The sequence below is a fragment of the Chelonia mydas genome, chromosome 2 (genome assembly GCF_015237465.2).
Source record: "Chelonia mydas isolate rCheMyd1 chromosome 2, rCheMyd1.pri.v2, whole genome shotgun sequence".
Classification (NCBI taxonomy): domain Eukaryota; kingdom Metazoa; phylum Chordata; order Testudines; family Cheloniidae; genus Chelonia; species Chelonia mydas.
In genome coordinates, this window is record NC_057850.1 from 113061576 (window position 1) to 113205754 (window position 144179).

At 40.8% G+C, this 144179-nt stretch overlaps 1 protein-coding gene and 1 long non-coding RNA gene across 8 annotated transcripts; one reads left to right on the top strand and one right to left on the bottom strand.

The window, feature by feature from the left end:
• Positions 1-3244: 3244 nt before the first annotated feature.
• On the bottom strand, positions 3245-45768 carry LOC122464549. Its single transcript, XR_006288697.1, has 3 exons — positions 45630-45768; positions 37575-37732; positions 3245-3292 (listed from the first exon to the last, which is right to left on the bottom strand). It is a non-coding gene; the product is annotated as an uncharacterized LOC122464549 (long non-coding RNA).
• A 2382-nt stretch (positions 45769-48150) lies between these two features.
• SLC35B3 (solute carrier family 35 member B3) lies at positions 48151-83657 on the top strand. 7 transcript variants are annotated; one of them, XR_006288698.1, is made up of 12 exons: positions 48273-48396; positions 51325-51329; positions 59643-59924; positions 61906-62027; positions 64418-64572; positions 66386-66493; positions 72186-72283; positions 76725-76817; positions 77224-77335; positions 77494-77649; positions 82220-82289; positions 83018-83083. XR_006288698.1 is itself a non-coding variant. In XM_037893179.2 (11 exons), exons 3-11 carry the CDS (start codon positions 59724-59726, stop codon positions 83166-83168), a joined length of 1110 nt encoding a protein of 369 aa, XP_037749107.1. In that variant the 5' UTR covers positions 48206-48305; positions 55358-57704; positions 59643-59723; the 3' UTR covers positions 83169-83657. The 7 variants fall into 7 exon arrangements, 6 of the variants coding, with proteins under 6 accessions (XP_037749112.1, XP_037749110.1, XP_037749107.1 ...); XM_037893179.2 differs by lacking the exons at positions 51325-51329; positions 77494-77649 and adding an exon at positions 55358-57704 and having other exon boundaries at positions 48206-48305; positions 83018-83657; XM_043540138.1 differs by lacking the exon at positions 77494-77649 and having other exon boundaries at positions 48279-48396; positions 83018-83657.
• Positions 83658-144179: the final 60522 nt, after the last annotated feature.

The following is a 144179-nucleotide window of genomic DNA, read 5'->3' on the forward strand; positions in this document are numbered from 1 at the left end:
GGGTGGCTGTTCAGTATATCTGGAAATTGTGTCACTTTTCTTGAAAAATGTTTGAAAATTTTGGCCAAGGTAAATAAAATCAGAGCTGTAATTACAATATGTCTAATGGATAGTTATTTGTGGTAAGGTCAAACTTTTAGTTGCTTCTATATGGGAGCAATGGGAGGATTTCGCTAGCTGAGTTTCTCCTCCATGAGATTTTGATTCAGGTCCAAACCTATAAAGTAGGTCAGTTGAGTAGTGCACTGCATGGTTGGTCACCTGTTGTCGTCTCATCACAGGTAGTTGAAAATTTAGCTGAGATGAACTAGTAAACAGAAGCCTGAAAACAAAATGAAAAACAAAACAAAAGAAACCTTGACATAATACACTAATGCATTCCAGAGTCGTCAGAAATGTAAGGCCATGCTGTCCTGAGGGCAAGATGAATGAGTGCTCCAGCTACTCATCACAGCCCCAGAATGGCAGCCTGACAAGTGGATAATCTCGGGCACACAATGAAGCTCAGCAAGAAAAGACCAGTTCAAAGCCAACTTTTACGAAAGTTACCTTGGTATTTAGACACAAGCATTACTTAAGCCATGGATTAGAGTTTGAAGGTTTGTGAAAAAAAACATTACAACGACATGTTTCACTTCCCCTGTTCCAGAATTGCTTTGTTTAGAATCCTGGTGTATATAAGAAAAATATGCAGGGGGTGATTTAGGAGGGGAGGGGAAGGGAAGTAATGTGTCTATCTACCTAGAGGCCACATTGTCCCCAACATAGGAAAAACCTACATAGGAGCAGGAAACTCAGGGAGCCTTCTCTCCCCTCGCCTGCTTCCACAGAAGGAACTCATGAGGTTCTCAGGAGATCTGTAGAGGCCAGAGACATCTGCATCAGGGCCTTCTGCCTCCTAGTCTCAATAACAACTACTACGCAACATCTGCAGCAAGAAGAGAGGGACTCACTGTGCAGAAGCCCACACACTACATAAGAGAAACTGGAACAGCATTCTCTCTATTAATATTGCCCATGGAGTTTAGATGGGAGGATATCACCTTTCTCCCTTTCCAATCAGTGGAACCCTATATCTGCAGAGCACCTCTGAGGGCATTTCTGTCAAGTGGCGGGGGGGGGGAGGGAGGGAGGATTTATTATTATTTGTTTATGGCAAGTGTTATCCAAACAGCAAGATCCCTGCACTAAAGAGCTCATAATCGGTGGAGCATGCTCCGATCCCATCCATTCCATTCCCTGGCTCAAATACACTGGGACCTTCTGGAATACAGGATGAAGTAGTGTAGCATAAAGACTGCATAGCATGAATTTGGGATGTCTGATTGCTTATGAGCACGTGTGTGTACAACCTGATTCTGCATTCTTTGTGCATCCTGTTCTCCCACTGGAGTCAATGGGATTTTGGGGGTGCACAAGGAACGCGGGAGTAAACCTACAATGTACAAATATATCAATTTAGCCAGCCAACATTTGGCTATGTGCAGATAAAAAAACCCAAAGTAATGAATGCAGTACAAGAGAAAGCAAACATTTGTTATGTGCAAGGTGTTAATGAACCCTCAGGTAAATAATTATATTAATGATCCTGAAAAGGCTTGGTGAGGCAAATTCCAGAAATGGTTGTGTACTTTTAGGTAAGGGGTTTGCAATGCAGGAAGAAGTAAAGAAAGCAAAAAGTTGTGAAGGTACAAGTCACCAAAGGTGCTGATGCAGTGAGATGGTTCCCTCTTCTGGCCAAAGCTGGAGGAGACTGAGCTTTGACTTTATTGTTGAATGAAAATGGGATAATCAGGAAGAAAAAAAAATATTTAAGTTTAGACATTATCACCTATGCATTTTTTCAGACAGAACTGAAATACTGATTAAAGATAGGGAAAATAACATATCTTGTAAATTGTTTAGCATAAAGGTGATGAATCATAGTTTTCAGCAAAGTCTGAAAGGGAAGCAATGTATTTGGTCTCTGAAATGCTTCATGTTTAGTGCACCCTGTTACTGATATGCAAACATTATAATTCTCAAAGAATATGTATTGGAATCACTGACTATTGTTTTTTTAAATTTGATTCTTCAAGGAAGGGATGAAAAACTGCTCAAGTTTATCCCACAGAGTTTAATGACAGATTCCAAAATGAAACACTATCTCTTCTCAGGTTTCAGAGTAACAGCCGTGTTAGTCTGTATTCGTAAAAAGAGAAGGAGTACTTGTGGCACCTTAGAGACTAACCAGTTTATTTGAGCATGAGCTTTCGTGAGCTACAGCTCACTTCATCGGAAGTGAGCTGTAGCTCACGAAAGCTCATGCTCAAATAAACTGGTTAGTCTCTAAGGTGCCACAAGTACTCCTTTTCTTTTTATCTCTTCTCAGTACACTGCCTAATATTGTAACTTCATCAAGGGTCTGATCCAGAGCCCTAGAAAAGTCAAAGGAAAGACCCACATTGACTTCAGTGAGTTTGGAATCAGGATCCAAGCAAACATAGAAAACAATGCACCATGCTATGTATTCATTTTTTAAACTGAGCCCCCACCACCCTAAAACCACTTATTTCATTAATGGGACGTTCTGCTTTAAAATCTCTGACATTATATGATTAAATATTAACAAATTCAAATAAATTCCCCAAACTAATGCTTCTTCTTCCTGTGTATTCAATATCAGAATCTAGCTACTCCGCTAACAGTGCCAGAGTCCATTCAGTAGTATATATTATATTTTTACAATGAGGCAAATAAAAATAATTTAACATATGAATTTGTACTGAGAAGTCAGGAAATACCAAGTGAAACTGAAAGCGAGATTCCATGGGCAACTAGCAAAAAAAATTTAAGTGAATTATATAACTGTAAAGTTGAATACACCATTGTCTGGTTTTACATGGTCAGAAGCTAATTTGAACCTCATCCCAGGAAATAAGGTAAGTACAATAAATACTGTTGAAATTAGGGAGGATTGAAGAGCAACAGATACCTATCATTTGCTCTGAAATATTGATGAAGGGAAATCACTAGAAAAATCAAACAGTAGTTTGGGAGATTATATAAACTGCCTGAAAAGATTCAGAACACTGCTAGGATACCAGTCAATATTTCTATCATCTGTTGGGGAAGGATGGCAATATTAAAGCAAGAGTTGGAAAACTGCAAGTAAAATATATCCCAGTTAATTCTAACAAATGGAAAGGACAAAAGAGAAGGGTGCACTTACACAGGGTCTGTTGTTTACTATGGTTCTGCAGCCTTGATAAATACTGAAGAATTCAGGGTTGGTCACAGCAATCGGATCTAGCTGTGCAAATGTATTCAAAATTAGTGATGGGTGGGCATCAAATATTTTCAGAGCTTCATTTTAGTTCAGATAAGCATAGAAAATCTGGCCGTCTGCCCAAAGCTCCAGTTTGAACACCCTCCAATAGGCTCCGGGCACCCACAAGTCTCCATCTCTCCCAGCAGCATCCCGGACTGTTAACCCCTTGAGCGTTTCCCTGCAACCCTCTTTCCTGCAGTTCCCAACGATCTGTAACAGGTTCCTGACAAAAGCCACCAACAGGTTTCCCACAGCCAGCAACGCTCCCAGTTCCCCATGTCTATGATTTCCCCTTCTTCCAACCCATCCTCTGATAAATTTCTGGCACCCTCCATTCCCTGAAAAAGACATTCAGCTCCTTGCAACCTACCCTCCCACTACATCCTACCAACCATTGGTACAATATAAAAATGGATGGAGACAACAGGGAAATTGCACAGTGGGAGAACAGGACCCACGCAAAATAATTATTTGGTTAATGATGGCAAGTTGGGGAAAGAAGTGATGAAGCATTTAATCCTGATATTCTTCTACATTCTGACATGTAATCTTGCTATATACTATAGAATCCAAGTACTTTATAAGAGGACTAACAAAAATTTAATTGTTGCAGGCAAGTCATTTGGAATTTATTTAGTGCACTTCCTCTCCCTTTGGCTTGCCTTACTTCATTCCTGGGACATCATTATTCAGGAACTCAGGTTTCAGAGTAACAGCCGTGTTAGTCTGTATTCGTAAAAAGAAAAGGAGTACTTGTGGCACCTTAGAGACTAACCAGTTTATTTGAGCATGAGCTTTCGTGAGCTACAGCTCACTTCATCGGATGCATAGCATATCGTGGAAACTGCAGAAGACATTATATACACACAGAGACCATGAAACAAAACTTCCTCCCACCTCACTCCCCCGCTGGCAACAGCTTATCTAAAGTGATCCTCAAGTAGAGCCATTTCCAGCACAAATCCAGGTTTTCTCACCCTTTCCCCCCCCCCCCCCACACACATACAAATTCACTCTCCTGCTGGCAACAGCCCATCCCCCTTTGAAACCCCTCTTTATAATGCGCATGGTAATCAAGGTGGGTCACCTCCAGCACTAATTTGCAAATTGGATACTATTAATTTGGGCTTGAATAGAGACTGGGAGTGGCTAAGTCATTATGCAAGGTAGCCTGTCTCCCCTTGTTTTTTTTCCTGCAAACCCCCCCCCCCAAGACGCTCTGGTTAAACTTGGATTATTGCTGTGCACATTGTAAGATGAGCTGTTGCCAGCAGGAGAATGAGTTTGTGTGTGTGGTTTTTGAAAAAAAAAAAAAAAAAAGGGGGGGGGGGGGGGTGAGAAAACCTGGATTAGTGCTGGAGGTGACCCACCTTGATTACCATGCGCATTATAAAGAGGGGTTTCAAAGGGGGATGGGCTGTTGCCAGCAGGAGAGTGAATTTGCATGTGGGGGGGGGGGGGGAAGGGTGAGAAAACCTGGATTTGTGCTGGAAATGGCTCTACTTGAGGATCACTTTAGATAAGCTGTTGCCAGCGGGGGAGTGAGGTGGGAGGAAGTTTTGTTTCATGGTCTCTGTGTGTATATAATGTCTTCTGCAGTTTCCACGATATGCTATGCATCCGATGAAGTGAGCTGTAGCTCACGAAAGCTCATGCTCAAATAAACTGGTTAGTCTCTAAGGTGCCACAAGTACTCCTTTTCTTTTTATTCAGGAACTGTTATCTCTGTGCCAAATCCTGATTTTCTTGCTCAGTCAAAACACTCAGTAAGTCAATGAATGTTTTGCTTGAGGAAGACCTACTTAAAAACAAAAAGCTACGTTGTGCCATTTTGGCACTGTAGCAATCGGCATGGAACCTGAGGATTATGGGTTGCTGAATGGAAGAGTTTTGAGAAGGACCAAGAAGTCAGTCTGTGCATAGATCACTAGGAATGTTAACCTGCAGTTGGAATAGCTCTGTAAACTGTTGCTTTACTAAAGAGCCACCTCTAGCTTAGTATGAACGGAGTCTTCTCATTCATACATTCCAAGGCCAGAAGAGACCATTGTGATCATCAAGGCTGACCTCCTGTATAACCTAGGCCATAGGACTACTTCAAAATAGCTAATGTTATTTCCCAGCATACGGTACAGGAAACAGGAACAGCCTTGTTTTGTAAAAGGGTGGGGGCATTGTGGAGCTGTACTAACCTGGAGGGAGCATCCAGAGGCATTCTGCTTCAAGAAGTCAAAATACCTCCCCCTGTAGCTCCTTGCTGTGCACCTTGCCCTGTATACAGAGTGCTACTGTTGAAGGGATGCACCACACTCCCCCTTGTTCAACTAGCCAGTTCTGCTAATTGACACAAAGTTATGAATCTCTCCTTGACCTTTCTAAAGTGCAGAGGACCCTCCAGGGAGCACAGTTAGCAAGAACTTAAGACCATAACAAACAAAATAATAGTCTAAAGCCTGAAGTTCCTATGAGGAACATAGGACTAGGAATTGGAAGATCTGTGACTTTGGGGCATGAATTTCCTGGTATATAATCTCTCTAGGTCTCAGGATTTGCTACCTGTAAAATGTGGATCTGAATATTCAGCTGGGAAGAGTACAGAGATTCTGTTTCATGAAGGATTTTGAGAAATTTTGTTTTCATTCTGATTTGGAACAAAACATAAACATTTTGAAATTCTGTGCAAAAGAACATTTTAAAAAATTGTTTTGGGTCAATCAAAATGTTTCAATTTTGACTTTTATTTTTAATACAGAATATAATGCAATAATTAAAAAACTGAAACACGTTATTGCAAACAGAAAGACTGAAAAGTTTTGTTCCAAAAATATCAAAATGGGACATTTTGACATAGTCAGTGTTGGTTTTTCCCCTTTTTTCCCCTCTGAAACAAAATTTTCCATTAATCAACGTAATTTTGTACAGAACTTAGACTAGACTTTGATGGAACTGGATTTTCTGACAAAACTGTTCTGTTGAAGCTTTTTCTAACCATTTCTGTCATAATACCTATTCTCAAAGAAGTGCTCTGAAGATTAATTCTGTACCTTGCAAGTATTTAAGACAGTGGTTCTTAACCTGAGGTGCACACACCCCTGGGGGTGCGAGATGCCCTTTCTGGGGGTGCGAGACATGCCAGATTTTTTGAGAAGGTAAATCATCGAAAACACAAATTAAGCACAGACACGTAAGTACAACTACTTTGTTTCATCAAACCTACATATTTATTAACATTATACATTTAACAACGATTACTGTAATATACAAACAAAAAATATATCTAGGTTTAAAGAACTGACCTACTTCAATAATTTTTATAAGGGGTGGGAGAACATATTGTGATTTTTGATAAAGGGTGAGAGAACATATTTTGAGAACCAAAGGGGTGCAGGCTGCTAAAGGTTAAGAACCACTGATTTAAAAGATCCTCAACTAGAATTTGCTATAAAAATTCAAAGCTTAATTGCTATTGTTATGAAACAGTGCTCTACATGTCATAATATATTTTTTCTAGTACTGAGGAAAATTAGACAGACTCAAATGACCACATTCTGCCTCCCACAAGTGATTTTACCCTGAAAGTTCAGAGCAAGACCATATTTTGATAAAAATATAATCCAATAAAGAATATCATAGAGTATCAGGGTTGGAAGGGACCTCAGGAGGTCATCTAGTCCAACCCCCTGCTCAAAAGCAGGACCAATCCCCAATTTTTGCCCCAGATCCCTAAATGGCCCTCTCCAGGATTGAACTCACAACCCTGGGTTTAGCAGGCCAATGCTCAAACCACTGAGCTATCCCTATCACAATGTTTTGTCATTAAAAAATTACAAAATATACAAAAAATGTTATTAGAAAAAATATGTTAAATACATTTTGGTTGAAATCCACCTCAAGATAGGGCTTAAGTGGGGCTTTAGTCAGGCAAAGGCCTTGTGTGAACACTGCACTAGTGACTTTCCATCTATATGATTCTTCTGATCGGTCATTAAAAGGCTTCTCCTCAGATACATGGTACAAATATCAACACACATTATATCAATAATATCAGTAATATCAAAGCTTTTCATGCATGCTCTTTTAAGAAATCCATATACAACTTGCTACTCCATGAAACTTTATTTTATGATTTAAATACCATTCTGTTCCAGAAATCTATGTACCTTGCATTCCTTTTTTTTTTTTTTTTTTTAATTTTTTTTGGGAGGTGGGGAGAGGGCCCCGGGGAAGAGAAGAGAGAGGGATGTGGGTTGTCTAGTGGTTTAAGCAAAGGACATAGAATCAGAAAGTCCTGAATTCTAATACCAACTCTGACATTGTCTCTTGTCCCAGGTGATTCACTTAATTTCTTGGCCTCAGCTTCCCCATCTACAAAATAAGGATAATACCTATTTACTTCTAAGGAATCTTGTTAAGACTTATTAGGTAATTCAGAGTCTTTACTCATGCAAGGAGTTGCACTGAACTAAGTAGAAATAATTAGCAGACCAATTCTGTTACTTTACTCATGATGAGTAGTATGCCAAGTAAAGTATTCAACAAGAGTGAAGAATCACATCTAATGTGAGTAAAACTTTCAGGACTGAGCCCCAAAATTTGTAAACCAATTTGAACATGAGAAGTATTATACAAATACTATAAAATCCTTTACACCTTTTTCCACCATGTTTTGTACATTTCACCTGCTGCTGAAAAAATTTCTCAAAATTTATCTGTTTTCACCAGAATATATGAATTTGGTTGAAGGCATAATATTGCCATTTCCACAAGCAAATATATGATCACCATCACCAAAACAATGGTCACAAACTATGTTTACTTTTTCACATCTGAAAACCACGTTTTATGGAAAACATGAAAAAAAGTTGAAGGAAAGTGTCAAATGCTCTGATATTCACAAAAAAAGTGAGACTTCTTCTCTCTGGTGCTGTTTATGTTTTCCACATATTTCTAATCAGAGAGGTGCCAAAATTGGCATCTTGAATATGAGCCCCTGCAAATTTCAGAGGTGGGAGGGTGGTTCTTAACCCCAGATCTGTACCCATCTCTACTGTTTGGGTTGAATTGAAGTGGCCTATTTTATAGTTTCAGATGAGACTTGTCCGAAGTGTTATGAGAACAGATAGCAAGGTTTTGGTGCTGTTTGACTATGAACTCAAACCCTAGCCCTCAAATGCCCTCAGACCAGAACTTTAAACCATAGTATAAACCTAATCCAGATTTTAATTCCAGATCCTATTATCAATGGGCCATATCATACTTACAAACTCCTTACTAACAAGAGGCTAGATCATCCCATCAGTATTTACTCAGAACTAAATGACTTCAGTGGAAGTTCTGATTAAACATCCATGGCACTATTTGGCCTAAGGATATTATTTTTCATATCTCAATTGCTCATAATTCAAGTGAGAACACTCTTTAAATAACCTCTTTGGTGAAATCCTGGCCCTATTGAAAACAATGGGAGTTCTGCCATCCACTTCAGTGGGACCAGGATTTCCCCCTCTCATTCTTAAGTTACGCAGCAGGCCAAAATTCAGGAAAGCATATAAAAAGAGTATAATTTGGTGCATTTTACACTTTCTTCTGGCCACCAACTTAAATTCCAGTTAGATTCTCTTAAATTAATTTACTAAGACTCACATGCACATAGCATATAATTTATACTCCCCACTTTACACATCCCCTCTGAATTTTACCCTCTGAGCCTAATTGAATGAATGGAAGTCTATATTATGAGCAACACTGGCAGCAACAGAGCAAGAAACGCAACTAATAGGAGTGGGTAGGACAATCCCAGCAGGCCTCATTAGAGTCAAGGGCAATCTGACCCTTAGTGATGTATCTTAAGCCTGAAAACCACTTTGAGTGAACAACAAACAAAAATTTGCTCACACAAATGTCTGCAAAAACAATAAATAAAAAGGGATGCAAACAGTGGAAGTGAAATTCTATTTAGAAATTGCCTAAAGATTCACAAATAATTTCTCACAATTTCCTAGTTCTAAATCTATGCAAGTGGCTAGTGGCATAATGAAAGCAGATAGCTAATGCCAGACCCAGGTTGGGTGTTTGGGTTGGTTTTTTTGGTTGATTGACAGCCATGCCATATGCACCATTACATGGAAGCAACGTGTAACATTTAAGATACGAAAATGTTACCTGGTGTTCCCTCACATATGGTACTGAACAATGATTGACATACCGATTTCCTCAAATGGCTCCTCAGCAAGGTCTGCATTATCAAGGGATGATGCCAAGAATTTTTCTTTGTATTTCGGAGTGTTTTTATGCTGAGAGGTGCCTCTTGACATTTTGGCATACTGATGTGAAAAGCATGGATACAATTTCCTGGGGTTTTGCATAAAACATACAGGAGTCAGACTGTACCTGTCACAAGTTGCCAACCATAATATGTGGCTTGTAAGAAAACATAACCTCTGGGGAATATCCAAATGATATTAATGTAGTATGGCTACACAGACAGAGGCCAGACTCACCCTGGCATAAAAAGGCACAGCTCCCATTGACTTCAGAAAGAGTGACACTTGCTTATGCCAAGGCTGTATTTGTAAATGTCCATCTATCTCCTTACATACTTCACTTCTGAGGTAGCTGTTGTATACTAGTTAATCTACCTCAATTGTGTAATTTTTTTTTTTTAAAGCCTAACATAACCTTCGTTTCAGTCAGGGTTAGGATGGTAGGATTTTGAACACAATGAAGCAAAATGACACTTTTGGGTCAAAAAAAAAAAGAACCTTTCTTCTCCCCCCCTCCCGCTCCCCCCATAGATACTCTTGACTCAACACAAACATGCTCAGCTGGTGCCTATTGGGGGCAGGCAAGCATCCACAGAAGGGCTATTTCCACACTAAAAGAAGGCTACAATATCATTACTGCTGTAGATCTAACAGGAAGATTTTGCCTTAAAAACAAATCCGCCGAGGTCTTAGCTAGAGGGGTGCATGAATCAGCCTGGATAAAAATTCCTGTGCAGGAGATGGCTTGTATCCTCAAAACTAAGAAATTGCCCAGTGATTGCATAGATCTTTGAGGGATTACAGTGGGTTGAGGTTATGATGATTGATATTTTAATTTAGGTTATGGAGCTTAAACAACACAATGAAAGACTGACATTTTTGCAGAGAACTTGAGAAAGATACCCTGCAATGAACTTATTAAATTAAAAACTGGTCTCACGGAAGCTAGTTATACAATGCTTAATTTGAGGAAAGATGGTTTGCTGATTCTGTAAAAATAAACACAATAGTTGAAATGCCTAATCCATAACATAAAGCAGATCTACAAAGATTTAATTTGGCAAAATTAATTCCAAATCTATCTATGGTCATGGGAAGACAAATATAAACAGGCATTCGAGCAGTTTTAAAATATGAGGGCCTGGTTCACTGCTGAGTTACTCTAGCTTTGTGCCAGTGTAACTCTGTTTAAATCAGTGGAGATCTTTGAAGGTGGAGAGATGTAAAAATGTATATGTTGAGTGCTGAGGACTGGGGAAACTGGGATCCTAGGGAATTTCCTGAAAGACAAAAGATCAGGCCAGACACATTGGAAAATTTCTATACATCATTTGGTCAGATTTTTTGTTGTTGTTTTGAGATTTTTTGTGGGGGGGGGCAAGTGCAGGGGGTCTTAACACTGTATTTATTTCCACTACTGTTACTATAAAACATCAAAATATTCATCAGTAGCTGTTAGCATTGTGCCACAAATTCCTAGCTATCCTTGCGTTGCTGATCAACTCATGAGTGTTTTGTGAAATACAATGTAATCCAACCAAATGGCTACATTGACATAGTCTGTATCAGGAATGTGGCATGAGTATACATTTTGTACAGTCTATGATGATGCTTACTCAAAGTAACATTTCTGGTCCATGGAGTAATGTACCTGGAACGTCTCGCTTTTGTTGGGACATCCTGTTTTTCAGCCATTCTAATGGCTGTGACTCACTGACCCACCATCATATCCAGCATGTACAGATAGGACAACTGCTTCCACATTAAAAGCCTCCAAAACCAACATCCCTACCAGCTGCCAAAATTCTCCCTTACACACCCCAACCACAGTTGCTCCCACTCCTCTTATCTAATCAAACCTTCCTACATCTCCAGTGATAACTGCCCAACCTGACTATGCCTCCAAGTAGCCAAGACCTTCCTATCACTTGCCTCTATAAAGCTTTACATCCTTATGGTTATTTATCACTTACAATTTGTATTGAGATAGCAATCAAGATCAGGGCCCCATTGTGCTAGATGCTGTACACACTCATCATAAGACAAGATTGCTGCTCTGAAAAGCTTACAATCTACAATCTCATGATCTTCAACATTATTATAAATCAGTCATTGAATCAATAGCAAAATTCCCATTACCCTAAAATAGGAGAAAGATCATACCATTCAGTCCCTGTACCGCTCAAAGTTAATCATTTCTAATCTCTATAGTACTTCAGTAATACAACTTAACTTCTGATTTATGGTGCATACTTATTGTGTAACATGTATCTTGTGACGTTGTATTTGTGATCACTTGGCATTAACTTGTATAGTCTTTTGGAACACTAGTACCTAAAGAAACACAACTGAGGACTTAATATACATGATGATAGCTTCCACTGGAAACTCTTGACCATTTTTATCATCACTGTAATCATTCTGCTATGGAGCCTCTATTCCTGATTGTTAGCAATCAAGTCCAAAAATAAATGCCTTCCATCCATAAGATGGCACATCTGTAGGTTAATAGTCAGGTCACCCTGCAAAGCTGCTTAATTCTGTGATCTTTTGACAGTGGTTGATTTAAGAGGATGTCTCATAGGGCCATGATGTAAAAGAAACATCATGTGAAGTGGTTTATATAGTAATTAGCATAAAATACTGTGCAAGAAAAATGATTCAGTTTTGAAATCCAAAGTGTTTGCCTTTCCCAAGGTTCATAAGATTTCTGATTGTGAACTGGATGGTATAGCATAAGGTATAGAAGACACACACACCCCTTATAAAAATGCATAGCAAATGGGTGAATGATGATCCATTACAGAAAAAAAAATACAAACCAACAGGTTTAGCCTTCCATGGAATTCCGTGCTATATAAAGAAATGGGGAAAGGGGTGGGGGTTATTTTTTTCAATTTCTGGCTCAGGAAAACAAACTAAAAAACCATCCTCTCCTTCTCCTCTACTGTCACTTTTGTGATGATCTATTGTATTGCCTAGATGATTATACTTCACCATCTGGTTAACCTTATCAGCAAGGCACTAGAAAACAAATCCTGTGCAGTACAATTTTATCTATACCTCAGTTATCCTGATCACAGGCAGTTACCCAAAACTATGACAAATTGTTATGGAGACTTGAAATGTGCTGTATAAACCACTTGTGACTGAATTCAACTAAGGGTTGCTGCACTTTGCAACAAACCACATTGTGTGATGCTGTTGGTGATGGTAAAGAGACAGCATGATCTAGTGGACTGAACATATAGTTGGCATGATGGTTTTACAGGATCTCTCAGAGGGTCTGCAGGCAAGGGTAAAGTTTTCATACACAAAGAGCAAAACATACATTCAAGCTGGTTGACTTTGATTTGCGATTAAACAACAAGAAAAAAAGAGCAAATATAAATCTCCATGAGAGAGCACACAGTATGTTACTTACTCTATAGCAGTCATCTTGGAATGACTCACAGCAATGCCCACACAAAAAGAGAGTCTCCTTACATGTTAAGGGACAGCATAAGGAAAACAGAACAACATATCCATATGATATCCACCACAGAAGCATGGTAACCGTAAGTGACTTGTCAGGAAGAGATGTAGTACATATCGGAGGAATATATTTCTCTGAGTCGGGAAGTACATTCTGTGAAAACAGAGTCTCCTCAGCAATTGAGCAATTAGAACTGACTCTTCACAGTAGGGCTACCAAAGTACTAGCACAAACTCATATGATGCCAGCAGGTGAATGTCAACTGTCAACATGAACTGATTAGTTCTTCTAATTCCTTAGGAAATGGAACTTCTCTTGCTAGAATAGTGATTTCATTTTTTGCAGGCTCCTCTAGAAAGCACCGTAATCTTTATTAATTGCTCTGAGAGCTAGAAAATCATGAGGCCTAATTTCTGTTCTGCTATCTGGAAAAACACAGGTCTTTGCAAATGTAAAGCACTGCGTTAATTTTAAAGTAGTATTTGTAGCTAAACGCTTCTAAAAAACTGATTTAGAAATCTTGCTCAGCCAGGTCATAAGATTTTCAGGGCTTCCTGCTTCTATGCTGGCAGAAATATCGCAGGCCTTGCTGATTTTATATTTATAGATCTTCTGGTCCCACCAGCATAAAAGTATGCAAAAATTAGAAGAAAAGAGAGGGAGTGTATTAAGTAAACTTTCTCAAACCTTAAAAGAAGGTTTGCTTTTGTATTCAAAAGGTGATTGTTCTAAGGAGTGACAAAGGTTTGGGCTGGTTGAAACAATAGTTTGAAAAAAATAATTTGTATCTTTGATTTATTGCCACATTATAATATACACCGCACAAGGCTATAAACAGCAATGGGACTTAGCCATGTAAACTAATATACAGGGCTTCTCCCTCCGGAGGGCACTCCTATAAGAACTAAGGAGTGGACTCTGGCTTCTGTCCTGGCTCCTACCCACAAGTGGTGAATCGGGCCCATAGATGAGTCACAAGGAGCCAGGGGAGAATTCCTCAGTGTGAGCAGTGTAGGGCCAACATAAGCAGCTCTGTATTGCCTCTTAACCAAGCCTTAGCATAGGAGGTATGCCATGGGTAGGATAGGTCAGGAGGGTAGCCTTAAAGCTCAGTACTATGGAGATTATGAGCTACACTGCATATCATAGAAACCCTAGAAAAGGCTGCTATAAATTAGATCAGTCCCCACAGCTGCTGTAACTTATGCTGGGGGCTGTTTTGGACCAAGCCCAGAGACTCCAGGCAGAACAAAGCTGTGTGGCATAAAGCTACTTTTGCTCCCCCACCCACCCCAGACTCTGCTTTCTGTGCTGCTTCTCTCAGGACAGCCACATCACAAAATCTGACCCCATGCGCTGTGTATGTTATAGAGAAGTGTATCTTATAAGGTAGGCAATTAATGTAGCAGGCAGCCTAATAGTCATAGAGCTCTCTCCTTTCTAGAACTAATTAAGCAAATACTTTTTTTGATAAGCACTTGGCACAAGAAGAGTTGAAAGGATCGTTTTATATACAGAGACACAGTCATATGCCCTTGGGTTTGCTAGTATTCAAATTCTTGGTCAATCATGCAGTATAACTTTACTGTTAATATATTGCTTTTAGAGAAGGAGAATTGTACCCCATTACAGTTTATACCTCACCAGAGCTCAAGAGCTACCTTAAAGGATCTCTGCACATAATAGCATTAAATTTGGTGTACTGAAGTAATGCCATCATAACTAGCCAGTGTTACAGCCTCTCCCTCCCATACCCACAGGATGCCAAGAGCTTTCAAAATGCATTACCATGCAAATATCTTGGGTGCCTTTACTACACATTTATATTGCAGGATAATCAATAAATTATTATTTCAATATTTATTGGAATCTCAGAATAAGAAAGAAGACAGATTACACAAATCCATCTTAGTTGATTAATGGGTACTCCAGCAAAAGCCATACACTGATAGAGTGGGTCAGTATGCAGACTATATTACTGAATATTTCAGCTAGGTTGTAAATATAGTATCTGTTTCTCTTAGGGACTGTCACACTGAGTGCAGTATAAAAGGCAATAAATTTCAACAGATTAATTAACTCTTTGGTTACTGGGGCTGTGTGTCACCTATCCTGGCACCTAATAAAAAATCCTTTAATGCCAAGACATAAAGAAGGGCCTCTTTGGAAATGAGTTATTAACAGCATTTTGTGAATAGATGGAGAAATTGTAGCCCAGCCATTTAAGTGTCATAAAGTGCAGCAAAGTCGGCTGGAGGCCTCTGAGGGACGCCAGGCAATACCATAACAATCAAATCTGAGATGGAAGAGGGATTGAGCTGTCCACTCAGAATTTTTATATTGTCAAAGAGCAGCGAGGAAATAATGTGATCAAGAAGTGAATTAACCTTGTGTGTGAAAGGAAGGGGATGATCTGATGGAAAAGGCAGTAAAGTAAAAATCACTCCATAATGCCTACATTGCAGGCAGTCATGAGGGGCTCCTAATGTCTGCAGGCTGTCAGAGAACAGATCCAACCCTCTAAGTACCATAAACCCATTACCTGCATTAGTCTGTAATTGGAATATATTTAGTCATGCTTTCTAAGTTCTTAGGGGTCCTGGTGTTGTAAGTCCATAGAGCATCAATTTCTATAAATGCTCTATCTTTCCATACTCTTGAAAAGAACATAGACATTCTTCTGGGGCAATTAATACTCAATAAGGGATGAAAGACTTATGTGCAGTACAAAATTTGTATATATTTCTGTATCATACCATAGCACGTAATCTAGTTTCATGAGTGTCAACTCTCTAAAACCTCTCCTGGCATTTCTAGTAAATACTAAGCTGCAGAAACTCTCACTATTAGAAATGGAATAGATGCAACCCCATGTGACCACTGTATCAAGGCATACTAAGCCTAACAAAGTTGATTTGACCTAAATGTCTTTACTAGGCACAAGCACAAGGCAGTGAAAATCATATATCTGTGTCATGTATTTGTATATCAATTATTTATTACACAAAAAAAGACAGTATCCCTCCAACATAGCTTATTGCTTATGGAAGTGATGTGTATAGAAAGAGTAGACTACATATAATGAGCATGAGTCTCCTCTCACATACACTGGTGTAAATCAGAAGTAACACCACTGAAACCCAGTGTAAATGAGAAAACAATCAGGCTTAATGAAGCTAGATCTACTTAGAACAGCCCGTAAAAGAACTGACGGATTATGTATATGGTATATCCACCTCTGACACTTTGTGTGAATAGAAGCTTTTCCCCCTTCACTCCACTTCCTCTTGAATGATATCTTCAGTAACTCCACAAAATCAGTGCTTGTAACATCACAATGAACTACCAACAAACATCTACACAGTTGGTTGTGGCATCACTGAATCAGGCAGAAGCAAAACATACATTAAAAAAGGCCTCTCTTTACACATCACTTTCTCAATAATCAGAAATAACTTGAATTCAGAAAATTATAGACAAGCTTAATGGAGACTTAGCAAAGTAGAATAGGCTATTGTCCTGATGTGTTTGCACTAGTAGAGAAGAATTCAGCGTCTCTTCCACTCCAGCACACTCAGACACCTGGCAACCAAAAATCAGAACAGCTGAGCACAAGAGGGTTCTCACTATTCCTAGTAGCAGAATTTACTGCCCTAAAAGGACATGTCAGCTGGACCAATGTCCCACCCTCTGCACACTAGCAGTGCCTCCACTGAGAGAAAGCACACGATATCTAATGTAATAATTGCTGCTGGTAACCACGTTCCCCCAGCACCCAGTAGGCTCCCGGCCTAAAAAAGCCACCCCTTGGATGTATCACCACCACTTCTTATCCTATGATCCATGGTCCTTCTGACTCTTAGAACTTTAATAGAGCCTTTTATAATTTTTAAACCAGTGGGGCTCTTTAAGGATAACTATTATATCTAGCTTTTGGAGGATCGACAATATGCGCTATATCGGTCTTCACCGTACATCTCTTTGCTTCTGTCAGTTTTAATCTTAATGTCAGTTTGTAACTTAGGCCTTGTCTACACTGGCAAGTTTCTGTGCAGTAAAACAGCTTTCTGCGGTGTAACTCCTGAGGTGTACATACCGCCAAGCCACAGGGCTGGGACAAGCTCATCCCACAGTCCCATGAATATGGTTTTCCTCATCCAAAAGTTCTGCAGCCACTGCTCTTCATCCCAGATGTGCATGATGATGTGATCCCACAACTCAGTATTGTTTCCCGAGCCCAAAAGCAGCGTTCCACCGTGGGCAGCACCTCCATGAATGTCACAAGCGTTCTCGTGTTGTAGCTACTACGCATGGCAAGATCAATGTCAAACTCCTCTTGCCTTTGTAATTTAAGGAATAATTCCACTGCCACTCATGACGTGTTAGCGAGACCGAGCAGCATATTGGTCAACAGTGCGGGATTCGTTCTTTCAGAACGAAGAGGCAAAGCGCACAGTACACAAACCATTGAAAGATGGCGCCAAATGCAGACGGAAGCACAGGGATTAATGGGATGTGAAGCAATGCATCACGGGTCATTGGGACACGACCCAGGATGCCCCACGACCCCCTCCGCCTTCCCACAACTCTTAGCGGCAGAAGAGGAAGAGATGCTCTGAGGAATAGCTGCCCCGAGTGCACCGCTCCGAATACCAATGCAAGTGCCGCAAGTGTGAACACACTATTGCGCAGGCAGCTGACAGTGTGAACACACAACAGCAGTTTCCCTTCAGCGCTCTCTGAGTGGCGCTGTAACTGCCGGCGATGTAACTCTGCCAGTGTAGACATACCCTTAGTGTTACTGAAGTATTGCTTTTTGGATGGGAATTGGTAGCATATTTGTGGAATTCTTTATTCATATTAATGTAGAGGATTGTGCTGAAAGGAGACACATAAAATTAAACAATTTATTTCATGGAGAATGTTACAACAATACTTGCTGGTCAGAGCAAACTTAGTCTCGCTCTCAATATCTGTTCAATATGTCCACTAAATCTAAATGAAATGAAACACATTCGGCAGGAAGTCTACCTGTCTTTTAGAAGGGGTTTTTAGTAGTGAATGAAAATTGATGAGGTAGTAGTTATATTTTAGTTTAAAATTCTTGTGCTGTTTTGAATGTCAGTGGCAAGTTCAGGAAGAAACAAACTTGTTCAAATATAATGTAGTATACCTGTATCACTCATTAGTGTATTCATTTTTGCTTACTCAAGGAAATACCTCAAAAATGCCCCCAGCATGGCCTACTGCCTCTGGGGAGAAAAATGCTACACCTCATATTTGATAGGCACAGATTGAATTGCCTCTGTGCTCAACTATTCAGACAAATATGGAAAACACCCAAAATAAGCTAAGGATCCCAGATCAGGCAACACTGAGTAACATGTTCAAAACTGAAAATGTCTACCATCTATAGGCTTTTGGGGAGGAAAAAAAAGGAGAGAAGAGCTCAGATCTATCACGTAAAAAGTTATTTGGAAGCAAACTGTGTAATGATACAATGTAGAAAGTGCCATCACATTAGAAAAATTATTTGTAATGGAATAGATCCATGGCAAAATCCTTCCCCAGGTCTGTAGAGCTACAAGGATTGTCCAGCAAATGTCAGACACAGCACACTGTAGTGAGCAGTGCCCCCAGTCAGCGTGTGCAGCAATGAAAATTCCATGCTGTAACATGTGCAAAACATTCGCTCTCCTCCCAGGGTTCCAATTCAGTGACAGATGAAACTCACTGCTGTGGCCATTGTTAGACATACAGTGTTTATAATCCAGTTGATTGGCTGGTGAAATTATTTGTCAGACCAACGTTAGTTTCAAAGACAAACCGTATGGGGTGATGAAATCTGAATACAAGTTCACAGTGCACACACCTGTGTGGGCAACACCCATACTGCAATTTTCAGACTCTTGTGTCAATGATTGACATGACTGATTCTTTACATTGCAGAATCTGACATCTAAGCTCAAAGTTCTGATTCAGTAAAATGATTAACTCAGTGGTCTCCCATTAGCATCATTCTGATTCAACCCCGCACCTTCATCTATTGTTTATGAGACAGGTTTAAGTTTAACCTTAGTCCACTAACTGTTATATGAGCAGAAAGTACTCTAATTAGTACTACCATCCTTCCCCATCCAACTTCAGTCATGGCAGCACAGCTTTTGTAACTCTGATTAAGTCTTGAAGTTAGACTGACTAAAAATGACACTCCCAAATATTATTCCTTATGTCTCCCACAATTATCCTTACATTCCTAAACATTTCTTCCAACAAGGTGACAATCACATAGGGAAAAATTCTGACAACAGTGATGCAACTCTATTATCTTCAGCTGAGTGAAGAAATTAGGTCACCTTTTGTATTACCAAACCACTCCCGCCCCCCACCGGTCAAACTCCCTCTGATGTCGAAGTGGTCTGACAGAATAAATACAATTGATGGCCCAGGTCACTGAGCATCACTGTTCAATGTGCTCATCACCACCATGTACATGCCTAACATATCCCTTGTGGTATTAGATTCCTATTCGGTCATGTTTTGTAGTCATGGAATTTAGACCCTCTTTCAGCTCATTCATTGGCTCCAACACATAAAAACGTTGAGCATCTATAGGTTGAAGAATCCTAGATAAGATGACACGGAGGAAATATTTTTCAGACTAAAAATGTCTAAAATATCTATTAGCTTTGAAAGACTGATGGAAATATGCCCAGATATTTCAGCCAACAGCAATGATGCTGGTTAATGAGCTCTGGGACAATTATATTGGTTAATGAGCTATCATCCAAAGAATTCCTAATGGAGAAGTTCAGCGTGTGCACAACTCTAGATACCCAGTGTCTTCCCATCAATAATGGCCTTTAAGGTATTTGAAGCATTATCTCCTCCAGAGAAGAGACCATGAACTGAGCACATTCATAGAAGCAGGTGCTCCTCATAGTGCTTTGCACTATAGAATATTGTCAGAAGAATGGATTGTGATTAATACTTAAGCAACTAACGGAATGATACCCCACTGTGCTCACCAATCACTCAGCTATTCCCACTGCCACAACCCTGGTCTGAGCTGCTGGTGTTTCTTTCAATGAATCTGCAAAACACACCTTTTTCTCTTTATTTTTTCTTACACTATAATATATATATGAAAAATAGAACAACATGGAGGTTTAGCTATTCTTCATGATTAAATGCAATAGGTACACAGGGCCTAAATGTTACATTAACTTTTCTAGAAACATATTGCTCCATGCTGTCTTAATCCTCACTAGCGAATCCTGCTGGTTCCTGCTTTGGGAAGGCATTTCTGTAACCAACTTTTGTGCCCCAAGTAATTTTTATTTTTCTCACATACCACTAATATTTCTCCTGCTCCAGGTACCACTAAATACTATAATTTATAGAGCCCAACTGTAGTGGTTCTGGCAAACTGTAACTTAACCATATTGTTGCAATGGGATTTGGGTCTATAAAGAACCTGCTGAAGGTCTTAGTAGAATGGGCCAAATTGCTCAAAATAATAATGCTGTAGATTTAGAACCAAATCTGACAACAGTAAAACCAAGCCATTGGGGGGAAAAAACTGTAGTAAACTTAGAGTAATGATCATGATGTAATTTTACATAACTTGTTTGTGAATATTGATTTATACTGCTTAGCAGAGAAAAAAGATGAATGGAAAAAAGGTGGACCATGGGAAAAAAAGACTACAGATCATTGGCCTAAATTCAACAGCAGAGTTAGCAATTTCTGGACTTGATTATACCTTCAACAATAAGCCACTAACTATTGCAGTAAAAAGACACTACATTTTATCATATGGGGTAATATTCGTTGGCTACCAAAGTCATACTAAACATGCTTCAAAGAAGAAACAGTACACATTAAAATAGCTGGGTAACAAAGTCCCTTTTTCAAAAAGGCATTTTTGTCTACATGATATCTTTAGCAGATTTTAGGCTGTTTCATTAAACAAATGCATGTGCCATTATTTTCAAAAGCTCTTGCCTATGTAATAAGAGGAGGACTGTGGAACTGCATATCAAGTTGAGAAATATATAGTACTATCTTACCTGGATACATGTTGGCCTGTACATATAAATTTGACATAGGGAAAATGAAGCCTTTTGCCCCACATATATAAATGATGCTCACTTATTCATAGTCAAAATATAGTTGCTTGTTTATTCAGTAAAGCGGAAGTAACTACTTTACAGTGACATTGGAACAAAATTTATAGTAGGGGTACTGAAAGCCATTGAACAAAATTGTAAACCCTGTATATGATAGAAACCACTTCAAGCCAGTGGGTGCTACTGAACCGCCAGCACACCTGCTTCTTTATACTTTATTCCCACAGCAGGAAAAATCCTGAGGTTGCAGTATACATGAAAAGATAGGTGCTGTTTTACTACAACTAGTGGAAAATTAAGGGATTAAAATTGTGGGGATTTTTTTTTTTTTTAAGAGAAAGTTGCAAGAAACTGTAATATATTTTACAGCATGCTGAGATGGGCACTCACCTGCTGTGGAATTAACAATTTCATGCAAAATCACGACCCCCTTTTTCCCCCCCTCACTTAGTGTATGAGTTGTTAATAAAAATGAAATAAAAAATAAAGCACCTCTGATAACTCAAACACTTAAAGGAATGCAATGTTTTTCACATTAGTTCATGCCCAAAGTAGTAACTCAATTGCTATAATGATGCAAATGAAACTGTAAAATAGGAATTTTAGAAGTCAATATAAATAACATCTAACTCCTCTTAGAGTTCTTCTCTAATATTAAAGTCCTTGCTAGGTTTCAGCATCTAAAGCAACTTTGTATTGTACTCTCCTGTTGTCTTTCAACAAATATGAATACATGTGATGTGAACCATGCCCACTAGGGATAAGGTTACTGACCTTCTTCGTAAAGCACTTTGAGATCTGCTGATGAAAAGCGCTATGTGAGAGCTAGGTATTGTTATTATCTTCTGTCTTGTCTCCAGAATGCTCACTCCATCTACCCAGGTGAGCCCTCACCAGTGCCAAGCACTGTGGGACAATTACCTCCTACATCTTGTATATAGCACCCATGTTAATACACCCCAGAATGATAGTAGCCTTTTTCAGAGCTGCATCACATTGTTGACGCATATTCTATTTGTGATACACTATAACTCCCAGATCCTTTTCAGCGGTACTACTGCCTAGCCAGATATTCCCCATTTTTCGCTTATGCATTTGATTTTTCCTCTCTCTAAGTGAAGTACTTTGCACTTGTCTTTATTAAATTTCATCTGTTGATTTCACACCACTTGTCAAGGTCACTTTGAATTCTAATCCTGCATTTCAGAGTGCTTTCAACCCCGCCCAGTTTGATATCATCTGCAAATTTTATAAGCATACTCTCCACTCCATTATCCAAGTCATTGATGAAAATATTGACTAGTTCCAGACCCAGGACAGATCCCTGTGGGACCCCACTAAATACACCCTCCCAGTTTGACAGAAAACTATTGATAACTATTCTTTGAGTACTGACTTTCAACCAACTGTGCACCCATCCTATACTAATTTCATCTAAACCACATCTCCCTAGTTTGCTTATGAGAATGTCATGTGGGAGTGTGTCAACAGCCTTATTTAAATCAAGATATATCATGTTAACTGTTTCCACCCTATCCAATTGGCCAGTAACCCTGTCAAAAGAAGGAAATTAGGTTGATTTGGTATGATTTGTTCTTGACAAATTCATGCTGGCTATTCCTTATAACCCTATCATCCTCTCTGTGCTTACAAATTGATTGTTTAATAATTAGTTCCAATATCTATCCACATATCGAAGTTAGACTGACTGATCTATAGTTTCCTGGGTCCTCTTTGTTTCCCTTTTTAAAGATGATATATTTGCCCTTCTCCAGTCTTCTAAGACCTCACCCATTCTCCCGGAGATCTCAAAGATAGTTGCGAACAGTTATGGGATTGCTTCGCCTATTTCCTTAAGTACCCTATGATGAATTTCATCAGGCCCTGCCAACTTGAATATACATATACCTATAACTTACCAAACTATTCTTTAAACTGTTCTGTCTCTACTCTTGCTTGTGTTCCTTCCCCCTTGTTGTTAATATTCATTGTGTTAAGTATCTGGTCACCATTAACCTTTTTAGTGAAGTCTGAAGCAAAATAGGAATTAAACACCTCATGGGTTTCATGGGGATAATAATAATTCTTCCCTGACTCACAGGAGTGTTATAAGGATTAATTCATTCATATTTGAGAGGCATTCAGAAACCACTGTGAAGATACCATAAAAATACCCATGAATTTAAAACAAATTATATGAGTGTTCATTTCCAACACTGCCCAGGTGTAACATGTCTATTTCCTTAAATTACATTATGTTGCTGGGTCTTTAGCAATTGTTATATGCCTTCAAAAAAAAATCAGAATGCATATTGCACCAAGTCTTTACTTTGTTTATTTAGTAATAAATACAGTATATTGGGTTTTAATTGCAATTGTGACTAATCTAATTCCCAGCTATTTGTACTTTTTCCCATCATATCAGCACAGTGATTAACTAATTCAGCAGCAGAAACCACTGAAATGTAAAAGTGACATCAATACAGTTTTAAGCCAAATGAAAACATAGTGATGGATAAGCTACGGAAACTTTGGAAGCTGATTTCAAATTAACTTGTTCAAATGAACAAATCTGAATACACATAACACACAGTAATTGGATGCTTACCTGAAAATATAACTAAATAAAAATGGAGGGTTCTTCCCTCCAGACCTACATGAACCTCCCCTTTTTCCCCCCTAAAACTACAAACCAGCAGCCCAAACAGGCTTTCCCTCCCCTTTCGCAGCCAGATCTGTACTGTATCTTCTCTTCCAAGCCCCCTTGACACCAACACACCAATCTTATCACCTTTCTCTTTCAGGAACAGTGTATCACCTTCCTAGAGCTGGCTGAAACTCAGGGGTTTCAGGTTGTCTGGAGTTTCAGTATTTTCTAATTTGCTTTCCATTCTCAGTGAGATGGTAATCCCTGAAAATTTTGTTTCAGAAACACTGAAATAAGGTTATCCTAAAAAAAGGTGAAATTTGACATTCATTGAACAGGAGCCCTGAAACAGAGAATGTCAGTTTCACTTAGCTGTTCCCAGCCCTCAGGCTGCTAGGTTCCCTGCTTCAGCCAGGGCTCCAGGGGCTGGCAAGAGCCCTGCTGTGAAGCAGGGAGTCTACCAGGCTCTAGAGATCTGGCTCCAGCCATTGCTCTTCCTGTGGAGCAGAGCCCTGCTGTGACATTGTGGTCAGGACACTCAAAATTGTGAGCCACTTGTGTTACCACTCTTTGCCTCAGCAACTGAGTTTTGCTGTTGCTAAGCTGCGTTTCAGCTCCCTGACTCACCAGCCTATCTGCCTTGCCAGCAAACTCTTCTGAACTCTGCCACTCTAAAGCATGCTTTACAGATTGTCACGCTGAGCCCTGGTCTACACTGTGGGGCTAGGTCGAATTTAGCTGCATTAAGTTGATTTTAAAATAAATGCATCTACACAACCAACCCCGTTCCGTTGACCTAAAGGGCTCTTAAAATTGACTTCTGTACTCCTCCCTGGTGAGGGGAGTAGTGCTAAAATCGACCTTGCGGGGTGGAATTTGGGGTAGTATGGACGCAAATTGATGTTATTGGCCTGTGGGAGCTATCCCAGCCCTGGTCTACACTAGGACTTTAGGTCGAATTTAGCAGCGTTAAAATCGATGTAAACCTGCACCCGTCAATACGATGAAGCCCTTTTTTTCGACTTAAAGGGCTCTTAAAATCGATTTCCTTACTCCACCCCTGACAAGTGGATTAGCGCTTAAATCGGCCTTGCCGGGTTGAATTTGGGGTACTGTGGACACAATTCAACGGTATTGGCCTCCGGGAGCTATCCCAGAGTGCTCCATTGTGACAGCTCTGGACAGCACCCTCAACTCAGATGCACTGGCAAGGTAGACAGGAAAAGAACCGCAAACTTTTGAATCTCATTTCCTGTTTGGCCAGCGTGGCAAGCTGCAGGTGACCATGCAGAGCTCCTCAGCAGAGGTGACCATGCAGAGCTCATCAGCAGAGGTGACCATGATGGAGTCCCAGAATCACAAAAGAGCTCCAGCATGGACTGAACAGGAGGTATGGGATCTGATCGCTGTATGGGGAGAGGAATCCGTGATATCAGAACTCCATTCCAGTTTTCGAAATGCCAAAACCTTTGTCAAAATCTCCCAGGGCATGAAGGATAGAGGCCATAACAGGGACCCGAAGCAGTGCCGCGTGAAACTTAAGGAGCTGAGGCAAGCCTACCAGAAAACCAGAGTGGTGAAGGCCGCTCCGGGTCAGAGCCCCAAACATGCCGCTTCTATGATGAGCTGCATGCCATTTTAGGGGGTTCAACCACCACTACCCCAGCCGTGTTGTTTGACTCCTTCAATGGAGATGGAGGCAACACGGAAGCAGGTTTTGGGGACGAAGAAGATGATGATGATGATGAGGTTGTAGATAGCTCACAGCAAGCAAGCGGAGAAACCGGTTTTCCCGACAGCCAGGAACTGTTTCTCACCCTGGACCTGGAGCCAGTAACCCCCAAACCCACCCAAGGCTGCCTCCTGGACCCGGCAGGCGGAGAAGGGACCTCTGGTGAGTGTACCTTTTAAAATACTATACATGGTTTAAAAGCAAGCATGTGAAAGGATTAATTTGCCCTGGCATTCGCGGCTCTCCTGGATGTACTCCCAAAGCCTTTGCAAAAGGTTTCTGGGGAGGGCAGCCTTATTGCGTCCTCCATGGTAGGACACTTTACCACTCCAGCCAGTAGCACGTACTAGGGAATCATTGTAGAACAAAGCATTGCAGTGTATGTTTGCTGGCGTTCAAACAACATCCGTTCTTTATCTCTCTGTGTTATCCTCAGGAGAGTGATATAATTCATGGTCACCTGGTTGAAATAGGGTGCTTTTCTTAAGGGGACATTCAGAGGTGCCCATTCCTGCTGGGCTGTTTGCCTGTGGCTGAACAGAAATGTTCCCCGCTGGTAGCCACGGGGAGCGGGGAGGGTTGAGGGGGTAGCCACGCGGTGGGGGGAGGCAAAATGTAACGAAAGCACATGTGCTATGTATGTAATGTTAACAGCAAGGTTTACCCTGAAAGACTGTAGCCACTGTTTTATAAAATGTGTCTTTTTAAATACCGCTGTCCCTTTTTTTTTCTCCACCAGCTGCATGTGTTTCAATGATCACAGGATCTTCTCCTTCCCAGAGGCTAGTGAAGATTAGAAAGAAAAAAAAAAAAACACACTCGCAATGAAATGTTCTCTGAGCTCATGCTGTCCTCCCACGCTGACAGAGCACAGGCGAATGCGTGGAGGCAAATAATGTCAGAGTGCAAGAAAGCACAAAATGACCGGGAGGAGAGGTGGTGGGCTGAAGAGAGTAAGTGGCCGGCTGAAGAGACGGCTGAAGCTCAAATGTGGCGGCAGTGTGATGAGAGGAGGCAGGATTCAATGCTGAGGCTGCTGGAGGACCAAACCAGTATGCTCCAGTGTATGGTTGAGCTGCAGCAAAGGGCAGCTGGAGCACAGACTGCCACTACAGCCCCTGTGTAACCAACCGCCCTCCTCCCCAAGTTCCATAGCCTCCACACCCAGACGCCCAAGAACGCGGTGGGGGGGCCTCCGGCCAACCAGCCACTCCACCACAGAGGATTGCCCAAAAAACAGAAGGCTGGCATTCAATACATTTTAAAGTTGTAAACTTTTAAAGCGCTGTGTGGCATTTTCCTTCCCTCCTCCACCACCCCTCCTGGGCTACCTTGGTAGTCATCCCCCTATTTGTGTGACGAATAAAGAATGCATGAATGTGAAGCAACAATGACTTTATTGCCTCTGCAAGCGGTGATCGAAGGGAGGAGGGGAGGGTGGTTAGCTTACAGGAACTAGAGTGAACCAAGGGGTGGGGGGTTTCATCAAGGAGAAACAAACAGAACTTTCACACCGTAGCCTGGCCAGTCATGAAACTGGTTTTCAAAGCTTCTCTGATGCATACCGCACCCTCCTGTGCTCTTCTAACCACCCTGGTGTCTGGCTGCGCGTAACCAGCAGCCAGGCGATTTGCCTCAACCTCCCATCCCGCCATAAATGTCTCCCCCTTACTCTCACAGATATTGTGGAGTACACAGCAAGCAGTAACAACAGTGGGAATATTGGTTTCGCTGAGGTCTAAGCGAGTCAGTAAACTGCGTCAGTGTGCCTTTAAATGTCCAAATGCACATTCTACTACCATTCTGCACTTGCTCAGCCTGTAGCTGAACAGCTCCTGACTACTGTCCAGGCTGCCTGTGTACGGCTTCATGAGCCATGGCATTAAGGAGTAGGCTGGGTCCCCAAGGATAACTATAGGCATTTCAACATCCCCAACAGTTATTTTCTGGTCTGGAAATAAAGTCCCTTCCTGCAGCTTTTGAAACAGACCAGAGTTCCTGAAGATGTGAGCGTCATGTACCTTTCCCAGCCATCCCACGTTGATGTTGGTGAAACGTCCCTTGTGATCCACCAGAGCTTGCAGCACTATTGAAAAGTACCCCTTGCGGTTTATGTACTCGCCGTCTTGGTGCTCCGGTGCCAAGATAGGGATATGGGTTCCGTCTATGGCCCCACCACAGTTAGAGAATCCCATTGCAGCAAAGCCATCCACTATGACCTGCACATTTCCCAGGGTCACTACCCTTGATATCAGCAGATCTTTGGTTGCGTGGGCTACTTGCATCACAGCAGCCCCCACAGTAGATTTGCCCACTCCAAATTGATTCCCAACTGACCGGTAGCTGTCTGGCATTGCAAGCTTCCACAGGGCTATCGCCACTCGCTTTTCAACTGTGAGGGCTGCTCTCATCTTCAGGGCAGGGGAAAGCAAGTCAGAAAGTTCCATGAAAGTGCCCTTACGCATGCGAAAGTTTCGCAGCCACTGGGAATCGTCCCAGACCTGCAACACTATGCGGTCCCATCAGTCTGTGCTTGTTTCCCGAGCCCAGAATCGGCGTTCCACAGCACGAACCTGCCCCATTAGCACCATGATGCATGCATTGGCAGGGCCCATGCTTTCAGAGAAATCTGTGTCCATGTCCTGATCACTCACGTGACCGCGCTGACGTCGCCTCCTCGCCCGGTATCGCTCTGCCAGGTTCTGGTGCTGCATATACTGCTGGATAATGCGTGTGGTGTTTAATGTGCTCCTAATTGCCAAAGTGAGCTGAGCGGCCTCCATGCTTGCCTTGGTATGGCGTCCGCACAGAAAAAAGGCGTGGAACGATTGTCTGCCGTTGCTCTGACGGAGGGAGGGGCGACTGACGACATGGCTTACAGGGTTGGCTTACAGGGAATTAAAATCAACAAAGGGGGTGGCTTTACATCAATGAGTATTTCAGGCAGGACTTCACGGAGAGTTCCAATAAGAAATGGTGCACCTAAGTAATTGTTCTTATTGGAACAAGCAGGTTGGTCTGGCCTCTGATTGATACATGGCTAGATTTACCTTGCTGCACCTTCTCTGTGAGTGACTGCAGTGTGACCTAGAGGAATGAGTCCCCTAGACGGGGGATGGGGGGAAGCAAATGAGTACAAACCAAATCTGGTCTATTTCTTGTTTTGATCCACTCCATCTATCTTTTACATCTTTGGCTGGCAGCAGACGGTGCAGAAGGACTGCAAGACATCCATATCTCTTGCCTGCCTGGCAGAAGATGGTACAGTAGGACTGCTAGCAATCCGTATCGCCTGCCTGCTCACCACAAGATGGTTCAATAGGACTGACTGCAGGACTAAAGAGAATGACCTGGTCAAGTCACTCCAAATTTAGTCCCCGCGCCCATGTCTGCCCAGGCGCTCCTGATCGACCTCACAGAGGCGACCAGGAGCACGTCGGACATGACGATGACGGCTACCAGTCCTACTGTACCGTCTGCTGCCACAAGGCAATGGGTTGATGCTGCTGTGTAGCAATGCAGTACCACGTCTGCCAGCACCCAGGAGACATACGGTGACGGTTACCTGAGCGGGCTCCATGCTTGCCGTGGTATGGCGTCTGCACAGGTAACTCAAGAAAAAAGGCGCAAAATGATTGTCTGCTGCTGCTTTCACGGAGGGAGGGAGGGAACGGGGGCCTGACGATATGTACCCAGAACCACCCACGACAATGTTTTAGCCCCATCAGGCATTGGGATCTCAACCCAGAATTCCAATGGGCAGCGGAGACTGCGGGAACTGTGGGATAGCTACCCACAGTGCAACACTCCGGAAGTCGACACTTGCCTCGGTACTGTGGAAGCACTCCGCCGAGTTGATGCACTTAATGCACTTAGAGCATTTTCTGTGGGGACACACACACTCGAATATATAAAAACGATTTCTAAAAAACCGACTTCTATAAATTTGACCTAATTTCATATTGTAGACATACCCCCAGAGTGCTCCAATGTGACCACTCTGGACGGCACTTTCAACTCCGATGCACTAGCCAGGTATACAGGAAAAGCCCTGGGAAATTTTGAATTTCATTTCCTGTTTGATCAGCATGGCGACCTCAGCAGCACAGGTGACCATGCAGTCCCCCCAGGATCGCAAATGAGCTCCAGCATGGAGGAAAGGAAGACACTTGATCTGATTGCTGTATGGGGAGAAGAATCTGTGCAGGCCAAACTCCGATTAAAAAGAAGAAATGCTAATATATATATGCCAAAATCACACAGGACATGATGGACAGAGGCTACAACAGGGACACACAGCAGTGCCATATGAAAATTAAGGAACTCAGGCAAGCCTACCAAAAGACAAAGGAGGCAAACGGTTGCTCCAGGTCAGAGCCCCATACATGCTGCTTCTATGATCAGCTGCATGGCATTCTGGGAGGGGGGGACCCTACCACTACCCCACCACTGTCTGTGGACATCTGCAAGGGAGGAGTCTCACACAACAGGGAAGAGGATTTTGTGGAGGAGGAAGTGGAGGAGTAGGAGGAGGAGAATGCGCAGCAGGCAAGCAGTGAATCAGTCCTCCCCGGCAGCCAGGACCCTTTCATCACCCTGGAGCCAATAACCTCCCAAGGCGGGATACCCGACCCTGAAGCCGGAGAAGGCACCTTTGTAACTACAGTACAGGGTTTAAAAGCAATAGTGTTTAATGTTAGATTTTCCCTGAAGAATTGGGATGCATTCATGGCCAGTACAGCTACTGGAAAAAAGTCTGTTAAAGTGTCTGGGGATGGAGCGGGAATCCTCCAGGGACATCTCCATGAAGCTCTTCTGTAGGTACTCTGAAAGCCTTTGTAGAAGGTTTCTGAGGAGGGCTGCTTTATTTCGTCCTCCACGGTAGGACACTTTACCATGCCAAGCCAGTAGCAAGTAGTCTGGAACCGTTGCAGCACAAAGCATGACAGCGAATGGTCCTGAGTTTTGGTCGCATTCAAGCAACATTCGGTCTATATCTTTCTGTGTTAGCCTCAGTAGAGTGATATGATTCATGGTCACCTGGTTGAAATAGGGGAATTTTTGCAAGGGAACAGTAAAAGAACCCCATTCATGCTGGGTTGTTTGCGCTTGGCTAAAAGGGATTATCCCGGAGAATAGGCACGCGGCAGGGGGAGGGGTGAAGGGATCATGCCAGAGAATAGCCACGCGGTGGGGTGTGGGGAGGTGTGTGCTGCATATCCACCTGAAAACCGCAGCCCCTCCTTTTAAATGTGAAACCCAACCAGCATTGCTTGCTATGGGTTACAAACTGCAGCGCCATTCTTTTCCATTCCCACATGTTATGAACACGTAAGAAGCCAACTCCGCGTACCAAAAGGCTTACCATGGATGCCTGGAAACCAAATTCTTTTGCCCAGACATTTGTGATGTGTCACCATATTGGCAGGCACTCAATATAAAAGGCAAAATGCAACCTTGTACCTAAAGCATATGTGCTGTCTGCTGTGAATTGCTTGATTCACTGTGAAAGAGTCTCCCTTTTGTTCTCAAAAATGTATCATCTTAAATTTTACTCTCCCTTTTTATCTCCCCCCAGGTGCAAATGTTTCTATGCTCCCCCTATCATCTCCATCCTTGAGGTTACCACAGATTAGAAGGTGAAAAAAAAAAAAGGCACTCGCGATGACAGTATTTTCCGAGCTCATGCAGTCCTCCCGCACTGATAGGGCACAGCTTAATGCATGGAGGCATTTAATGGCAGAGTCCAGGAAAGCATTAAGTGAGCGTGAAGAGCAGAGGCAGGAGGCGATGCTGAGGCTAACGGGGGAGCAAACGGACATGATGAAGCATCTGTTGGAGCTGCAGAAAAGCCAACAGGAGCGCAGACCCCCCGCTGCATCCATTGTATAACCGCCTGCCCTCCTCCCCAAGTTCCATATCCCCCTCACCCAGATGCCCAAGAATGCAGGGGGCGGGATGGGGGCCGGGGGGAGGCTCCGGGCACCCAGCCACTCCACTCCAGAGGATGACCCAAGCAAGAGAAGGCTGTCATTCAAAAAACAGTTTTGATTTGTAGTGTGGCTACAATAAGCAATGTGGCCTTGTCCTTCCCTCCTCCCCAAATCCACCCCACCCCGGCTATCTTGGCAGTTATCTCACTTTTTGAAAGAAAGAAAGAAAGAAAGAAAGAAAGAAAGAAAGAAAGAAAATATGGTTTCAAAACAATAGTTACTTGATTTCCTTTGCCAGCTGTGATCGAAGTGGGGAGGGTGGTTGGCTTACAGGGAATTAAAGATCAACAAAGGGGGCGGGTTTGCAGCAAGGAGAAACACACACAACTGTCACACCATAGTCTGGCCAGTCATGAAACTGGTTTTCAAAGCCTCTTTGATGCACAGCACGCCCAGCTGTGCTCTTCTAATCGCCCTGGTGTCTGGCTGCACGTAATCGGCCACCAGGCAATTTGCTTCAACCTGCCACCCCACCATAAACGTCTCCCCCTTACTCTCACAGATATTATGGAGCACACAGCAAGCAGCAATAACAGTGGGAATGTTGGTTGCGCTGAGGTCTAACCTAGGCAGCAGACAGCACCAAAGCACTTTTAAACATCCAAAGGCACATTCTACCACCATTCTGCACTTGCTCAGCCTATAGTTGAACTGCTCCTTACTACTGTCCAGGCTGCCTGTGTACGGCTTCATGAGCCATGGGAGCAAGAGGTAGGCTGGGTCCCCAAGGATAACTATGGGCATTTCAACATCCCCAACAGTAATTTTCTGGTCTGGGAAGTAAGTCCCTTCTTGCAACTGCTTGAACAGCCTGGAGTTCCTAAAGATGCGAGCGTCATGCACCTTTCCCGGCCATCCCACGTTGATGTCGGTGAAATGTTCCTTGTGATCCACCAATGCTTGCAGCACCATTGAGAAGTACCCCTTTCGGTTTACGTACTGGTTGGCAAGGTGGTCCGGTGCCAAGATAGGGATATGCGTTCCGTCTATCGCCCCACCAGTTAGGGAACCCCATTGCAGCAAAGCCATCCAGTATGACCTGCACATTTCCCAGAGTCACTACCCTTGCTAACAGAACATCAGTGATTGCATTGGCTACTTGGATCACAGCAGTCCCCACGGTAGACTTGCCCACTCCAAAATTGATTCCCGACTGACCGGTAGCAGTCAGACGTTGCAAGCTTCCTCAGAGCTATCGTCACTTGTTTCTCAACTGTCAGGGCAGCTCTCATCTTGTTATTCCTGTGCTTCAGGGCGAGGAAAAGCAACTCACAAAGTTCAAGGAAAGTGGCCTTATGCATGCGAAAGTTTCGCAGCCATTGTGAATGATCCCATACCTGCAACACTATGCAGTCCCATCAGTTTGTGCTTGTTTGCTGGGCCCAGAATTGGTGTTCCACTGTATCAACCAGCCCCACTGCCACCATGATGTCCCAATTGCCACAGCCATGTCCTCATCACAATTGTCCTCGTGCTGGCGTCTTAGCCCGGTTCTGCACATACTCCAGGATAATGCGCAAGGTGTTTACAATGCTCACAACAGCAGTGGTTGAGTGGGTGAGCTGAGCAGGCTCCATGCCTGCCATGGTATGGCGTCTGCACGGGTAACCCAGGAAAAAAGGTGTGAAACGATTGTCTGCCGTTGCTTTCATGGAGGGAGGGGCGACTGACGACATATACGCAAACGACCCATGACAATGTTTTTGCCCCATCAGGCATTGGGAGCTTAACCCAGAATTCCAATGGGCAACCGAGACTGCGTGAACTGTGGGATAGCTACCCACAGTGCACTGCTCCATTGGTTGATGCTAGCCACCGTATTGAGGATGCACTCCGCTGACTTAATGCGCTTAGTGGGGACATGATTTTGTACAGTCGATTGTGTGATTTCTAAAAATTGACTTCTATAAAATCGATCTAATTTTGTAGTGTAGCCATACCCTGAGTGAACCAATTTCAAGTCAGACTGACAAAAACTGGGCATACACTCCCACACTAGTGGGTTGTTCTATAATCAGATTTAACCAAACCAGCCACAAATGTGTGCTCCTGGATCATTATACTAGCTTAACATGGAGCCACGGGCAGTCTCTTTAGACCCTTCAGCCCATATTACCACCCAGACTAACTGGACTTTATGATGAAAGGTTACTAAAACCAAAATTCACCACACATTAGGTTCTTCCAGTCCCAAAAGACCAGTCACTTATCCCAGGTCAAAATATGCTTCAGATCTCACCAAAGACAACGCTGTAGTCAATCCTTTAGACACTAACTAAAGGTTTATTAACTAAGAGAAAGAAATTAGTGTTATTAAATGGTTAAAGCAGATAAAATACATTACAGTTGGATCACAGCATATAGTCCAAAATAATAACAGGGATGTTAAATCTGCTAGTTTTCTATGAGTCTCTCTGGGTTGCTCAAATAGTTTGGGGATCTCAGTCATTTTGTTCATAATCTCCCCTTGTTAGAATTCACCAATCAAGAGATGCGGTAGGAAAGAGGTGGCCAGGAGCCTTTGCTCTATCTTGACTCTTTTGCTGGAAAAATACTGGCTGTCTCATGGGGTAAGCATCTCCATGGCCTACACACTTCTCCATGAGGCAATTTGTGGGAGGGAGACAAAGGGGACACCAGGTAAAGGAGGGGGGCACCTGACCCCCCCACACGAGTCCTCCCCACCTGCCCCCAGCCCAAGGCCCCCACCCTCTCCCTGTCCCCTCCCCATCCCACGTTACCCGGGTGGGGGCTTTGTCCTCCCGCTGTGCCGACTCCCCCTGGCATGTTCGGCTGCTCTTCCTGGCAGCCAGGTCCCAGATCCACTCCTGGATGCTGCCCGGTGCAGCACAGCAGCTGCCTGAGAGAGCACCTGGCTACGGCAGCAGTGGGCTGCCTCCCACCTGGGCTTGGCTTCCGGGACAGTGGCTGAGCAAGTTGGTGCCCCCTCACCCTTCCCGGCATGCTCAGAGTTGGTTCCTGTCCCCAGAAGGTGAGCCTGGACAGGGAACAGTGGCAGCCCGCTCCCTGCCCAGGGTCAGCTTCTGGGAGCCGACTCTGAGCTGGAGAGGAGGGGGGCTCTGGCTCACTCGGCCACTGTCCCCAGAAGCTGAGCCTGGGCGGAGGACAGCCTGCTGCTGCCACAGCCAGGCGCTCTCTCAGTCAGCCACCGTGCTCACCGGGAAGCATCCCAGGCAGCGTGGCTGGAAGAGGAGAGGCTCTGGCCCCGCCTCTTCCCTTCCGGCTCTGGACCCACCCCTTCCTCTCCCTCCTCGGGCCAGCTGCTGGAGGCACTTGACCCTGCTGGAGGTGTACTTGGCCCTTCATGCAGCTCCCATGAGTTGTCCCTTGTAAATCGTTGCTTGCACCCATCTGCAACTTGCCACCTGAGGTGTCTTCACTCTTGTTTACGGTTTGTTAGCTCTGAAGAGTTAACCTGTGGGCGTTCCTCAACCCCACAACATTTTTGAGATACCAAACACATAGCAAAGTTTCATAACTTCATGTAAAACAATGATCCACACATTCAAACAGGATGCTACTACTTAGCAGATTACAACCTTTCCAGTGATACTTCACAAGGTATACTTTGTACAAGATTTCACAATTTTGTAACAATGGTGACCATATTAGTGAAGACAGCCACCTTCCCCTTTAGTCTGCATCACATAGGTAAAAACTAGTGAACACCAGTTCCCCAGAGATGTCTCTCTGCAGTGTCCAGTCTCTCTCACTGACGCACAGAAACGATCAAATTCGGTGCCTCCAAAGAGACAGAACACACACAAGCCTGTTGGCTTAGCTGAGGACTCTCACTCCATTTAAATACATAGCACCAAGATGGTTTGTAAATAAAACCAGAATAAGTTTACTAACAAAGAATAGAGATTTGAGTGATACTTAGCAAGAATAAGAATGACAGATAAGCTTACAAACAAAAAAACAAAACAAAACATGCTTTCACCTGACTAAAACTTAATTTTTAGCTAGTTACAATCTTTATTTAAGCAGGTTTCTCACTTCCATCAAGTACCTGACAGCTCTTGCCTTTCTGGCCAATAAACTCTAGCTTTCATAGGTTCAAAGGATGCTGTACTCTCTTGTGACCATAGTAATGGATAACCACAAAGTCTTTTTGCTCCCCCTTTTATCACTCAAAGTTCATTGTCTCTGCTTCAAGAGCCAGGAAGGCTTCTTGGGGTGCAGATTCTGTTCTCTGGGGTGATTGTTAAGCAGTCATCTCCACCGCTCGTTTAGCTTGGTGGCTTAGTTTACCTTATATGTAAGGATACAATTTAGTTGCAGAGGTCACTGATTCCGTAACTTTAACAAACCTCTGTGACTTCTTCAACTTCAGCCCCCACCGCAGCAGCGGAGTCAGGGGCTGGAGACGGAGCTGTCAGCCCCCATGGTGGCAGGGTCTAGAGCCCTCCCACCACAGTGCTCAGGCTTCAGTTTCCCCTTCCCCAGCAATCAGCAGCCCCCACCCCATTATTTTCAGTAGAAGTCAGGGACAGGTCATGGGCTTCTGTGAATTTTTGTTTATTGCCCGCAACCTGTCCGTGACTTTTACTAAAAATAACCATGACAAAATCTTAACCTCACTTATACGTAAATGTACTTTCATTGTGTTCTGCCAGTGACCAAGGTGCTCAAACAGGTAAATGGACATTCCTTTGTCTTGGACAAACTGGGTTTTATGCTCTGCCTTCCAAACGCATTTTAAGAACATATTTCCTTCACACATCTGTATCTCTCTGTACCCAACTCGTACATACATCATGCAATGATTTTTGGTACCAGCGTGTCACCAGTTTACATATGATACTTTACATGATATCTTTGAGATATATATTATAACAACAGTGCATTGGGGCAATGAGTGTGTCAGGCCTGATATGAGTTACAGTACAGGGACCCCTCTGCCAGTTGGCCTGAAGAGGCTTTTGGGATGACAACTGCCTGCTCCACCCAGGGATTCAGGAGCTGGCAGGCTGCCACGGAGGCTAGCAGCCCCTATAGTTCCAGCTCCAACCAGGGATCCTAGTGCTGGTGTCAAAGAATGGGGAGTCTGCCAGCCATCAGTCCTGGCTTAGCTGTGGGTCCGGAGGCTGGTAAGCTTCCTGCCTCAGCCATGGACCATAGAACACCTTGTGTTTTAGGGAAAGTTTTGTTAAATCTACAATAGTTCAGGTGGATGAAGTAATATCTTTTATTGGACCAACTACTTTGAGAGAGACAAGCTTTCGAACTTATACAGAACTCTTCTGAGAAACATACTCAGAAGGTATGTCTACACTTGAATAAAAGACTCGCAACACAGCCGGTGTTCGGGTTCTGTGATTGCCCCCCTCACATGGTCCCAGAACTCAGGCTTCAGCTCCAGCCCAAATGACTACACTGCAATTAAACAGCCCCGTAGCCTGAGCCTTGCAAGCCCGAGTCCGCTAACATAGGCCAGCCAAAAGTGTTTAATTGCAGTGTAGACATACCCAGAGAGTCACAGCTAAATAAAAGTGGAACAGGTTGTTTAGCATAAGTAGTTAACACATATTTCAAGGGACCATTCAAGGTGAAATGGACCTTTTACACTTCTCCAATCCTAGGGGAGAAAGGAAAGTAGGGAGGGAAAGGCAGCTGGGAGATGGGGTTGTCAGTTGGTTATAGATGGTTGGAATAAGCTATAAATCTCTATTCAGTCCATGATTTTTGATGTCTAGCAAAGTTGGTCCAATAAAAGATATTACCTCACCCCCTTTTCTCTCTTGTACCCTGGGAACCAACAAGGCTACAACAACAACACTGCATACATAGATTCAAGTAAACATTTCAGTCCAGTCATGAACATTTTCAACCAGCTCTAGACCTGCCAACACTTTTCTGTCAGGCTCCCTCACCCAGTTCTACTTTGCTTCTCCTTTCCAGTTCTGCAACCCCAACTATGCACCTACACTTATCCTTTCTGTTCTAGGTCTATGATATACACCATTCCCATTCATTTGGCCTGCCCAAATCTTCCTACCTGTCAGGAAAGGATGAAGAGGTCCATCAGATCTTTAGCTCTTATGAGCTAGGCTGGAGTTCAGATTTCACTCAGATACGGAGTAGAGCTGAGTGAATAAGTGATTTTTTTCAGTTTGTTGGCAATTTCAAGAAGTCCCCAAAAACATTCAGGTCAGACTGAAAAAACAAAAATAATTTAAAAATTTTCAGTAAAATCAAAAATAAAATCATTTCAGGTCAAATGAAATGTTCAGCCAAAACTGAACATTTCATTTTGATTTCAAGCTTTTTTTCTTTCCCTTTAATTAAAAAATGTAAGGAAGTTTCAAATGAAAAAACATTTTGAAATGAAAAAACAAAATGTTTCATTCTGAAAATGTTGAAACAAAATATTTTTATTTTTTCAGATTTTTTTTGTTTGTTCCAAATGAACAATTTGACAAAACAGACACAAATGTGTGAAATTTTTTGGTGTTGCCAAATCTTCATTTTTCAACAAAAAAATATTTCAGTCAAAAAATGTTGTCTAGATGTACTATAGAACTTCCTGTTGTTTACAACCTGGAGGGCACCACACCATTGCAAACGGTATAACTATAGCCATGTGAGATTTTTTTTTTTAAGGAGAAACCAGTCTACCTAACTATCGGCTTTTATACTGCTCTCGTCCCCAAGGCATCAGAGTACCTCAAGGTCCATGCTAAACAACCAGTTTCCATTAGTTACTCTGGATTTTCACTGGGGTAACAGAGGCAAATCTAGGCCACAGTCCCTGCCCAGAAGAGCTTACAAATAAACACAGCTGATTTAAAGAAAGGTCAAATTTGGAAATGAAACTGATCGATAATGTCTCTTTACACACTAGGCCATATTTTCAAAGTGATCTCAATTTGGCCTCTCTTTATACAAAGCAATTTTACTTATGCAAATCATTGTGAGTTCAAATTTTCCCACATAGTTATTGCACACAAATGACAAAATGTGCATGTGTAATCCCAATCTGTGAAAAAACTATGCTGTTTGTGCACAAAGATAGGTCTTTATATTTGTATGGCCTATTATTTGTGTGCACAAGTGACAGTATACAGACAATGCAGGTGTCATTTTGGAGATTCATCAAAATTTACTAACTTATCCGGCTAGGTGCTTCTCTGCATGTTTATAAATCAGTTTAAAATCAGTGTTACTGTACTTTGTAAAGTCCGAGTGCCAGAACTTTAATTTAACTTTACAGTTCTAAATGTATTAGCCTTTCCTTGAATTCAAAATGCTTTAGGATACATTTTAACCAAGATACTACATAGTCATGTAACTACTTGTACTATTGAAACTGTAATTTAGTTTCTAATACAGCCAAAGTCAGTATTATAAGGAACATATTTAAAATGTTAAAAAATAGGCTGAGAAAAATGGTTCAAGGACAGAGTAAAAAACTGTTAGAAACAGAGTAAGCATATATTATACACCACAGAAGCCTAAGAAATAGGGGGTTTGCAGCCTATTTTTATTTGAATACTACTGTGATATCTCATTAGCATGAGTTCCTAATTTAACAGACATTACTAGCAAAAATTCAGTCACCAAACATGTTTTTATATGTGCTTTACCTATTTTGTTTTCAGTTCTGCAGTACCCACTTCTAATGCGAACATTAGTGAATATAAATTTGTAGGAAAAACAGAGTGTGAATGGTACTGCATTAAACAATCTTCTATAACATCATGATCTTATTTCATAGATATTAAAAGTCGGTCCTGTGTTCCCCTGCTATGTTTTGTGGCAAACTTCTTTCTTGTGCTGTCTAACCAGTTTCTGGGCTCAATCCATCTGACACCGAATCCAACAGAAGCTGGATCAAACCAAAATTAGCATTTTTATCAACCTATATATTAACAATTGCATAAAAGCCAGCCTATTTGCATTCAATCTAAAACTACAGTACAAATGATAAAAAGATTGCACACTTAGTATGTTGTATCCCATAAATTTCTTCTAGAGAGAACAATGTGGTAAATTAAATTGTGTTTACACTTATTAAGCCTCCCAGTCTACGTCCTTATTTATGCACATCAATTCTTAACCAACACTGTAGATTTTGAAATAACAAATATTAAGAGTTAACAAACACAATATTGAGTTTAAGGATCAGCCTAATTAGAGTGATGTTACTTTGTGCTTTATACTGAAAGACAAGAAAAAATAACAAATATTTTTCCCCAATTGGCATTACAGATATTATTGATGAACCAGCTGGAAAACTTTGTTGCTACTTTTAGCAGACCCACTTTTTTATTAGACAAGAAAAAAACCTGTATTAAATGGATAACTTTTGCAGCCACAGAGTAGATATTTATCTCCTTTAATGTTTAACAGAGACATTATTCTGTATTCTGAGCATGTCATGTTACTTATAGTCTACCAAACAATGGTATTCATTTGCCCTTTTTGAATATTTCAGATATGCCTATGGTTGACAAAACCAACAAACTAGGGCTGTCGATTAATCACAGTTTTAATTGCACTGTTAAACAATAGAATACCAATTGAAATGTACTAAATATTTTGGATGTTTTTCTACATTTTTATATATATTCTGTGTTGTAACTGAAATCAAAGTGTATATTATTTTTATTACAAACATTTGCACTGTAAAAATGGTAAACAAAAGAAATAGTGAGGAGTCCAGTGGCACCTTAAAGACTAACAGATTTATTTGGGCATAAGCTTTTGTGGGTAAAAAACCCACTTCTTCAGATGCATGGAGTGCCAGATATGCTAAACATTTGTAAACCCCATCATGCTTCAGTCACCATGCCAGAGGCCATGCTTCCATGCTGATGTCACTTGTTTAAAAAAATGTGTTAATTAAATTTGTGACTGAACTCCTGGGTGGGAGGGAATTGCATATCCCCTGGTCTGTTTTACCCACACTCTGCCATATATTTCATGTTATAGCAGTCTCAGCACATGTTGTTCATTTTAAGAACATTTTCACTGCAGATTTCACAAAATGCAAAGAAGGTACCAAGTGAGATTTCTAAATATAGCTACAGCACTCGGCCCAAGGTTTAAGAATCTGAAAGTGCCTTCCAAAAATCTGAGGGATGAGGTGTGGAGCATGCTTTCAGAAGTCTTAAAAGAGCAACGCTCCGATGTAGAAACTACAGAACCTGAACCACCAAAAAAGAAAATCAACCTTCTGCTGGTGGCACCTGACTGAGATAATGAAAATGAACATGTGTTGGTCCACACTGCTTCAGATTGTTATCGAGCAGAACCCGTCATCAGCATGGACACATGTCCCCTGGAATGTTGGTTGAAGCATGAAGGGACATACGAATCTTTAGCGCATCTGGCAGGTAAATATCTTGCAATGCTGGCTACAACAGTGCCATGAGAATGCCTGTTCTCACTTTCAGGTGACATTGTAAACAAGAAATGGGCAGCATTATCTCCTGCAAAGGTAAACAAACTTGTTTGTCTGAGCAATTGTCTTAACAAGAAGTAGGACTGAGTGGACTGTTTTATTTTTGAATGCAGTTCTTTTTAACATAATTGTACATTTGTAAATTCAACTTTCATGATAAAGACATTGCACTACAGTACTTGTATTAGGTGAATTGAAAAATACTAATTTTTTTTTAAAACAGTGCATATGTAACGCTGACAGACCCCAGTTGTCCACAGGCAGGATCGAACCGGGGACCTCTAGAGCTTAGTGCATGAGCCTCTACCACATAAACTAAAAGACAACTCCCTGTTAGTTAAGGCTGTAGAGCAGACTCATTTTATTTCTCTCTCTCAGTGGTCTCAATACCGCTAGATGGGATAGAACACCACACCCAGGTGGTGTGTGGGTTACACACACACACACTTGTAATCAAAAATAAATATAAAGTGAGCACTGTACACTTTGTATTCTGTGTTGTAATTGAACTCAATATATTTGAAAATGTAGAAAACATCCAAAAATATGTAAATAAATTGTATTCTATTATTTTTTTAACAGTGCAACTAATCGCATTTAATTTTTTTAATCACTTGACAGCCCTACAACAAACCAATAATACCTTTGCTTTGCCTTATTTGCTACCTGTTGAATAGGGTGTGTGCAGTTGATGAGTTTATACCGTTTTATAACCGAGGAATTAGAAACACACAAGCAATGAGAAATATGAGTGAATGGTTTTGAATCTCAGTACTCTGTCATTTAATCCCTTGTAAATTACATTTTAGGTATCAATTTCTCTCCTTAAATGCAAGTAATTTAGAAACATATTTCATTCAGAAACATTCACTCACACTTTTCATTGCTTGTCTGTTTCTAATCCCTCAGTTATAACATGGTATGAACCCATCAACTGCATACACCGTATTCAATGGGTAGCAAACTAACTAAAGCAAAGCAATTATTGGTTTTCTCAACCATAGGCATATACGGAATGTTCATATCAAGCCAATGATATGCACAAGTTAAGACCTGGCCCAGGCCATGTGAATTTGGCATTCTCTATCCTAACCTAATGGACAAAAATTCATATCACTAATGCCACCTTCTCCGTTGGCACCCCTGCTAGCAATTTCAGCAGGGAGACCAAGAAATGAACGTGCACAGAGACTGAGCTAACCACTTATCTCTTGAGTTGGCATTTCCAAGCCAAGAATGAGGCACACTGGTTGACAGTGTGGGAACTTGCAGAGCTTTAATACTTCCACTGCCGTTGCTGGTGCTGTACAATATCCATTTTACAGATAAAAAGAGAACTTTGCTCTCCAGAGGTGTGAATACAGTGACTTTCATAAACCCTAACTTCGTTTTAAAAAACTATAAGAGAAAATGTAATTTGCTTTCTGGCTTTATCAGTACTCTATATCTGTGTTCATATTGCAGACAGCAAAAGCATCTGTGAGATCAATAACAAACATCCTACTTGTGGTTCACACTTGGACTCCATTTAAAGAAAACATCCTCCAGCATATGCCTATTTTACCTTACAATTTCCAGTTTGGGTGAAACGTTCAGAGTAAAAAACAGCATGTTCCTAAAAGACAGACAGGGCACCAAAGGTTTGTTCTTATATGACAATGAACAATCAGCCTAATTTGTACATTTTGTCTGAAGTCTACGTTAAAAGAATATTAAGATGGCAAAGTCAAACACTCAAAAGTGAGGAAATACCAGAATTTAGCTTGCCTGTGCATCCCTCCTCATCCCAGTCTCCCTCTTCTGCACCAGGCTCCTAGTTCCAATCCGAGCCTCCTGGCCTAGCCAGTCCCAGTCTCTAGCCCCCTCAAGGCTTCTCATCCCAGTCCAGCCACTCCCAGTTTTCCCCCACAACCTGCTCTACCAGCTCCCAGTCTGCCCCCACAGGTTTCTTCTCCCAATCTGTCACCCATCCTAGGTCTGGCTCTTGTCCCCTCTCCAATTGAGTGAGAGTTTCCTCTCCCTTGCTGCATGAGTGGCAAAAGCGGGAGAATTGAGAGCATAGGCTAGTCTCCCTGCTCAGCACCTGCACCTGCACACTCTGGATAAAGCATGATCAATAAAGATTAAATCTTTGGAGTCATAGTACTAAGTGTCAGACAACCTTAACTATAGGGGTCGGGAGGAGTCACTACCAGTTCCACATAAAATACACATTGATTTATTAGACTTGTTTGATTCAAAGAAAAAGCGCCTTTAAAACAACATTTTAAATATAAAAAATTAGAAAAATATTTTCCAAGCAGTACAGCAGCTAGCTACATAATTTCTAAAAACAAATTAATTTCACACATTTGAAAATGTACACCTAATCTCTTTCTCAAATCAGTTTGCTATTGTAGATTGACAGCTCAGAGACATATTCTATGCAACACTGCAGCAACTACTAAACTAGCAAACAAAAGCCTCTATACTACTATTATAGTACTTTAATAACAGTTTAGGTTGAGTCCAGGCACACAACATCCACCCAATATCTGAAAAGCATAGAAGTAAGTAAAGGGGAAAGACATGTGCGCTCTCTTCTACTTTCATAACACCTACAATGCTTTTAATAATGTACTTCAACCCTCCATAAGGCTTTTGCTTCCATCTCCAGCAGTATATACCCCAATTTCATCAATCTTGCACTTTGGTGCAAATCCTTAACAGTTCTCATGTGCTTAAATTAATTATATCAGATCAGCACATCTGTTAGACATTCCATGCATTTGGAAAGTTCTTCTGTTTTCACACTGCTGAAGTCACTAAACCTTCCCCTAGGCCAGTGCTTTTCAAGCTATCTGATGTGCGGGACCAGCAATTTTTTTTCCCCAATGTGCGCGCAGACCGGCACACGATGGCTCGCGGACCAGTACCAGTCCACAGATCACCACTTTGAGTAGCACTGCCCTAGGCTACAAGGGTATTTGGCCAGACTCCACCTCTCTCTCTTACTGAGAGTCCATCTTGGTGCCCAACCTTACAATTATGGCTAAAAGGTCATAAAATACTCTGTAGACAAAGAATACCTACATATAACTGATAGAGCAATCAGCACACAAGAAGTAACAATGTGGACAAAGCACAGATCCAAGAGTGTTTCAGGTTTCTTCCAAAGGGGTTATAAAAAAAAAAGATAGAGAGAAAGAGACAATCCCATAAAAAAATTGCCAAATGCAGGGATTTTTCTAACTCTTATTAGTCTCTCTGCATCTTTTCATTTTTCATTAAATTGGTTTTCAAAAAACTGATTATTCTAGTTGTATTAAGGCTAGCCAGCAAGGGTTTGTGCAGCTTTGAATCCCAAAGCAGAAAAACAACTAAGATGAAAGAGAAATGAAGATGTTTCTTCACCTGAATGTTGCATAGCTTTCTATGGCAAAGGAGAAGACTATGTGATCCTCTGTAAAACAATTACTAATAAACACTGTTTAAACACAAATTCAGTAATAACTTTATATGGATATTTCCTATTCATGTATTTTGTAATTCCTTGCTCTCTACCATGTTACCAGCTCTCTTAAGGTTATCACAAGTCTTGTGATTTTGGGAGTTTGCTGGAATTAGCTTAACTGGGAAGCTCACCTTTCATTAAAATAAATAAATCCTCGTGCTTGCAGAGAAAAGCTTGAAAAAGTAAACCCTAAATGCTCCAACACAAGCAAACAAATAAAAAAATCCAGAATTTATTATTTTTAAATCTCATGATTTTTCAAGTCAATTTTAGTATGTTTTTTTAATGCTTAGGGTTACCAATACTGTCTTCACGAAACTTTTAGGACTCCCTCCTGTGGAGCATTAATAACCTTGGGGACAGCATTAATTAAAATGTATTTAACATGAGCAACACCCAAACTACCTTGTATTCTCCTTAACTCCCTGGTTCCTATTAATCTATGCCCAAAACAGGCTTGCTTGATGATAAGAACATTTCCCCCCCTGCATGCATCTGGAGCTAATCCTTTAAATTTGGCATAGCTCAACAACTTCAGCCTAAACTAGCTCTTGTGTAACTAGTAACATCTTTCTTTCAGCCAGTAAAAACCAAACTTGTTTGTTTTTAAGATAAAATAGCACATTGTCACAGACCTCCTGCAGAATCCCATCTTGATATGGATTATTAATATTTACTTTGTGTATTAATTTTAAAGTAATTCTATCTAATCCATATTTCCCCATGACAGTGTTTCTAGATATCGTTTTGCTTTTTTGTGACTAAGGTAATTCTTCTAAGCAGGTATTTATCAGTTGGTTTTTTTTGTTTTTGTATCCTCAAATGTATGTGCTCATTTGTTTGCCTTTTGGTACCTTCGTTAAACTGCTTTTCAAAGTTTGTGCTGCTTTACTGTTTTTTGTTTCATGTAATAGCAGAAAAGTCTGATGTTCTCTGAACAGCTAATTACATCCTGTGACTTTTGTAAAAACAACCTCATGTTGGTGATCTATTATCTGTAATAGAATCCTCTGCCCCTCTTCAATGTATTCAAATCTCAAGGGGGAAAAAAAAATCTAGTTAATCATAACAAAAGACTGCTTTAACTTTACTGAAAAGCACCTGAGCCTGTGGCAGATAGGTCATAAGTAACTTAACATTTTCCCTCATCCTACCTTCAAAGCTCTGTAGGAGTCTCAGAGCTATTATTTATTTCTGGTGGCATCCACAGCATATTTACACACAGTAAGGGAAGACCCATTCTCACCATCAGGAGCTCACAGTTTAAAGCCAGACAAATAGAGGAAAAGTGGCACAAGATGAATTCACTATGTTGACTAGCTGTTTTAGTGATACGTTATGTTAATGTAACATTTCAATCAGGAGATATAATCTATTCCCCATTAGCTTTAAAAAGTCACATCTGAGGCTTCTTTCCTCCTCCAGCAACACCTCTCAACTAATGAGCGTGGCTCTCTTGACTTTTTTTGCAGTGTTGTAGCCATGTTGGTCTCAGGATATGAGAGAGAGAAGGTGGATGAGGTAATATCTTTTATTGAATTAACTTCTGTTGGTGACCTGAAGAGTTCTAGGGAGCTTGAAAGCTTGTCTTTGACCAGCAGAAGATGGTCCAATAAAAGAAATTACACCTCACCCACCTTTTCTTTCTAGGAAAAGTAGCTAAAATTAGGCAGGTTTTAGCTAAAGTGCTAGCAAAATCTGAGCTTAAACTAGACCTTTTTTCTACCATAAGTGCAGGGTTAACAGCTGCTTATCTTGTATGCTAGAATTGAGCTGAAGATGTTACTCTGCACCTATGCTAGGGGTATATCTTTGCCAGAAAAGGGAGGTTTTACAATAGCTATAGTAAAATCCTAGTCTAGAGAAGGAAACATGGATGTAATGGTAGTTTTACAGCAGACCCTCTATTTCAGGGGTTTTCAAACTGGGAGTCTGGACCACCCGGGGGTCACGAGGTTATTGCATGAGGGTTCGCAAGCTATCAGTCTCCACCCCAAACCCCACTTTGCCTCCAGCGTTTATAATGGTGTTAAATATATAAACAAGTGTTTTTAATTTATAAGGGGGGGTCACACTCAGAGGTTTGCTATGTGAAAGGGGTCACCAATACAAAACTTTGAGAATGACTACTTTATTTTATGAACTAATTGGGGATCACAAAATTCATAAAATGAAAATTACAGTAGGTACAGTGCAGAACTTGCAGTATAGTACCCAGCATTGCAAAATTCTCATCCTGCACAACACTGAGAAGCAATTTCTGATGCACTGAAGGAATCAGGAGGTAAAGGGCTGTCAACATGTTCCTCATCAACATCACTTTTGTTATGGGCATAGGCTTGACCCCGCCCCATCTTGCCCTGCCCTGCCCCCATTCCAACCCCTTCCCCAAAGTCTCCACCCCAACTCCGCCCCCTCCCTGCCCCTATTCGACTCCTTCCCCAAATCCCTGCCCCGGGCCTGCCTCTTCCCCATCTCCTCCCGAGTGCGCCACGTTCCTGCTCCTCCTCCCTCCCTCACGGAGCTTGTTATGCCGCAAGACAGCTGTTTTGCAGCAGCAAGAGCTGGGAGGTAGGCGGAGGAGCATGGACCTGGCACGCTCAGGGGAGGAGGCGGAGGTGAGGTGGGGCGGGGCGAGGAGGGGAGCTTGGCTGTTGGTGCGTGAAGAGTACCCACTAATTTTTCCCCATGGGTGCTCCAGCCTCAGAGCACCCATGGAGTCGGCGCCTATGGTTATGGGATATTCCCCCTCCTCTCCTGCAGTTTGGAAGAATGGTTCATATAGTTAGTGGTTTGCAAGACTGGTGTTTTTAAACTCAATACCTAACTGGGTGCGGTAAACCCTAGACCTCCCCACCATATATATTCACCTCGACTCGCTACACTAAACTGAACCTACGGGATTATACAAGGAGGTGGATCTCAGTTGAAAAACAAAACAAGTAAACCACCCCTTGCCTCCCTAGTCCAGACAAAGGGGGGGGGGCCTTGCCTGCGTGTGGAGGCACAGGCAGAGCAAAGGTCTGAGGGTCCTGCACAGGTAGGGTGACCAGATGTCCCAATTTTATAGGGACAGTCCCAATATTTGGGACTTTATCTTATATAGGTGCCTATTACCCCCCACCCTTTGTCCCGATTTTTCACACTTGCTGTCTGGTCACTGTGCGGAGCAGCCAGACACGAGGCTGTGTGTCCAGGTACAGTGCTAGGGCACTCCCCCGCCATATGTGTGTGTGTGTGTGTGTGGGAGGGGGTCTCCTTACCTGGTGGGTGTTCCTAAATGGGGTTCCCCCATTTGAGGTCACCTCTCTTGAGGGTTCCTATCTGGGGTTCCCCCCAGGTGTAAGGGTCTACTCTTCTAGGGGGTGTTCCCATAGAGGTCCTCTGTCTTGGATGGGGTGTCCCTAGATGGGGTGAGGGGTCTCCTGTTCTGGAGGGGTTCCTATATGGGGCCCCCCGTATGTGTGCGGTGGTCTCCTGTCCTGGGGGGTTTCCTGCACGGGGATCTCCTCTCCCGGAAGGGGGTTTCCTCTATGGGGGCTCCCCTGTGCGCGGGGCTCCTCTGCGGGAGGGTTTCCCGTAAGGGGAGAGTCCCCCTGTGTGCGGGGGAGGGGGCTCTTCCCTGCGCCGGCCGGGGCGGGGACAATGACACGGGGCCCAGTCCCGGCAGGAGAGCGCCGAGCAGACGGATCTCCTTGGCTCGATGCGCTCGGCGCGCGCACACACACCCCATCCCCCGCCATTTTCGGCGCCGAGGGGAGAGCGGCGGCAGGCGGAGGAAGACGAGAGCAGCCGCCGCCGCCGCGCCCCCTCCCCCGGGGTGCGAGCAGGTACTGCCCCCCTCCACCGGGGCGTGGGCGGGGCCAGGCTGCTTCCCGGGAGGTGGCGTAGGCCGGAGCCGCTCGCTGGGGGCCATGAGCGGTGAGACGCGGCTGGGGAAGGGGCGCGGCCCCGCCTGGGGTGGGGGGGTCCGCTGGGCAGTTGCCCCCCCGCCCCCTCGGAGCGCCGGGCGGGACGAGCCCGTGCGCAATGAGACGCGGCCGGCTCCGGGGCCCCAACGGGACGGGCGCGTCTCCCTGGGCGGGGCCCTTGGGCCTCCCCGCGTCGGGTCCCCGCAGCAGCAGCAGCGTCCCCAGGTGACACCTCCCACCAAATTACTGAGCTTACTGCCGGGGGGGCTGGGCTGGGCTGGCCTGGGGGGGTCTCTCGGTCCAGGCGTTGCACCGCCTCTGTAAAGGCTTCATCTACTCGTGTGCCACAAGTACCGCCCCCCCCGTCCGAGAACTAAAAGAAATTGGAGGCAATAAGTGTTTTTGGTTTCCTCGGGTCCTTTCTGGATTTGACTCCACTTTGCATATGAGTTTCAGTATTTCCCCTGTAAAGTCGGGCCGTTTCTTCTGCGCTGTGACCATCTTTCACATAGCAGCCAGGGAGGGAAAAAACACTTTGAAGAATGAGGAACCTGTGACTTAAAACATACACAGACAGGAGGGGAGTGAGGGGCAGGTATATTACTTGAAACTGCTTTTGAGGTTTCTTTCTATATTGGACTACAGCTATGTCTACACTAGAGACCTTACAGCTGTACCTATGCAGCTTGAGCACTGTGAGATCTCTCCTGTGTAGCTACTCTATGCCAATGGGGGAAAGAGAGCTCCCCCCTTGACATACTTAATCCGCCCCCCAGCAAGCAGCAGTAGCTATGTCCGTGGGGGTGGCTCACCTGCTGACAAAGCGCTGTGCACACTAGCATTTATGCTCGTGTAATTTATGTTGCTTAAGGGGGTGATATATTCGCACACCTGAGCGTCGTAAGTGGTAGTGTAGACATAGCCTAAGTATCAAGTTGACAGTGTCCTTTTAATGAGGTGGTGTTGTAGTCATGTTGGTCCCAGGATCTTTGAAAGACAAGGTGGGTGAGGTATGTCTTGTGTTGGACAAAATTCTGTTGGTGAGAAAGAGAAGCTTTTGAGCCACACGGAGCTCTTCTTCAACCTGGACGTGAAGAAGAGCTCTGAGTGGCTTAAAAGCTTTTCTTTCTCACCAACAGAATCATAAGGTCAGAAGGGACCAAAAGAGTAAACAGAAGATGGTCCAATAAGAGAGATTACTTCACCCACCTTGTGTCTCTGCTGTCTCTCTAAGGCAGACACTTTCAAAAATGGTATGCTGCCCCTCCCTCTGATCCACCAAGACACAGAGAAGATGATAAATGTCTTCTGGCCCCCCTGCCTGCATAGATATAGGAAAAGAAACATCATTTCTATATTGATTTTTATTTTCAATAGGTGCTCCAGACATGTGGTTCTCTCTAACTACAGTTGCTAATGTTAATTATGCGCTGGAGCTTAGTTTAAGGTCTCTTATTTTTAGAAGGTTTAGCTCAGCTTTGCTTCTGGCAAAAACTTTCCTGAGGATATTTTATTTTAGCAAACCATTTGTGCAAGAGGAAGCATTTCAGTCATTTTAAATAAAATTAATTTATTTGAGCATAAGCTTTTGTGAGCTACTGCTCACTTCATCGGATGCATAGTGTGGAAAATACAGAAGATGTTTTTGTACACACAAACCATGAAAAAATGGGTGTTTATCACTACAAAAGGTTTTCTCTCCCCTCACCCCACTCTCCTGCTGGTAATAGCTTATCTAAAGTGATCACTCTCCTTACAATGTGTATGATAATCAAGGTGAGCTGTAGCTCATGAAAGCTTATGCTCAGATAAATTGGTTAGTCTCTAAAGTGCCACAAGTACTCCTTTTCTTTTTGCGAATACAGACTAACACGGCTGTTACTCTGAAACCTGTTAAATAAAATTGAGTCAAAAAATGAAATGTTAAACATGTAGTTTGGGAAAGCTTTTACTCTGGAGAGAATTCTGTGCCAAAAAAATAAAAATTCTGCTGACAGTATTTTAAAATTCTGCGTATTTTATTTTACAATAAATGTGGAGGCTCCAGCATGGCAATAGGGAACACAGGCCTCCACAGAGGTAGGAGACCACCCTCCACTCCCAGGACACGGACTTAATGGTGAGGCTGCACCAGACCCTGACACAGCCCAAGGGTTGGTCCTGCCCCTCTGTGCCGGGTGCACCAAGATAGTGAAAGAGAGGGACACAGTCTCGCATGCGTGTCTAGCCCTGATCCAGGTGTGGGGCAAGCAGGCTCAGCCTGGCAGGATCTAAGTGTGGAGGGGATGGGGGAAAATACAGGTGTGGGATGGGAGGATTCTGTGTGGGACAATCTGGGTGTGAGGGGTGGGGGTAGATCTATTGGGGGGGATCTGGATGCTCAGGGGCTTGTTGCGGGTTCCAGGTGCAGCAGGAATGGGACTCTGTGAGGGGGTCCAGGTGAAGGTGGTTTGGGCTCAGTAAGGAGGGTCTGGGTGCAGCTGGTTGAGGCTCAGTGGGGTGGGGGTATCTGGGTGCAGGAGGCTTAGTGGTCTGGGTGCTGGCATGGGGGTCAGGATGCAGGGGGAGGGGCTTGGCAGGGGGTGAGACTTGATGGGGTGGGAGTCCGGATGCACAGGGAGTGGGCAGGGGGAGCAGCTCCCTGTACAGTGACCCTTCCCTCCGCAGCTGAGGAGCAAGGGGGGCAGAAAGTAGGGGTGGGGAACAGAGCTTTCTTCAGCAGGGAGAGGTTTCTCCTGGCCCCGACCAATCCTTGCAGGGGAAGAGGAAGTCCCGTCCTTCCCAGCGCAGTTGGGACTAGCAGCTGAGCCTAGCACAGGGTAAAAGCCAGCAGCCATGACATCCCCATCTGGGGGCCTCCCCTCGCCCTCCCCCTGCAGTGATTTACTTCTCCATCACCTGTGCTAGGCGTCCAAAACAACACGCCTGTGCTGCTGAGGAGGGGTGCATGATCGTTCTTGGGGCTTTCCTTTGCTTCCCTGTCAGAAGTCATTTTTCTGTAGAGAAGCAAAGAATTCTGCTGGGGACATGAATTCTGCATGCACGCAGTGATGCAGATTTCCCCCAGAAGTAAGCACCTCTTAAGCTTGTAAGTGGCATTTGTAAAATTGCAGTTCTGTTGCTCATTAGTACATAAGGTGGATCAGTTACTTTGAGTATTTTGAAAAAAGAAAAGGAGTACTTGTGGCACCTTAGAGACTAACCAATTTATTTGAGCATAAGCTTTCGTGAGCTACAGCTCACTTCATCAGATGCATACTGTGGAAAGTTTAGAAGATCTTATTATATACACACAAAGCATGAAAAAAATACCTCCTCCCACCCCACTCTCCTGCTGGTAATAGCTTATCTAAAGTGATCACTCTCCTTACAATGTGTATGATAATCAAGGTGGGCCATTTCCAGCACAAATCCAGGGTTTAACAAGAACGTCGGGGGGTTGGAAAAAACAAGGGGAAATAGGCTACCTTGCATAATGACTAAGCCACTCCCAGTCTCTATTCAAGCCTAGGTTAATTGTATCCAATTTGCAAATGAATTCCAATTCAGCAGTTTCTCGCTGGAGTCTGGATTTGAAGTTTTTTTGTTGTAAAATAGCGACTTTCATGTCTGTAATGTCTGATAATGTCATGGCTAACCTGGTGGCTGAACTTTGTGACTTTGTCCTTACCCATAACTATTTTACATTTGGGGACAATGTATACCTTCAGATCAGCGGCACTGCTATGGGTACCCGCATGGCCCCACAGTATGCCAACATTTTTATGGCTGATTTAGAACAACGCTTCCTCAGCTCTCGTCCCCTAACGCCTCTACTCTACTTGCGCTATATTGATGACATCTTCATCATCTGGACCCATGGAAAAGAAGCCCTTGAGGAATTCCACCATGATTTCAACAATTTCCATCCCACCATCAACCTCAGCCTGTTCCAGTCCACGCAAGAGATCCACTTCCTGGACACTACAGTGCTAATAAACGATGGTCACATAAACACCACCCTATACCGGAAGCCTACTGACCGCTATTCCTACCTACATACCTCCAGCTTTCACCCTGACCACACCACACGATCCATCGTCTACAGCCAAGCTCTGCGATACAACCGCATTTGCTCCAACCCCTCAGACAGAGACAGACACCTACAAGATCTCTATCAAGCATTCTTACAACTACAATATCCAACTGTGGAAGTGAAGAAACAGATTGATAGAGCCAGAAGAGTTCCCAGAAGTCACCTACTACAGGACAGGCCTAACAAAGAAAATAACAGAACGCCACTAGCCGTCACCTTCAGCCCCCAACTAAAACCCCTCCAACGCATTATTAAGGATCTACAACCTATCCTGAAGGATGACCCAACAGTCTCACAAATCTTGGGAGACAGGCCAGTCCTTGCCTACAGACAGCCCCCCAACCTGAAGCAAATACTCACCAGCAACACATACCACACAACAGAACCACTAACCCAGGAACCTATCCTTGCAACAAAGCCCGTTGCCAACTGTGCCCACATATCTATTCAGGGGACACCATCACAGGGCCTAATACCATCAGCCACACTATCAGAGGCTCGTTCACCTGCACATCCACCAATGTGATATATGCCATCATGTGCCAGCAATGCCCCTCCGCCATGTACATTGGTCAAACTGGACAGTCTCTGCGTAAAAGAGTAAATGGACACAAATCAGATGTCAAGAATTATAACATTCATAAACCAGTCGGAGAACGCTTCAATCTCTCTGATCACGCGATTACAGACATGAAAGTCGCTATTTTACAACAAAAAAACTTCAAATCCAGACTCCAGCGAGAAACTGCTGAATTGGAATTCATTTGCAAATTGGATACAATTGACTTAGGCTTGAATAGAGACTGGGGTGGCTTAGTCATTACACAAGGTAGCCTATTTCCCCTTGTTTTTTCCTACCCCCCGCCCCCCCCGACGTTCTTGTTAAACCCTGGATTTGTGCTGGAAATGGCCCGCCTTGATTATCATACACAATGTAAGGAGAGTGATCACTTTAGATAAGTTATTACCAGCAGGAGAGTGGGATGGGAGGAGGTATTTTTTTCATGCTTTGTGTGTATATAATAAGATCTTCTAAACTTTCCACAGTATGCATCTGATGAAGTGAGCTGTAGCTCACGAAAGCTTATGCTCAAATAAATTGGTTAGTCTCTAAGGTGCCACAAGTACTCCTTTTCTTTTTGTGAATACAGACTAACACAGCTGTTACTCTGAAACCTTTGAGTATTTTGAGTAGATGATGAAGAATGACACCTCTGATATTTTGCTTAGAAAAACAGTTGCTGTGCATGTTTTTAGAGAAATATATTTCAGAAGAGTCCTGTTGTCTATAATAATAGTATTTGGTGGAGAATTTGTTTCAAATATTTACTGCATTTACTGTTTCTCATCTTAGTGTTAGGCACTGTAGAATATTCCTTTATGATAACATGTTCTCAAGCAAATAATTTAACACAGGAAAGGGAATTTTACACAATCTTCTTTTAAATACTGTATGTGAGTGGAACAAACGCTTTTTCACTGTAACTCTGGTATCCTTCATGAAAGTTTGTTCTTTTAAAGTAGTATTTAATCTTTAAATCCAAAACTCAGTAACAGAATACATATTGCCTTAAATTATTAGAAAATAAAATATTTTAAAAACAGCTCCTCTTCTATTTCCTTTTTGTGACCTAATTTCAGGGTTCTGTTTCTCTGCTAGTGCAATTGCTGTTAATATCTAAAGCAGTTGTAAGGGATGTAGTTTCTGTATTGTTAGAAACATCATAGCTAGCATGAGATTTGCAGAAAGTGGTCTTTCTTATGGTCCCCTGCACCTCTGAAATTCTTCTAAGGCAAAATCATGCTTGTTCTGGTACTCTTTAACATCATGCAGCACATGCCTGAATAGCAGCAGTAAGTGTGATTAGTCATAACTCTGTTTGGATTGGGCCAGACAGGAAGCTTTCTGTACAAAAGTAGACATTTATGCAGTCCACTACTGTTTGCTGAGAGACTTAAGGAAAAGAGACAAATTGAAAATTGGACTTCTTGAACTAGTCTAGTATCCTGGCTCTGTCTGGACATATCACATCCTCTGTGGTCCAGTTTGGGCAGGGAAATGAAACTAGGTGGGATTAGTTTGGCAGCTGCTGATCTTGCTGGGAAAGAACAATGTACACGTATGGAATCTATAGAAATGTAGGACTGGAAGAGATCTCAATAGGTCATCTAGTCCAGTTCATACACTGAGGTAGGACTAATTATTATCTAAACCATCCCTAACAGGTGTTTGTCTAACCTGTTCGTAAAGACCTCAAGTGACAGAGGTTCCACAACCTCTAGGTCAGCAGTTGTCAAACATCATTGCACTGCGACTCCCTTCTGACAACAAAAATTACTATACAACCCCAGGAGGCGAGACCGATGCCTCAGCCCGCCTGAGCACTGCCACCCTGGGTGGAGGGGGCTAAAGCTCAAGCCTCACCACCCTATGCAGGGGCTGGGGGGATAAAGCCGAAGCTCAGGTCTTCAGCCCAAGCAGGGGGCCTGTAACCTGAGCCCCACTGCCCAAGGCTGAAGCCCTTGGCTTGGCTTCAGGTGGTAGGGCTCGGGCTTTGGCCCCGGGCCCCAGCAAGTCTAACGCCAGCCCTGGTGACCCCATTAAAACAGGGTCGTGACCCGCTTTGGGGTCCCAACCCACAGTTTGAGAACCCTGCTCTATGTAATTTGTTCCAATGCTTAACTACCCTTACAGTTAAGAAGTTTTTCCTAATGTCTAACCTAAATCTCCCTTTTTTCAATTTAAGCCCATTACTTCTTTTCATGTCCTCCATGGATAAGAATAATTGTTACCCTCCTGTTTATAATAACCTTGTACATACTTGAAGACTGTTACCTCCCACCTCAGTATTCTTGTTCCCAGACTAAAACCCAATTTTTCAATATTTTCTTGTAGGTCACGTTTTCTTGACTTTGAATCATTCTTATTGCTCCCCTCTGGACTTCCTCCAATTCATCCACATCTTTCCTGAAGAGTGGTGCCCAGAACTGGACCCAATACTCCAGTTGAGGCCTTATCAATGCTGAGTAGAGTGGAAGAATTACTGCTTATGTCTTCCTTACAGAATTCCTGCTAATGCGTCCCAGAATGTTGTTTACTTTTTTTTTTTTTTTTAGCGCAATGGTATTACATTGGTGACTCATTCAGTTTGTGATCCACTTTAATCCCCAAGATCCTCTTCTGCAGTGCTCCTTCCTAGGCAATCATTTCCCATTTTGTAAATGAGTATTCCTTCTTAAGTGTAGTATTTTGCATTTGTCCTTATTGAATTTCATCCTATATATTTCGGACCATTTCTCCAGTTTGTCAAGATCATTTTGAATTCTAATCCTGTCCTCTGAAGTGCTTGCATCCCCTCCCCACTTGATATCATCTGCAGATTTTATACATGTACTCTCTGCCATAATCCAAATCATTTGTGAAGATATTGCATAGAACCAGACAGAGGACTGATCCCTGCAGGACCCCACTCAATATGCCCTTCCAGCTTGACTGAACCATTAATAACTACTCTGAATAGTTTTCCAAGCATTTGTGTACCCACCTGATAGTAGATTCATCTAGGCTATATTTCCCTAGTTTGTTTATAAGGTCATATGAGACAGTATCATAAGCCATACTAAAGTTGAGATATCTCACATTGTTACCCGCACAATCTAGGGCACCCACTCCTACCCTTCCGTGGGCTCAGGGCATAACCCTCTTCAGGTTGGCCGGACCTTTTCCCAGCTTAAAGAGCCTTTACACAGTAAATCCTTAACTTGAATTTATTAGCAGTTGATCAACAGAACACACACACCAAGCATACAATGGTCACCACTCCTGATAAAGCAGGCGATCTCTTCTGCTGGTCAGTCGGAATCGGATAGTCTGTGGCTCCAACTTTTGCACAGAATGGTTGTGCAGGGTATTGAGTTTTGGCAGCTTTGATCTTGGGCTGTGTCCTGGAATTAGGTTCCAAAGAATTTCTTCTTGGAGCCCAGTTTTATAGTCAAACTTAGGTCCTGTTTACCTATACCTTAACCAATCATTTAAACTAAAATATTACGAAATAATGTTCTTCGCTAGTCTTAATACACTACCTTTTACATACTAGAGTCAATTTAAATTTTGCTAAATCAGTTATGCAACAAACAAAGGACAGAAACAATTAAAGGTCAAACAAAAGGGAAGTATAGATTTCCTAACTGAAACTGCTGATAAGAGGTTCTGCCAGACAGTGTTATCTTGCAAAGTTTTCCTTTAAACATCGTAATGTCTTTCTGTTTATCTGGTCACTGTTTCTGCTATACTTCCCTAGGGCTAGAAATCTTTCTTAACAACCTGATATTACATTGTTTTGGTGTCATTTAGAGGGAACATGACTCCTTACTTTTAGCTAATGGCCGCTGCTCCTTACTGCAGAAATGCCTTAGACTACAACATCTACCACTTCCCCCTTATCCACAAGGCTTGTTATACTGTACTGGTGTCATGGGGGAGGGAGTGGGAAGCAAGAGAGATTGACAAAAAGAGGCCAACAAAGACAGTGGCAGTGAATATTAGTTTATAAATGCCTTCACACTAAATTGCTGTCTGGACATGAAGTTTAGACTGAGTACTACTATATAGCACACCATTCCTCTTCTGGTGAAGGTAGTACCTCTCATAACTCTTTAATTATTGGTCTGTGGAGTTAAATGAGCAGCACTGACTGACTCCTGGAGGGAGTCTCATTCAGTTTCCTTTAGCAGGATAAATGATTGCCATAAAGGACCACTGGGAAGATGGGTTTTGGTAGATACTCTGGTGAGAAAAAATACCGTTGGGCTGGAATAACCAAAACACCAGTCTAGATCAATAAAAATTTAATTACTGACCCTGGGCTGAACTAGCTGTTGACCTGCACTTAAAAAGTGCAGCAATTGACTAGGAGCAGCAATTGACCAGTGGAGTTAGCTTGAGACTGAAAAATGCAAAATTAGCCTCAAACATCAGTTATCACATACTTCACTGAAGTGAAGAAATGGATGATTTGCCTGCCCACTCCCGTATTCTGCTAAATTCCTTCTCTTTGGCTGTACTCATCCAGTTATGCCTCATCCTACAATTGGAGATGAATGCACGTGACTGATAGTGGTTATAAAACTTTGGGACCACCATATTCTTGTCATGTGACCATATTTGAGACCTTGGTTGTTCATGGACAGTCACTAAGGTTTTTTTTCCTAGTCTGCACACCCTTTTTCCTGAACATTAACAGGTAATCTCAAGCAAAAGTGAGAGTTGGAAGCAAAGGGTAGAGGGGAAGATTCTTTCAAGTTTTACAGTTAGGCTCTGCATATAGAAATGGATGTATTGAGTGTGGTGCACCTTGCCATGCAAATAAAGTAGACCGGCCATAATCATAGTACCTCTGCACCAGTACTTCCAGTGTGATCGCAGTAATGGGATCATCCCATGACAACATATTCTGTTTTCATGCCTGTGAACATTGGTATAAGAGGGCTGGGTTTGGCCCTGTGCTGACTGCTTAACCATAGCACTGTGTCACTGATGTGGCAGATTTGTGCAGCATTGCTTTCTGTAGGCAGTAGAACAGGGGTGGGCAAACTACAGCCCATGGGCCGGATGCGGCCTGTCAGGGCTTTGGATCCGGCCCACGGGGATTGCCACCCCTGGAGTCGCAGGCCCCGCGCCGCTGCTAGAAGCGGCTGGCACCACGTCCCTGCAGCCCCTGGGGGATGCGGGGGCAGAGGGCTCCACGTGCTGCACTTGCCTGCAGGCACCACCCCCCGCAGCTCCCATTGGCTGGGAACAGGGAACTGCGGCCAATGGGAGCTTCAGGGGAGGAACCCGCAAGCGAGGGCAGCACAGGGAACCCTCTGCCCTGTCCTCCCCCGGCGCTGCAGGGCCGCTTCCGGGAGCAGCGGAGCGCAGGGTCAGGGCAGGCGGAGAGCCTGTCTTAGCCCCGCTGCATGCCGCTGCCACCCCGGAGCCACTCCAGGTAAGCGGCGCCAGGCTGGAGCCCACACCCCGAACCCCTCCTGCACCGAACCCCCTGCGCTGAGCCCCCTGCCACACCCCACATCCTCCCACACCCGAATCCCCTGCCCTGAGACCCCTGGTACACCCTGAACCCCAACCCCTTGCCCTGAGCCCCTTCCTGCACACTGCACCCCCCTCCCACACCCCGCCTCCTGTCCCAGCCCTACATTCATGGCCCTGCATGCAATTTCCCCACCCACATGCGGCCCTTGGGCTGAAAAGTTTGTCCACCCCTGCAGTAGAAGGATTGATCCCCACTTTAAGCAAACTATTTTTGAAGGATTTTAAAGGGTATTTAACTTTTTATATGTTTCAGAAAAGTAAAATATACTAATAAAAAGTCAGGCTTAATATTTGTTCAGATCAGATTTTCCATCTCTGTGTATGTCTGAACTATGGAGGCTATACTAACATAGCCCCATAGTGGAGACACAACCTACAGTGACAAAAGGGGTTTTTTGTCAGTGCTGAAACACCACCTCCCCAAACGACAGTAGCTAGGTCAAGGGAAGCATTCTTCCGTCAACATAGTCCCCAGTGTAGGCACAGCTGTGTCAGCATAGCTACATTGGTCAGGGGTGTGCCAACAGCATTTGTAAGTGTAGACCAAGCCTCTGTATAAAGTACTCATGCACTAATTCTTAGCACTAGCGCCATAATGTTATCATTGATTCTACCTCTTGCATTAGATCTGTTATGCAGGCAGTAGTATCATAGGGGGGACACATGTACTGCACTATTGTGATTTTTAGGAATTCCCATTAAGTTTTGAAATTGAGTTGTAAAATGTTTCCATGTGCAATTTTTTGTCTGAAGCAATTTCATTAAGTTTCATATTTGTATACTGTTTTAATTTTGGGTTTCAGAGTAGCAGCCATGTTAGTCTGTATTCGCAAAAAGAAAAGGAGTACTTGTGGCACTTTAGAGACTAACACATTTATTTGAGCATAAGCTTTCATGAGCTACAGCTCACTTCGTCGGATGCATTCAGTGGAAATTGAATGCATCCGATGAAGTGAGCTGTAGCTCACGAAAGCTTATGCTCAAATAAATGTGTTAGCCTCTAAGGTGCTACAAGTACTCCTTTTCTTTTTGTTTTAATTTTGGAATTCCATACTCAAGTGGCCTCTCTCACTTTTTTGATTTCTTTCAGCTTCCAAACAAAGGACACAAAAAGAGAGAGGAAGAAAAAGGAGAAGATTCCATTGACACTGAATGCAGCGAACTAGGAAACATGGATCTGAAATTCAACTCCTCAAGGAAATATGTTTCGATCAGCGTACCTTCCAAATCGCAAGCCATGTCACCTCATATCAAATCAGTAGATGACATAATCGTTCTTGGCATGAATCTCAGCAAATTTAACAAACCCACTCAGTTTTTTATTTGTGTTTCTGGAGTTTTTATATTTTATCTAATCTATGGATATTTACAGGTAAATTCTGTATTTATGTTTTATGCTAGTACCTCTGTTTCTTTTGTTGAACAGTATTCAGCAATGTGTAGCTTGATTGGTCTAAAAATCTGTCCTAATCTATACTTTTTAAAAAAACTACATTAAAAGAACATTAAGATCAAAGTCTAACACTGAAGTTAGGGGAAAAAATAGTACATGACCATATATTAAAAACTATAATCATAATGCATCTACAGAAGAGGACCTAATTAAGGATGCTTGTACTACCTTAATTATTTTCTTTCCTTATCTTTTGAGTGCATGACTTTGCATCTTTAATTTTCTTAACATTTGTATGTGATTTTTCTAAGTTTTTACAAAAACAAACTGAAAAAACAAAAGTTACATTGTATGGGACCATAATGACCACATGGGTCATCATCAGGGTTGAAATCTTTAGGTCTACAGTATGGACTTCTGCCACTTCAGCTAACTATTAGTAGGCTGTTATCCTTTCTGCACATTCACTAGAGGGGGAATGAGATGGTGTGCTAGTGGGCTTCACAGCTGTTTTCTAAACGGCAGAGGAATTTTAGGACTCCTGTATCCTGGGTTTTGTTCCCGCTTCTGTAGGTGAATGTTCTCTCGTGGTTACATACCTTTCTGCTCCTGTCTTCCATCTGCCAACCTGACTCCTGGGAGGAGGGGTTTTGTTTGTTTTTTAAATCTCCTTCCTCTGAAGCATCAGGAACGGCTACAGCTGGAGATAGGACATTGGGCAAGCTGAGACTGGGCTCTGAGGTGACACCAACCATTCTCTCTCAAGTGCTTGCCTGGCTGGTTCTTGTTCCTATGCTCAGGGTCTAACTGGTTTGCATATGTGGGGTTGGGAAGGAATTTTTCCCCAGGTCAGATTGGCAGTGACTTTAGGGGTCTCTTGCTGTCCCTTGCAGTGTGGGGGTTTGGGTTACTTGCCAGGATTATCTCCTATATCTTACTTAATTTCCCTGCCATTATGGGGGTCTCAAGCACTTGTGCTCCTTTGTCCCTCCTGTTTTCTGCCTGTGGCACATAGTAGTCTAGTCTTTTATAGGCTATAATAGTTTGGTCTCATTTCAGTTGTTGGATTTAGTGTGCGGGTGCTGGGGATGGTGTAGATGGCCTGTGATATACTCTAGGTCAGACTGATGATCTAGTGGTTCCTCCTGGCTTTAAACTCTGACTGCATATTTTTAATTCCTGCTCCAAAGTGTGAAGGTGCTAGAGCTTCTCACCAAAATAATAGTAGAATTTTTTTTTTTTTTTTAAAAAACATTGGCAAAACATTTTTCCCAACCTTATTCTCATAGATGATGGGAAAACTTCTGCTGAAACTTAAACGGTCTGAAGAAACACCTGACATGGAAAGTTGCAGCCCAAATAGTTAAATTTGGCAAAGTTATTAGTAATTGAAAACAGGGTCTTATAATGGAAGGTATCAGTCTTGCTGCCAGCTCTGGCTAAATGGATACATCTGCATAATTCTTTAGACAGTGTGTATGTTTTTCCATAACAAATGACTCTCTTGTTTTAAATGCCTGTAGATTCCTAAGAAATTAGAATTACCAGTAAATTTGTCTTTTAAATAAGTTAATGTTAACAATTTGTACTTAATCTTTTATGGGTCATTTGAGAGTGCTGTCTAGAAACAGTCAAATACTGAGTAAAATGAATTGAAAACCAAGTTAAAAGCAGACACAAAGCCCTCTCTAATTTGAGATGAATGTTTATGGGCCAAATGCCAATCACTGATGAATCACTTTAATTCAGAGGAATTACACCAGCAATAAATGTGGCCTTCTTTTTTCAGTCTTTAAATGCTGCCTCTCCAATACTTCTAAGTTATGTATACTGCGTGTACTCTCTACTTATTGCTTTGCAACTTAAAAGCATGAGAATTGCATTTTCACATTGAGAAAATAGGTCTGCTAATTAAGTTTTGATTTAACAGTTGGTATGTGTGTGTTTTTTGTTTTTATAGGAACTGATATTTTCAGTGGAGGGCTTTAAGCCCTTTGGTTGGTACCTTACTTTAGTGCAATTTGGGTTTTATTCCATTTTTGGACTAATAGAACTGCAGCTTATTCAGGATAAAAGGAGACGGTATGTATTTTTAAGTGATATATCCTTTTACACATTTAACTTAGCATGAGGCAATCAGTTTGATAAATCTGACTTCCATAATTTGTGTATGAATATTGCTGTTATTTCACAGATAATTGAGTAGATTTGTATGGATAGTGATAAGATAAAATGTAGTATGATTTGATGAGTGGATTTGCAATTGAAGATATACATCACTGTTTGTTTTCAACCATATACTTGTGTCCTTCGTTCCTGTTTATTATGCCTGACTTCTGTTGTAATAGTGAAATGGAACACTAGCACCAGTGGTTGACTTAAAAAAATTATATATATACACACACAAGTTGAAAAGTTTTAGGTATTCTTGATGCTTTGTTAGGTACCTTTTAAATTGACACTCCCATGTTAATGACTATCAGGATATGATGCTACATATTTGAGTGTCCAGGTTAATATACTATGTTATTGTGCTACATACATTTATTTCAGAGGTTGCAGAACAAGTACACTAGTATTGTATTGTATGCACTGTACTATGTAAGCGGAAGGCTAGTGTTTCAGGTTTAGGCCTTGATGGACATGCACATGCTTAATTTAAAGAACTGTAAGTATTCCTATTGAAGTCAGTGGGAGAACACACAGTGCTTAAAGCTAAGCAGATGCATAAGTTTCTATGGGATCAGGACCTTGGGAACTTTGAAGTTGGTTGGAGATGCAGCTGTTTAGGCCAGTCCCTTTCACTTAGCTTACCTTTTTTTTTTATTGTACTTTTCAGTTTCATTTCATTTTTTTCAGATGTGCATTACACACATTTTCAATAATTTATTAAATATAATTTATGGAAGTATTGATAGTGACTCCATAGTTAGTTATGTTCAGATTTGCACTTAAAGCAGGTCTAAAATCTGTTTCACACTTTTCTGGCTGAACTGAGTATCCAAATTTGGCACAATAATTCTTTATTAGGACAATTGCATTTTCTTTATAGTTGTTTAGGAAAATATTTACTAACTTTTTTTTTTAAAGACAACATTTAAAAATAAATCCTCTTCCAAATTTTGCTCTTTTTTCCCCTTCACAATTCTTTGGGTTCTGTAGTATACAACCAGAGTCTCCATATATTTCTCACTTACACACACACACACACACTCTCACACTCACTCTCTCTCTGTCACATCTCAGAACAGTCCACTTTTTGACTTTTAAAATTAAACAGGAGTTATTTTCCTCCCCAATTTTTCCCACCAATAGTGATCCTCAGCTGAGATCCAATATATTAAATTTGTGTTCAGGGTACACTTTTCAGTTAAACATGCATTATATTTTACATGCTGACGTTCTAAATTATAGAAAATCTATTTCTAAAATGAAGTCAGATTTATCAGGTTACACAGAACTGTTAATTTGTTAAGCTTATTTTTAAAGAGACAATATCTTTGACAAAAAAGTAACCACCTGTAAAAACTGATGAAATATTCTTATAGCTATGGTACAGAATGTATTGTGAATAAGGCAAGGGTTCCAGCAAGACCACTCTTTATTCACTGCTCCCCGTAGCCGCATACAAAAAATTCAGTAAAGTTAGCTGCATGTGTTTGTGCAGCATGGCCTTTGGTGCTCACTTCAAACTTAGTGCTATAATGGTTTAAAATGTACATGTGCAAAGTGTAATTGTCAGCAGGTGATAACGCGCCACATCAAAAGCAGTATTCACCACAATACTCAAAGGCACTTCTCAGTTAGGGTATTTCAAGGCCAAATCTCAACTTTGTCTTCATCCATTTCTCCAGAGTTATAAAAAGGCACCAGAATTACTTTGTAAACAGAGGATATGTGTTTTTTCCCCCATTTTCTGCACATACAGAAATGGGAAAGCGTTTAGTTTAAACTTCACAAAAATTCATAGTCAAACAGATTTCAAAAAGTTACAAACAACTAAAAATGGAGGTGGCTGCAAGAAGAACTGTTACACAGTCATAAGAGAAAGGTGGTTAAGAACAAACAGATTCAGGAGATATGGTATTGTTCCCAGCTTCCGGTGTGTTTTTATAAGTCACTTAACTCCTTTGTGACTATTTCCTTTCTGTGAAATAGGGATAATTCCTGATGGGTAATGTTGAGTTAAGTCCTTTAATAGTTGTGATATGCTTTGTAATCCTTAAATAGAAGGCAGTATAGAAGACTAAAGCATTATTCATTAGACCCAGTTGAAAATGGAAAATTTCACTGAAATTAACAATTACTATAAAAACTGTTGGAGATGAAATTTTAGTGAAAGTTTGACCCATTTTTCAACCAGTTCTATTATTAGTGTACCCTTTCTTCTAGCTTCTCCCAGTATGAAAGTCTCACCTATTAAAAATACAATATGCTCATAATACCAAGATTCATACATTTATATTTTGCAGAATCCCAGGGAAAACCTACATGATAATAGCCTTTCTAACTGTAGGGACTATGGGTTTATCAAATACCTCCCTAGGATATCTGAATTATCCTACTCAAGTCATCTTTAAGTGCTGTAAACTGATTCCCGTTATGATAGGAGGAGTCTTTATACAAGGTATGCACTGTTCTTACTATTAAATGTTCTTATTAGAAGATAACCACATAAGGGCCAAATCCTGTATTCCATTGACTTAATGGAAGTTTTGGGTAGAGCTGGGCAGGAAACAGTTTTCCTGTTCTGGGGCGGGGCAGGGCAGAAACTGCCCATAAAATGTAGCTTGTATCAAAATCGTTTTTTTTCAGTATTGACCTTTTTAAACAAAATATTTTACTATAAATTAACTTAAGTTTCTAAACAATGTAATTTTGAACCCAAAAAAACCAGAACTTCTCATGTTGAAAATGCCTAAATAGGCTATTTTGACAAATTTAATAAATCATTTGAAATGGGAAATTTGTCAAAAGAGAACTTTTCCCACAGAAAGTTTCAGTTTCAACAAATCAACAATTTTGACCTCCCAAAAAATGAAATTCCCAACCAGATCTGGTTTGGGTTGCTCAGAGAATACAGGATTAACCTCTAAAATTGTATTTAATGCTGTGATATACCAGAAGAGGTTCTGGATGGTGAATCTGACTGAAGCTCATAACTCTGAGCATGTAAATAAAGTACATAGCATATTTCAATATTTTGATAATCCTTATAGTATATATTATGAAAAATTCTCACTTGTATCTGTAGATTTGTTGCTACTCAAAGTCAGTAAGGGTACATCTGTACAGCAAGCGCCAGTGAGCCTGAGTCAAACAGATTCGGGCTCACACTATGGCACTAAAAGAGCTGTGTAGATGTTGTGGCTCAGGCTCTGAAGCCTTGGGAGAACGGGGGAGAGTTTCTGCATGGCTATTTTTAATGCTGTTATGCGAACCCAAATCTGTCGACCCAGGCCCTGATATTTGCTGGCACTCACAGTGTAAACGTACCCTAAGATTCTCCACATGGCAAAGGACTACAGAACTGAGCCCAGAATGTAGTATTCCTATTACTGTAGTTCTGTCTTGTAGTTACAGTGGAATATTACACTTCTCAGTATTGAGACTGAAGCAATAATAAACCAGTTTAAAGAAGAAAATCAAATATGCAAATTTATACTAAAAAGTAAATGTGTGTGCAACTAACAACTCAGGTCTGTCTCACAATTAAATCCTCTTGTCATTTAAATTTGGAGCTTTCAGTTCTCTGTAGGTAATATTTGTATAATGCCTTTGGATTATATAGTGCTAGGTTCTTGAAAGCTGAGAACATAGTTTAAAATGTACGTGTTAAACAGTTATTTTCTGGCCGCTTATATGGTGCACACAGCCCCTTGGGAACAAATGGAATATGTTGTTCAAATCATATTCTCAGGACCCCCCAAAATACAGCTGGCTGCATTGCTAAGTTCTAGAGCAACAGTTCCCAAACTGGTCTGCTGAGCCTTTGCTGGTGTTCTACAGATAGCTGGCTGACTAAATGATACTGGCTCTCCTTGTTTCCTCTGTGATGTTACATTAAAGATAACTAAAATACATCTGTAAATCTACTTTTCCATGTAAATAATTGCTGTAGTCGCCAACGAGATGTGTAATCACTTTAGGGGAGGAGATGTGGCCTGTACCATTGTGAATGGTAACAGCTATTGCTCACAAGATTTCTCTATGGAGATGGGGTATGTACTATGAAAAAGTTTTTGAGAACTGCTATTGTGGAGAGTTGCAGCCAGGCCTTCTACTCAAATATTGGGAGGGAGAACATTAGGTCCATATGTTTTGATGGCGTACTGAATGGGAGTTTTTTTCCTTTGTCTGCCATTCCCTCCTTAATAAAGGGGAGTTAAAATTAAGACTATTACATGGCCTTATTTTTTTTTGTTTGTATTTTTGTATAGGAAAACGTTATAATATTGCAGACGTGTCTGCTGCAATGTGTATGAGTCTTGGCCTAATATGGTTTACTTTAGCTGACAGCACAATCGCACCAAATTTCAACTTGACAGGTAAAGCAGCATTCATTTTACTTTATGGTTTAATCATTCTTATGTTGCCTAGAATGAGCATTGCATAAAAGCGGGAGCCTTTGGTGGTACTGCCTTGGAATGTCATAGTAAAAAGGTAGATTTTGTTATATCATTTTACCAGCAGCACTACAGCTATAATAAAAGAGACACTATCATTCTAAGCTTTAGTTCTCAAGCACTTAAAACTTCCCCAGATATTACCCTTGGAGCTGAAATCTCTCTGGTGGATCTCAGTCCAGAAGTAAATATATCTTGAGATGTTTCATAAAATTCCATTTGAAATACTTTAAATAGAATAAAAAGTGGGGTGTTTTTTTTAACTTTTTCAGACTTATGTCTTGCAGCTGGTAACTAACTTTTTTTCTTTACCTCATATTTGCTATAGAATTAGTCCTCAGTGAGAACTAGTGTTCTTGACATACAATTTCTTCATGTAAGTTAGAAATAGCAGAAGATATTTTAACTGATGTGATACTTCATAAATTCCTATCTAAAATTAAAAAGGAAAAAGATCACTATGCATTCATTTTTGTATAAATTAGCAAAATCAAAAGGAACTTTCACTGGCCCACCAAAAAGCACAGCAGATCTAACCTTGGGACTAATTTCAGGTTTCTGCCTCTTTCCCCAGAGGTACTAGAACTGTCCAAAAAAGCCAGTTTTTTTAAATAAAGACAAATTTGCTTATTTTCATTACGTTCTTACTCAGAAATGGCTTAACCATTTTTGCACTGACAAACTGGAAAAATGGCACCTGAAAGTTGAATAAAGTTATAAGTGACTGAAAAAGGCTCTTTAAATGGAAACAGTCAACTTTAATTCAGTGCTTCATCTACAATATCTTGAATATATATATTTGAATAAGCAGTCATCTCAGTTTGCACTTGGTGTATTACAGGGCTTCAGACTTTGAAATCAGCATTAGCAAACTCCAACAGAAAGGTAGGGCCTCTTCAAATTCCATCTTAAAGTGGAATGGACTATAGACTTTGATATCCATCACCATTCAAATCCCTTGAGGCCAGCAAGTCTGTCAGCCTCTCTGTTACTCTACATGCTGCTACTTTAAAACTGTATATGCTTTCTAGAGAGTACACCTCTGGAAAGCATACCTCACAGTGGAACTGCACATATGTTCTTAGGATTATGTAAACACACTGCTTCATATTTTACTAATTTACCAGTGACATTAAAACAATTTTAGTGCAAGATTGTTTGGTGTTACACATACTTAATGCCCACATTGTGCAATTTCAAGTTGTTTCATGCAGTAACCATGAATTATGTGCTATATAATAAGGCACTGGAGTTAATGTAATAGTAACATGTATGTACAATGTAGAAATTTAGAGCTGTCCATATTGAAGCTGTTTTTATTTCAGGAGATTCAAATGAGACATAGTAATTGTTTGTCAATTCATTGTGGGACCTTCATTCATACTAGCATTGGTTGATCCTAAAACAAAATGAGCCCTTTTTTAGGGAAGAAACCTTTCCTTTTCAGAAATGTTATCCATCTAGTGTTGCGTGGTGCTCAAATAGTAATGATGTCTAAACTCAGATGTTTATTTAGTCTTGTCATTGTTTTGCTATGTTGGCTTTATAATGCTTGTCACTTTAGTGGTATTATAACTGGAAAAAATGACTTGCTACCTATCTAAATTATAGGATCTACTGTATACATGTACATAGTGGAACAAGAGACTAGATGTGTAGTTGAACAAAGAGACATGTATTTGGAGTACAACATGTGGGTATGTTCTTTTTGGCACCCACCAAATAAGTATATCCCAGGAAAAACACATCTAGGCATATGTTCTTACTGAGGTTTTTAATGGTTAAAAACTATTTTTAAATGACGTTCTTTAAAATCAGATTTTAAAATGTCAGATTTTTATTTTTAAATTTGTGTGAAAATATCTTTCTACAAACTGAAGGACTGAAGACCATGTTGGTCCTAACACCTTCAGTAATTTGATGCAAGTACATCTTCTGTGTGTAGTCTGAATATTATCTATATAGGACAACAAACAGCACTGCTTTTTTCCTTTTTAAGGCATTTAGGACCCATTTCAACCAAAGATCTATCTTGACACATACGATACAAAAGGATAAAGAAAGACAGGTTTGAAGGGTTAGGGCACAGGACTGGGGCTCAAAAGAGAGTCTTCTTTCAGAAGACTGGGTCGGAGTTCTTTCCTGCTCTACTGTTTACCTGCTGTGTAAGTTGAGCAAGTTACCTCTCTGCACCTTCCTCCCATCCTGTATCTGTCCAGGTCATAGAATCTAGTCTGAATTGGGGCTTCTGCAGTTTAGAAGCTGGATATTTTATTTTATTTTAGCTGAATGATGGTGGTAGGAGGCAGCTTAGTATATTTCCTAAAAAGTGGGCTTACTTCTGACATTACACCAGTATAAATCAAGAGTAACTCCACTGAAGCCAGTGGAATTAACCTAAGAATTTTCTCACTATGTAATTTGATGTACCTTGTCCTTTAATAATTTTATGTAATTTTTTCTCTGCAAAGGGACAGCAAACTGAAGAAAAGTGTAATAAAGGTGCCTCTATGAAACAGAATATATATTGACATTTGAAGTGTATGCAGATCAGAGTGAAAAGAAAAGTGAACTATAGACTTAAGCTTCTTGAGGCTTTCAAAACAATGTTAACTTTTTACTCTACAGTGTAACTTTAAAATGACAGATTCCTAAGAATTCATTGTCTTATCACATCACCAAGTTGCTAGTCACTAATGTCACATTTCCTCCTTTATAGTCGTTTATAATAATGCATTTGTTAGAAGCATTTACACACAAACTAGTATGATTTTGATCTGGAGCTTTTCTTTTTACATTCATGATTTAATCAAAATTCTTTAAACGTGCACATTGTCAAGGGCAAATCTATTTACATGTCACAGTTTTGCCTAAGGAAGCAAAACTATGCTGAGAGGTTAAACGGAACAAGTAATCTTTGCTGTCTGATACAAATGTTACAAACATAAAACCTGAGTGGATTTAAAGCATCAGCTGGATGAACAATTTTGCCCGTATTGTGCCATCAGAATTTTGTAAATTAGATTTAAGGCTCTTTAATAGCAGTGGAGTCCAGGATAAGCATTGCTGTACAAAAGCAGCAAATAGACTTAATGAAACATACCTCACGCAGTGTTCCATTCGTGTACTAAAGATGCTAGCAAAGGAAACAGACGTTTACTTTTCCCATTGCAGTCTTGTACCAAGGAAGGAAATATATTTTAAAAATAGAATTCATATTTAGGGCTCAGTAATGGCTTTGGCATTGTCTGACTGAGTAGTGCTTGGAAGTATCATGCCTTTTAAAGGCCTGATATCTAGATTGACTGGCTGGGAGGATGCATGGAAGCAGCACATCATGATATGTCTGTGCAACAGAAACTCTTCCTCCTCTGGCCACTCTACTGGCAGTACTATCTATCCACTCTCCAGTGATGGGAACCTTATCATGGTTGGTCCCTGCATGGAAGGAATATGGGATACAAATTTCCTGCACACGCATCCCCTCAAGCCTACATCTGCAATGGGAGACACAGTTTAGCCCAGAGCTTAATTAATGGTGTTTGGCTGAGTAACTTTAGTGTGTTCTGCTAATCACCTGCAGTGCGGACTTTTAAAATACATTATAAAGCATTTGAATTGGAAGGTAATTTTGTTAGTTATTCATTAACTTTAAATAACGCATTTTGGAAGCCAGTGTGTTTTTTCTTAAATGCAAGGTGTGTGGTTTAGAAACTTTGTGTGGACTAAAACTTTGCACTATCTTAACATAGCAAAGAATTTTTTTTTAAAATGGTGTGTGCAAAATCCCGCCTGGCCCCCCGAATCTGTGAAGTACAAAGGAAATGGTCCATTTGATTCAGATTATGTTTGCCCTGCTAGGTCTTAAGCCTTTGGACCAGGTTCAGATCTTACCGTTTACCATCATTGATTTCAGTGGAGTTATTGCTGATTTATATTGATGTAAAGTGAAATCAAAATCAGGCCCTTTGTGTTGTTTTGGGGTTTGTTTGTTTTTTTTTAAGAAAACTTTTCAGATTCTGTCAGTAGTATGGATTGGATTTTTGTGCCTTTAAATAAAACTATCAAATTATGAGATTAAACTGGCTTATGTGCATTATCTTATTTTATACTGGTACACTCATATTGGCATTGTAATGGATTCAAGCTACAGATTGATACAGTATGTGAAAAAGTATAGTTTAAAAGTCATATAATGGGTGTGATGTAAAAATGTAGGAAATACGACTGACTCAAAACTTCCTTGACCAGCTACTATGTGCTCCTCTCACTAAGGGAGAAAAGAGTGCTTTTTATTTAAAAAAAAACAAAAAAAAATACACACACACACACTCACCCCCACAAGTTATAAACACACTAATGAAGTCCCATGGGGCCTGTTTTTCCATCAATGCATTTCACTTAGGCATCAGGTGTTTCTTCAGGCTTATTACTCCTGTTCTGGCTTCTGCTGCAAAATATAAAGTTGGTTTTTTGGCATATACAATGCCATTGTTGTAACAGTGCCCCTAGATACCTGATTGAATAGATTATAGATTCTTCCCCCTCTGCTTGCTTCCTGGTGGTTAGAAAATGGCATAGGCCCAAAATTGTAGCATGGAGGCAACTTTATAACTATATTTAAGGAAATTAGGGACTTAAAAAGTTCTCCAATTCAAACAGTCCCAGGGATCAATCATTTCTCTTTCTGATAGGAAAAGTTTATTCCTTCCTTAAAGTATTTGTACTAGTCCAACAAAATCTCTACCAGTGAAATATGAAATCTTAAGTAATGTCATGCTGATTAACCTACTTATTTCCTGTTTTTGCTCTTACCATTCAATTATGGTGGTCATGGTATAAGAAACAAAATAGAAAATGGACATTACTTACTTTTGACATCTTGTGTGCTGCTAATTAATGTTATACTTTTATCAAAGCTGGGATTCCAACATGTTTTCATACAGTATCCAGCATTAATCCTAACTCTTGGAATGGCAGAGATATTGGTTGGTAAAATAGTGAAAGAATCAAAGTTTGGAAATTAGTTGACTTGTGATGGATAAAGAGTTATTAATTTTTGTTATTGTTAAGCTGATAACATTACCTGCCATGCAGTGAGTTTGTTGTGGCCAAGTAGTGCAGCATATACATAAAGGTGTACATTCATCTTGTACCTGAACAGCACCTAGGCAAATAAAGTAAGTTCAGAAAACTGAAAACCTTTCACTGTGAATCCTCTTGCTTTTGTTGTTTTGTCAATATTTCTGTGTTTTTCCTTTTTTGTGTTTGTTAAATATACTGCTTTTGCTTTTTATATTCTTTCCAACAGGACATACCTATTTTATATAAATAATATTCAGCATTAATTTGATCTTAAAGTTTAATCATTATTACTTATTTGTAGTGCATGAGAGCCCAGATGCCTATATCAGGATTTGGTGCCCTATGGTGCTGATCTGTGTAAAATAAGACAATTCCTGCCTTCTAGAACTTAAGGTCTAAACCAGTATAAGTACAATGAAAATTGTTTGAGTTAGCATCTTACACTACACCTATCGCTACAGGGCGAGTGTAGAATGGCATTGGTCTTATTAATTAATACTGTTTTTCCCCCTTTTTCTTTTCTTTGCAGGTGTGGTCCTTATATCCCTTGCTCTCTGTGCAGATGCTGTTATAGGAAACGTGCAGGAAAAAGCTATGAAGTTGCACAATGGTTCCAATTCAGAAATGGTAAATACCTGACTCTTTAATCTAGTGTTCTGTCACACAGTGGCTCTCAACTTTCCCAGACTACAGTACCCCTTTCAGGAGTCTGATTTGTCTTGTTTATCCCCCAAGTGTCACCTCACTTAAAAAGTTCATCTTTACAAAATGTGAGAAAAATACAAAGGTATCTCAGGACACTATTACTGAAAAATTGCTTACTTTCTCATTTTACCATATAATAATATAAATCAATTAGAATATAAATATTGCACTTACTTTTCAGTGTATAGTATATAGAGCAGTATAAACTAGTCATATGAAATTTTAGTTTGTACTGACTTCTTTAGTGCTTTTTATGTAGCCTGTTGTAAAACTAGGCAGATATCTAGATGAGTTGATGTACCCCCTGGAAGACCTCTGCGTACTCTCAGAGGTACACTTACCCCTGGTTGAGAATCACTGACAGACTATACCAATACATATGGAGTTGGAATTCTCTCATGTTTTTAAGAGATATTCTACATAAGTCAAGATATACCGATCATGTAATGGCAAACCAAAACTTAATCTATTTATCATGCATATAAAAAGAAAGTGCTTGTGCTGCTCTACTCATTTTTTACCGTCAAAAGGTACACATTTGTGTACATTATTAAATGAAACAAGTTTTGAAGTTGCAATAATCTCTCCTGTCTATACAAATATTATACAAAAATAGGAAGTATATCCTTTGTTCATGCATCCTTCCTGTATAACTGAAATCAATGGAGGGTGTTCCATATAATTAATGTACTCCAGGTTTAGTAAAAATATAATATGTTCCCTTAGTTTGAATTATTTTGTATTTTGATTTCAATGTTTTTAAAAATCCCACTCAGCACCTAAATACTTTTAAAAATCTGGCGCCATTAGCAACCATCCATATTATAGTGCTGTAGATGTAACTAAGAAAAACAACTGTGGGACTAGTAGCATAACAGTGAAATCTGAAATTGTATTGGCAAATTACATTTATAGGGGAGAGCAAGTAGACAGGGGATATCAAACCCCAAAAAACACTGGGCAGTGAGTTGACACTACTGCATAATTGCCCCAGATAATAATATGGGAAAGTAGTCCAACATTTAATATTTGTATTGCATATATACATATGCAGTTTCTAACACCTGCTGTAGTCAAGATTGTCCAGAGCTGCTGAAAAAACTGATAGAATCCTAATGGACTTAACATTGTAACTGATTTAAAAAAAAAAAAAAATCCAGAACTTGGAGTTAAACTACCTTTTCCATAATCAGTGTAAAAAAAACAGACTAAACATCAAGAGTGACTGACTGCTGTTAAAGTGAAACCACAACGGTACTGACACCCTTTTTATTTAAAAAAAACAAAACAACTTCTGAAATAGAGTTAGTTTTCTAAAGAGCAGTGACAAAATCTTCAGATTGACTTGACAAATGTTATTCAGTCCCAAAAGATACAAAATGTGATGCATAAAGCTTAGAATAAAAGAACCAGCAGATGTGGCTGAAAAGTTTAAAATGATTGGAGAACTCCTCTGAACTTTGATAAAATTTACATTATATATAGATATCAATAGAGGCAATCCATTAAAACTTTACCTCATCAGAGTTTAGTAATCTATCCTCAGTACAGAACAGAGGCACTATGACTAACCCCATTAGAAATTACTTTAGAAAATAATCAGAGCTTGAAAATTAAGTGCCTTTATAATAATGAGCAATATGGGATTTTGAAATTCTTCTGAAGCCCAGAAGCTCTTCATCACTTTCTGAAGCAGTAATCAGCTCTTTTTAAAATCCTTGTCCTCCTAAATGCCAACAAGATTTGAGGAAAGAATGATTCTCAATACAAAACATTGGTAAAGATTAAACAATTTTGGTAATTTTACCATTATATACACTTACTGTCTTGTTGGTACATAGGAAGACCATAGCAGAAAGGGAAAAATAAAACCACCAGGGATATGAACAAATTCTACCAAGTAAAAGAACCTGCAGCTAATCAAAACAACAAATGTCTAGTACTAATGAAGTGAAAGTGTGAAGTAACTTCAATGCCCGTGAGCTCAAAAAAGAGTTGATGTTCGTTGGCAATAAATACACATTAATAGCCAACCCCTTAATCTGTTAGGCAAAATGAAAATGTTAAATATGGTTCTGAGAACTCTGTGGGCTTTCTTCCCTTAGTGGAATTAATACAGTTTTCATAGTAGACAACAAGGCCAGAGTAAGTGGACACATTTTTTGGAGTTAACCTAATTAAAAAATATTGCTATTGCTGGATTTTATTCAAACTGATAATTAAAATTTTGTGACTTTGGCATTGTAATTATAAGTTTGCTTCAATAGCATATTTCAGTACATATTTTATAACGCAAAACATTTTTTCTTCAATTACATTTGCTTTTTCAAATTGTATTCAGTGAAGATAATGATGCCTGTAGTTAAGATTCCCTAATACTTTGTCATAGGAACAGTGGCAGAAGGGTCTAATTACTAGAGAACACTCCCCTACAAAGCCTGGAATAGAACCTATTATTCCGTATAGTCTCCACATTGCTTTGCTGTCTAACAAATAGCTGTGAAACCCACTGGCAAAATATATGTCTATAGATGCCTGTAGTGGCAATTCCACATACAAAATAACAGCCTTCTACTTACACCAGTTACTCCATTAGCTACAGTGGTAGAGGATTGTGCTGATGTCTTACTGGGGGGGAATGGTCAATATGGTTGTACATGATGATGAAATTTGTTTTTCTAATTTTTTAAGTTTTTAAAGAATTCAGGAAGAGGCATCCATAAAGATGTTAAAAGAACATTAAGGTTGCAAAGTCAAGCACTCAAAAATTAGGAAATGCAAGAATTAAGTTTACCTGACCCCTTTGTACATATGCATTATAATAAAATCTTTTTGATTGCATATTGTTTTTTTCACAGGACATCTGCCTTGTTCTGTGCACACACTGGACAATGCTTTGGGAATTGTTCGAGATTGTGTAATGTATGAATTTGTTGTCTGTAGGACCTTTGCCTCATTTGTTGACGAAGTTGGTAAGTGTTTAGTGAGTGAGGCAGGGGATTATTGTGGGAAGAGAAGGGACTGTCTCATGGTCAAAACAGATTAATGCTGCCCTGGAGAATTGGATTCTGTCCCTGCTTCTGTCACCTGGTGGGCAGGGGCACGGTAGGACAGTGAACGAGCAGGCTCCAGGTTGAGAAGATGGGTGCTAACAGTTCCTACCTACTCCTCAGCCCCTCCAGTTCCTGCTGTTGCCTCTGCCCTCGCACACGTACATGAGTTTATTGAAATATTTCCATTGTGGAGATACTAACCTCCCACTCCCGCCACCAGTTCTACCAAATGGTTCCTAAGCTGGGCAAGTTGCTTAAATCAAACTATTCACAATGGCCACTAATTGTGTGTTACATGTTTTCTCAATGCCCAGCAGGAGACATGTAGGGCCAGATCTGAAGGAGCGCTTGAGCGCTCACAACTATAACAGAAGTAGGAGCTATGCTATAAATGCATAAAATATTAAGTACTCTAAAAAATCAAGACCTTGATGTCTGAAATCTATCTCACAAAATTAGTGGACACTTCTGATAATTTTGGTCTTAGTCTCTGTGTCTCATTTCCTGAGCTGGACAATTGGGGGAAAATGCCATCTCACCTCACAGGGAGATGTTGTGAAGATAACTCATGTATAGCAGTAAATAACCGAGATACTATGAGATTATAGTGGAAAAGCCCATGAGGAAATTCATTCTGTATTCAGTGCAGTGTTCGGATGATGTGCAGTAAATACACAGGGCTACACACCAAATGATGACGATAAAATGAAATGTTAAATAGCTAGCCATTTAGTGATACGCTGTCTATCCTTCTCACTAAATGAGGCAGGGGTTCTGTGGAAAAAATATGTGGTCATGTAAATTAAAGACTGTCATGATGCACATGCTCAAGCGGACTGAATTAAGGTTGCACAGGCACAGGCAACCTTAATTCAGGCATTTCCAAATTTATGAATGCTTGGCTTTGTTAACAATGTAGTTTTGTCTGTGTAATTTATAAGTGTATTTACTTGGAGTTTTGTAAATTAAAAATAGTTAAAACAACTGCATGTATTTATAATTGTTTGACGTTTTACTTAAACAACAAAATCCTGAATTCGAAGTAACTGCTCTCTCTTTTAGGTCTGGCCTGAGGTTATTAGTAACTGACTTCCTGCATACGAAAGATTTTATTTTCTGTGGGGTGATGGTAAAATGGAAGATCATGATCCTATTACCCACTCTCACTTTTCATATAGTTACTTGAATACTACTGTTTGAGGATGTTATGTGCTACATTTAAAATTAATTGAGTATATTAACCCAGCATTTAATTTTCTACTTTAATTGTGTAGTAGAACTAGCTAATATTTTTATTTTAACTGTTCCAGGTTCTGTATTCCTATTCAATAGGTTTTGTGTACATTTTATTGGGATTGACATGCAGTAGTGGATTAAGCCCTGCAGTAACATTTTGTTCAAAGGTAAACACAGATTAAATATTTTTATTTTAAAAAGAGATTAAATAGTTCTGTGTACTGAGGACTCCTCACGGTAAAGATAATTGTTAATATAGTGTGACAAGTCTTGCTGTTCTCTTAACATAATTTTCTGATCTGGAGTACAGGTAAACTTGTCCAACTTACAAATTAATCCTTTTTTTAGTCCTTGATCAATAGAGTAGGTGAATTAAAAAAAGTCCCATAGCAGAGTTCATAATTTTATTTTTCCATTATTTAATAAAAATAAAATAAGAACCTTTGCATGAATGCATTGTTGAACATCTTATTATTGTTCACGCAGTTGATTAAAGTCTATAGTTTTATTTCATTTTGCAACACCTCAGGGTTTGTTTTGCATTTTCCTAACAGGTTTTTTTTGTTTTTGCAGCATCCAGTTCAGACCTATGGTTATGCATTCTTTTTTTCCCTGACTGGATATTTTGGCATATCCTTTGTTCTAGCGTTGATTAAAATCTTCGGTGCCCTTCTAGCTGTAACAGGTATGAACAAATTACATATTTAGTATTTTAATATAAAAAGAATCTACTCTTATTTTCCCATTTAGGACAAAGCTTGTGAGAATTGTTCTTGCTTTCTCTTGCTTCTACTCTCTGAGCTGATTTACCTGAGTTCATGTAGCATGACTTCTCTATTGCAGTATATTTGGAAACCAAGGTTCTTTCTAACCCAGTGCCTTCACCTAGAAGGGCTTTGTGCACAAATATATGAACACCAGGAGCCCTGCTAGATACATAAACAATACACTTGACAGATCTGTGGAATCAGAAATACACACCAAAATATAAGCAAAAAGGTAAGACTTATTTGGGACAGGGAGGAAAAAGTGTTAAAATAAAATGGGGCACAGATGTGCAAGAGGCAGTATCATGCTTCCCAAACATAAAATCACAGCCTCAGAAATTCCAGGAAGCGTTTCTACATATATTCTCAATAGATTAATGTAGTGCACTCTGTTTAAGGCCTTGAACCTTCAGACATTTTATAGTTAGATGCTGTTAAGGCAATAGTAAATGTACATTGCAGGTTTGGTGCAAAAACAAATCAAGAGCGGCAAATTGTCTTTTCAACCCCTGCGCTCTTGCTTGTTCATTTGACTAGGATAACAAAATATGTTGAATTGTACATGTCAGGACTTAGAGATACATCTTATTCTATCTGACTTATATTAGTTTTGATTTGTAGCTTTTTTTTTTGTAATATATATAAATACAAAATAAGTGCCGGTCCTGTGCGCTAGGAATCCTTGACAGCCATTAAAAATACTATCTATAAATATAAGTCCAACAGTCCATCTCCTTCATTCAGAAGTTTAAACAACAACCAGTCAAGTAGAAGCAAAAAAGTCAGAATACTCTTCCCTCCCCACAACACCAACTCAACTTTCAACCTTCACCAGTTCCATTTTATTACATCCACCACAAAAGCCTTTGTAAACAGATGGGCTTTGTAGCATGCCCTGCTGGTCAACAGATAAAAGCTATTTTAAAGCAAGGGAGTGTGTGAATTCCAAAGCTGAATACCATGCCACCAGCTCTCTCTCTCTTCCAAACCAAGGAAGTTGCTATTTGATTTGTTAATAGCAGATGGAAATCTTACTGTATATCTGGAATGCAACCTGTGCTGGGAGGTATCAGACAACACCTTCTATCAAAGATGCAGATAAACTCTTTGTTTAATCTTCCAGATGCTTTGCCCAACCTTGCAGTGTTACTCCAATCTTGTTCCAGATAGAAAATGGAGCATATATAAGGACTACCAGATGCTTAGTATGGCACATGACTGCATTAGGTACGTCAGAAGACATAGTTATACTATGCTGTGTCATCAATATACTGAAAGTACTTAAGTAATTATTAATGCTTTGAAGAGCAACATATATGCAAAGAACAAGAGATGTGACAAGATGGAATCCTGTGGGACTCAAGAAGAGAGTGTTCTAAGGAAAGAAGATACCCAATACCATTCTCTGGGAATGCTCCACAAGAAAGGAAAAAAGCCACCCTAGGGTCCCCTTGTCCTGTCTGGGTACAAAGGCAAATCTTATGACCTGTAGCATCAACAGTATCACTGGTCTCGGAATCAGTACTATTGATAGTATCATCTACAGATGGCATGGACACTTGACTTCCACTCATTGGCAGGAGAGGATATGCCAGCACCACCCATGCCGTCTGTATCCATATGCAGGTCGGTACCCAGATTGACAAGTATCAAGGCGATCTGTGGCAATGAAACATCCATGACCTAGATAGAAATTCCAGTCTCCAAATCACTGATTCCATCCCAAGTAGTATATCAAGAATATGCCCAGCTACATATGCTGAGTAGTCAATCATCTGGGATAGTTGTGTGGTGAGCATGAAAATCTTGACCCAACTCAGAAGATTTGCCATCTACATAAATGTTGAAGTTACTAAGCCCTTAGTGCCACAGCAGCAAGGAACCTTACTTGCTTATGCATGAACTTCGCAGTGCAGCAGGGTGATGTGCACACTAAAAATAGTTCAGTCTTCACTCAGTCTTGGAACCAACATACGGAATGTGCTAGCAATGAATTTTTTTCCTCCCCTTGCTCGGAGAAGAGGAACTGCAGTTTAAAATACTGAAAAATGATCAGTGCTAAACAGATCCTACATGAAACACTGGACACCAGTACTTTTTCCAACAGGGAAGTATTAATTTAGTCCAGTGATTTTCAACCTGTGGTCCACAGAGTATGTCTAAAGATTTCCAAAGGGGTCCTCACCTCCATTTGAAATTTTTTTAGGCATCGGCAAATGTAAAAAAGATTGAAAACCACTGATTTGGTCTATTAATGTTTTGTCTGCCTAACATACTTAATGGAGGATGATTCCACTGTCAGGAGTAATACGTTTACTTATCAATAATTTGTTTAAGCTTTAAATAGTTTCTAAAATCAAATGTATTACCAGAATGGAGAGTATGACAAACCATGATTTAGGGGTTATCTGTACTAATTTACTGTGGTTTACGTCTGTGTTCACTCAGCCTTCCTCATTCAGCTGGTCATAATATTTTAGCACATAGTGTTACTTTAATGTAGTATAACTCGCTACAGCAAAATTACATCTAAGTGAACATTATTATCCTGTACGATCGTGACCTTACAAGTCAGCAATCATAGAAGCTGCTTGCATATCAAAGTTGTCTCTGGTTTTGAATGGGAAGGGGGAGAAAGGACCTCATTAGGATGTCTCGAAATGACTTTATCAAGTTGTCTCCAACACAAAAAGTCAGGAGAGATTTGGGTTTTTTTCTTTCTCTATGCCTGTTTCCAAAATCCTTGTAAAATTAACGCTCCTTGTCATAATCAACTATGACACACAGTCATACCCAGAGCTGTTTAAAACAATGGAATTGTTAGACTTTGAGAGCGTAAAATTTCATTTAGATATATTTCACAAGACTAAATTGTGTGCCTGATCCCCCTGTAGTTTATATAGATGTAATAGCTGTGTGTCAAAAACAGTTACGTCAGGCTATTTCTACCTCAAGTTACCCCTTTTTATAACGACAAACATCAGTCACGAGGGATTGGGGAGGGGGGGGGAGCAGGAGGATGCCAGGGAACTTACTTCCCTTCCCTCTGCCCCCAAAGCTGGTTTGTGTAAGATAATGTTCTTCTTCATTTACTGTAGTGGAAGGGAGAATATGGACAGTTTTGACTTAAAATATTGTCTAATTTATTATACGGGATTTTAATCAAGTTTGCCACTCTCATAGTTTGAGTTTTGCTTTTTTAACCAAGTTCACTATATTCATTGATTTCAAATGAGCATGGATGAGAGAAGTTGTTTCATGCCTTAAAACAGTTTTTAAAAAGTGTATTTTACTGTGTTAAAGAATGCTGGAATAGCAAAACCTTCCCAGGAATTCTTGTGCCTGACCTTGACAGTCTTGGCACTCTATTCCTTTCTACTTTGCTTGTAGCAATGGGGAAAAGTTTACCATGCCTTGGAAGAGCATCCCATTCATTACTGCCCCCTGACTACCCTATCTTTCCCCTTATTGGGCAAGAAGGGGAAAAGAGTTTAATGAAAATTGTATTTCTATTAGCAGAATGAGAAATTATCAGACTTAATTGGAAAAAAAGAGAAAGCACTTAATTTAGAAGGAAGTGGTTATATAAATATTTTAATTAATATCTGATTTGGTGAAAGAACAGAAATAATAGTACTTAAAAAAACTCATGTAATTTAACCATTTTTTAATTATTCATCTAAACTCTTTTCTAATTAAAACTCAATTTTCTTTTTTATTCCCTTCATTTTTCATGTAATTGAAAATCATTATTTGATGTGCATAAACTTCTTAAAATGTAAAGATAATTACCAAAAAAAGTTGAGATCAGGTGAAGATAAAGCAAAGGTACAAGAGAATACTTCTGTCCATGTTAATCCTAGTTTTAAGAGAACACTTGTGGAAAAGTTTAAGATTCACCTGACCATCTATGAGTGTTGTTGTTGAGCAGTTTCATATTTGACTACTATATAAACAGTTATGAAGTCAGAACGTGGCCATGTAGATTAGATAATTCATATGATATTTCAATGCAATTTATGGAAGTTGTGTTTAATTTTGGTGTAACCCAGCAGGTTATAGTTTTACCAAATCTGTTAATAGGATTATGTCCTCATAAACTACAATTCAGATCTTCTTTAGTGACAAGATCACAGGTAGGCAAAGATTAGTGAAATAATACAATGTGGCCTTCTGAAATCCATTGTCATGTTCAGTGTCCTCACCAGAGTTATTTCTCTGTACTGAGGCCTGCTGTTATGTAAATAGTTTCAAAACAGTTAAGATGCAAATACCTATCCCCTTCAAAATAAAACCAAAAGCAAGGATCTATGCCGGTAGATTCTGACCAAAAGAAAGAAAGATTGTAATAGTAAGTATTACAGTATATCCAAGTCTTAACATTTTTAAACTTAGTTTTGTTTTAAAAAATGTACACAATCTAGTTCACAATTTCCAACTGGTAGCGGTTTCAAAGATGGTTTATCACATTCCTGTGATCTGGGGAGTAAAGTGAGCATTGGGATAAATGAGTCTGGTTACTTTGGGAGTCTCTGTAGTAGGAATATCTTTACTGGTTTTGCTATATTGATGCAAACCTCACTTTGGATGTGCTGCATCAGTTTCAAACCAGGAGAAGACACACCCCCTATTTGACACTGGTAGAGTCATCTACCAGTTTGCACCAGTGAAGCTCACCAATATAAATATCCCTGCTATAGATAGGCCCTTAATTACCTAGTTTATTAATACCTCCTAATAACAGCTTTAGTTGGATTATAACTAGATCTAAAGTATAGTTAACCATTGTTTTTCTTCTGCAGTAACAACAGGAAGAAAGGCAATGACCATTGTGCTCTCTTTTTTGTTCTTTGCAAAGCCATTCACATTCCAGTAAGTATCAAATTGTCCTTTTATGGCTTGTGTATTTCATAAAATCAGGTTCTTGATCACTGAAATTGAATAACATTACCAGTTAACCATCAAAATGTTTGAGTAGGATTTTCTTCAACTTTCAAACATTTGTAATAGAAATGGGTTGTAAATATTGGCTAGTTTGTTGATTATGTCAGAGAGAATAATTTCATTTTTCCCAAAAAACATTAGACAAATCCATTGTACATATTGGGGGTGGGTGGAAGGTGATGGGTTTTTGAGGGGTTGGGGGTTCTTTTTGGTAGTTTAAGAAAATCTTATGTAAAAAGGTGCTGAAGTCAGGCAATCCAAGATGATGGAGAAAAGAGCCCTATGTAGGAGCAGTAGTCATAAAATATAGCTCCTATAAACATGGGAATGTATTGCGGATTGAAGGTATTTTATTCATATAGGTAAGAACCATTACAATTAATTATAGCTTAGTATATGCGGACAGGTTATGTCAAATAAATTCCCTTCTCCAGCCTACTTAAGAGGAAGGAGAGGATAATAAAAATTAAAGATTTAAGTTAACACCTTGACTGGGTCCTACCACTTGCTTTTCTCTTATTGGAGACTATCTTTTAGATTGTCAACTTCTTGAGGCAGAGACTTTATTTTTGTCTTGTAGAATGTGAGGCACATCATTGGCACATTACAAATAAACTGTTAATACTATGATTATTTTCCTCTTTTTCACCCTTCAGGTACGTGTGGTCAGGTTTATTAGTTGTCCTGGGTATATTTCTGAATGTTTACAGTAAGAATATGGATAAAATCAAGCTGCCTTCACTACGAGGTCTTTGCAACAAAACTGTGGAAGACAGACAGACAAGGACGTTGTCACAAACTGTGTAGACAATGGTTTCATGCCATGTCTTGAATCTGACTTATTTTATTGGAACAGTCTTCAACTGGTTCACTTTCCAAAGGGAACATTATTAAAACCAAAGGAGCTGAAGGCTGAAATGAACAGTTTTATGTGAGCCTTCTCTTCAGAGCACTTGAATTCATCATAGGTGTTATACCATTGTCAGAAGGCATTATCAAGCCAATGAAGGAAAGCAACTCCTGGCAGACTGCTGAAATACTATGTTCCAAATGGGGGACAGTAGCACATTAATTTGGGCATTTTTATCATATCAGATCTGGCTGATTTGAGATTAGTGGTTCTTTGTTTTTATTGTTGGGCTGGGATTATTTAAAAGTAAAAGTAATACTGTATTAACACTTAATGGAAGCTAATCAGCAACGGATTGACCAAATTGAAATTTTAAAGTTGGAAGAGGTAGAATACAGTATGTCATGATTTTTCATTTTAAATAAAAATTCAGTTTAAGTTCTTGATGAGGTTCTCAACATTGTACATTTGTTAATATAATTGGCATTTCTGTTGAAATCAAAATCTGATGGTTTAAATTTGAGATTGAAAGAATTGTGATTTTTTTTCCATTCCCCCCCTTCAACTTTTAAAAATTATTAAAGAGTGCACATAGACATTACTGTTAATCCCAGTGTAGAAAAAAAGAGTACCAAGATCTGTCTGCTTGCAGTACTTTCTCACCATCAGAGGAGTTGTCTGCTGTTACTGTACTGGTATAAAACAGTGAGTGAAAATTCTCTAACAGCACACAAGTTAATATATTAAACATCATTTCTCTTCACTGTTCTCAAATTAAAGCTTTAACTCCAAACATAAGTAGATGACAGTGAGATTTCTCTTCCAGTGGACAGAGTGCACACACAGGGTCATATTGATCAGGAAGTGTGGGTAAATGAGAGACACAGGGATGGATTCAAGGGGCAAGCAACAAACTTAACTAACACCCCTTCCCATTTTATCTGCCCATACTCTCTCTCATAGCAGGTATTTAATTGGGTGCAGTGTGGAGTTAAAAGATCCCACCATAAAACCAATAATTCAGCTCAGTTTCTGAATCCTCTCACCCCTTTCCCAGGAGCTGGCCATCCCCTTGCTGTCTGGAAAGTCTTTTCAGCAGTTAAGCATGCTCTTGCTCAGCACTGACTACTTTCAATTTGTGATGGGAAAACATATTGGATGGAAAAAAAAATAAAAGTGGGCAGAGATTGAACTATTCCACAGTCTTTTGGGTTTGTGATGTAAGCATTAGCACATCATGAAATGGCAATCATTGTTGTACATTAGTTCTCACCATGGAACTAGAAAATACAGTCCACCAGGGAAGTACAAGTTACTTTCCCGACTGTGCTTCTCATCGGCGCTCCAGCTCTTCCCTCCTGTTATTGCCAATGTCCGGTGATAAGTTCTAGATAGGTGTCCCTTGACCACCTGATGGCATCTGATATCATGAGTTGCCCCGTCAGCTGAGCGTAGTGTTGACCAATTCCAGTTTCCCAACACTGACTCCTTACTGGGGTCCCATGCGCTCAGGGCTCCGATGATCAGCATGTGAGTTTGAACCTCATAGCCCCTAGCTCCCAAGGTGTTGGCCAGAGGAGCCTATATTTCCAGCTTTCAAGATTGGGCATCGCAGAAGGCAGTAGTCCTGTTTTCAGAGGGAACTCTGACATCCACCATGATCTTCTTCCAGTCCTCATTGGTGATGATGATGTCCAGTCACAGTTGTCTGTCCATTCCAGGGATGGCCACATTCACAGCGACTTTCCCTACAGGTGGCGGGATGACTCTGACCAGGCAGTCTTGGATGGCATTGTGGCACAGCTGCCAGGCTCTGGAATGGGGCTTGCAGCTACACCGGACATGGGGTAGTGTCTCGTTGGCATAGCTGCACTTCCTGCATTGCTTTTTCCAATTCCCTTGGCGGAAGTCCATTCAGCGGAATGCAGTTGAGCCAGACCCTGTGGATGAACCACCAATCAGCAAATCGGGTGAAGCTGCCCCCAGGGAGAAAAAGTGGTTGCTCTTGTCCCACTTGCATGTCACCTCAAAAGGCCTTCCTGTGGTCTGGCTTCCATTTCAGATTTTCTATGTACTGCCAGTGGAGGGAATCTTTCAAGGTCCTCCCCAGCATGGTTCTAGATCTTGGAGTGATCATTGTGCGCTCCATGTTCTTCATCTGTGCCAGTGGCACCAGGATTCTCAGCTCGTGGTGTTCCTCACACCACATCCAGGGGCAGCCGATACGCTTCTCCAGTAGCATTGCGGGCATGAATCCAGAACGAAGCAAAAAGTCTTTTCCCCCCCTTTCAAATTTGCCTTCCAGGGAGCCACTCAGGATAGCAACATCTTGCTTGGAGAGGGTCCTTCAATTCACTTCTTGATGGCATCCTGCATAGCACTTTCCACGATGTTCCTAACCGTGGCGTCTGGGCACGTCAGAAGGCATGAGTGATCATTGCAACGTCACACAGATCACCTGTATGAGGGACGTTGGCACCACCCTGCCTGTGCAAGATGTACACCAGTTCATTTCTGGTCCTCTGAGGAAGAAGTATCCACGTCTTCACTAGCTGTCTGTGTTGTCTGCTTTAAGAGGTAGCTTCGCCATGGCAGATCCCCTTAAGACGAATGAAATATGGGGGATCAGGAAGATGTTCAAGGTATTGATCTTCTGCCATGGTGCCAGCAGGGAGGAGTCCATCCTTGCTACATCTCATAGGATCTCTGCAATGGTATCCTTAGGTGTCTGCTGGATGCGGAAACCCATGGGCATGCTGAGATGTTGGTATACTTGCCCATCCTTGAGGAAGATCATGGGTTCACCCTAGATCTGAAACTGTGTTGTCTAGACCAAGTCCCTTCCACTGCCATCAATATTCAGAAATGCACACTTCCTGGCATTGAAGCAGAGTGTCATCCAGTTGGCAGCCTGGCCCGTGACATTGCGCATTTGTTGGAGACTCTCAGGGTTGTCTGCAATCAGGATCAGATTGTCTGCATAGGCCAGGATATTCACTCAATGAAACCACCTAGACCGCAGGAGATGGTTCTAATGAGCGGCTCCATGGCTAAGTTGAAAACGATGGGGCTGAGGGGACAGCCTTGCTTCACTCCACTATAGATAGGAATTTCAGGTGTCTCTACTTCCATGGAGCGAATGGTGGTGGTGTAGCCATCATAAAGTTCCCGGACCGGTTTGCGAAAATTTTCAGGGCATCCCGAACTCTCGCAGTGTGGCAAGTGTGCGCTGATGGGGCATCGATCCGAAAGCATTAGCCAGGTTGAGCCACGCTGTGGCACATTGCTCCCGTGCCCTTCTGGCCATGTGAATGGCAGTTTGAAGGACAAAATTGTGTTCATAACAGCCTTCGCTTGAGATGAAGCCTTTCTGGATGGAGCTGATGGCTCCTTCGTTCACTGACCAGTCTGTGATCCTAGCCGCGAGGCAGCTGGCGTACAGTTTGTACATGGTGGAACAGAGAGAGATGAGTCTGCAGTTGCTGGGGTTGTCTTGCTCACCTTTCTTGTAGATGAGCTCCATCATAAACTTCTTCCAGGAGCTGGAAGTACAGCAGAACGGTTTGCATTTGTTGAAAATGGCATTTAATACCAGGCAACCGGGGTCTCATTTTTCAGGAAGTAATAGTGAATTACTTTTTCCTGGGTATGTGTTTTTGGTCTTTGTAAGTCTGGTCATTACTTCCCGTGATGTAAAGTCTTGTTCCAGGTCCCCTGCATAGTCAACCTGGGGTAGAGGATGAAGGCACCCTGGATGCTGCACTTCATTCTGAGCTACAGGCTCAAACACACCCTTGAAGTAAGAGAATAGTCTCTCGGACGGGATTGCGCAGCAGGATGAGGACCCATCTCAAGTTTCTCTCTCATAGCCTTAGGGCAGTTTGACCGGTAGAGCTTCTGGATCCTGCTGCTTGATCGTAGCAGCAACTGATGTTCCTTCTCCTGGCTTCTCTGATGATGATGTTATGGCCCAACACAGGAGTTCTGTGAGCAGTCGGTGTGTTCTCTTGAGTTCCCTTTCTCATAGATACAATTTCTGCAGACAGGTCTTTAGTGAGTCCGTCTACAAGGAGGTCTAAGTCAAAGGAGGCTGTCCTTGCCAACTCTTCCATCCAAGTGGCTTGCCATGGTGTGGCAGCTCTTGCTAAAGGCTGTTGCTCCTCTGACTGCTCAATCTCTGCAAGCTCATGCTGGAAAATTGCTGTGGAATTAGCCTGTTGCCTCATTTCCTCCCGGTGTTGAGAGCTCCTTTTGACCAATCTTGAGGCAGCACTGGTCTTTTTAGGAAGGACGGTTTTGGAGGCAACAGTACTGGCCCTTTTAGGGATGTGGTCTTGCGTGGGAGTTTCTGGAACTATGCTGGTCCTTCTGTGGATGAGTTCTGTCTGGGTTGTTTTTTTTTTTTTTTTTTGATACAGTGAGAGACCTTCTAGGGGCAAGGTGCCGTTGGGTGATCTTGGAGGCCATGCTGGTCCACCTAGGTTGAGGTCCCATTGTAACTCTTCACAGTCAGCTTTAGACTTAGCTACCTTGAGTAATTTTATATAATCTGCAACCTTTGCCCTGTGTTCATCCCCTTTCTCAGATCATTTATGAATATGTTGAAGAGCATAGGTCCCAGTACAGATCCTTGAGGGACTCCGCTATTTACTTCTTTCCATTATGAAAACTGACTGTTTATTCCTACACTTACCTTTTAACAAGTTACTAATCCATGAAAGGACCTCCCCTCTTATCCCATGACTGCTTAGGTTTAATAAGAGCCTTTGGTGTGCAACCTTGTCAAAGGCTTTCTGAAAGTCTAAGTACACCACATTAACTGGATCAACCTTGTCCACGTGCTTGTAAACACTCTCAAAGAATTCGAGTGTATCACGTTGCTAATTCTCAATTTTATTGAGAGTCTCACAATATTTGATAAAAAGAACAGGAGTACTTGTGGCACCTGAGAGACTAACAAATTTGAGTATAAGCTTTTAAGAGCTACAGCCCACTTCATCAGATGCATAGAATGGAACATATAGTAAGAAGATTTCTCTTAAACTCCCAGCTACTGGACTCACAACATTAACTGGTTGTGCCATACATAGGGGGCTGATGAAAGAAGGTATGGAGGTGACTGTATGAGGGTTTGTCTACATAATCACTTAGTTTGTGGCAAGCTGGGATGTAAATCTTCCAGGCACTAAGTGTCCGTGTGGACCCTGCTGCTGCACACTAATGGTTCCTTAGTGTGCTTTGATCTACCCCTCTTTGATTTACAAGCCCAGCTTGCCACAAACTAAGTGATTATGTAGACAAGCCCTGAGGGGCTGATAAACAAGTGAATGGGACTCAAACAGTGGCAGAGAGGAGAAGGCAACATGAAAATTGACAAGGGATAAGCAGGGTGGGACAGAGAGGAGCCTGAAGATGGTGACAATCACTATTCCATCAAATTTAAGATTAAGAGCCAATCAGATAATTTGAAATAAGTTCAGATGTATTTTTTTCACCAGTCACAGCTCTTGTTCCTTAAGCAGCTATTTCCCAATGGGGGCAAGTCACATGCCAAGTTTGCAAGGGAGGGGGGAAGTTTCCAGGTATTTAATTTTTTACCGATTCTGGAAAAAAAAAAAAGTTTTCAGTCTTCCTTAATTCAAGAACAGGTGAATGGATTCCTCTCAGATTTGATGAAAATGTTTAACCTTTGGCTGGAGACCAAGAATGGAAGAGGTGAGTCCCAAAGGAATTTCTCAGGAATTTTTGAGCAAGTGAAACCCGGGTATTGGAATCTTAACTGCAATGTTCTCTGCCTCACTATAATCTGGTGGTTAGTGTTACTGATTTACTGGATTCTGTATCTGTGCCTCAATTTTTCCATCTGTAAAATGTGAATAAAGAAATTTTAACAAAGGTCAGAGTCTTCAAATGAAAATTACTATATAAGTATTAACTGTATCATTGCTACATCCATACATTTTAAATCAGTCCAATCATAATTTCTGACTGAAATTAAAAGATAGAGATTGCAGTGACTAATGTTCTTATCAGCATTTTGTCTGAAATTTCACTATTTGGTAATGGTTTGTAGTGTTAATGGAATTAAACTGAATAACTTTCTTTATTTCATACAAGATTGAGCTAGTGGACTGCACATTAGAAAATGTACAGTTTTTTAAATAATTGCTTCCTTTAGATTATAGATGTTCTGGAATTTGCAATACGTTCTCTTAAACTAATCTTGTTGTGGGTTTAGAGTTGCTAGATCAAGTTAAAGGGTTGGGTTTTTGTGGGGCAGGGGCTGGTATTTTCATAGGTGTGAATTTTAATACTCACTAATCCCCTGTATATAACTGAGTTATGCAAGGGCAAACTTCACAAAAGTGAGAAAAACCTATAATTTGCCACCAGTCGTGGTCTGTTTCAATTTCATGGCTTGTAGTCAGAATGCTACTTATACTATGGTGTAGTGACATTAAGAGAATATTCACTTCAGTGAATTACTATTTTATAATGAGCTTTATAATGCAAGTGGATAAGAGAAATTTACACACCTTCAAGTGTTCTTTATTTAAGGCTTATTTTTTTGGAACATTCCCTCCTATATGCATGCTATTCATAAAATGACATTTTATATCAGGTCAGTAAAGCTGATTATTTGTATTACATTAGCACCTACCAGCCTCAGTCAAGGTCCAGAACCCCATTGGGCTCAGCACTGTACAAACAGAACAAAGAGATGGCCCTTATCTGAAAAAGTTATCAATCTAAGCATTAAATGTGTGAAACTATTTCCCACCTTCTCCCCACAGAACTTCCTTCCCTGTAGAGGTCTGAGATGTGTGGGCTAATCCTAAAAAACATCTAGATAAAATGCGATTAAAGTGAATTCAAAACCTCAGGTGGCCTGGGTTCTGCAATCAGATCTGATAGGATTGCGCACAGCCCAGGCACACAGGTCCACTCAGACACCACTGCAGGACTGGGGCCCAATTCTCTGAAAAGAGATTACATCTGCTATGGCTTTCCCATGTGAGGTTGCATTATTGCATTTCTTGGGCACCTTTGTATGACAAAGGTATTAAAGTAACTGATAACCATTAACTCGTTTCTTTAGTCATCTTCCTATGTCAGTTCTGCCAAGGTATTATTTTAACATTTGTTTTTGTGTGTGTGTGTGTGTGTGTGTGTGTGTGTGTGTGTGTGTGTGTGTGTATATAAACCTATAAAAGTTAACTTTCAAAATATCACACATTCAGCATTTTGTGACACCATCATTGCATTTTGTGACACCATCACCATCATTGCATCACCATCATAGATTTAGTCTAGGTAACATAGTAGGTGGTGACAGTCAGTGGCTAGTTTTAATGTAAAATTTAGGGATACACACTTCTCTCTCTGATTGTTGCATCATCTCCCATCACTTCAGTCATGCCATGTCCTCCTCTTAAATCACTCTGCCATTGGGCTGCAAGTTTTAACTACTACTACTTGTCTTTTAGACCCTACATAATCACACAACCCCTGCCTCTAACTTTGACTTGGTGTCCTTTCACATTTTCTAGTCTGTCAGTGACAACAGCTTTGATGTCCCTTTCATTCACTTTTCTCACAAGTGTTTCAGTGCTCTCTTTCATAGAATCATAGGACTGGAAGGGACCTTGAGACTTTTATCACCTTATTATCTTCTAGATGTTTGCAACTTAATTGCTTAATTATTTGCTCCATTATCTTTCTGGATACAGAAGTTAAGGTGACTGGTCTGTAATTCCCTGGGTTGTCCTTATTTCTCTTTTTATAGAGTGGCACTATATTTGCCCCTTTTCCAATCTTCTAGAATCTCTCCCGCCTTCCATGACTTTTTAAAGATAATCGCTAATGGCTCAGATATCTCCTCAGTCAGCTTGAGAATTCTAGGATGCATTTCATCAGGCCATGGTGACTTGAAGACATCTAATTTGTGTAAATAAAGTAATTTCATGTTTTCCTTCATGCTTGAAATACCCTCCCCAAACCTGTTCACCAATCCATGTCCTTAGTCTCATTCAGTCTTTCCATAAAATCTCACTTCTGCCATTTTGCCTGAGACAGAAAGATAGTAATACCCATAGAGATGAGTGCCTGCCTCACTGATCGGTGTTGTTTGTTTCCTTCTTCCTTTGCTCCCATGCACAAACCACGCTGTGTGTTTGACCATTCCTTGTTTAGACATGGCATTTTTTTTTCTTGGCCATGACCATGTTTATATTTGTACAGCCTGGGGAGCTGGAAAAATAAAGCCAAACTTTACTAGTTGGGGCAGAAATTAAATGAAGTGGTTCTTATAGTGTAGGTAATTGCTCAGTTTGTTAGATGAAAGACTTCGACTCATATTTTCCTAATACTATATCTTAATTTTAATATTTATATAGTTCCTTCTGCTTGACTACCCAAGTGGTTTACCATCATTTTTAGTCTCTCAGTATCATGGTGAGGCAGAAATAAACCTTTATTTTACTGCTGAGGAGGCAGAGAGGTTGTGACTTGCCCAAAGTTGCCTGTTCTATGGTGAACTGGGACTAGAACTAATACATGACTCCCCATTCCTATGACAACTTAAAGATTGGCCTTGGAGAGATTTGGACATCATTAGCTCAATCCTATTGTATCTAGATATTAAAAGGATTTCTAAATTACATGCAACTTTTGAGTTCAACATGGAATAATGGCCTTAATTTTTAGTTTCTATGTTTGTCACAAGCTTTTTTTTCCCCCTCATACACATACACACAGAGGTTTTATTTCTTTTAACACTATGGAAACAAAAAGAAGAGGGTGGGGATACTGGCTGTCACAGGAGAAAGCACAGAACTTTTTGGTCCCTAAATAACCTAGCAAATCTGACCCTTAGAGCCTCATAGGACGCTTTCAGGACTAAGCCATATTTTTGTACAGCACATGGATGGTACATAAGTAAGTTATATTAAAGCTAAAGATGCAGATAGGGACTAGCAGGATTTTCAAAAGCACATAAGCATGTTAGGCTCTCTGAAAAAAAATCCTCACTATGCAGCTTTAGGTGCTAATTACCTTTGAAAATCTAGCCTTAACTCTCCTGATTGGGTCCACAGAGGATGCCAGTTCTTGCTCCAAGAAATATACAATCCAAAAATATATCAAAAGGCACTGTTTTCCTCCTACCACCTCCTAGTAAGACACCAAATCTGGATCATTTTTACATGGAAATTTTTTCATATTTTGAAAATGGGAAGTTTAGTTGAGGAATTCTCTGGGTGCCTTAATACACAATTCAAAATTAGCTCTTGGATAGACAGAAATCCTGCTGTCAGTCACATCTGTATAACCCCATTGTGCAGGTGTAATCAAGGGCAAAATCTGGATGTAAGGGTTCGTGCTTGTTCGTGGGAGGAAGTGTAACTTTGCTGTTGTGCTGCATCACCATTCATGATAAAGATCCTCGCCTTTGAGAGCTAAATACCTAGGGAATAGGTGATTTCAAAGGCAGCTAATCCCTGTTATGAATCATACCCAGTCCTCCTCATGTCCCACAATCCACACCCTTAATAAATGAGTGAGTCCTAGCTATACCAGCTCAATAATCAAACTCCATTTTTCCTGGGATTAAAACAACCTCACATTAACAAATCAGACATGCCTGCTTGTGGTGAGAATAGCTATTACTTAGTACTTTTGGTTCTCCAGGCATATGGGTAAAGCAGAGCTGGATTAACGAAGTCTGAGATAGTTAATCTTGCACTGCAGAAACAATCCTAACATCAGCTATTTCTTTGCAGATTTTTTAATAACTTGGAAAATGTACTCTGCACAAATGTTGTTTCTAAATAGCAGTGCTATTAGTAAATAGAGAAACCATTAGCTCTTTATACCTATGAGTTAAAATTATACACATCTGCCACTCAGTTTTGTATCAGAAAGATACAGCAGAACATCTCGTACCAGAGTCCTTTTTTGCTGCATATGTTGCAAAGAATGTAGTTTCTCCATAAGTAATAGGACAGCTAAATTACAGTTGTAAAGGCACTTCTCCAAATCCCTTTTTAAAAAAAAAAAATCCATCAGGCTTGTAAGCTTGACTGAAAAGTTTATTTAACATTCATATATAGAGGTACCTAGAGCTTTGGTGGGAGAATGAAGATTCCAGGCCAATGGTGTCAAATTCCCAGCCCAGGGCTGGATCCAGCCCACTTGATGTATTTTTTTGGTTCTGCTACTGACATCAGTGGGAGCTCCACTATGGACAGAGGCCCACAGTTACAAATGGAATTTGGCCCTGAATGAGTTGGACCCTTCTGTTCTAGGCACACAGACTTCCCTGGGGAAAGCTGTGATGGTGCATACAAATAATCCTTGACTATATTTAGGGGAAGGAGAGGAAGTAGTAACAGAAGAACCATTAAGTATTACAAAAATAAGAGGATTAGGGTCACATTTATACAGCTATAGCTAGTAGAGCTATAGCTAGTTCAGTACAATCCCCTTTCCAAGCTAAGGGCAGCAAGTGGTGGATCCTTGGCTTTTTTCAGCTTATCCTCAATGCAAGAGGATACAACGTTATGCCTTTGGCATGCACACATTAGAAGGATGAGTCAGCATTTCATCACTGATGCTTTGAGTATGTGGGGGAAATAAGGAAGAGTTTTTGCCCTTTTGCATGAAGCAGCAGGAAGTGGGTCACTTTCTTCAGCCTTCCCACTCCGATTCAACTCAAATCTCACGTCTTCCAATGCTCGGTTCATTTTGGCAATGCTTTAAAGCCACACTTTAAAAATCTAATCACTGCCACTTTCATTCACAATTTTTTTTAAACTAATTGGGATTTGTGCAGACCAGGATTCTTAGTAAATCTGTAGTTATTAGCCTTTTATCCTCTTCTTGGTGTATTGTTGAGATGCACTTACAAAGTGTTCTCTGCTTATCTTCCTCCATTTTCTCCCTTCTATTAATCTCTCACTTCAGCTGGATTGGTGACCTGTTATTTCCTCAGCCTTCTGTAATAAATAATGGCAGATGTCTAAAGCCTCATCACAACAGCAAATAGGGTGGTATATAACACATCTGCTCAAAATTGCCACAGCAGGGAAGGCTGGCAGTCCATCCATTACCTAAGTTATTTGAGGCAAAAAGCTTTATTTTTGTCCTCTGATATGATGAGGCTGCAACTAAAAAGAGATTTTGGATCCTAAATCAGTTGCACATTAGATGATGCTGTGGTCAGCACTGCAAATACCTTTACAAGCTGGACCAGAGAGACTACTTGTCAGTAGACAGGCCATTCATCTAGTTTTAATCCAGAGACTCCTGCTTGTCTAAGATTTGTCCCCCTTTCAGTACTGAGACAAAAACAGGTGTGGTTTTGTCTGATATCAGATGGAGAAATGCCATTTTGAAGATCATCCCATACCCTGCCGGCATGACCTCGTGCACCGATCCCAGTATTCTGGGAATGCATGAGTAGCCACCCCACTTGTCAGGTAAAGAACTAATTAGGGTAACTAACTAGCTGGACACCACCTGGACTATTAATAGAATTATTCCCAGAACATTCATGTGAGATAGGGAAGTATTATACCATTATACAGATAGAAAACTAAAGCATTGAGATTAAGTGACTTGGCCAAGATGCTTCAGGAAGTCTAAGGCAAAGCAAGGAATTGAATCCATCTCTCTTGAGTACTAGTCCAGTCTAAAAACTACAAAAGTATCTTTCCACAAGGGGTAAGGAGCTATTTGTATAAGGGTGGTAGAATCTAGCTCCTGTGCTAACATAGGCAAGTTCTCACTGGTTCTTTTCAAGCTATTAATACTGAACTATCAAAAGACCAATATCCTGACAAGTTGCATCTCATATTAACCAGTATTCTAGAAATAAGATACGCCCTTGCTTAGTCAGAGCAATGTGCAACTTTTTATATACATTACCCTAATGATGGATCAATACAATTCATCTCGCTGACCAGTTCTAGCAAATGTGATTCCATTATGGTTCACATGTTAAACCTGTCCACATTTTTCCGTCTCTAAATTAATAGGAATCAATTGTGTGTAGACATAATGCCCTTGCTGATGCTTTCTTTGTAATATGTGGAATAACTAGAGTTGAGCAAGTATTGATAAATTATTTTAACTGAATTTTGCCTGTTTGCCCACGGAGTACTGGTATCCAAAGGCAAATTATGGTTTACTAGAATTTCTTATTCAGAAGTATTTTAATTACACCTCTTACAGATTGTTTTTAAACTATGGATTGATTACTAATAGTTCTGAACAGTTGATGCTGTTGTGATTGGTTCAGCTAAGTCAACTGGTATTGTTTCCCAATTCAATGTCATTTTTTAAATTCTGTTTCAGAGAACACTTGTGTCTATAGCTTTGATACCCTGTAGTAAGCATGGTACATAGGTGCTGGAACTAGGGGTGCTTTGAAGTGGTTTCTATCATATCCAGGGTTTACAGTTTGGTTCAATGGCTCTCAGCACCTCCACTATAAAAATTGTTCCAGCACCCTGAGGTGCTAGGAATACAGTACTCATGTCACGTTCCTTCCCCCCCCACCCCCGAACTCTAGGGTACAGATGTGGGGACCTGCATGAAAAACCCCCTAGCTTATTTTTACCAGCTTAGGTTAAAACTTCTCCAAGGTACAAACTATTTTACCTTTTGCCCTTGGACTTTATTACTGCCACCACCAAGTGTCTAACAAATATATAACGGGGAAAGAGCCCGCTTGGAAACGTCTTCTCCCCCAAAATCCTCTCAAACCCTACGCCCCTTTTTCTGGGGAAGGCTTGATAAAAATCCTCACCACTTTGCATAGGTGAACACAGACCCAAACCCTTGGATCTTAAGAACAATGAAAAAACAATCAGGTTCTTAAAAGAATTTTAATTGAAGAAAAAGTAAAAGAATCACCTCTGTAAAATCAGGATGGCAAATACCTTACAGGGTAATCAGATTCAAAACATAGAGAATCCCTCTAGGCAAAACCTTAAGTTACAAAAAGACACAAAAACAGGAATATACATTCCATTCAGCACAGCTTATTTTATCAGCCATTTAAACAAAACAGAATCTAACTCATATCTAGCTAGATTACTTACTAAATTCTAAGACTCCATTCCTTTTCTGTTCCTGGCAAAAGCATCACACAGACAGAGAGAACCTTTGTTTCTCCCCCCTCCAGCTTTGAAAGTATCTTGTCTCCTCGTTGGTCATTTTGGTCAGGTGCCAGTGAGGTTATCCTAGCTTCTTAGCCCTTTACAGGTGAAAGGGTTTTTCCTCTGCCCAGGAGGGATTTTAAAGGTGTTTACCCTTACCTTTATATTTATGACAACTCAGATAAAGGATTTGATAATATTAGAGCTGGTTGGAAAATGGGTTTTTCCCCCCATGGAAAATTTCAACTTCTCTTCAAAACACTGAAACCTGAAAAATGGTCATCTAAAAGCAAAAAAAAAAAAGTGAAAAAAATTCGTTTTCTGACAAAATACTGACATTTCTTAAAAGCACAAGCACTTTCCTCAAAAATTTTAGTTTAGTCAAAACCTGCTTTATGTAAAAAAAAGTATTTATGGGAAATTTTCAAATAGCCCTATATAACTTGTAATCATGTCTTTCTGCTGAGGACAGGCAGTCAGCCAGCTTTGGTTTGTCTTGGTATATGCTACTCTGATTAGCAATGGGGAGAGACCACAGCATGGGAACCAGTCAACCATTAAGGGAGGGAACTGAAGTCAGTGTGGGGAGTGGAACTTCTCCCTCATCCTACTCACAGATTTCACCCATGACCATTAAATTCCATTCAGTCAGATGTTTCCATATACTTCTAGCATGTACATACAAATGTAGCTTGCAGATTTGCAAGGAGCTCAGTGATGGCAAATCTTTGCAGATTTAATCAGAAATAGCATGCTTCACAAACTAACATAAAACCCATTGACACAAGTAAGTAGCATGCAATGCAAGTCTGTTCATTTCATTGCACTGAAGATTGGTATTCTAAGACTTCTATTTTCCTTTCAACGTAAGGAGGAATTAAAAGTTACACCACCCAACCCCCTATCTTTGTGATTTCCTGTTGAAAGGAAAGAGCTGGTATTATTATGCAGCCCAGGAAGAACATCTGTCCTAAAAAAAAGTAAAATAATTAAAATACTTCTCTTAATAGATGAAGTACAGGAGTCCTATTACCAGCTCATATGTTTAATATGCAGAAAAGAATCATTTTTTATGCAGCAGAACTAACAATCACTTTTAAAGAGAAACATTTTGGATACAAATTGAGGCCCATGGAAATTATTGAAAAACAAAAATGGTACAGGTTATTATGGAGGCACCGGTCGCTTCTCCATAAGTAAGGTTGAATTCTGTTTTGAATTTAAAGCAGGGATTCTGCATCTTTGCTTTGTATGAAAAAGACAGTGTATCCTCCCCAGTTTTACAGCACTTTCTGAATACAATTTGATTTTTTTTGAGAATTTATAAAGAACCCTGTTAGTTTATTTCTTTAGAGGTTCCGTGGCTTCATACCAGCGTGCGTTTCAGTATTTGATAGACAACCCACAGCACTGCCACCTCTAGTTCAGTGCAGCACTGCCAGGGGAACTGAGTCAGGAGCACTGGGGAAGCCCTTAAAAGCACAAAGACATTGAGATTTCGGGACTGGGCTCACTTTACATAGCACCAGACTAGCACAGCCCACTGTACCAGTAAGTCAACTGCAAATTAAAGAGTCAAATTCAGCCCGTTTTGCCTGATTTGCATTGCTCTTCCAATGCAAAACAGGTGTAACCCCAATTTAACTGGCTGCTGTGCACGGTCTTGCCCGTGCTACTGGCGGTCTTGTGACTTTGTCCTGAAAAGTTAGAATTTTTTTTAAATGACTTAAGATTGATAGAGTAGATCTTCAAATAGTTAGAAATATTACACGATAGCATTCTCTTTGGGTTTCTTGTTGAGTGTTTATGAAACGTTTAATAATTTAATATACCTAAGGAAATTGCCAGGCAAAAAACTAGTTAAAATGGAAGTAAGGTTGAGATTACGCTTGATATTTTGTAATTTAGGAGTTACAGAATGTTACAGGGATATTGTAGGTATCCCAAAACAAAGCACTACAAACTCCAATAACCTTAACTCTGCCCTCTAGTGAATGAGGGAGGAACGGAAAATATGAAAAAAAAATCTGTCCTTAAAAAAAATCAGTTTCATCTAATCTGGGACCTAAATACTAAAATGCTTTAATCATATTTGTGTAGTTATAGTTATCTTTTCAAGACAGATTCACCAGTATAGCAAATGAACACATCACTACAGGGCAGAGGTAAGGTTGTTTGAGTGCCTTAACTACATGTTTTACTTTAATTTAATTCAAATGCAAACATTCTGCATTTCCTAGGTTTATAATGCTTGGTATTGGGATAATATATACCCTTAATTTTAAGTTGCATGGAAATCCTTTAACAGCAACAACTGCAATACTTATTACAGAAGTGCCAAGCAGCCCCCATGTGGGAGTCCCTATACAACCCCACAGTAAAAGCCAGAAATGCTTATAATGTAAATAAACAGACACAAATGAAGGGTGGAAGAGAAGGAAATATTATCCCTATTTTACAGACGAGGCATAGAGCTAAAACGTTGCCCAAGGTCGCACAGGAAATCTGTGGCAGAGCTGGGAATTGGGTCCTGAACTCCCCAGACCCAGTCTGGCACCTTAACATGATTCCCCGTCCTCTTCTTCTTTACTCTTACATTGTGGTGTCATTTAGTTCGCTCTTTTATGCTATAGTTTTAGGACACAGTACTGCATGCTTTATTCCCATCAGCAGAAAGAGGGATGTGAGAATTTCATTAGCTTGATAACCACTCTGGGTCTAGGTGATTTAAAATGAAAAATGTAATTTAAAAATACCTTCCAGGGCTGCCCTGGTGGCCCAGAAATAGTGCTCTGAATGGCCATGCCAGAGACCCCAATTCATTTCACAGCCTTTCAATCCCCCAGCTGCCACGTGTACCGAGTGGAGTCCCATGTGCTCTTCCGCAGCAGGCAGAAGGGTGGCTGTGACAAGAACTGAGCAATTACTTTTTAAAGAAAAATGCATGGATAAATTCTGGCTTGGTTAGTGACTACTCCAGCGGTCATGACCTCTAGGCTGAGAATCCATGCCCTCGTGAATGAGTTATGGGTTAGAATGGTCATGGAAACAATGGATTTTATAGAAAGCAAGTTTCAGAGTTCTAATCCTGTATATTCAAAGTAATGCTGATTCTACAAGTTCCACTCATCCAGTCAGGGAACAAAAATGTATCATATGACCTATGCATCCACTCAAAACATCTAGACTACCTAATACTTGCACCTAACCACTTGCAAATGAGCTTCAGACCATGAATTCTTCAGATATTTGGCAAATAATTTTGAGTAAATACACTTAAGAAAATTATGTTGCATTTGTTTACAATTCACAAACAGAAAAAGAGGTGAAATTGATCAAAAAAATGTTACTAATTATTTGCCTAGCTCTAGCTGTGATGTGGGGCCTTGGGGGAGGGAATAATTTATTTTAATGTGGGATTATGCAAATTCATGTTACAACTTCTCATTTCAAGAGAGAATCTCAACACTAATATGTGCCTATAACTGTGAATCTTCTTTAATAGCTGCCTGTCTTCCTTGTGCTGCATAAAACATAAGGAAGTTCCCTTTTTAAATCCATATTTTGAAAAACAAAGTACGTGGCCTCACAGACCTCATTGTCATTAAAAAGGCTTGTAAACATAACACGAATACAGACATTTGCTTCAAACTGTAAATTATGTTTGATTATGTAAGGGGAGAGTTTCAAAACACAAAGGACTGTTTAGGCCCCCAGTTCGCATTGGCTTTCAGTGGGAGAACTGTGCACCTAATCTCCCCTCATGCCTTTGAAAATCCCCCAGTAAAATACAACTGGTCTAATGGGCCATGATAAATGGCAATAGAAACATGGGGTTAGTTACAGTGTGTTAGTCAGTAGGAAAAAATGGAGGCACAGAGGCAAAAATAACTACTTACATTTTTATTCTGATACAGCTAAGAGGTCCCAAACATGATTGGGGCCCCGTTGTGCTGGGTGCTGTACACATGATGGAAAGGTGGTCACTGCCCCGAACAGTTTATGTCAGGGGTAGTGAATAGACAGATCGCGGGCCAAATCCAGACCACCAGATGCTTTTGAACAGACCATGAAATCTTTTTATTTGATCATCATCATTGCAGTATGAAAAATATTTCTCTGGGAGTCTGGACCTTGACTATACCTTGACCAAGATTTTTGGACCTTGACAAAAAGTAACCGACTACCCCTGGCTTATGGTCTAAGTAACAAACAGACTTAAAATAGACCTAGTCTCTCTTACATAGCTGGTCGAAAAATTTGTAATGAAACGTTTTTCCATCAGAAAATGCCGATTCATCAAAACCAAAATAGTTTGTGGTTTTGACAGATTTCCATCATTTTTTTTTCAAATTGGGAGTAAAAAATTTGAAATTTTCAAAACATCCCATTTCAACATTTTTAAAAGCTTTGAATTTGTAATTTAAAAAAAAGAGTCAGAACTGAAATGAAACCTTTCGAAATCATCTTAACATTTTGATTGACCCAATATGATTTTTTCCCCCACATAGTCAATTCATGGAGATTTTCATCCCAAAATTTGATATCAGAACATGTTTCAATCTCAAAAATTCTAGCAGGACAGGAAAACATTTCCTGCCCTGCTTTATCTTACTTCTCTTTCTAATACAATATTGCTGGATTAATAATTCATAATGAAAATAATCAGTCTTTTAGTTAGAACATAAGATCTGTAGGGTAGGGACCATCTTTGTTACAGTGCCAGTAAAATGGGACCGTAGCCACTAGGTGCAATACAAATAGCAAATATTTCTCACGCACACACACACCCTTTTCATCTGTAGACCTCAAAGTGCTTTACAAAAAAATGTAAGTGTTTGTACACATTTTACAAATGGGGAAACTGAGGCACGGAAAAATGAAATGAACCTACCCAAAATCCCACAGCGGATCATTGGTAAAATTTGGAATAGGACACAACTGCTGGTCCAATGCCTTAAGGAAGCATCAGTCCCATCTCAATAAATGTGCATGATCTCTATCTTTCCCCCAGTCATATTGCATTTTTAAAGGGTCATTTTTAGTGGCAGATTAGCAGCATGAGAAAGGTTAGGAAGGAAACGTTTGATGGTCTCATTTTTGTGGATCCTTCATTAGTGCTGAATTTTATTTAAAAAAATAACTTTACCAAGAGCGACAAAAATACAGCATCTAGTTTGCTGAGATAACATGCCACTCAGGACCAGTTTTTAAACGTACACCTACTTTCCTTTTCCCTCTTCCAGGCTGTTATGAACACCCTGCTCCATGGTGTTTTTTGCACAGATAAGTGATCATGCAGTACACTAACTTCTGGCAAAGTGCAAGACAGATCCTCGGCTGGTATAAATTGTTATTGAGCTGTGACAATTTACACCAGCTGAAGGTCTATCCAAGTTTTGCCATCAACTTCACTGGGAGCAGGAGCAGACCCTTTATTTCAGGTTATAATCTAGCCCTTCATTGTTAAAGTACAGAGCAGCAGCAAACTTCCCAGCATTCCTTTGCCCTATTCTATGTCAATTTAGAGGCAGCACTTGTGTGTTTGTGCCGTAAACATTCATCACCTATTCGGTTCAGTTGCCTTGTCGGCCCCACACACACAAATACACACACTCGCACAGAGCGGCAAAAAAAATTAGCTCCATACACTTCATTCATGTCAGAACTCAACAACTTTAACAGAGCAAATATTCTGCAGTCACTCATGAAAAGAAATTTTTAATAATAAATATCTAACAATTAATGGGCTGGTAGCTGCTGTTGTCTTCAGGGCATAATATCTAATTTCCTTGCAATGTTTCATATCCTTACTTTTCACGCTGCAACAGTCTATCATTAAAACCGAATGCAGGTTTCTATCACTTTTATTTATTTTTCAAATCAACTTATAAATCAGTGCCAGGCCTTGTTACAGATGAGTTCCAATAAATTATCGGCTGTGGACAAATTCTGAATGTTAAACATTCTCTGTTTCCTCCCTCTCTCGTCCACTTACTGTGCTCTTATGCAGCCCCCTGGGCCTACTGCCACAGTACTGGCAGGATTTTTCCTGTGAAGTAGAAAAGAACCTTGCTACTTAATTACATGCTATTTTAATAATGTAAATAGGTATTTATATTTCAGAAAAATATAAATACATAAAGGAGCAGTTTTACACTAGATGCAACAATATTTACCTTTCTGAACTTTACTGATATTCCTTCTTGCTAACAGCGATCCATTTTTAACTCCCAACTGTTTCTTTATAAGGTATCTTAATTCTGTTACCAAAATGTCCTGTCACCTCCTGAGAAGCATCTCACAAGCGTTGTCATGGGCTAATGACAATTTTTACTCAACTGATTCATCACTTTTAAATTGGATTGTTGCACTTCACAATTTACTGCTCTTAGTGACATCGGGTTGCCCATTGAAGTTTATTCACAGTTTTGCCACTAGGTTGAAGAATGTACAGTAAACACTCTCTCTTTATCCTAATGGGAAACTGATCTTCATTGGGAAAATGGGCTTTAAAAATATCCTGGATTGCAACAGCCTAAAGCAGTCACATGACAAAGCAGTAATTACCATGATCACTCAATCTGGAGCTTCTATTCAAGCATGTGACCTTTTCATGATCACAAACAATACAGATCAAGGTACCAAACACATTTGAGGGTGACACTAAGTACCCCTGTATTCACACCCTACACACTATTGTAATAGTCTTTATACAAAATAGGCCTTGTGAGGTATCATTTGAAAACTAATAACTCACGGATCATTAATATTCTTGCATGATATATGGATGCAAATGTGTATTAAAAGTTATGAATACATGCTGGAATTATGGCTGTAATGCATGTGTAAACCAAGTGTATTGGGGAGTTGTTAAACATGTCTATCGTAAACAAAGGAACGTGTGTTTACCTCAATTCACATATAAGCAGTAAACAGACCCATCAAGCTAACAAAGGGTGGAGGCAAACCTCACACTAACAAGTTGGGAAGAAGATAGTCTGGCATCTACACCCAGCAGGAAAGAGACACCTGGTCTGGGTTTTTCCTTTTCAGAAGAATCCATTTCAAGGGTTTACTGGTCTATAAAGATGGCCCGGGGGGGACAGGCCTGAACCTCAAGTGACAACTGAATCAACTGGATTGTGTACAATATGACTGTATTATAAGAATGTCTAGAGTGAGGTCTTTTCTGAAAGCTAACGACACACCGGTGATTAAGTTAATTGTGAAATGTTAACACTATGTAAGGCATTATGGATACTCATTGATACTAGGTTGTACAGTCCATTCACAGCCATCTACCTGTCTCCTATGTAAATTAAGCACGGTGACATCAGAAACAATGGAAGCCCTAGATACACAGAAATCATATAGGGGGATGGGAAGCCCACAGGAGGGAACAACAGTAAGAGGTCACTCCTACCTCTTGAAATGAAGTCATTGAACTTTGGGATTCAGAAGCAAGAACAGAAAGCCATTTTGTGCATTCATCACTAGACACACAAGAGACCAGAGTTCTTGCATGCTGAGAAAGATACACCCTTTAATCAAGAGGGACTTGAAGTCTCTGGAACTGAATATAGGTGAGAAACCTGCTGAGGCGAAGATCTTTCACTTAAGATGACCAGAGAAGCCAGCACCTTGTACTTTTGTGGAAGATCCTGACTGAGGCAAAGCTAGCCATGGCTGGGAAGAAGAATGACTGGTGAAAGAAGCCATCTTGAACAAAACCTGTATTTTACTAGATTAAGCTTGAGACTTTTAGGAGTGTATTTTGGTTTGTTTTATTTGTAACTCCTTCTATCATCATTCCTTATATTTGAACTCTCTTAATCCTATGTATATTTTGTTAATGAATTCATAAATGAATTCAGTGCTGTGCTTAAAGGGAAGGGTGTATTTATCCCCAGTTAAGTTAATAAGATGTGATATGTTTTGGGGTCTTTATAGGAACAAACTAACTGTATTATTTCTGTGAGCTGTCCAGGAGAGAGGCAGACATTACGGAGCACATAGTTTGGGGGGAATTTGGGACTGGGAGTGCATTGGGGTCACCTTGCTGGTTGTAACCCAGGCTGGTGGAAGCCAGAGTGAGAGTGCAGACAGGCTGCTGGCAGGTCAGACCTGCTGAACCAGGGCTCTCTAGCACACAGACACTCCAGGTGTGACCCGCATGCTGGTAGGCTGGTTGTGAGTTACAATGGCAAAGCATTGTGAGACACACAAGGTTACAAAGCAGATGGTGACAACTGCTCACTGGGTCTAAATTGCGCTACCCCCACCCCCAAACACTGATATGGCTGAGACAACATGAACTGAAAAACCAGAGATGTTGACTTAAAATCCATTTTATAATGCTCAGCTCCCTCTTTCCCTCTACTTTTTTCACACTTCCTTTCTCCATCATACCTCCTGGCTGTTCTAAACTTATTTCTGTTCCTTCTGCTGTACAAATCTGCATTAATTCTCCTGCCAGACATGTTATGTGTTCCAAACGCTACAGCCTGGAAAACTTTGTTATATTTTACTTTTAAAGATGCATATGGGATCTAACCTGTTGACTCAAGCATAAAAGGAGCAGAGGAAAATAAGCCAATTTGTTTCTTTAAAAAAAAAAAAAAAGACACTCACTGGTTATTTCAACAGGTAATATTTCTGGGCACTCCATCATAAAAAAGTGGCAGTATCCTCATGGTTAAATAAGTGTGCTTATAAGAATATCTACCCTACTTGTTAGTTGGCAGACAACCCCAAATTCAAAGGTTATCAAAGTCTACAACTAAGAAATATTGGATTTTTATTTGAAATGTTACATCTCAGCATAGTATGATGACAGCTGATGTAGGAGAATACATAAGGCTCAGTCAGGAGACATTTCAGAAAAATACCACCCACCTTTCTTTGACTGTACCATATGGAATCATTTCTATGATAAGACTTTCTATGTTGGACAAAAAAAGTCAGGAAAAAAAACTATGGAGTGATTCAGCTGAAAAGTCAAATTAACCTCAGGAAGGAAACTGGAAAAATTTCAAGGCGAAGTTGCAAACAGGACAAAATTATTTATTTAGAGAAGGGCTCTAAATGACTACACTAACAAGTATAGAGTATGTAGCAGCTGTATATGCTGTTTTATGCTCTTTCAGTTTCAAACTTGCTCATCTGTTTATCATACACTGCCCACTACTGGCACTCACTCTAAGGGCAGGTCTACACTATGGGGTTACATTGACCTAAGTTACGTAACTCCAGCTACGTGAATAACGAAGCTGAGTCGACGTACCTTAGGTTGACTTATTACAGTGTCTACACTGCACTGGATCGACGGGAGAAACTCTCCCATCTACTTACCTTATGCGTCTCATTCCAGTGGAGTACCGGAGACAACAGAAGACCAATCGGCGGTCGATTTAGCGGGTCTTCGCTAGACCCGCTAAATCGACGCCTGGTGGCTCGATTGCCGCAGCATCAATCGACAGTAAGTGGAAACAAGCCTTAAGAAAATACAGTCCAGATAAAGTCAGTGATCAAAAGAACACAGTGAATTTGAACAAACATTGAAACCCTGAGAGGGCACCAGCATCTTCCTGAGAGGCCTGTCAATGAGAAAATGTTATGTACTCTAGAAGGTGATAGCTCTTCTATTTGACCTCCAATAGATCCTAATGTGACAACATTAGCATAGAATGATTTGACTACTAAAGTCACTCCTTTTGTAACTCCAGTCTCTGCCCCTTCCTCAATGCTATGTCTATCATCCACCATATTCTGGCAAGATAGGCTCCCACCCACCTTCCCACAAATTCCTCCTCAAACACACTGTCCTGAAGCTAGTTAGTCTTAATCCACCACCTTGAGCAGTACTAATATTCATATAAAAAGGTAACTATGCATCTGATTTGTTGTTTCTCATGTCTCAGATTATAACCTCCTCAAGGCAGGTATCTTGCTTACTCCATGTTCTGTGTAGCTCTGCGTAGTTCGTAGTGCACAACATATACACAAATAAGCATAGATGGACCACAGGGTCTCCCTATCTCAAGATAACTGTTTCTAGAGCACAGGTATAGATAATTCACAGCATCACTCACTAATCCACTCATATAGGTGACGGACAAAAGGGTTTAAAGTTACCAATGACTACTTAACCAGACAAAAAAAAAAAGCTGCTGGATAAACTTCCCTGTGCTGTTCTGACCTAATAAATTTAATTGAGCCCATTTACACTGTTAATGTGATATGAAAAGCTGTCAAGAATATGGAGTGAGCTGGGAGAGCACAGCTCACAGTTTTTCTTTGGATGCGTATTTTAACTGTGGTCCCAAAGATGAAAGGCAATTGCTTTTTCATAACCCTGCCTAGATGAACTACAAATAGAAAGGGAGAAAAACCTTTTCCCATTCTTTCCAGCAGAGACTTTTTGGATTTATTTCCCTCAAGTGCATGGCTTCTTTAATAGAACTGATAAGAGGGCATAATTGAAGTTTTATACATTTAAATTCTGCAATGGGTACGGTAAGAATGTTTGTTCTGCCTGCTATGCACTAAACCCTTAAGAGGAGTCAGCTGGCACAGGAACCAAGTAGCAGGGCATTAGGGAACATGGGAAATACATGCAAAGGATCATCAGAGGGATGCTGGCACTCATTCTAGGCAGCAGTCCCAATGTTTTCTGCCACCCTCCTACTAAAACACCTCCTCAACATTAGGCAGATGATTGCCTACTCCAGTGTGGATTTTAGGGGCAAGTTCCCTCATTGCAACTGTGCAATACGCCCTTGACTTCAATGGAGCCACACCAATTTACATCAGCAGAAGATAGGGCCCACTATGGAAAGGGTAGAAAATGTCACAGATAAATATGTTGCCAGCCAGCTATGGTCCGCAGCTACTAGCATGTTTAAGCTCCCTTCTGTAGGCACAGGCCTTTTCTTTTCAGAAGTACAATCCTTGCATGTGCTCCTGTGAAAACTCCTGACCTATTTATATTGCCCCATAGCCTTGGTGTGAAGAGGTCTCAGCCTGGTAAGTGACAAAAAGCCTGTAACACCCAACAGTCCAACCTTTCTTCTGCTCTGACAAAAGATCAACATTTTCAAAGTGGATGTTTAGAGTTAGGTGCTCAATCCATATTTAGGCACATAAATACAAGTGGCCTGATTTCTAGTTCCATGTGCTCAGTATCTTTGAAAATAAGGCCACTTAAATTGATATTTATGCATTCACATTTAAATCAGATTTTTAAAATTGTGCCCTATATGAACATTTAATCAATCAATTCTTTTCCCAATCGTCAGTACTGTCTATGTATATTTGTGTTGCATGTGTAGCTATGTTTTCTAGTAGTAGTTCAGGAAGATGAGAGAGTCAGGACTCCTGGGTTCCTTCCCCAGCTCTCCCACTGACTCAAAGTGAGGTTTAGGGCAAATCACTCTACCAGAGTTTCCGCCATCAGGCATCTAGACACTACGTCCTACAAGATCTTAGACAGATAGGGGCTAATACTGACTTCACAGGAGTGCAGTGAGGCACAATTAATTTGCAGAGTGCTTTGAGTTGCTTGAATGGAATGCACTGTAGAAGTATATATTATTATTTCAAATGAAACCCTTTCATTGTTCTAATGAAAACGGCCTGTGTCTGGCGAAGACCGCTTTCAAATCTTTCTAGACGAGAGTTCTATTAAAATGCAGACAAATAGGTCACACTATTCTTGGAGCATAACTCTTTAGCATGTTAATGACAAATTCACAGTTGTGGCCCCTACGTGCTCTAGAGAAATACAGGGTTTGGTCAGCACTTAAAAAAATGCAATAATAAAATGTGTCACTCACGTAAGATTAAGATTGTTACAAGAGATAAGATCAAGGAGTTGGCTTACACAAATTCACCCTTCAGGGTACCAAATATGGGTGCACTATAATCTGGCCATTAGTATAGTTGTGACACTAAGCATGCCTGTATTCACACCCTGCATACTTTGTACAAAGATTATTACAATAAATATGCCTTGTGATGTTTCATTTGAAAAAATATAACTCACTGATCATTAATATTCTTGTGTGATATATGTACACAAGTGGTATTAAGAGTTATGTATATATTATGGAATTAGATCATTGCGAAATATATGTATTAACACCATTTAAGGAATTATGGATACTAAGATATTAGGCTGTACTGTCTGTCCAGACAGGAGGAAATGTTATAATAGTATTTGTATGGAACACATTTCACATACAGACACAGGGCTACATTTAAAAAAAAGTTCAGGACCAAATTTCCTAGTGCTCAGTGCCCATTTAGGCACCAAAATAAAGCCAGGCTTCCAAAAGTTCCCAACACCCAGCAGCTCCCTTTATAGTACCAATGGGCAGATTTTCAAAAGAGCTCAACACTCCATGTGCTGATCACATCTAAACATTTGGAGGCAGATCCTCAGCTGCTGGGGGTTGAAGTAGTTTTGCAATAGAACTATGACAGTGTACACCCGCTGAGGATCTGCCTTCGGTCCCTAAAAAGTAGCTGAGCAGTTTTGAAAATCTGACCATAAGAGTGGGGGCTGGGTCCTGCTGAAAATTCTGGCCCCAGGGACAGACATCATATCAAAGCCAGGAGTCTGTGTTGTATACAGGAGAAGAGAAAAATTACATTCCTGACGCTATTCAAAATAGCACAATTAGAGGAAAGTTGTGCTTACGAATCCCAGTGAAGTCGGTAGGAAACCTCTCCTTAATTTCAGTGGGCTTTGGGTCAGACCCTAAGTTAGGAAATCATATTTCACTAAGAACGAAGGTAGTTTGAGTGCAGAATTTAATATTCCTATGAATTAATCCCTCTCCCTTAAAAAAAAAAACTTCCTTTATTTCCCTGTCATTTGTGTTTTAGACCTTACTCTTCAAAACACTCCCAGTGATTTGCTCTCCTATCCATGCTTTCTTACAGTCCCCTTGATCAAAAAGGCGGTGAATGTGCCGATTACCTGATATTAAAGGGGGACCTTAGAGAAGTTTCTCCTTCAATTTAATTTATTTACACTTAATTATAAAAAGTAAATATTTAAAATATGTCTATTAACCAGCAAGTCTTTCAGAACTTCACACCACTTAGATGAAGACAGCACTTGGGTCAGCCTACTATAGAAGCAAGAGATGGCATGAAAGTGTCACATTTTAGCATGCTACTTTAGAATTAACATATAGGTATTTAAGGCTCCAGTCTCACTTACTTTACTCTTACAACCCTTTATTGCCGTACAAGACAATGTGTATTGGCTACACAATGTTCTAACAGAATATCCAAACTGTGTAACCACACCACACTGCAGGCCATGTATTTAATAGGTCAGTCAGGGAACCCTATTAAGAGAACACTTTGCCAAAGCATTTAACACTATATTAGGTTTCAGAATAGCAGCCGTGTTAGTATGTATCCGCAAAAAGAAAAGGAGGACGTGTGGCACCTTAGAGACTAAATAAATTTGTTAGTCTCTAAGGTGCCACAAGTCCTTTTCTTTTAACACTATATTAGTTATTAAAATAAAAGGCATGCAGGAAGTCAGATTATTGGGGTGAGACTCTTGCTAGGCATTAGTTGGTATCAATAGGTTGGTTCCGGTGCTCTGAACTGATGAGTACCTCCTATGAGGCACTCAGCTCTCTGCCTTTTTTATTACAGTGAGTCAGTTCTTCGTGCCCCAAAACATGGGCAGAGACAGATGCAAATGAGTTCAATACTATGCTGATGCTTTTTTATCATTTCCTTCTGCTTCAGGCTGTGTCTATATTAGAGAACTGAAGTGTTAGTAAGTGAATGGGTGGGACAGCACCTGTGTAAGCACCAGTAGGGCAGCCATTCCCGCACTAACAAGTCCTGCTTGGGTTGTAGTTTAGCCCCACATTAAACAGTTGTGCTGGGCAGCGCCATTACACTCCCTCTGATTATCGGCACTGCTCCCAACAGCTCTCTGGAGGGATGGCTTCTAGGGGATTCTGAAAGGCCTTCGAGGAGAACCAGGGTAAGCCTAAGAAGAGGAGCTCAAACTCCGGCGATCCACTCTGGAAATTCCCCAGTTTGCCCAGGTACCAGTGCAATTTCCAAGGCCACTGCTGAAAACGGACGCCAGGAGGAATGCTCAGCTCTCATTCCTTGCTTGGAAAGAAAGGTGTCTGCTGGAGCTTTTGAAAATCCGTAGCAAGGTTTCTGAGGTAGCTGCAGCCAGGCAGTGGCATGTGCTGTGGCAGTAGCAGAGTTCAGCAGGGACGACAGGTTGCATGTTTAGTATCTGAGAGCTAAGGTGAGCATAACATGAGAACACAGCGGGACTTCCAGCAATGTAGGCACCACGGGTTACACGATGCGAGGCTTTTGTACCTGATGCTGCTATTATGAGGGGCTGTCAACCTACCTCCCAAATTAGAAATTTTCTGTGCACACACATTCAAAGTGATGGAGGGAATGGGAGATGGAGCCGTGAACTGTTGCCATTCTTTAATTAATTAGGAGTCATTTGGTGCTGCGGGGTGTTCAATAAGATCTTTATTAGGGTGGAGTATCTTGTTTCGATGGGGCTAGAATTATTATGGCATCAACTGCTAAAGTGCTCCTTTGTGTGTTTTGTAATGCAGAGATTATACATTTGATGATCTCATGCGTCTCTTTCTCCCAGTTAATTATTGATTTGGATTAGTCATAGTGAAGTAGTTTACAGTGTGAATTGTTGTTTTAATCATATTAAAGAACAGTATAACTGATGTGCTAGTTATACAGATACATTTTTCAAGATTCAGCTTTACTATACACAGGCAGACCTTCTGCAGTTGCAAACCAACAGAACTATTGCTTCACAGGTCCAGAAAGTGCATCTCCTTGGGATTCTGATTTCCTCTTGCAAAGGAATGAGACACCTGAAGAATGTAAATGAGGCCCAGCCTGCTTGACCCTTGAGCACTAGAGTTCAGAAAGTAAACCAGAAAGACCACCTAAGTAGCGAGCGGTGCATTGTGAGAGGACTGTTTGCACTGTTAAGATCACTACGCAAGTGATTTGTCCATGTGGACTGTGCACCAGTAGGTAGTGGAGAAGCACATAGTGGTTACTGTTGCTTAAAGGCAAGCCTAACCAAAATGTGTATGTGATCACCTGTGTGCATTGGTGGGAGCAATTTTGTGTTAGGACACACTGGGTATTACAAGTATACTGGGGGGGGGGGGGGGCGGCGGCGGGCAGGGCAAACAGTAGTTAACACACCAAAATTTCCCTAGACTAGACAAAGCCAAGGAGTGGACGAGGCCTTAGTCAACCGCATCTTTTGCGGTGATAGAAAACAGCCTAATTTCTTGTCACTTCTCCCAATTTATACAGGCATCATTCCATTGATTTAAATGGAGTTCATCTTGCTTCACACTAGTGTAAGAAATAATCAGGCCTCAGCTCTTGAGAGCATCCAGATCAATACATTTCCTGCTTGTTATCTATAGTTGGATTTCTCCCCAACTAAATGCCCAAGACAGTAAAGAAGAGGTTTAAACATCTGAGAAGCTTGGCCTGAGACTGAACATTTCTACAGTGATATATTATTTTTGCTTTGAAAGGGAAATATATCGTTTATATTATACTTGCAGAGGCCTGCGTGGGAGCAATTTTTACCTATCAAACCAATTTTTATATTGTTTCCAGTTATTTTGAGGTCCAATCTTACATTCCACAGACTGCCACATTTATGCACCTACACAAGTGATCTGATTTTCAAGAGTGTTGTCCACACAGCAGCTCCCACAGAACTGAATAGAAACTACTTTACTCAGCACTTTTGAAAGACAGGTCACTATTCAGGAGCCTAAATAAGGCTTTAAAAACCTCCTTTGAGGTTCCAATTTTAATAGATCTTTGCTATGCTGTATTGCACTGCTTTGTCACTTTCACTTCTATTTCTTATTAGAGAAAAGGGGAAGGAGGACAACGAGAACCAATATATCATTCAAATTGGAGATGGAAGTGGCCTATTACATCAAATCCAGTCCATACCCTATTCAGGATTTTTCAATATCTTAAGCTTTTGGAAAGAAGGGGATGGGGGGCAGTTCCACCATTCTCCCTAGGGAGATTACACCACACACCGCTGTGTTAGGATTTTGTTCCTTTTCCTTTGCTCAGTTTTTTTAATAGTTATGGCCTTTGGGTTGCAAGAAATTCTTCTTCTACTTTCACATTTACATCCTTCATATGCATGCAGGCAGCTATCCTGTCTTCCCTTACCCATTGTTTTAGCTTGAATCTGAACAAAATGAAGTGCTATCTGCAGAAGAATGGACTCACCAGTGATGCACTCTCTCATAGCTGCATATGACATAACAGGCTCTCCTCATCTGATGTCCCCCACTAACAGGCACTCCAGTACTCTGGTGGTCAGCATCTCTTAACTTAGCCCTCCAGCCAGATCACTTTGAAGTCTCACCCTTTCTAGGTGACCAGTGTCCAATACAACTAATTATCAACACACCATCTTCTGCTCCACCAGAGCTTCTCTGCAGCTCCACTCCTCTCTCAGAGTAGCCGATTCCCAGGTTTCTCCCCAACAGACAAAAAATCCAACCAAAACAACCTCCACCCATCCAGTCTTTACCTTACAGTCCCACTGGGTTCTCCTTGGGTTTCTGTTGCAGAACACCAAGCCATGAAGCTACTTCCCTAGAGCCTAGCCCCTTTTTCAGGGCCTGCTACAAGGACTAGTAGCCCCTCTCCCACAACTTGCTTGACCGGAGGGAGGGAGGAAGAGATCTCTCTCTGTCTCTCTGACCTTATAGCTTTCACTTCCTTCCTTTCTGAAGAACACCCAGTTTCTCCCCAGCTGAGTGTGATAACAAATCAAGCCTGATTCACTCTCCCAGTGCAGGCCATTGGGCTAAATCAGCACTCAGACTCCAGTTAACCTTTTGTTCACTTGTGTGGAGCTTACACCCCACCACACTCTCCATAAAAGGTTGTTTTTAAGCCAAAGGGGCTGATCCTCAGCTGGTGTAAATTATACGAGCTACAGTGACCGAAGCGATGACAATTTACACCCATTGACAAATTTCTGCCCCTAAGAACTTCCAGCCAATATTTTCACATGTAATTCCCTTATTTTCCCTCTCCTTAATGACAGTTATTGCACACACGTGATGGTCCTGATCCCCAGTTGTGCCAGAGCTTCCACTGGGTGATGGGGTGAGAGAAGAAGGGGCTTCAGCCCCTGTTGCCAATTAAAGCAGCCAGCCCTAAGGCTCTGTAAATGCCCTGGTTTGGGACAGCCCTCTTCCCCCAGTAGCCATTAACACCTGCAAGGAAAGCCAAAGTATAGCACTCCCAAGTCATGTCCCTATGGTCTGTGGTATGGGGGGGTGGGGGCATTTAGGGCAGTCTTAGGCCCTTTTGTGCTATCTCAGTAGCACAAATAGCCCTTTACATAGGCAAGAAACTGGCCGTGTGTTTTGTCTGTAGAAAAGAGTGGACTTGCCTATCTGCAGTGAGGAACATACATGTTATCATGTAATGTTGTCAAGGTTTCTCTGTCCACATTATTATCTTAAATGTGTTCTGTTTTTTCTTATTTACGCTAGGAATTCCTGTCAGGATGCTTTTTAAAGCCAAATTTCACTGAAAGATACATTTCTTCCCAATGTATGAATCAATTTACTTCTTAGCATAAACAAAGCAATACACAGAGCACTGCCTCTGTCATCACTTGTGCACAGTTGTTTTTATGATGGCCAGGTCATGTTTTTAAAGGAACTGCTTTGTGCCCAGTTCTCCACCCTTTGAAGTCGATGGGAGTTTTGCCATTGACTTTGATCAAAGCAGGATTGGGTTCAGAGTTTATACAGTCCATTAGTAAAGTTTGTAAAGTATTTTGGAGTTCATCTGGATGAAAGCTGCCATACAATGTAAGATCATATCACTGTGGAAAAAGCAGCATAATCAAAGTAACTAAGAGTATTTATAGGAATTACTGGGTGAAATTTTATGGCATATGTTTTGCAGGTCCGATTAGGTCCCTTCTGTCCTTAAAAATAACTATACTATAGTTCTCAAAATATATTGCTTCTGCATTTCCCCTATAAGCGAAACAAAAACCAAAAAAATTCTGCGGTAAATAGAGATTAATTATAGTTTGAATAATTATTTTCAAAAAGAGATAAATTATCATTTAAACCAGGTAAGTAACTATTTCAATAATATCCATCTCCTCCTAAATCAGCAATCCAATGACTTCATATTATTATACACAAAACCTCTCCACTGTCTCTAATATGAATACATCCAGATCTGTACAACTACAAGGCATCTAGCTGTACATTTTTTAGAAAATGATTAAATGAGTCATTAAAGAAAAATCAAAAAAACTTTGGCTACAAAAATAAAATAGTGTTTGCCTGACCAGAGCTTTGAGTGGTTAGAGAGCTCAGCATTAGACTAGCCAGGAGTCAGATTCCATAGAGAGGAATTTCCTGATTTTCACTTTGTGGGCCTGATCCAAAACCCGTTTAAGGCAATCGAAAGACTTCCATTAACTTCAGTGGGCTTTGGATCAAGCTTTTTGTCTGGATAAATGGCGGCTGTTTTACACTTCAGCTGAAACAGTAACCCTGCCAGTTATCTTCCTCCCACACACACCCAAAAAGCAATTTAACGCTCCAGCAGCAGTTGCCTATTAATCGGACGAGAAAAAAGGTAGCCTGGGAGGGTGGGTTTAAAGGAGGAATGTGGCACTATTATGTATCGCTTGCAAAGTAAACAAGCAACATCAGTACAGTCATTTTCTAATTACGAGCTGTTTCATAAACTGTAAATGCTAACATGGGAAAGGTAAATCACAGCAATTTAATTAATAAAACAGTTTAGACAATTAAACCCATATGTGCAGTTCCCGGGGCATAACATCAATAATAGAAGCTCGCAGGCATATTTTGGAAATTTTATGCAATCATTTGCAGATCTTGTAGTCAATAATTGGTACAAACTGCTTAACCCCTTTCCTGCCTTGTCTGGAGTTTATTATTAATGATTATTTTTATTTGTTTTATTACTACTAATAAGTTGCCTGGTTATTTTCATTTTAGGTGTGTTTTAAATGCTGTTTCTGTGGCAAGCACAGTGTGAGTGTGTGTGTTGTTCCTTATGTGCAGGGAAGGTATGTAGAACAGTGGTTTCCAACCTGTGGTCTGTAGACTCCTAGGGGTCTGCAGACTACGTCTAAGGGGTCCACAAAGGTTATCGTTACCACAGAACAGTGGTTTTTGACCTGTGGTCCACAGACCCCTGGGGATCCGCAGACTATGTCTGAGATTTCCAAAGGAGACTGCACCTCCATTTGAATTTTTTTTAGGGGTCCACAAATGAAAAAAAGGTTGAGAACGACTGATGCAGAGACTCGGATGGATGAACTCCATCCCAGAACAGTGGTAGATTCTTTCTTATCTAGAGATCTAGGGTAAAATTTTGAAAAAGCTGTAAAAATGTCAATGGAAATTAGGCTCCTAAGTGCCAGCGTCACTTTTGAAAATGAGACTTGGGCTATGAAGTCACTGAAGCACTTTTGAAAATTTTCCCTCTAGGAATTGTTTATTTGTTTGGTTGGGTTTATTTTTTTTTTAACTCTCAAGATCAGGGGAAGGATGGAGGCGGGGGGTTACAAGATACCTAGAGCAAATGACTATGCCAGGATAGAACACAAGCTTTTCTTGTGCTAAAGTAAAACTCATATGTAGGGGATTTGTAGGAAAGAAGAAACTAGAAGATCATCGTCCCCTGCTCCCTGAAATAAAAAGAGATGTCATTCTAAAGGGTGAATTTTGGAGGTAGCAGCTGAAGATGAATAAAATAAATATCTGCCTTTCTTAAGTAAAAATACAAGCCCCCTTGTCCTTTCCTTTCCTTTTTTATTATGGTCTTTGGGTACATTTCTGTCATGGAGAGACAGGCCTGGTCAACACTATAAAGTTGTACGTCTTTAATTATACAAGGTGGTTAAAGTGGTACAATATCCCTAGTGTGGATACAGTTATAACAGTACGGAAGTTCTTACATTAATATCACTTATTCCTGTATGGGAAGGGGAACAAGCTACACTAGTATAAGGCTGTGGCTACAGTACAGAGCCATTGTCGACATAGCTGTGTCTGCATAAATATGGCAGCATAATCCCCAGAGGAGAAAGTTTTCCTGCAGGACCAGCGCCCTCCTGAATGGCTTTATAATGCTTCAATTGGCGTAGCTTCTGGCAATGTAGCTGCATCTACACTGGGGGTTTTGCTGGCATAGCTATCTTGGCTCAGCAGGTGCAGAGTGACAGTTGAATGTGCATTTGGTAGCTTGAAGGGATGCTGGTGTTGTTTACTCACAAGATTGGACCTCAGTGAGAAAAATATCCCAATGGTTATAGCTGCCTATTATGCCCTGCATAATATCTGTGAGCTGAGTGGGGGAAAGTTGCCGCCAGGGCAAAAGTGGAGCATCGGTCTGTGGGGTTTGAACAGCCAGACACAAGGGTTATTAGAAGAGCACAATGCAGAGCTATGTGGCTGAGGGAGGCCTTGAAAGTGCTTTTCAACAATCAGCCACAGAAGTGTGGTGTGGGAGGCTGTGCTCCACCTGGCCCTGAAGTTTTGGGAACTGTTAGGAATGATGTGGTGCTTGGTGTACATCTATGAATATAACGCTGTCTGTTAACACACCTATTAAGTTTGTGGTGCTTGATATACTTTTATAATTATTACACTGTGTTTGTCACTGATCCCATGAGAGCTGATGCCCTATACAATAACAAGGAGTGTTTTCAGTAGTTCTAGACATTCTGTATCATACGTTGTGAAATAATAAAGACACATTATGCTCCCAAAATAGATTGTGTTATGTACCAGAACCAGTGCATAGAAACTATGTGCAATTAAAAACAAATGCAATAAAAACTTCTGAAATAAATTAAAGGAACAAACCTAAACAAGGGAAAAGAACATTCATGTCCATTTCAGTCCATTTTGGCTACACATGCAGCCACCATGGTTCTCACAGGTCAGTGTATGTGAAGCTGTGGTTGTCCTTACTGTCCCCTGGTATCGAGTGGTAGAGATAACTGTGGCTTTAGAAAATCACCCCGATATGTGCCTACTATAGTATCTGAGTGCCATTTTGTTTCTTCTTTCCAAAAATACTTGAGGGTTTAAGTTTTACTGGCATAAATGTTTGCTGAAAATGCATTTCAAAGTTCCTGGTAATATTTACAGAAACCAAAATTTTAAATATGTATATTCTGGAAATGCTTGTGCACTCATCCAAGCCTCCAAATGATCCATAATGTCTCTTTAGGGATGGAAGTCCTGTTTTTAATGTGGAAAACAGATCTGCAAAAGTGAACACAAAATGGACTTTTAAAAGCACAGTATAAATGTTGCCCCTTTGGCCAAATGGAAAGTCAAAATTCTAGCCTTGTGGGAGGAGAAATCAGTGACATGGAATCAGGGTAATCTATTTAAATGCCGAAATATACACAAAGTCCTGCTTCTGTGAACAACAGTAAAAACTCAAATCCCAAGCTAGGCATGCCAAACCCATGTTCAAGAAAGGACTGTTTCTCTATCTCTGCTTTTTCACAGGGTCACACTACAACTGCTCTGGCTTACCCACACAGCACTGAACCAAAAATTAGCCTGGTGTTTGGAACGCCTTACTTCTACATTCCTTAGCTTGCTGCCAAGAGGTAAACCTGGGTCATTAGCCTCGCAATACCACTTTAATGACTGCCTATGTGGTTACCTTTCTCATTTTGAGAAAGCCTATTCACCACAAGTGATGTTCACAATTTGAACATCCCTTTTATTCCCAAACCCCTACCAACTCCCCCACCACAAACCCTCTCCTCTCCCCCCCAAAAAGGAAAGCAACCTACTTCAAGCAAAATTTTTACCCCAAAAAAGGAGTTGTTTCAGCAATTCCATGAATTCCACTAGGGAATTTACTACTGCTGACCGATTTTATGTGGAAGATGCTCAGATATTATGGCAATGGGTGTAAGTATAAAACCCTAAAACAAAATTTAGTTCTGATGTTTACTCAAAAAGCAAACACCACAGGTGAAATACTGGCTCCATTGAAGTCAATGAGAGTTTTGACATTGATTTAATTGGAGCTAGGATTTCACCCAAGTTGTTTAGACTCAAGTACTGAAGTAATTTCTGACACCTAAAACCTGGGTCTGTCACCAGTGAAGTAAATAGTCTGGTACACAACAGTATATGCTGTCTCCTTTCAGGGTGTATGTGAGGATTTATAGTATAGTAAAATATCTGGAGTTGAGTGAATATGGACTCTTGGATTTTATTTCCCTCTGCACAAAGATATATTTCTTTCTCTTTCTAAGAAATGTTTATACCAGGTTTTCCCACAAAAAAAGATAGCATCCCAAAGCTATTCATAAATGTACATTATTTAGAAATTAGAGAAAGTAGTACATGAAGGTAGGTACATTTTGAGACATCACTTTTTGTCATACCATGTTATGTAAGGGAATAATCGTAACCCCTACATAATGTAAAGCAAAGGAATGAGGATTAAGTTTTTTCATCCTGAACTTTTTTTTCTTTTTCCACCACTGAAACCTATGGGGCTCCATGTCGACACAAAGTTCTACTTGTCCACTGTATATTGCAGGATCAGGGGCCTAATTCATTAGTGTCTGCAAAGTGCTTTGAGATCTTTTAAGAGAAAATATCATAATGCCATTATATAACGCCCTTGTACTCCCACACATTGAATACTGCATGCAGCTCAGGTCTCTCCATCTCAAAAAAGATATATTAGAATTGGGAAAGATACAGAAAAGGGCAATAAAAATTATTAGGGATTCGGAACAGCTTCCGTATGAGAAGAGATTAAAAAGACTGGCACTGGTCACCTTGGAAAAGACGACTAAAGAGGCCTATGCTAGAGGTTTATAAAATCATGACTGTTGTGGAGAAAGTGAATAGGAAGCATTATTTACCCCTTCACATAACACAAGAACCAGGGGTCACCCAATGAAATTAATAGGCAGCAGGTTTAAAACAAACATAAGGAAGTACTACTTCACAGAACACATAGTCTACCAGTGGAACTCGTTCCCAGAAGATGTTATGAAGACCAAAAGTATAACTGGGTTTAAAAAAGATTCAGCTAAATTCATGGAGAATAGGTCCATCAATGGCTATTAGCCAGGATGGTCAGGGATGCAACTCCATGCTCTGAGTGTCCCTACACCTGTGACTGACAGACACTGGGACTGGACGGCAGCGGATGGATCACTCAATAACTTCCCAGTTCTGTTCATTCCCTCTGAAGTAGCTGGCACTAGCCCCTGCCAGAAACACAATACTGGGCTAAATGGACCATTGAACTGACCCAATATGGCAATTTTTATGTTCATAATGCAATAAGCTATATTAGCTATTATGCTAAAATGTTAACAATATTATTATTATGCTAAATGTTTGCTCTTCCATACAGAGATGCTTGGGGGTGGGGGAAATCTGTAATCTGGAATTATGGGCTTCACAAAGGAAGAGATGACTTAGAAAAATTTCTTCATTTTGTTGAAAATTATTATATTGTCGATCTTTAGCTTCTTCTGTGTTCTTTTTATTATTATTCAGGCAATTTGCCATTCAACACAATATAGCATATTGGTTTTATTTTAAACAGTGCAGCTATTTGTAGCATGAAATTCCAATATGGGGGACTTTGGTTGTAACTACTGTAGCCATTTTCAGGTAAATGGCCAAAATATAATGATGGGTGTTTTGATTCTCCTCCCCCTCCAATCTAATAGAATACAGTAAAACATGCTTGGTTCATTCCCTTTGTCACAACACACGCTGATGTCAAAATGAGTACTGCTGAAGTGATTATTGGCAAAGTGTCATGTAGCACACACGTGTGACATTGTTAAAGTGTAAATGCTGTTTTAGTTCATTACGATGTTTAGAAGTTTCAAAGTCAGATTGCAGTGCCTTGCAGTGCTCTGCAGAGGGTTCCTGTATTGTTACTTCTGTGACTCTGAATATCAGCTGGCTGCTCCCGTTAATGTAAGATCAATAGCTGCCCCTGCCACCTTTCCGGTCCAACCATATACAGCCTTGCTAGCAAACATCACTGATGACAATGCTGCTTCTACCATAGTTTACAAGATCTGTCAGGACAAATTAGATCCATTTTCTCATTTGTTGCTCAGCGTTCAAAATGTCTTTTATTATATAAAATACTGATTTTTTAAAATTGGGGGGAAAAAACCCATACAATATGGAGAAAATGGGACCATTATAGGCTAACTCCATTCCCCAATGGAATTTTCAGATAGTTGTGATGTCATATGGTTAATGCAGAGAATATCAGATCAGAGCTGAGTCCACAGCTGTAAATACATAGAACCCACGAATTATCATTTATAAGCTTAGTTGTGCCTGATTAACGTGCTGAATATCACACTAGCCTGACTAGTTGCCCAACATTCAGCACATAGGGCCTGATTCAAAGCCCTTTGTGGTGAATGGAAAAACTCCCAAAGTCTTCAGTGGGCTTTGGATCAGGCCCATATTGAGGTAGACAAAAGCCTCTTGGGCACCCCTCCATTCCACCATATTGAAGGGTTTGGTCAGAAAGACACCTTGGTTAGCCAGTGTGCTTTGACTATGATGCTGCATGCCATATCTGCCACTTTTATTTACATGACCCCTATGATGCAACTATTGTCCCAGATGACATCATTCGGATTCTTTGTCAGGCTTCTTGCCACTGACTATCAGGTGTCCTCAACTTCTCACTCAGGGAGGTGGAAGTATGGTTTATTTTCCAGCAGTTGTGTGTGCTGGGGAGAAGCAAGAAAGCATGATACTAACAAGATGATATGTAACCATACTGGTTATCTTAACATTTAGTAAAGATTTTTTCTTTTAAAAAAATATTGCTTAGATCAGTCTTTTGAGTTGAATCCTAAACACTGTGGTTTTAGATTCAGTCAGAAAAACCTCTTTCTTCTGTAAGTGAATAATTTGACTGAATCCTAATGTCATTCACAATCAAATTATAACTGTGGATTCTCTCAGAACATATATACATATGCTTTACGTGTATACCCAATTACCACCCAATCTCGGCCCTCCTTCTTTCAGGGAAGCTTTCCAATCACTCTTGCACACCAATGACATCCTGGGTGAAATATTTCAAGTCAATAGTTTTTTCACTGAATGCATTTGGGGGGGCGGATGTGAGGGAACCTACAAAACTATTCCCAAATTCAAGTCAAATTCAACAATTAGCTTTGGCTGAAAAGACCTGTGGAAAAAATCCAAAACATCAAAACATTTCATTTCATTTCATCTTTCCATTTTGAAATGGTATTTCATTTTCTAATTAATCCAATCTTAAAAACAAAAAAAAACATTAAAAAGGGTGAAAAACACCTGAAAGTGGCCAACGCTAAGCAAAAAAAAAATAAATCATTTTGAGTCAGCTGAAACATTTTAGTCAACTTGAAATACACTGAAAAACTGGGGGCAGAATTGTTTCCTGTCAACCTGAAATGTTTTTGTTGATCCAAAACAAAATTATTTTAAGTTTTCAATTCAACTAAAAATTTGGGTTTCCAGTTCTAATCAAATTGGCTTTTTTTCCCTGGATTTTTCAGTTTGGACCCCAAACCAAAAATCCATTATTCACTTAGTTAATTGGTTTCTGGTTCTTTTTTGGAAAGGATCTCCACTCGTGTGGAGATATTTTTGAAACCTCTACCACCATGCCTTGCGTCAGGAGGTGATCATGTCTGTGGAACTCATACGCCAGACAGATTTATTTTTCAGGAACAATGAGCTAATTTCAGAACAAAATTGAGCTGCATTCTGAGTGAAAGGAGGTTTTACAATTCAAAATTTGATTGTTCTTTCATCAAATTCCATGAAGAGAGAGATCTGAAGCCACCTGTGTATCTCTATGATGTATATACATTTTCTTTTTAATTGCTCCCATTGACTTCTGGTAATCAGTGCCATGGGCTGACTGTAAAAGTGGACTTTGATCTCCCTGACTATGATATAGCCTTGTACAGTTGTGTTTAACTGCTGAAATGATACCCTAAAGCTCAAAAACAATTCATAAGATTATTAAACAGAGATTGTCATGCTCAATCAACTTCATAAATACATCCATCTAGGGTTTTTTTTTAATCCTTCCTATTACTGCATTTGTGGATTAGATTTTTATTGAGTCTGATTTGTAGCTGAAAAGCATCCAGCATGATTTAAATTAGTAATAGGCAAAAATAGAAATACAGGATTTACTGGGAAATGTGGACTTCTAACTGCTGCTGCAGAGTTGGCACCTTGTTTAAAAAAAAATCGAAAAATGTATGTTAAATATGAATAATACCATGCCATTCACATTGCATGAGCCTGCATTATAGTAGGCAGAAAATACACCAAAAATCACTATTTGCTACAGGTTGCCACCTACCCTCACAGTAAAGAAATCATGGTCATGTGCATGTAGAAGGAACCCTGCAATGTATTAAATAGGCTACCCAGAGGCTCTTTGACAATTAGAATAAGGCAGAATCAAAAGGAGGCAATTAAATGCTACTTTGGGTGTGGAATACTTTCATCCTAAATTGGACTCCCCATCATCACTACCAGATTGCTGGGAGATGTTATACACACTGGGAAGCTGAGTGACTCTGTAGGTTCTGACAGGAAAGGGAGACATCTACTGGTGGGACAAAATAATAATGATTTTGAAAGGACAGCATGAATACAAAACCTGCTGGCAGGAGGATCATGTGGGTTTAGAGTACATTAGAACCCCTTAACACAGAGACTCGGGGGGAGGGGGAGACAGCATTTTTTAAGGAGGATAAAGGGAAACAGGTACCCATCTGATACCGTAGGTAAGAATTAGACATGGGCAACCTTCCCTTGTAAGCGTTCTAATTTTCATTTAGAAATATTATTTATACATATGCAAGCCCTTTTATTGACTGTCAGAATCCAATGCTTTTTCTCTTCACTGCATTTTGTAGTAATAAAACATATTTTCACAACAATGTACCAGCACTTGGTCTTTTTTGTAATAACTACATGGTTTCAGATATCTCCCCAGTAAATTATAATTTAATTTCCACCTATTTAAAGGTCACTCTGAATAATATATATACTGCTTAATAATCAGTTAAAATAATGGCATCTTTCAGGAGTGGTGGCTAATAGCATCATTGCCTCTTTGTGGGCCTTTGCCGTTTTCATTTGATGTGTGATCAGTGAAGCAAGAAAAGAAAAGTTCCCCGCAAATGCCTGGGCCCCATCTTCAATCTCAATCTCTCTCTCTCTCTTGCTCTCTGTTTTTAATGGGAGGAACAAAAAACCTTTTCTCAATCAGCAGTAATCTCTCCAAAGGTCTTTTAATTTCAAAAGTCATAAGTGTTAATTAGCTATTATTAAGTGCCCTTCTGTATAAATTAACATGATTGATGAAAAAATTAAGGGTAATGAAAAATGTAGCAATGCATGTATTTTTAAGAGACTATATTAAAGATGAAGGTCCCCATGGAACTAAGGCCTGCTGCACCATTGCCCTGCCTTTATTATTATGAATAAAAAACGACAGTGAGAATGCACATCGACACTTGGACATTTCTACATATTTCTCCCTTCATCATTTTTTGATTGGCACCCTTTTGTGCTTGGGAGTTGTAGTAGTCTGGAGCAATTTATCTGACTTTTTTTTTTTCTCTTTGCAGGCCAACAAGGAGATTCTTTAAAAATGTAAAGTGGGGTCCAAAGGGTTAAGAGAGAATTGAATTAAATGAATGACTGTTTTTCTCATTATTTTTAAGTCTAATGTGGCGTGAGTGACACCACTATATTTTACAAAAGCAATTCTCATTAACTGTTCTCAGCAGAAAATACCAAAGTATAAGTAAGGGAAATAGATACCCTTTTCCCACCCAAACTGACTTTACGCTCGGTGATATACAGCAATGGGTCCTGATCCTGCAAGCTGCTCCACACAAGAGGATTTGTTTGCAGCAGCATTAATTTCCATGGCATTTCACATGGAGCAGGCTCTTAGTCTGAACAACTATGACTTCAATGGCAGATATCTGAGTAAGGACAGCAAACTTAACTCTGGTGTTTTCTAACTTTAAAGTACTTGATTTTGCAATCTTAATGGTCTTTTAGTTTTTTATGTAATATGTAGCTGGGCCTTGCATTTAGTATACAGTTAGTAAACCCAGTTATTTTGGACCCCATTGTGCCTGTGTGGTTCCTTCCTGGTATGTTGGTGGTGTCAGAACAAAAGACACAACAGTTAGCAAGTTATCACTTTTTGTCATATTTTCTATCTTCAATAAATTATTTTCTTTGAAAATTACACTGCTTATTGTATTGTGCAAAATGAGTAGCAAAAACAAAACAAAACTCTAGCTACTGATAGGAATAAAATACAGTGAAACCCATTTATAGCACACTCGGATATAGTGAAACTCCATTTATAGTGAAGTAGAAATGGAAGTCCACAGTTGTTTCAGTACAGTGCAATGTACAAATGCTATAGTGGTTTCAGTGATAGCGAACCTTGGCTTGTAGGATGAAATTCATCTGGGGATGATGGAGGACCCATTCCAGGGACCCTTCCTTCTGATTTAATTTTTTTAATAAGTATCCCAGCTCACCTGGCACCTTGGAGTGGAGGGCTCCGTGGTTGCTCTGGGTATGTCGGCATAGAATGGAACACTGGGAGAGAGCCAATGGCCAGGCAGAAGAAGGAACACTGGACTCACGTTTACATGGAGATAATGGGCCAGATTCTCAGCTGGTATAAATCAGCCTGGCTCCATCAAAGACAATGGAACTATGATGATTTACACCAGCTGAGAATCTGGCCCACTGAGTGGGAGCCACTCCCCAGCGCACTGGAGCCCAGCATGGAAGAGCACCAGCTATGGAGAAGCTGTGCAGTAGTTGTGAGGCACAGCCCCAGTCATCACACAGCTGCAAAGCTGGATTAATTTGACTTTAAAGTTGTTCTGTGAAGAAACAATATTACTGTGGGCTTAATCCAACGGAAAGACTCCCATTGACATCAATGAGCTTTGGATGTGGGCTGATAGGAGGCTTCCACCTGGGTTAGCAGTTTGAGGGCATAATGCACAGCACGAGGCAGTACTCCAAAATTCAGGTCTGGTGTCTCTTGTATAGCTGTAGTTTCCTAATATTCAGGAGCAAAGCTTTACACCAAAAATCACACTTTTTATGAAGCAGTAAAATAGCCAAGCATTGTGGTTCCACTCACCCCGCCCCCACACACACACACTATTTATCACAATCCCAGAAACAATTTTCACATCTGAAAAGCTGATTTTGTGCACAATGGGGTCCTGATCCATCCAGCTCCTAGGAACTATGGTAATACAAATAATAATAATGGTGGGCACAGAACAACAACAACATAATCACCATTCATTTCAGTCCAGTTGATGCACACGCTCATTTTCATCAGGGCCATAAATGAGTGAAAAAATATCTTACAGTTACAACCTTGTTCTAATGTTAAGAAAAACAATAATCAGTCAGTTTTGCACTGCTCCGTTTTGGACCAGGTAAAATACCATAAATTAGTTCCCTATCATAATGCCACCCTGTCTAAAAACACTAATCAAATATTTTCCCTGTCACTGGAATTATTACATTTTAACAAGTGTCAGACTTACCATGAGTGCAGACTTCACAAGCCCTTACTCATATGAGACCAGTCCTTACATCAGCAGTTTGATTACCAACAAGATTATTCACGTGAGTACTGCTTTGGTGGATCAGGCCCTAAATTAGCTGAATGCTTTCAGGGAATCTCTCTAAGTGTTACATGCTCCCTCTGCATCAACCAAGGTATCCTTCCCACCTCCCTTGTGTTAATAACTTGGGCAGGTATGTATTTGTCTAGTGTATCAATCACTCTCTCTTCCTTTTCTATCAGTCTAGAGCCTTTCTGATTGCTTCTCATGAATTGTTAAGAAGCTCCTTGACAGGAAAGACCTTGGTATCTGTGTTACACACCGCATTGTGTTTGATCTTGTGTGATCCCAGCTCCAACTGAAGCATGGTCCAAATCAGCAACCTCTGGTGTTGTCTTTAATCTTTCCAGCTGCTTTTTGTCTTTCTGATGCCCTCCCAGAGCTCCCTGCAGCTGGAAGGTTGTCACTGCCTGTTCATACGTGTCCTAATCAGCATCCAGAAGTGACTACAGATGTTACTGAGGTGATCACTTTAATTAGATCTTTGACTGTTCAAAATGGCCGTATAATCTGCAACTGGAACTGACAATTACTTTATGTGATATATTAACATACTGCTGGTAGGAACAAAAGGAGAAATTAGAGGAGCGGGAGGACACTGGTAGGAGATGACAAATTATCTAAATTAACTTCTGATCTAAAAATCCTCTCCTTTTATTATAAACTGTTCTGGATAATCAAATGTTAAATTCACCTTCTGAATATACAAGGAATTGGAATATACAAAGGCTGAATTAGAACTTAAAGTGTCTACACAAGCCTTTTTCCGTCAAACATTAAAGGAAGTTTATAACAATCATGTTTTACAGAGAAGTTTTGATAGTAGTGCGGGGAAAAATCCTGTGATAAACAAAATTAAATGGCTTCTTTTAGCTTGCCTGCACTTCTGTTTGTCTTTAAATCTGGCCAACATTCTAGGGCCCTGATCCTGCAAAGTGATCCAGACAGGCCTTTGGGTCCATGGAGAATCCCATTGCCTTCAATAGGAGCCCATGGAAATATAAGGGCCCACTGCATGACTGGGGCCTAGGTTAGTGGTTAGAATGGCAACTAAAAGCAAACAGAAAAGTTTGACAGAATTTCCTGTAGTTCTCTCCCTCCCTCCCACCTCTCTCTCTCACACACACACAAACACGCTGCCATCTAGCTGTGTTGTGGAATATTTTGATTTGTATTTAAAATTAGGAGAAATCTCGTTGCTAGAGATGAATCAAAACCACAATCTTTAGTCTGAGAGCCTTCAGTTTTGGGGTGGGGAAGGGGAGATTCAGATCTCCACATCTGAACAGGTCAGCTCTCTGTGGTTCCTTCTTGTCCAGCTCTGACTCAGGCGTACCATTTGTATCATAATAGTCATTCTCAATGAGATTGCAGCAGAAAAAGGCTGAAAGCTCCTAAGAACAGCTGATCTTGGGATCAAATTTCCTCTCTGCTCATTTCTGTATTGCCTCTTAGCTGTTACCCTCTCAAACCAGAGGTGGCTACAAATTTCTGTAGATATACAGGGAAAAGTCCTCCGACTATAGCCACATGTGAAGACCCCTCATCCTGCATGAAGTGCCATTGACATTAGGGAGGCAGATTCTACAAAATTTGCAGAATTGTGCCCATAACCTAAGAAGATATTTGTGGTAACAAACAAGAGATACACACAAATTCAATATATACATAACAATTACTGTATCTCAATGGTTCTCAAACTGTGGGTCAGGACCACAAAGTGGGTCACAACCCCATTTTAATGGGGTCATCAGGGCTGGCATTAGACTTGCTGGGGCTCAGGGCCAAACCCAAAGCCTGAACCTCACTGCCTGGGGCCAAAGCCCGAGCCCCACTGCCTGGGGTCGAAGCTGAAGCCCAAGGGCTTCAGCCCTGGTTGGCAGAGCTCAGGGTTACAGGCCCCCTGCCTGGGCTGAAGCCCTTGGGTGTGGGCTTGGGCTTTGCCCTCCCTGCCTTGGGTGGCAGAGCTAGGGCAGGCTCAGGCTTTGTTCCCCCCCGCCCCGGGGTCGTGAGGTAATTTTGGTTGTTGGAAGGGTGTCGCGGTGCAATGAGTTTGAGAACTCCTGGTACATCTGTATAGTTATTCTCCATGAAGATTTAGGGCAGACTCAAACATACCAGTCACTCTGTATCCCAAGGTCTGAAGTGACCCCATCAAACTCTGAATGAATTCCTGGCTGTTTCAGACTATTTGGGAAACAAACTAATAGCGTTATGATAACTCCTCAAAGCTGATTCAACCAACTGCAATAGATAGGCACAATGGGTGAACCCAGGGGAGAGTTTTAGCCTTCACTCTGAATTTCCTGGGTTTAATGATTATAAGGGAGATATTTCATCTTGACTGAGCGGCTGTGGCTTTGGCAGTAGGGCTCAATGAAGCCTATAGATTTACTCCTGCACATGGCAGAAACTTCCCATAGATTTCAATTGGAGCAAGATCAGGCACTATATCTTTTTTGAAAACATACTCAGCACAATTGGAGGGGATCCCTCTACCCCTAAAAATAATATTATCAGACACCCATGCAAGCCCAAACATTCAAACTTCCCCATTTCCTGTTGTTCCTTTTTCGTGTGTTTGTCTATATAATTATAGATACAAAGATAAGGATCATTACTATGATATACTGCCTAACTCTTGCCTGCCCCCTACCACATGCCTATATAACACACAGTGACATTATTAAAATACTGGCTTTAAGGTTGCATCTCACAACACAGAGTCCTTAGAGCTGACTTTGACGCCTCTCAAATTCTCTTTCAGATGTGTCTTCAGACAGTGATACATTCTGTGCTCTGTAGGTCTTTTCGTGAGGCATCCAAGATCACAATTGCATAAGGGAGAAACACTGATGACTGTCTCCCTAAAGGACAAAAACAGAACAAACCAAAAAACTCTCTGTCAATAAAAAAAGGGTTTACAGCAAAAACATTTTATTTTGGTTTTAATCTGTTGCTATAAAGTGCAAGTTGTCTTCAGGAAAAGAATGAGTCTGACAGTTTGTGTTGACTCTTACATTTCCCATTACTGACTCTTTTCATCTCTGTCCTGAAGCAAAAATAAATTTCCCTTTTTAAGCTTTTGATGATAAAAATCTCATCTGTAGCCTCATAAATGATCCTTTATTATCTATATTAATAATGAATAAATGTCTGTTGAATACCCCAGATCCTTTGCATTAATAGCACCAGATGTATTATAGATAACCTTTTGATTTAACAGCACAAACTATGAAACAATATTAAAACAGTAAAGGACTGATCTTACTGGAATCACTAAGGTCAGAATTATAAACATTTATTTCATTTCTATTGGTAAATTTTCCCATTATGCAACATCAGCACCTATCATTTAGATTTTTGAGAGAAGCACCTAACGAACAGCAGACCCAGAAATACAGCTCATACATTATATCTTGCACCATCTTTTTTTTTTAAACATTTCCTGCCCTTCAATTTCTCTTTCCTAAGGCAGCCTGATGAGCTTAATTTACAGAGCTCAGGCCCACTTGTCTCACTACCCTTTTAACCTCATTATGATTTAAATATATGTTCCCTCAACTCCCTCTTCCGTGTATCAGGATGAGGCACAGGCTTTATTCAGTCTTCTTACAGAATCATGAGTGGGAGATTTTATCTGTTCTTTGGCAAATCACTTTGAAAAGAGAGCCTTATCCCTGAACACCATCTCACATGCTCATTTTGACCTTTCCCTGCATATCATTCCCACCTACACCTCTGTCATCCCTTCTGTTCAGGACAGGTTGTTATACTATGCTCATCACCATAGTATCTGAGTGCCTTCTAGTAGTGCATTAAGCGCTATGACTAACATTTGTCACATGCGGTCTGTTCTTTCTTTCATGTCATGTGTGACACGCACAAAAGGGTTATATGCACAATTTCAGTATGGGTGCCAAAAATTAGGCACTCTAGTCCGTGCTTAGGAACCCAAGTATATTACCCAGTTTTCAAAGGAGCTGAGGACACAGCAGCTCCGATCAAAGCTAATGGGAGCTATTCTATGTGTATAATGTTTCTGTCTTGTATTCCATCGGCTGAGTGTGTCGTCAGTATATCCGGCATCAAAGATGCATGAGGACAATTCTAAAGAAAGCTTGCCTCAGCTTGTAATATAGTTTAATTAATCTCTCTGTAGCTCAGCCCAGTCTAACTGTGAAAACAGCACTTCTAAGTCAATTAAAGTACAAAGAATGGAAAGAATTTTTTAAAATAGTAAAGCACCATTTTTCTAATGTAAGTGAGCTACAAACAGGAATCAAATTGTGGATAAAAAGTTCATTCACTCTTCATATTCCATTCACAATCCCAGGATAGCTGGACTTTTCTGCTAAATTGATCACTGAGGAAATAATTTAAAAATGAAGTGCAATCATTAGGCTTCAGAATCAACATTCAACTAAGCTGTAATAGCTTTCCTAGAATTTAACAAATGGCACATTTTAATTGTTTTGGATATATCCAAAGTGTTTGATGATATGCTAACCTTGATTAATTGTGAGTAACAAGCAATAGCACTAGAGGAAAATAGCTTCCTTTCACAGTAATATAGCTAAACAGTTATATGAGCAATCATTGATGATCCACTGCCAAAATGCCATTAAGGGGCATATGCTGCAATATATACAGTACTAAAGAATTTATACAAGAATCATTCTAGAACTGCAGCCTAGATAAAATAACAATGGTACTGTAACTCAGTAGTTCTCAATTTCTTCCATATCCATGTTGTGACAATACCATTCAGGTGGTTGTGTAACCCCAGTGCCTTTCACTATCTTCTTGCAGCATTATTTGGATTTGCATATCACAGTTTCAACAATGCAAAGACCTTGCGTGAAATCCTGGCCCCACTCAAGTCAATGGGAGTTTTGTCTTTGATTTCAGTGGAGCCAGGATTTCACCCCTTACCCTCTGACTGTTACCAGTTCTGATTTTGCCTTCCCTGAGGTCAGAAATTCTGTTGTGGAGACTAGCAGTGATTATTATTAGCTAACAGTATCCTAGACCTAAATCAGGTTCTCAGAAATAAAGCAGATTTTTATTTATTTATTTATTGCAATTTACAGAAGTAAAAAGAAAACTAAATAAGTGGAATAAACAGCATCTCTAGGAAGACAAAGTTTTCATTAAAAAGTATTGAACTGTTACCTCCAGCAGGGTAAAATTAACTACTTTTCCTTTCATCACCTTACACTGTATCTTATCTCATGTATCATATATCAACCAATTTAATTTGATTTATGACTTAAAAACCACAGCAACTATGGACACTAGACAAGATTCTCTTGAAAGGTCCAATCCTGCAAACACTTGTACACTTCAATAACTTTCCTCGTGTGTGCAAGTCTGTTGCAGGCTTGAACCTTAACAACTCACTCCTAATATTGCATGCAAACAGTGAGTAGGTTTAAGGCAAGTTTGACCATGCTACACTATGGTCAGCATTGGAAGATTGCATAGCAGTAACGAAATTCATTCAGATAAGAGGTATCCAGATACTTTCATGCTTTTTATCGTCTCCTAACATTAAAGTCTAAATTCATTCTCAGTGACTCTGGTGTAAATCCAGAGTAACTCCTTTAAGATCAGTGGTTTTATGCCAATGTAATTAAGCGCAGAATTTAACCCACTGGGTGAAATCCCATGCAAACTCAATAGGAGTTTTGCCTTTTGACTTTAATAGGGCCAGGATTTCACTCAATAACTCCAGCTCTCGCTATTTGTCACAGATAAATATTGTTCTTTTTCACCATTATTCAACTTTTAACATATCTATTACATGGCAAGCCTAAAATAGTTTATGCAAAGTTTCTAACATGAGAAAAGTATCCAACCTATATGGTATTTAAACAAGAGGCAGATTCCTCCTTACAAAGATTTTTTCCTCATGTTTCTCTATTGCTAGAGATGCACAACATTCACTTGGGCTGAGTACTGAGAGGAAGATTTGGGCCTACATGTGTAGAGGGCCATCCCACATAGCTGATCTGCCTTACACACTAATGTCTAATATGTTGTAGCATTCTTGTTAAATAGAGATCAAAACTAAACTTGAGTATTGTACATAAAGCTCAGCATCTTTTATTTGGTTTGGTGTTCTTCCTGACCTTTGTTGATAAAAGACACCATCATGTTCAGGAGGAGGGATAGCTCCGTGGTTTGAGCATTGGCCTGCTAAATCCAGGATTGTAAATTCAGTCCTTGAGGGGGCCATTTAGGGATCTGGGGCAAAAATTGGGGATTGGTCCTGCTTTGAGCAGGGGGTTGGACTAGATGACCTCCTGAGGTCCCTTCCAACCCTGAGATTCTATGTTTGCCAAGCTTTGGTATAGCCACTGGACTGTTGACTTCAATGATTTTTCTACAAGGTCCCCTAAATCCTTTTCTTTGTCACTATCCTGCATGACTGTTCCATTTAATATACATTCTCCAACTTGGTTCATTGCTTCCCTGACTTTCTTCTTTTTTCCATTTCTCTACATTAACCTACATCTTCTGGCCCAGGCACCTAAGCGATTAAAATCCTTCTAAATCTGTTTACATTGTTTTTTCTTACTTGCTATATTTACACTTTTAGTAGCATTAGCAAATGTTGAGCTCTTAATATTTATTATTAGTGAGTGTCAGACATTCTTACTCATGTTGAGTAAGCACTTTATGCCTCAACCTTATGTTGAGACTCAGCACTTTATCCTGCAAATAGAGTCTAATTGATTTCAGTGGGACTACTCCCAGAGAGTAATGTAGTACTCAACATAAGTAAGGGTAGCAGAATCAGAACCTAGCATTATTTAAATATGTATGGTAAATACCAGCAGTCACCTCCCATCTCTACCAGAGAATGGCCCCACTAGCCATTTTTTCCAGCCTGAATAAAAGCATAAAATGTATGACATTCTCTGTACATCAGCCAGATGCCTCCCCGAGGAACACCTGAATTGGAGCAGAAAGATTTTGCAGGATTTAAGAATAAAAATTAAGAAAAAAAGTGCCCAAGATGCCTGCATAAAAAATGCTTGTACAATTGAGTTACCTTTGTATGGATGATTACCACAGTAATAAAACACACAATTTAGGCATTTGTATGTACAAAAGGGTATGCAGAGATATGTATTGTGTGAATGTAGTTAGGAGAAATTAGACTAATTAAACTATTTTCGTTTATTTAATAATACCTGTTGCAGTAATATAGAGCCTTAATCTTAGCAGTGGCTTCTGATCTCCCATTTATTTCAGCCCCTTAGACTTAAATTAGATGAGTACTCATGGAGACTAATATTTTGTGCTTTTTGTTGTTGGGAGTGCAAGGTAGGAAACTGGGGTAGGGAAGGAATTTTTCTCCAGGTCAGATTGGCAGAGACCCTGGGGATTTTTGCCTTCCTCTGCAGTGTGGGGCACCTGCTGGTTTGAACTAGAGTAAATGGTGGCTTCTCCGTAACTTGAAGTCTTTACATCAAGATTTGAGGACTTCAGTAACTCAGCCAGAGGTGATGGGTCTATCACAGAAGTGGGTGGGTGAGGTTCTGTGGCCTGTGATGGTGTAGTAGGTCTGACTAGACGATCATAGGGGTCTCTTCTGGCCTTAAAATCTATGAGTCTGAGTTATTATATCCAATCATTGAGGGCACGTATACTGGTACTGAGTAAGGGCCATTGAATCTGGGCCTGAGTCTATAACTGCAGCAAATGTGTCCTAATGCAGACATTCAATAATGCACTCATGTTTTCTAAAGAGACCTGGGGCATCTTTTCAAAACACTAATCAAGCTCTAAATTCTGTAGAAAAATATTTCAGTTCAAATGTCACTATTTTTCCCTGAAAAAGGCAAAAGGGCAACATTCTTAGAATTTCAGCCTGTGTTAAACCTTCTAACTGAGAAATATTACTACTGGGCTATTCTTCCATTTATTTATTCCTCCAATATTTACTTTATATATTCCCTGTAAACGTCTGCAAAGCTACCTCCTTACTCTGCTTCAAATTTCTCTTTAAAACATCCTTGCTATGTTGCCTACACAAAAATTTTGACAACGGTTGGGCTATTGGGTATGCTGAAACCACTGTGTATAATACAGACCAATATTTTCTCCTTGTTTACTTGCACTCCCCTTTCTGTATGTCTTGCTCCGTCTATTATATCTTGTTTTAAACTTAGATTGTAAGCTCTTTGGCACACAGATTGTCTTTTTGTTCTGTGTGTGTGTGCAGTGCCTAGCACAATAGGGTCCTGTTCAATGACTGTGGCTCCTAAGCCCTACGGCAGGGGTCGGCAACCTTTCAGAAGTGGTGTGCCGAGTCTTCATTTATTCACTCTAATTTAAGGTTTCGCGTGCCAGTAATACATTTTAGCGTTTTTTAGAAGGTCTCGCTCTATAAGTCTATATATTATATAACTAAACTATTGTTGTATGTAAAATAAACAAGGTTTTCAAAATGTTTAAGAAGCTTCATTTAAAATTAAATTAAAATGCAGAGCCCTCCGGACCGGTGGCCACGACCCGGGCAGTGTGAGTGCCACTGCAAATCAGCTTACGTGCCATAGGTTGCCAACCCCTGCACTACAGTAATACAAATATATAATAACAATAAAAGATCAATTTTCTTACAGTACCAAAATTGTAAACATAGGGCCAGATCTTGAAGTCCTTACTCAGCCTTTGGCCCCAGTGACATCAATACTGTAGGAACAAAGCCTAATCCCTGATATGCATCTGATGATTTGAATAGTTACCAGAAACTTATGCAAACTTATTTGAATCTTTTTGAGCTACAGACCAAGGCAAGGCTTTCTCTTGATATTTCCAGGACATCCTGCCTCTGCTTGGACACGTTATACCATGGGCCTTTAGCAACGTGTGCCTCCATATTGGAGCACATAACAAGATTCATTCCGCACATGAGTGAGAAAAATTAGAGGGAACACTGCCGTATACTGTATGAGTGCCTGAGGGGAAAAACACGCAACTTAAATTCAGCAGGCAGTTTGGGGTATGATTGTGTTTAGCACAATACTTGATTATTTTATACTCTTAAAAGTATATAATTGGTTGGAGAACATCGCAAAAGAAGGGACTACATTTTGTTTTAATTTTAGAAAATATTCGCTTTTGAGGGTTATTGATACAAGAGTGCTTGGCTGTTTCCGTATTCAAAAGAGTATTAATAAAGTTGATATACTTAGTTAAATAATTTTTTCTTACAACAGTGATATTGTGCAATATAGGGAAACTGTTAAACACTTACTGTTTCCAGTCCATTTTTACATTATTTAAAAATATATATATCAGCTTACAAGGCAGGTGGAGGGCGGAGGGGGCGGGACTTGGACCCATTCTGGGCACCACCAAAAATTATACAAACCTGCTGCCCCTGCAAAGCCTGATTAAGTGGGGTATCTCCAGAAAGATTTGAGCATAAAGCACTAACCTAGTCACTACTATAGTTCATGGACTGTAGTAGCATTTATACTTGGTTCCTGCAACACCTTAAAGCTGGGGTTAAGCAACTAGAGACAAAAATTCACTGACGGATGGGCCACACACCCTCCCACTGTGCACCATGACAGAGAGAGCTGTACTAGACCATCGCTCCATGGTGCAAAGGAGGTGAAGAGTCAGAAGTGTGTGATGTCTCCTGCTCTGCCCCTCCCTATCCCAGTGCAGCAGGGAAGGGCAGTGTTTAGGGTCCCCAGTGTTTAGCCTCTTCTACACCCACGAAAAGGGAGAAATAAAATTTGGTCTTAAGTGCAAGAAGTCAGCCTAAAAATAATCATGTGTTCTAGCCATCAGAGTTTCACAGGTCAGTTTGCTTTTGCAAAAAGCTTTTAGATGTGTTGCTTTAGTGGTGTTGCTCATATCTCTCCCTAAGTGGCTGAAACTCTGTAGCTGAGTATAGATAGATCAGAAAAGCAAGTTCTATAAATTCCTGGTGTGTCATATCTGCCATGCAAACCATAACCCCTAAAATAAATAACAGAGAGACAACAGAAAGAGGATGTATTATTAATTTAGTATTAGTATTATTTGCTAACCTGCAATACAGTTGAGACAGCATGGCTTAAACTATGTTTGTAAACAAATGGAGCTAGACCCATTTCCACAGATTTTTGTTGACTTCAGCCCTTTCCCTGCAGAGAACTGCAAATCTTCCATAAGTATTCTTGGAAATGTGTGAAGTTGTCTTGTTTCTTAGCTCTCTCCTTCCTTCCCCAGCCCTTACCCTTTCCATTTCTTCTGTCAGCGAGGGATATTATTTTAATCACCTTCAAAGATGTCATTGTGGGAGAAGGAGGGAGTAAATAAATGTGGTAATAATTGTTCTTACATGAAGAAGGAGGAAGTGGGAGGAGGGAAATACACAGGTTCATTTGTAATGTTCCCCTGCCATCCCCAGATGTTGCAGAAGCATCAGGATTGCTCCCTGCAAGAAAAATTGGATTAGTCACAATCTTGTCTACTAATGGACACACTCTGTGATCTTTAGAGCTTCATTTACTGGGTTAATAGTGCTTTGCCTGAGTTCCTTTGCGATGGGGAGGGGGGAACCTGTAGGAAGAAATATTCTGGGAGCAGTCCACAGCCACTGACACGAGTAATATCATATTCATCACAGACAGACCTCATATCTCATTACTGCTGAAGAGTTTGCCCCGAGGCATTTGAGCTCAGTCAGGCCAGGCCCCTCATGTGGAACCGTTCAGGTATATTGTGAAATGATTTAATGCGATAATAATGTCCACTTTGTGAGATAGATTATGTTTTTTATAGCGGCTGATGGTTAATGAATGATACATTAGCAAACATCACTAAAACATTATTGAGAAAATGCAGCTGAAGAGATAGTAACTCCCTGATTCCCCACCCCCACCCTATTTGATGCATAAAAATGAAAAGCAGACGAATTTACAAGGATCAAAAACCTCAATGTTTTTGTTAATGTACCAGCTCTCATACATTTTTTTAAGAGAAGGTGAGGGAGGAGATATTTTAAAATGCTGCAAACATGAGCTGAAATATCTCTTCTTAAATCAAATAAGAATCAATGAAAGTGCAAACCTGAACAAATACATTATATGTTGACCCAGTTTATTAGATGAAGCCGTTCATTCTGATTTGATTTATCTGGCAATACACTGCTCAGCTGTGAAATGAGATAAGAAGAGCCTATTCACCTTATTTACAATATTATAGTGGTGCCCGCTAGCACCACGATGGTTAAGGGTCTGTCAGCATTTCCATTACACACCCTATTTTTAGGGGTTTATAACATGACCACAGATTCACTCTTGGCTGGAAACTGGCAATCCAAATCCTATTGAATCGATGGAAAGACTCCTACTGGATTCAATGGACTTTGGATCAGATCCAAAAAAAAATTAGGAAAGATCTATATATTTATTGATGTATTCATTCATTCATTACATTATTCAGTCATTGTTGCTGTGCACAGGGAAGAAATACAAATAGGACCATATTCTCAGTTCATATGAAACAGTGTAGATTTGGCCCATTATACCTGCTCAAATTGACTTATTTTTATTTTATTTTGCTCCTTTCTATTCAATATTTTGATTTGCAGTGTTGTATGGCTGTCTATTCCTAAAAGCTCTTTTTTTTTTTTTTTTTGGTTCACTAACAAGACTAAGGACAACATTTTCAAAAGCACTTCAATGACTTTTCAATGGGATTTCTGCACCTAAGTCACTAGAAAATTTTACCTTATATTCCCTACCCCAATGTTTTCCCAATAAATCTTCTGAAACTCTTCTTGAGGAGGAATTTCCTCTCCAAATTGAACGAGAGAGACTTTTCATTTGCCGCTCAGGATTTATTTATTTATACCACATAAGCTTTGCAAATAAAGGTTCAGTCCAAATTTCCTTCATGTTAATCTGTCAAAGTCTGACCTGAAAGAAGCTCATTTTCAAGGGAAGGAGACAAAATTTGTCTTCCTAGTCTTCCTGTGAAGCAAGGTCTTCATTTACAGCAAGTTGCATTTATACACAGGTGTACAAACCATTACACAGGTCTAAATCCTCAGCTGGTATAAATCAGTGTAGCTCCACAGAAGACAATGGAGCTACCCTGATTTACACTAGCTGAGAATCCAGCCCGCAATGTGCACATGGAAATCGCATATTGACCCACAGATAGCTAGCCATGTGTACCTGATTTGCACACACACATTGGGAATCTGCACACATATATAGGTCATGCAAATGTGTACACATAATTCTGTGTCTCTGACTTTGAGTATCTGACCCTTGATGTTCTGAATAGCATTTTTAATCACAATCTTGATATTTAACATACTTATTACTGTAACCAAAACACCCATGTAAGGAATCACCATTAGTGATGAAGGAAAAGTTTCATGTACAATACACGTTTTATCTTCCAGGTATCCTTCCTCATGTTACACTCCCATTGCACTCCTCCAATTTTCCTATTTCTTCAGCAAATTGAAAAGTTTTACATAGTGGCTGAAGAGAAAAAAAAGAAATCTAGTTAGATGATAAACAATAATAACTTGCCTAATAGTAAGGCTGATAGATTTGAAAGGGGTAGGCAATTTTCACACTGATAGAATGGTTCTTTATCTTTTAATTAGACAATTGATAAATATTTGCCATCAATCTAGGCCATTTACACCCAGACAGATACATCCATGTATGTAAGCAAAGGCCCCTGCCATAGGCTCATATCTACATCGCATTGTAAACTTGAGTCTGTGGGAACTGAACTTGTGGCCTTAATGTTTCAAAGCCTGCACTTTGAACATCCACACTGCATCATAAACCTGGGTTTACAATACTAGTCTGGGGTCTCCAAGCCAGCCATACTGCACTACACAGACCTTCTGACTCAGGTCCATGGCTTGCAGCTGTTTCCACACTGCAAAATGACAAAGCTTGGACCCGAGTCACAGCAGCACTAGGGCTTTGACCCTACTCCTAGCAGGGTCCTAGAAACCAGATCCTGAGTGTTTGTTGACCTGAGTCAGACTGATTGATGTTTGGATGGAAGGGGGGCTTGGGCTCAAACTTGAGTCAGAGCCCAGGTTTAGCATGCAGCGGAGACATACCCAAGATTATTCTAGATTTGCGTCAGTGTAAGTGAAAGAAGAGATTGGTCCGTAGTTGTTAAAAATAATCATGTATTCTTTTATTTGGGGGCACTAATGTAGCATGAATCATAATTATGCTATAAAATAATTATAGTCATTATCAGAACTAAATTGTTTTGATTTCATCATAGATACTGTGAAGGAAACCCAAGGAAAAAGGTGAAGATGTGGGCAGAAATAGTGATGAGGAATTGAATAATGTGATTTGCATTATAACTGCACCACAGTTACAGGGACTTGCACATTCCATTGCTGATGGGAATGAATGTAACTATAAGCTGGCTGCAGCCCAGTGTCCCCCATGTGGTATCTGTGTGGAAGATCGGTGGGATAAGATGACAACTCCTTCAGAGGTGCCGCCAATTCCCAGCCAATTCATTTCATTTCTGGTAATAAGGGACATTACAAAGATTTCCCCAGCACTGCTTATCAGCTTGATGAGATTCCCAGCCTGATGTGTCTAAAGCATCTCTTCTGCATTAATAGCACATGGGCACACTGCTGCACCCACAAGAGCCCCAGCGACCTGAGTGGCCTTGTCATGGGGTCCACTCACCACAGCAGCACCACCAGCTGGCCATCATGGGGATTAGCTCTGCCAGCCGGTGTGCCCTCTCCAGGTGGTGCCTCTCCCCTTGTCCTCTCTGCCTGAAAACCCACCTCAGTCCAAATACTGCAAGGTCCTCTTCATGACTCAGGCCTCTGGTCATGACACCACCTGTATTTCCCCCTTCCAGGGGTTAGGTATCACTGTCCACCAGTCAAGCCACTTCTCCAGTGGCAAATGGGGGGGACCCAAGCCCACCCACTACTCTGGATTCTGACCCAGGGATGCTATAAATAGCAGCCTCTTGCTGCAACTCTTTTACTTCTCCCCCAGTGCTTCTTCAATTCCCTGCACCACTTCCCCATAGCCCAAGCACCTTCTTTGCCCTCTTCTGAGGGTATTCAGCCAGAAATTCCCAGGAGCCAGCCAGGGCCTCCCTCGTGCTCCCTCAGGTCCAAGCCAGCAACTGCTCTGTCCAAGGTGCTAGCCCTGCTGGAGCCTGCTCAGAGCACAGTCCTCCCTCCTTGGGCTCCCCACAGCAACCAACTGTTTCAGATCCTGCAGCTCCTTTTATACTAGCCCCGATAGGCCCTGATTGGCTGCTCTGTGCAGCCTTTTCCCAATTGGCTGTTGCCTGCACAGCCTCCCTAGGCAGCTCAGAGGACTCAACTTCACTGCTTCTTTCTGGGACTGGTGTGGCAGGCCCCTGAGGGCTCTATTAATTCCTTTCTCTCCAGTTTGGGATCTCCACACAGACATAGCCATCCCCCTGTCCACTGTCAATGCAGGATCAGGGCCTACATCGCACTGTAGTATTGTCTCTGTTCCTAAAACATTTCTTTACTTTTTCCTTTATTAGGCTGAATATTTTCATTAACATTTAAGTGCCCCATCATAGTGTACATGGATTGTTCGATGGGCCATATCCTGAAATCCTTATTCAAATGAGATTCCCATTGGAATCAGACAATCAGGATTTGGCATTTTACATTAGGCTTTGAAAATCCAACCTGTCTTTCTATCACGCTGAGACTATCTCATTTGTACTGTAGCCACCTATTACTGTAGACTTCTAGGAAACACAGTTTAGGCTTTTCATCTAACAAACTTGTTTTTAATGCACAACCTGTTCTGATGTTTTAAGTACCAGGCATGCAGTGACCTCTCTACAGAGCTCACTGTCTGCCCTTGATCCCTCAGAAAGACAGTGTACAGGAGAGGTGGCTGACCCAAGCTTTGTAGTACCTCTCACATGAGAGCCCTCAGGGCACAGGAGCAATTGTTCATCACTGCAATCTGGTCCTCTAGGAGAGGAATGAGCAGAGACCTCAGCGGTGACTCCATCCATTCCTGCCAGGGCCTGCAGAAGTGTCACCACCTCATGGTCACTGGGAGGGAAGGAAGCTGATGGCACTGTCTGTCAATCCAAAGCCCATAGAGGTCAGTGGAAAGATTCCTGTTGACTTTAATGGACTTTTTGCCAGGCCCCAAATCATCATGGATGTGATTCTTGTCTCTCACCAGGAAGAGATCAATGAGACCACAGTTGTCCCTGTCCCATAAAGAGGGTTAAAACAAGATTGCCAGGGAGTCTGAAGACTCCAAGTGTCAAGGGAGCATCCCCAGCAAAGACCTAACAACTACTAGTTTGAATGATGCTGGCATCCACTCCTCACCAGGGAGGCATCAGCCATCTCCACCTTTTATGGACCCAGTGTCTTCCCACTGGCGTTAGAGTGGAATTTTTTTTAAGTCCTACTAATTTTCAATGGGACATATTCTTCTAGCTCATCTGGGTGCTTTTGAAAATCCCTCTCTTAACCAGCAATGAAGGACATGGAGCCAAATTGTAGATGGAGCCCAAAGCTCCCCGAGCATTTTTCCAGAATTTCAGTGAGTGGAACCTGCTAAAATCTCAAGACCGTGTTGTGCCTTCCTCTGCTAGGATCCATGGTTTGCATATTTGTATTGCAGAGAGGCAAGGGTATCTCAATAGTGCAGCAGGGAGGAGGGAATGGGAGCAGCTAGAGAGCTCGGACACCTAAAGTAAACCACTGCCTGTACAGGGTGGATCCCTTAAAGGTGACTGGTATATCGAGCTCCTGACAGTTCCAGATACCCCCCATGCACGAGAAGGGGGACCTGATTTTAACCTGCCTCAGATCCTACCAACCATGGAGGAACAGGGATATTTGAACCTGATCTGCCGTGTGCCCATCTCACACATAGCTGTAATGGAGGGGGGACTTTTTAGTCCTATCTGTTTCAGGATTGAAACAGCAAATTATCTCAGCCACTGTACCAAGGTACCTCCCGCACTGAGGAAGAACCCACAAGAGACAGCCCTCAAACACACACAAGGGTATTTATTAACTCCTCTGCCTGGTAGAAGCCATAGCAAGGAATAATCACAAAGTTTCATCCTGCCCCAGCACCTGGCACCTGAGGACTCATGGTGTTTTAGACATAAATGGATGGAGATTCACACGTCCCTTGGAAGGCTTCCCTCAACATGTCTTCTCACTATGCAAACTTCTCTCTCCTCAGCCTCATCATTCCTCCCTCATCACTCATTCCTCAGACCATCTACCATTTTTCTTCTTTGTCGCTCCTCCTTCATTCCTGAGGCCTCCTTGTTCAGCCCACGGGGCACCTCCCATCATCATCATTCTTCTTTGTCTGCATGGTCCCTCCTCCTCCTCCTCCAATTCCTCATAGTCCTTCCTCCTTCTCGGCACAATCCCTCATGGTCCTTCCTCCCTCTCCTCCTCCTCCGTGGGATCCCTCATCCACGCTCCTCCTCCTCAGCACTATCCCCTGTGGTACTTCTCAGCCCTTTTCATCCACTGGTTCTGCGTCATCCCTCATCGTTGCTCCTCTGTGGTCTCTTTCACAGCACTTACCTCAGTTCTTGCCCCTTGTCACTTCTCTGTGTCCACTCAGTCACTGCTTCCCCTCCACCCTCTCCATGCAGATGCCAATCTGTGTTTAAAGATATTTTACACCAGTTTTCAGAGGCTCAATTTGCTCTGCTGGACTCTGGGGTCAGAGCACTATGAGCCTGCCAGGCAGCAGCCGGGCATGAAGTGCTGACCTCAGAGTATTGTTGCATCATCTCCTGTGATGAGATCTGTCAGGGACACTGGACAGTCCCCACAATTTCTAATCTACCTAGTCAGCCCCTCTGGAGTCCCAGGTCATTACACTGATTATGGGGTTTAGAACAAGAAACTAAAGAATCAGGAGATACAGGCTGTGCAGTGTATAGAGCAGGGTTTGGGAGTCAGGGCTGCTGGATTGCACTTGTGGCTCTGCTGCTGTGGCTTTGGATGAGTTCTTTCTATAATATTAACCTCTTAACCCCCAGTCACCAAATGAAAGTGCTCTGAGCTCCAGGGAGGAGGCACGGTGGTAGAACACGTCAGGCTGTTAGTAACCAGCCCAGCTCTCTTGGCTCCATGTGCTGATGACCCCGCTCCTTGCTGCTCCCTACAGGTGTGTGAGGGAGGAAGCATCTCCCCAGGCCCCTTGTGAGACATTGGAGCCTCTTGGGAGCATCACCTCCATCCTGAACCCCGATGTTCACACATATGTACATGTCTGGGAACAGAAATGTCCCTTTGGGTGGAAACTCCCAGGCATTTGCAGCTGATATAGCTCCAGTCACCCTGTTTGCAGGATTTAGGGGCTCACCCTGGTGTCCTGGCCAAGCCCCAGCTCTGAGATTCCATTCCACGCCCTCTGCATTCTCAGTTAGGGCAAGGAATGAGGACGACTCCTGTGGCCCAGGTCAGTGGTGGGTGAAGGGATCTCTTTATACCCCACACGAATCTCACAGGGAAGTGTGAGGGTTATATAATGAATCATCTTGAGGGGTGGGGGTTTTGAAATCGTTGGTTCAGGGAGAGTTCAGGGCCCAGCTACACTGAGAAATGCAGCAGACTTTGCACCCGTTTTCCTGGTCCTTGGGAGGATTGCTCAGCTGCGCCACCTGCTGGGGAGGGGGTGCAGCTTCTGTGAAATAGGTTTTGGCAAACAGACTTTTCAGGACCCTTTTGAGTGGAGCTACATCCCATCCATCTGCTGCTCCAGCCAAGCTGGTGAGAGCCACTGTGGATATCAGGCATTGAAAATGATTTCGGAACATGATCAGTTTCACCGTGTAACTGGGGGCGGAGTGGACAGAAGTGCAAAGAATTATTTATTCCCTATAAAAATGCCATTCCTTGCACGGACCCCATTGTGACCCCATCACAC

Bases quoted from the DNA above. Each gene is read 5' to 3' on its own strand.
- SLC35B3 (XM_043540138.1), top strand. The intron at 64,573-66,385 runs GTATGCACTGTT...ATTTTTGTATAG, and splicing joins AGGAGGAGTCTTTATACAAG to GAAAACGTTATAATATTGCA. The intron at 82,290-83,017 runs GTAAGTATCAAA...TTCACCCTTCAG, and splicing joins GCAAAGCCATTCACATTCCA to GTACGTGTGGTCAGGTTTAT.